The sequence below is a fragment of the Ceratotherium simum genome, chromosome 8 (assembly GCF_057802395.1).
Source record: "Ceratotherium simum simum isolate JZ-2026a chromosome 8, ASM5780239v1, whole genome shotgun sequence".
Taxonomy (NCBI): Eukaryota; Metazoa; Chordata; class Mammalia; order Perissodactyla; family Rhinocerotidae; genus Ceratotherium; species Ceratotherium simum.
This window is the reverse complement of record NC_141907.1, coordinates 61,329,104-61,473,282: the sequence shown is the minus strand read 5'-3', so window position 1 is coordinate 61,473,282 and position 144,179 is coordinate 61,329,104. Positions and strand designations below refer to the sequence as shown.

At 37.9% G+C, this 144,179-nt stretch overlaps 1 protein-coding gene across 3 annotated transcripts; it reads right to left on the bottom strand.

The window, feature by feature from the left end:
- Positions 1-45,746: 45,746 nt before the first annotated feature.
- Positions 45,747-139,264, bottom strand: USO1 (USO1 vesicle transport factor). 3 transcript variants are annotated; one of them, XM_087434435.1, is made up of 26 exons: positions 139,064-139,262; positions 127,032-127,154; positions 120,380-120,466; positions 120,238-120,302; positions 112,822-112,898; positions 94,986-95,086; positions 94,472-94,574; positions 94,262-94,317; positions 89,697-89,817; positions 80,044-80,222; positions 74,878-75,018; positions 72,549-72,637; positions 71,991-72,145; positions 71,371-71,582; positions 69,931-69,951; positions 63,081-63,191; positions 62,633-62,751; positions 62,315-62,496; positions 61,684-61,805; positions 58,664-58,802; positions 56,827-56,990; positions 56,170-56,259; positions 53,611-53,709; positions 51,221-51,328; positions 47,329-47,544; positions 45,747-46,787 (listed from the first exon to the last, which is right to left on the bottom strand). In XM_087434435.1, the coding sequence occupies exons 2-26, from the start codon at positions 127,041-127,043 to the stop codon at positions 46,692-46,694; spliced, it is 2,865 nt and encodes a 954-aa protein (XP_087290561.1). In that variant the 5' UTR covers positions 127,044-127,154; positions 139,064-139,262; the 3' UTR covers positions 45,747-46,691. The 3 variants fall into 3 exon arrangements, with proteins under 3 accessions (XP_087290561.1, XP_014643286.1, XP_004430899.1); XM_014787800.2 differs by lacking the exon at positions 127,032-127,154 and having other exon boundaries at positions 139,064-139,264; XM_004430842.2 differs by lacking the exons at positions 69,931-69,951; positions 127,032-127,154.
- Between the last annotated feature and the right edge of the window lie 4,915 nt (positions 139,265-144,179).

The window sequence follows — 144,179 nt, the reverse complement described above, 5'->3', positions numbered from 1 at the left end:
TCTTTTTCTTGCCTAGTTCCTCTGGCTAGGACTTCCAATACTATGTTGAATAAAAGTGGCGAGAGCAGGCATCCTTGTCTTGTTCCTGATCTTAGAGGAAAGGCTTTCAGCTTTTCATCTTTGAATATGATGTTAGCTGTGGGTTTGCCATATATGGCATTTATTGTGTTGAGGTACATTCTCTCTATTTTCTACTCTCTTAGTTGGGAGTTTTTATCATAAATGGATGTTGAATTTTATCAAATGTTTTTCTGCATCTATTGAGATGATCATATGATTTTTATCCTTCCTTTTGTTAATATGGTGTATCACATTGACTGACTTGTGGATATTGAACCATCCTTGCATCCTTGGAACAAATCTCACTTGATCATGGAGTATGATCCTTTTAATATATTGTTGGATTTGATTTGCTAGTATTTTGTTGAGGAGTTGCATCTATGCTTGTCAGGGATATTGGCCTGTTATTTTCTTTTCTTATGGCATTCTTGTCTGGCTTTGGTATCAAGGTAATGCTGGCCTCATAAAACAAGTTTGGAAGAGTTCCCTTCTCTTCTGTTTTTTTGGAAGAGTTTGAGAAGGATTGATATTAATTATTCTTTGAATATTTGGTATAATTCACCAGAGAAGCTGTCTGGTCCTGGACTTTTGTTTGTTGGAAGATTTTTGATCACTGATTCAATCCTTTTACTAGTAATTGATCTGCTTAGAATTTCTCTTTCATCGTGATTCAGTTTTGGTATGTTGTATGTTTCTAGGAATTTATCCATTTCTGCTAGATTGTCCAATTTGTTGGCATATAATTGTTCATAACAGTCTCTTGTGATCCTTTGTATTTCTGTGTTGTAAAATCATCTCTTTCATTTCTGATTTTAGTTATTTGAGTCCTCTTTTTTTTTGGATGAGTCTAGCTAAAGGCTTGCCAATTTAGTTTATCTTTTCAAAGAACCAGGTTTTAGTTTTATTGATCTTCTCTTTGGTATTTTTAGTCTCTATTTTACTTATTTCTGCTCTAATTTTTGTTATCTCCTTCCTTCTACTAACTTTGGGCTTCATTTGTTTTTCTTTTTCTAATTCCTTGAGGTGTAAAGTTAGGTTGTTTATTTGAGACTTTTTTCATTTCTTTAGTTAGACATTTATCACTATGAACTTCCCTCTTAGAACTGCTTTTGCTGCATCCTATAAGTTTTGGTATATTGTTTTTCCATTTTCATTTGACTCAAAGTATTTTTTGATTTTGATTTTGATTTCTTCATTTACCCATTGGTTGTTTAGTAGCATGTTGTTTAATCTCCACATATTTGTGAATTTTCCAGTTTTCTTCATGTAATTAATTTCCAGTTTTATACCATTGTGGTCAGAAAAGATTCTTGGTATGATTTAAATTTTCTTAAATTTATTAAGACTTGTTTTCCGGCCTAACATAGGATCTAGCCTGGAGAATATTCCATGTGCACTTTAGAATAATGTGCATTCTGTTGTTTTTGGATGGAATGTTCTGTAAATATCTGTTAAATCTACCTGGTCCAACATGTCTTTTAAGCCCAATATTTCCTTATCAATTTTCTGTCTGGATGATTTATATATTGATGTACGTGGGGTATTAAAATCCCCTACTATTATTGTATTGCTGTCTATTTTTCCCTTTAAATCTTTTAATAGTTGCTTTATATATTTAGGTGCTCCTATGTTAGGTGCATAAATATTTACAAATGTTATATCCTCTTGTTGGATTGACCCCTTTATTGTTAGGTAATGCCTATTTTGTCTGATATAAGTATAGCTACTCCAGGTTTCTTTTGGTTTCCATTTGCATGGAATATCTTTTTCCATCCCTTCGCTTTCAGTCTGTGTGTGTCTTTACATCTAAAGTGAGTCTCTTCTAGGCAGCATATAGAAGGGTCTTGTTTTTTTTTAATCCATTCAGTCACTCTATGTCTTTTGATTGGAGAATTTAGTCCACTTACATTTAAGTAATTATTGATAGCTATATACCTATTGCCATTTTTTAAATTATTTTATGACTGTTTTTGTAGCTCCTCTCTCTTCCTTTCTTCTTCTCTTACTCTCTTCTTTTGTGGTTTGATGACTTTCTTTAGTGCTACACTTAGATTCCTTTCTCTTCATCTTTTGTATTTACTACAGGTTTTTGCTTTATGGTTACCATGAGGCTTACATACAGCATCATATCTATAACAGTCTATTTTACATTGATAACAACTTAAGTTTGATCCCATTCTAAAGCTCAACATTTTTACTATCCCCCCACATTTTATGTTCTTGATGCCCCATTTTACATCTTTTTGTCTTGCACATCCCTTAACTAATTATTGTAATCATAATTATTTTTACTACTTTTGTCTTTTAACCTTCATATTAGCTTTGTGATTAATCCACTAACTTTACTATATATTTACCTTTTCAGTGAGATTTATTTTTTCATATGTTTTCTGTTGCTAATTAGTGTCTTGTCTTTTCAGCTTAAAGAAGTCCCTCTAACATTTCTTGTAAGGCCAGTTTAGCTTTTGCTTGGCTGGAAACCTCTTTATCTCTCCTTCAACTCTGAATGATAACTTTGCCAGATAGAGTACTCTTGGTTGGAACTTTTTTCTTTCAGCACTTTGAATATATCATGCCATTCTTTTTTATTGCTAAATAATATTCCATTGTACAGATATATCACATTTTGTTTGCCTATTCATCAGCTGATGAACATTTGAGTTGTTTCCACTTTTTGGTTATTATGAATAATGCTGCTATGAACATTCATTTACCAGTTTTTATGTAGATATATGTTTTCAACTCTCTTAGATATACACAGGAATGAAACTGCTGAATTGTAGCTCTTTTCTATATGGTGCAATTTTCTGAGGGGCTTGTGTTGGTTTTATAAGATGAAATGAATTTTATTCAAAAATTAAATTCACCTTTATCTTTTTATTTTGAAGAGAATGTAGATTAGCAATGTATATCAGCTTCTTGACTTAGTCATATCTACTAAGCTCAAGGAAACCGACCTTTATGCCCGTCTCAGCAAGTAAGTATCCAGTGGTTTATAACACTGGTCTAAATCCACTCAGAAAATACAGAAAGAAAACACTTCAGTGACCCGACTGTTCTGGGCTTCTCTTAATGGATTTTCCAAGTATTGGCAGAACAAAAATTCAATCATCCAAGATCTTTCTAAGTTACACTGATTATATCATGCCTGCCTTTCTGAGAGGATAGAGAGAAAGTCTCCTCATGTCCTAACAAATTGATCAGGACCCCCACTCCCATTCTCTGGTTCAGTCTGCTTCCACACTGCTAAGGGCTGACACAAGACATTTTCTCTTGTGCTCAAACCTGTCTTCCCACTTTACCCACATCTTGGTGCCCTTTAATGGGCTAACCAGACACCAATTGCTCAAATGCTCCCTTACTATATTTTTTTTTCTACTTAAACATGCTTCTTTGAACACTGGCTTAGAAGCAATAAAGCTCCATAAACAAAATCAAAAGACACATGCAAAGATCATTGCAATGTATAGCAGATAAAACCTTCTGTAAATGGACAAGAAAAAGATACATAACTCAATTTTAAAAATGGGCATCAAATACAGAAATAGAAATATAGATATGATACCGGCTCAAGACAAGGTTGACATAAGGGAAGGCATACTGTAGAAAAGAAAAACTCTAACGTAACTTTGAGTGACCTCTGACAAACTAACCCAGCTGGATCTGCACCCTCCAGGAGATCTAACTGCTCTGTGGATTTTACGACCCCTGCTTGTGCATGTACCTCCCAGCTGCAATAAGATGATAACTTTGTCTTTTTGAGTTCCTTAGGAATGTGATGACCCCTGAACAGAGAATCTTTGCTGATAGCCATCATCAGTGAAAACTGAAAGATCTGGTATGGCAATCCCAGTCTGTAACACCAGAAGGTCAACATTCCTAGACCCCTCTCCAATAACCCAATGGCCTATATAACTGCTGGAAGATTTTGTGTCCCCTTAAGATGGTTCTTTGGGACCTGAGTCGGCCATCTTTCCTCTTGCTAGCAAACTGTAATAAAAAAGTCCTTTTTCTCCTACCACCTTGCCTCTTGACTATTGGCATGTCTTGCGGTGAGCAGAAGGCCCCACGTTGGGTGGTAACATACATGAATAGATATTTGATACAGCAAGTATAGTTCTTTGTTAATAGTAGAATCTGGTGAGTATGTGAATGTTCACTGTAACATTTTTCAACTCTGCTCTGCGTTTCAACTTTTTCACAATAAAATATTAAGGGGTGGGGGAATTGGATGAAGGGGGTCAAAAGGTACAAACTTCTAGTTATAAGATAAATAAGTACGGAGGATGTAATGTACAACATGATGACTATGGTTAACACTGCCCTGTGGTATATTTGAAAGTTGTTAAGAGAGTAGATCCTTACAGTTCTCGTCATAAGGGAAAAAACAATTTTTTCCTTTTTTTTGTATCTATATGAAATGATGGATGTTAATTAAATTTATTGTGGTAACCATTTCACAATATATGAAAGTCAAGTCATTATGAGGTATAGTTATAAACTATATAAACTTACTGTATATCAATTATATTTCAATAAAACTGGAAAAAATACTATATATGCTTTTCCCCATCTTTTTTTTTTCACTTATGATTATATTTTGATCATCACTTCATAGTAGTGTTTAGAGGTAATCCTCGTTCTTTTTTACAGCTGTGTGAGCTGTGATAGGAAGTTTAACTTATAATTTGTTTAAAACAAACAAACAAAAACACTGGGGAGGAGGGAGATTGGCTCAGAGGACATCATGAGACCAGAACTAGACTAGGAAGTACATAATGCTTTAACTTCCTCTAAAGGGAACGCTGTGAAAGAAATTTGGCCTGGCAAAACAATGCCTTGGCTGAGCTGCTGATGTCCCACAGGTGATGTTATTTAAGATTAAATAACTCAGACTTTGGTAAAAATGCTGCAGACACTGGATTGATCTGTCTGGACTACACAAATAAAACCTATAGATGCGGAAAGTATAGAATTTCTCTAAAAGGAAATGGATACTTATCGTGTCAAACATATTGGAGCAAAAGATGAGTGGATTTTTGTTGGAGGAAAGAATTTCCTTCTTCCTCTGGAACTGAGTTAGATGGGACTTGAACTCTGAGATAAAACGAGCCCTGGAGATTTTCTTTGTGGGGAACTGAGCTGACCTTCACCAAGCAGAGGCAACATAGGCAGTGGCTGAACTCAGACTGGACACAGGGGGTTGACTCTCAGGCTAGTGCTCCCCTCATTATCCAGGTCAAAAGCCTCTATCTCCCCACCAAGCAAGATGGGGGAACAAGACTTCCTCTGTAAATGCTGATTCATGCAAATTTCAATGGATTTACTCTAAGTTTTTTGAGTTGAAATTCTCAAGGTGTATCTCCTAGCCAAACTACTAATTCATTACGGTACTTTTCTAGTTGTTGCAATTCTTTGTCCTCATTGTTCACTAGCAAAACCCTAGAGCATCCTGGAAGAATTATTCATGTCTCATGAATAACCACAAAAATGTATTATGATCTGAGACAAGAGTCTTAGCCCCACAAAGAATGAGGTGTTGGCCTGCAAGGGAAACCCCTGTCTCCTCCTTATGTAAATGACGGTCATCAGAACTCATTTTTTTAATCTGCTGATACTACACGTCATTAGAATCTACATATATAAATATCTTTCAATTGTCCAGATCATCTGGAAACAAGGCTTCAAGGAAATCTTGATGATATTGGACATTTCATTTTTCGTGGTGTACAAGGTAATATCCTTTCAACTGTAAATTATATTATCTTATACAAGATATGGACAACCGGAAAAGTTGAGAGTTAAAGAACTTAATTTATTGACAATAACATTTTAATTCACTTTTATAGTCACGGCATATGTTTTTGTTTGATTCTTTAAATATCGTCTTATAGACTCATGCATATTTATTTTAAATATGTTACTCTGATGTTTGTTCGGAGTTGTATTATGATTTTAAAATAGTTAATGACCAAAAACAAATTATAGAAAAAGAACAGTGACAAAAATTCTACATAAATGGAATTTTTAAAGTTATTCTGCAAATGTACGTTCTTTCTTCCCTCTTCTATACTTTTAGCAATGTATGTAGGAAAAATAAGGGGAATATCAATAATCATAAGAGGAGAACATGAAGGATGTAAGGCTTTCTAGTAGGCAATAATATTTACATAAACTTGATCTTCATATTTTCCTCTTGAAGTCTCTCTTCCCATTTCAAATATTGTTTAACGTTGAAGATGGATTTTTAAAACAGCTGTTGGCAGTTTGGTTCAGGATATGTTCTCTTAGGGCATTTTGCAGATCTAAGATGATTATTGGATATGTGTGGTTATTTTCTGTCTTGATTTGTTTTATTTATTTATTTATTTTTTAGACCTTTATTTATTTATTTTTTCCACAAAGCCCCAGTAGATAGTTGTATGTCATAGTTGCACATCCTTCTAGTTGCTGTATGTGGGACGCGGCCTCAGCATGGCCGGAGAAGTGGTGCCTCCGTGCACGCCTGGGATCTGAACCCAGGCCGCCAGCAGCGGAGTGCGTGCACTTAACTGCTAAGCCATGGGGCCGGCCCTTGATTTGTTTTAAAATTATATTTATAGCCCTCTTTGTAAAAAATATTTCAAATGGAAGAATTAATTTTTATAATAAACATTTACCTTGAACAACACCTCTTACAAAAATGAATTAATATACTCGAAAATTATAATATTCTGCTTACAGAGAAATATAGCAATTATATTTATCCTCAGAATGCCTCATCTTTCTTTTCTTCCCTCAAAACAACAAAAAAGGCATGTTGTATACCATTTAAAAAGTGTATTATTAACACTTTGGAATTTTCTTGTTTTAATGAAAAATGAAAATGATCAAAATAAAAGTAATGATACAGTAGAAAACAGAAAACCTTTGTACCTATGAGAATTTACTAATACATCAAATAAATAATCTACATCCTAATATAGAGGTGTACACAGGACAAATACCCACTTCTAAGTATATATTATACTGATATCTACCTATCAAAATCGTTGTAAGAATCAAATGAAATAATAAATACTTTAAAAGCTGTGTTTTTATGAGCAGTTGATAGAATAGACCAATATTCTGTTAAACTTACTGGGAAAATATTCCTAATAAACATTAAATGTTTTATACTGTACTTGAACACATGTGTGTATGTGTGAGTGTGTGTGTGTGTGTGTGTGTATGTGTGATGTAGACCCTGAGTTAGGGGCACATGCCATTCTTTATTTTTGTGTGTGTGTGAGGAAGATCAGCCCTGAGCTAACATCCATGCCAACTCTCCTCTTTTTGCTGAGGAAGACTGGCTCTGAGCTAACATCTATTGCCAATCCTCCTCCTTTTTATCCCCCAAAGCCCCATTAGATAGTTGTACGTCACAGTTGCACATCCTTCTAGTTTCTGTATGTGGGATGCCGCCTCAGCATGGCTGGAGAAGCAGTGGGTTGGTGTGTGCCCGGGGTCAGAACCCCGGGCCACCAGTAGCGGAGCATGTGCACTTAAACGCTAAGCCATGGGACCGGCCCCCACATGCCATTCTTAAGGCATTTGAATCATAATTTATATTCAGATTGTTTAACATCCCACAGAATCTCTAATCTATACATCCTTCTCAATAGCATGATCTTCAGCCAAGCTCTTTAATAACACGCCTAAGCCAGTATCATGCTACATAAGCAAGGAAGGGCTCCGTATTTTCTAAGTTAACAAATAATACTCTTGTTTTACTTGTAGACAGAGTCAAAAGATGAAAGTGGTGTTTCTGATCACTTTCCTTTTGGTCACAGCTCACTGCACACCAGTAAGTAACCTCTTAATATTTATTTCTGCAAATTAGTCTTCGTTCATTCATTCTGAACTTTTAGTTAAACTACTCAATCCTCAAAAAAAAAAACAAATCTATCATTGGAATCAAAGCTATGATCTCCATTTTAAGTTTCTTTGGAGCTAAAAGCAGCTCTTTCAACCTATTTTAAAAGACCCTGTTAGAAAAGCAAGAGATTTGAATCAGGCGCAATGGGGAAGCTTCCCTGGCCTCAGAGCAGAGCAGTGGTTCTCATTTTTGGCTGCACTTTGGAATTGCTTGGGAAACTTTAAAAAGTCCTGATATCTGGGTCCCACACCCAAAAATTTGACTTAATTGGCCTGGGCTGTGACCCAGGCATCAAGATTTTCATAAGCTCTCCAGGAGATTATTCCACTGGGTAGCCTAGGTTGACAACCACTGCCTGTGGGGGTGGGACTCAGAGGGAGCTGTGATTGCTCTGGGGAAGCCCTTGAGAAACTCGAAGGCGATTAGTAACCCAGTGGTATTAGGTTAAGCAAGACTGCAGCTCGAGTTGTTATTATGAACAAAGAAGAGAGTGAGTAGACTGAGAGAATCACTGAGATAATATTTCTGGTATTAAAAAGGATTAGTGACTGATGTTAACATATGCAAGACAATTTCTATAAACAAATTTTTCTTGAATATCTACAAGAAATGGGCAACCATGCTAGGTGCTAAGATTACATAGATGACAAAACACAGTCCTTCAAGGAACTTCTGAGTGTCTTCTGAGTGCCTTCAAGGAACTCAGAGTCTAAATTTCCTATTCCTTACTATTATTATCATTACTATTAATTTACTCAGTCTCCTTACTCTTCGCCTCTCAATTTTCACAGGTGCAAGAATTACATCCTGGAATTCTCTATCATCATTTCTTGCACTGGAAGGTAATTCTCTCTCTCTCTCTTTTTTCTTAACCTAAGTTAGGGATGTTTGCTGTCTCCTATAAAGATATGATTTAGGGAGAAAATATTTGACATTTTCAAGAAGTAATATTTTCAGGAACATAAAGTACCATTATAAGACATTCCCCAATGTAAAAACTAAAAATTGAAGGTGGAATGCATAGAAAATAGCCTGATTGGTGTAGCTAGGAATTCTGTAGGCTTATCCCTGCCAGTTGGAATAATATCTCCAGAGAATCAGACCCTCTCCAGGCCTGTGAAAATTATCACCAGAGGCCCTGAGTTACCCCCTGTGTGGGTGAACAACACCCTTCTCAATATACAGCTTGTTTAAATACTTCTCTTCTATAAATAAGGGGATAACATAAACCATGAAATTTCTTTTGCAAGTTTAGCATAATCTGATTTAAATAGAAGTCAATTAACTAGAACCCAGAAATCACTAGAATATTTTGTTTTTGCAATTTTCTTTACTTTTCAGAGGATCCATCAAAGAATGCCACCATGTAGACTATTACTGCATCACATGTAAACTTGTTAAATACATCCACTATAATATTCAAAATTGCTCATAAAAAGTTACATGTATGTGGACAGAGAAAACTGTATGGTAGTTACTAGGGGCAAGGGGGTTGGGGGGTGGGCACAAGGGGTAAAGGGAGACATGTATATGGTGATTGACAAACAATAATGTACAACCAAAATTTCACAATGTTATAAACTATTAAGACATCAATTAAAAAAAAAGTTACATGTATGAATTCCTTTTAGAGGGCTTTATTTTAACCAACAAATTTCCACTTTTTTCTGCCAAGCAAGCTCACAGATAAATTTATACTTATTTTCTTTTTTTTTCTTTTTTTTCTTTTTTTTTTATTTTTTATTTTTTTAATAAATTTTTTGTTTATTGCAGTAACATTGGTTTACAACACCGTAAAAATTTCAGGTGTACATCATTGTACTTCAATTTCTGCATGGACTACATCATGTTCACCATCAAAATACTAATTACAACCCATCACCACACATGTACCGAATTATCCCTTTCACCCTCCTCCCTCCCCCCTTCCCCTCTGGTAACCACCAATCCAATCTCTGTCCCTATGTGTTTGTTTATTGTTGTTGTTATCTACTACTTAATGAAGGAAATCATATGGTATTTGACCTTCTCCCTCTGACTTATTTCACTTTGCATTATACCCTCAATGTCCATCCATGTTTTCACAAATGCCTGGATTTCATCGTTTCTTATGGCTGAGTAGTATTCCATTGTGTATATATACCACATCTTCCTTATCCATTCGTCCCTTGATGGGCACTTAGGTTGCTTCCAAGTCTTGGCTATTGTGAATAACGCTGCAATGAACACAGGGGTGCATGTACCTTTGCAAATTGGTGTTTTCAAGTTCTTTGGATAAATACCCAACAGTGGAATAGCTGGATCATATGGTATACTTATTTTCAATAATTATCGTTAGCATAGATTTTGATCTACAGATTGTGGCGTCTTAGTATATTGCATATTGCTTTGCATCTTCTTGAAGATGCTTTGAGTATCTTTGAAAGCTCAGGTTTCTGCTCAGAGAGAACTGCCGAAGCACACAGCTCTCTGCTCCCCACCTTGGCTCTCGACTTCTCTTTTCTCCTTCCTTTCCTAGTCTGAATAGAAAGGCAGAGATAAATTATGTTTCTAGGGCTTCTGGTTGTTTTTTCACTAGAGTCAATAGACTCATCTCAGCTAACTCCTAACTCCCAACTCCCTTCTCTTCTATATCATTGCCCAGTTTACATTACAACAAGCTTCTTTACTAATCACAGACCTTAAAGCAATTTTTCCTTAAAAGTGTCTTATTTTCTTCAGAACATTTAAAAATATATTTGAACTGAAACAAAGTTTCCTAATAATTAAATGTAATATAACTGTGTTTTTCTTTCCTTGCAGCAACTTCAGAGGTTATATAAACTCTTGAATAGATGTGTAAGTTTTCATTCTTGATTTTTCTATCGTTATCAAGTCTCAAAAGAGGTGTGATGGTTCAGGAAAGTAAAGGGAGAGACGTAGGAGACGTGAAATCGTGTTTGAGGGTTTTCTTGTCATAGTATCGGCTACTTTTCCCATTTAGATCTTATTTTTAATAAAACTTTAAATCATTATTTCTGAATTAAGAACATTCCACATACTAATAAAATTGCTAATTAATGGAAGAACTAAAACTTGTGAATCTGTCCGAAAAGTGTTACAACTTCTTGAAGACAATTATTAACCACTAGTCCTCTTAAGCTTCCATTACATGTTTCCTACTAAAAATAGCTGAGAAGGAAATTATTTAAGAAAGAAAACATTCATTTAAAGTTCACATAACTTTAATTTTAAAAATATCTCTAAAACTATTTTTTAAAATTTCTGGTTTTCGGAAATCTTATTGTAATGTGTACAGATCTTCTTCCACTCACAATGGGGTTACGTCTTGGTAAACCCATCATACGTTGAAAATATCATAAGTCAGGCCGGCCCTGTGGCTTAGCGGTTAAGTGCGCGAGCTCCGCTGCTGGTGGCCCGGGTTCGGATCCCAGGCGCGCACCAACGCACCGCTTCTCCGGCCATGCTGAGGCTGCGTCCCACATACAGCAACTAGAAGGATGTGCAGCTATGACACACAACTATCTACTGGGGCTTTGGGGGAAAAATAAATAAATAAAATCTGTAGGTTTCTTTTAAAAAAAAGAAAATATCATAAGTCAAAAATGCATTTAACACACCTAACCTACCAAACATCGTAGCTTAGCCTAGCCTGCCTTAGACATGCTCAGAACACTTACATTAGTCTATAGGTGGGCAAAATCATCTAACACAAAGCCTATTTTATAATAAAGTGTTGAATATCTCATGTAATTTACTGAATACTGTACTGAAAGTGAACAACAGAGTGGTTGTGTGGGTACAGAATGGTTGTATCGCGTGGCTGACTGGCAACTGTGGCTCGCTGTCGCTGCTCAGTTTCACTAGAGTGTCATACAGCATATCACTAGCCCAGCAAAGGATCAAAATTCAAAGTACAGTTTCCACTAAATACGTATAGCTTTCACAACATCAATAAGTTGATAAATTGTAAGTTGAACTATTTTAAGTCAGGGACCATCTGTAGTTGTTTGTATTTATCTTGCTTGGGATTCATACTGCTTCTTGAATCTTTCATCATTTTTGGAAAATTATTAGCCATTTTCTGATAAAAGGTTACTTCTGCGCTATTCTCTTATTAAACTCCAAATACACATTCAACCTTTACATTGATTCTCATATGCCTCCTATGCTCTTTTCTATATTTTCCATCCTTTTCTTTTGCTCTGCTTCAGTCTGAATATTTTCTTCTGATCTATCTTCTGTTCACTAATTCTGTCTTCAGTTGTATTTAATCTGATGTTAAACAAATCTATTGAACTCTCAATTTTAGTTATTATATTTTTCAGTTCTAAAACGTCCATCTGACGCCAAAGTCACCATCTTATCTTTTAATTTCTTGTGCATTTTAAGCATAGTTATTTTAAAGTCAGTGTCGGTTAATAACTCCACTCTTTGAATCTCCTGAGGTTCTGCTTCTATTATTTACTTTTTTCTTTTCATTTTCAGGTGAGTCTTGTTCCCCCACTCCCCCACTCCTGTTGGATCCTTTTTTCTAGCCTGGTTATTTTTGTTTGAGTGATGAACATTGTTTTTGAAAATTGTAGAGGCAACTTGAGGTTCTGGATGAAGTTGTCTTCCTCCAGAGAGGATTTCCTTTTGTTTGTCTTGGGCGTGTAGGCTATGGGCACGACACTCACAGAGCACCTTAATCCAATAGGAGACTGAGATGACTGGGACAAATCCCTGGTTCACTCTTAGCCCCAGGGTGAGGTCCTTGGAGTTCCAACAAAAGCCTGGTTACTTACTTGCCAGATCCCCTTCTCTCTGGCAGTTCCTCAACTTGAACTTTTATCCCCCAGCCCTGTGAGTTTCTCAAAAGCTCTGCTCAGCTTCTCAGGCTTTCCCACTACTTTTGGAATTGCCAATTGCCTTGAGAAGAGTAGAGTCAAATGCCTCCCTGGGCTTCTTGCCTCACCACAATCTCGAGTCCATAAGACCTCACTTCCTTAGAACTCTGCTACCTTCAGAACTATGCTTAAAAAATTTGTTTTTGGTCCAACTCTTCTAGTTGTTCTCCCCAGGAAGATTGGCTGGAACAACAAGGCTGGAAAGAGAATACTTGATTTCTTTTTAAAAATCAAACAAAAACATTTGAAATTTCATTGATTAACTGTCATACACGTACACAGAAGTAGAGGAAGTTGTTAATAAGTTAATGAAACTAAAAAAAAGTAAGGTATTGGTTGAAAATTCTTCCCTCCTTACCTACATAAACATAAAAATCTCTTTATTATGCAAGTAATAGTTACATAATATTGAGTATTTATAAATACATTTTTGTCTTGATTTTTGTTTTATCAGAGGCAATCACCAATGAACAGAACTCCCATGGTCCCCACGCCACCGTTTCCAATAACAGAAATTGTTCCTCCTCTGAGTCCTAACCCACCAGTCCCTCTGACCCCCAACAGACGGGGAGATGCATAAAGTTCTGCAGGAACTTCATAGCCCAACGCAGTTTCTTCCTCCACGCATTGTTTAGTACCACAGCTAAAGATGGAAGACATTATCTCGCTGCTCCTTGTATCACAGTGTGCCCTTTTCAATATCCTGGATAAAATGAGAAAGCTTCATTAAAAATGTTTATATCACTATATTATGCCCAAGTGGAATGCATTTTCCATCATTACCAGCATTTTAAAAGAAGGATCAGGAAAATGAGCAAAGGACTCTAGGCAATAGGATCTTTTTTCTCTGGGAAGTCATATGTCGAGATAAGAACCAGAGGTTCTATAACAAAGGAAGAAAGGAAAAGCAATATTGGGGGAAAGCATGCAGCCTGCAGTCTCTGCCAAACTTGGGGAGGTGGTAGGTGACAGAAGGATTCTGTCCCCAGCCTACATCTAAGCCCTTGAAGAGACTCCTGGGATGTTTCCAGAAGGAGGAGAGAGTGCTCTGACCTTTTTAATTGGGACAGAAATTGATGAAGCCATGGGGAAATGCACTCAAAGTTTTCTTTTGCCTTATTTGGGAGGCAAGGTACAAATTTCTCCCTAATCTGTCCAAAGAGATGTACAAAGCAAAAAGAACAAGAAAGATTTTACAGATGTTACTCGTTCTCCATCTCTACAAAGATATAATCCATCTTTCAGGAAAGAGAACAGTAACCTTTACACCTCAATTAAGAACAATGATCACAGTCTGTTAGTTCCTTCTGTTCCTCGGTGGTAGAAAAGTCACTACTTGGCATTCACAGGGGACTTGCGCCTTACTTGGGAAGTTTCCCAAAGGTCTCTCCTTACACCTGGTTGCAACAAGGCCATACATAGAAATCAAAAGGAATACAGTTTGTGTAGGAGAGAACATGCATCTATTTCATAGAAATCAAAGTCTCAGGCTTGGAAAGGACCTTAAAGGCCACGGAATCAACATCCCCTGGGAGCTTGTTAGAAATGCAGCGGTGGTCAGGCTCCACTCCAGATGAACTGAAGCGGTATCTGCGTTCAAACAAGACCCCCAGTGCTCCTCCACAGCATCGCTGACATAAAGACATCTGCCAGGATATCTAGCAACAGAGGCTCACTATAGGCAAGCTGGCCCATTCCGTAACCCTTCTTTGGGTGGCTTTGATGGTGGAAAAGTTATTTTCCATATGGAGTTAAAATTTGGTCCTAGTTCAACTCTTTGGGGTCGCATTAAATAAATCTAGTCTGTCTTCTCAATGACAGCCCTTCAGATAAATAAAGATAACTCTCACAGTCCCAAGTTTCTCCAAGCCGAAATTCCCGGGTCCTCCAACCATTCTCTTTATGACATGGTTAGATTTCTCCCAATGTTTAAGGATCTTTTCCAAATACAGTCTAGTTTTTACGTTGTCCTCGCCCCCAGTGGTGGTTTTCAGAACTGCACATAATAACCCAGATGTGATCTGGAAAATGACAGAAATGGGGTGATTGCCTCCTTCACTCCAGATCCTATTAATATGTCTGTTAATATATCTATTAATATGATCTAGGGCTTTAACTGTCTTTTTGGATAACCCCTAAGTCCTTTTCATGAGTTGCTGAAAACATGTTTCATGTCTTCTGCACCTGTACCTTGGACCAACCTTACATTCACCTCTGTTATCATCTATGTGATTAGACTCAGTTCAGCATTCTCACACACACAGATATTCTGATCTAGATTCTATTATTCAATAGATTTGAGTTCAGTAGTCCAACATATGGTCTCAATGTTCTCTGTTCTTTCACCTACTCATGCAACAAATAATTTTTAAGTATCTCCTTGGTTCTAGGCACTGGGGAAACAGAAGAGAAAAAAGACAGCCTGGGCCTCTGCCCTCGTGGGATTCTCACTGCTTTGAAGCAGTATTTGCTATACCTGGGAGGGTACTGTAGAAATAATAAAATAGATTTGAATGCATAGTAGGTACCTTAAAGGGCTACAAATTACAGTTTCATGACCAAAGCACTGAGAACAAGTAGAGTACTTGGTAAAACAAATACTTACATGGCTAATGAAGGATACGGTTACATTCATCCTAACAGCTGGGGTCTGGAGGGAATTGCCTACCCAGAACTTCCCGGCCCTGGATCTACTTTAGAATCATCTGGGGACCTTTTTAAAATACACCAAAGCCACATCCCAGACCAACTGAATTGAAATTTCTGGTTGTGGAAGGAACCAGAGCATCAGCATTTTAAAAATGTCCGGGGCAGTTCTAACGTGCGGTCAGGATTGAGAACGGCAGCTCTACGCGGATTCTCAGAAGTACAGCTCTGTGCCTGCTCAGCCAGCAGACCCTGATGAGCACAGCTGGGTGAAGTGGTTCTCCAGCTGTGTGGGGGGTGGGGGGTGGGGCAACAGTCATTGTGGGACTTCCTGACTGTAACAGCCTGCTGCAGCTTGCCTGTGTGTTAGAATGTGCTGGAAAATCTGCTAAAGCAAGGCTAGGGAAAGGTTTCCCCAGCTTCCTCTGCCAGCAATCAAAGTACCTCTCAGACACATTTGTGCAGGATACAAGTTTGCTCTCTAGAAAGCTCTGTTGGGTGAACTTCCCTTGCAGGGTGTATGTGTACACTTTCTGATACATTTCTGTGTGCCCACCAAGCGTAATATTGAAGCTTTGTGTCCTCCTGCCATTTGTTGGAACCAACATAGGAAATGAGAAGCAAATGTTTACCTCCTGAAGCTGAAGAATTTTTACAATTAACACCATCCAGATTTTAAATCTCAGACAAAATAATGTCTGAGACAAAAGATTACTTCACATAGCCTAGGTTCATTTAATTAGAATTTGATGTCTGCCTCATATTTTTCTTGACAACAGTTGTAAGTTTTTAATCAGTTGATTGAAAAAAATGAAACCAACACATACAACATTTCAAACGCTGCTTGTCTATAGGATTTGGTTCTGTTTGTTTGAGGGGTTCTCTGGTGGTTAGGAGTTCATGATGTGTGTACCGGAGGCTCTGGGCTCACCCAGCTCCTGAGGTGCACGTCCTTCCTCCGGCCTCTGTATAATTATGTGCAACGAGGGGCCGTGTGGTAGGCCGCAAAGCCAGGGGTAAGCAGTTCTCTCAAAAACACATTCTGAAAACAGACTATCGCTCCCTATTTGACATCATGACATCATGTTTTGTAAAGCCTCCTGTCTAGAAAACACACAAAGCCACAGAATTCTTTACCAGAGGCATTTCGTAGGGTTAAGAGAATGCCTTGTTAGTGTTGCTTTTCGATGGACTCTCCTGCCTGTCTCAGAACACTCCAGTGGCAGCGGGTAAGTCTTGAGGCGTCTGGAGGGAAATGCCTACCCTCCGATTGACTGACTTATTCCGGGCTTAGTAGACCTTCAGGCATAGATGGAGCTGGAGCTATTTCTGGTGGATGAGGCAACACAAAACAGTCAGTGGAGTAGAGTGGTGTGTTTGTATCCCGGGGGTGGGCAACAAGGCTCGCCGGGGTAGAAAAAGATTTTAGAATTTTTACATTTTTAAATCCCATACTTTCAAACTTATTTTTTAGTGAGTTCTATAATGTACATAATATATATGCAGTAGAACATGCTTAATGTTCTGATAAATAACTGAGAAAGAATTAAATGATAAAGAATTATTTATCAATATTTATTGTATAAATAATAATTACAAATAGTGTATATATAGAAGGGGTGCATGCTCAAAATTTTTTATTGATGATACGCATGTTGAAAAAATAAACACGGAGACCATAGTTGTAGAAGTCTGTGAGGTAAGCGATCCTGATCCTGTGGTGAGCCCTGCAGGGTTTCCAGTTCTTTCTCCCTTGAGGTTTCCCTCAGCAGCTTCTCTGAAGGGAAAAGACAGAGACAGAATCAGCAGTCTGTGGGTGAGAAAGATGTTTCCTTATATTTCTTTGTGGTTTCAAGCATGAAATGATAAGTCTGCAGTCATAAGAGATGCTTGTTTCTTTGCTGGACCTCCAGAGGAGTGGGTAGTTTAATAGAAGAGCTGAAGTGAAAACAAAAACAACCCCATACCTACAAGATGCTTGAAAAATTAGGATCTATTGGATAAAAGGAACATTTTACTCAGATTGTTTACTATAGCTTTCCTAAAGACATTCCAGCCAAACTTTTTAAAAGAGTTAACAGAGCAGGTAATTTAAACATTTACTGGTTACTTACTTAAACATTTACTGGTTATTAAAACTTATTTGGTAGCATTGTTGTGAAGATCAAATGAGATAGCGCACTGCCCTCCCTGTAATGAGAGTTCAGTGAGCATAGGTTTCATCGTGATAGTTTTACAATTATTAAAAAAATTTTTATTATCCTGACATAGTACCCCACTTGGCCTTTCTTGAGGCGGTTCTCCAGATTTCTGGAAGTTATTTGAGACCCTGGGAAATTTATTCTCTCTGATCCTCTCTCTCCAGGCAGACCTGGTTTCACTACCCGTTTCCCCTGGCCAAACAGAGGCACTTAATCCTCCTCTGATATGGAGCATCCTTAGTGAGCCCCTGGAATGTGGCCATACCGACCAGGTTGTTTTTCCCTCAGAAGGGGCCAGAGTAACTGGCAGCCTTGACAAGACCTCATTATAAAAGGTAATACTTTTCATCTTTGTGTCCCCACCACCTTGCACGGTGTTCAATAATTGTTTATTGAATTGAATGGAATGTTAGGAGACGCAGCAAGTTAAGTCAAAGGAATGACTTTCTAAAGGTGGAATATCAGACATTATAATAGGGAAAGGTGGAGAGGTGACCTTTGGGGGTTAATAATCCTCAGACAGTACTACATGGGTATCAGCCTAATCAATCTGTTGACAAGTCAGTCCAGCTGTCCTCCTTCATCAAAACAGGAGGCTAATGGTGGGTGGGGAATGGCCCGATATAGGGGGTCCTGGTCAGGGGTACGCTGGAGGAAAACCCTAGACCTCATGGGAAAATGAGAGTAGACAGTATCACTGTACATGACAAGAAGTCTGCTCCCAGGTGCAGAGTGCTCCAGCACCTGGAACCATACCGAGTACAGAACCAAGGGGCCCGAAGAGCTACTCCTGGGAGAGTACCGTGGGCCTGTGTCTTAGTGAACTCCAGCTCCTATAACAAAACACCACAGACCAGGTGCTTAAGGAACACACATTTATTTCTCACAGTTCTGGAGGCTGGGAAGTCCCAGATCAGGGTGCCAGCGTGATCAGGTTCTGGCGAGGGCCTGTTCCTGGCTTGCAGGCAACCACCTTCTTGCTGTGTCTTCACAGAACAGAAAGAGAGAGAAAGAGAGAGAGGGAGCAATCTCTCTGTCTCTTCTTACAAGGGCACTAACCCTATCACAAGGATCCCACCCTCACGAGCACATTTAAACCCAATTATCTCCCAAAGGCCCACCTGCAAATATTATCACACTGGGGGGTAGGGCTTCAACATATGAATTTTGAGGGGACAGAATTCTGTTGATAGCAGCCTAAATATTTGGGTTGGAATCACTTCATAGCCAGGATCTTGGGCAAATTATTCAACCTTGCTGTGCATCAGTTTCCTCACCTGTAAAATAGAAATAGAAATATTTTTTACCTCAGACTGCTGTTGTGAAGAGTGAACAAATCCAGTTAAAGAACTTGGAACAGTGTCTGCAGCATGGTGAGTGTGGGATACAATGTAAGTTCTTTTTATTATTGGCTATTATTACCCGGGAAGGCAGGGGCAAACAGAGACACTTAATAAAGTGGAAGCCAAGCTCTGTACTTGACCTAAGCAGAGTGCCTGCCTTAGCCAGGTTAACATTTGCCAGTGGCCTCAGGAGTCAGCAGCAAATGACCAGGAACCAGCCCAGGTGCCAGCGCTATCCACCTTGGTCACATCCAGTCTCCCATGCAGAGCATCAGGCTCCCTCTGCCTCCCCTGGGCCTAGCTGGCGTTTCCTGCCTCTCACAACTGCCGCCTTTTCTTAGCATCTCTCTCTCGTTTTCTAACTTCTCAGGGGAAAATCTTCAAGGGTTCTTGGCTGCCATTCTTTGGTGGCCAAAGAGCCCTATTCCCTCCTCAGGGTGCCTGCCCAGGTCTAGCTGCTGCCAAGGGGCTGACACTCAGCCTGCTTCTTCCTCTGCTTCTATCCCCAAAGCAGGGATCAGCAGGGAGGCCACCGGAACAGGAAATGCTTGGAGGAAAGACCCACCCCCAAAGCAGGAAGTCCAGACAGTACTGCAGTCTTTTTAAGCTCCCAGATTCTGTTTACCTTGGCTCTCCCTCCTTCTAACAGGCCCATCAGACCCAACACCCACTTTTAAGAACAGATATTTTGTAATACTCAGATGAGTCTCCAGTAATGAAATGCATAGATAAAGCCATCTACGTATACACTTAACTTCAAAAAACTAATAGAGTGCTCCAACTGTACTATCAAGTGGAACTAAAGAGAGAGTGATTTATTATGAAACAATAGATATTTCAATATGCGGATACTCAGGCTTGACTCTGATAGAAGACACAGTGTCTGTCAGCTCCTTGTGCTTACAGGCAGATCACCAAGAATACAATAAGCACAAATGCAAAGGGCGGGAAGTGTGGCCATCGGTGATGTGATTTTCCAAAATGGCGGACAACTCTCGGGAAAGTTCCAAATAAATCAAAATTCAATTTTGCCTGGATCTACCTGAGAACCACTGCTCTAGGCTGTTTCAAGAAAAGCACTGTGTAAGTGGTAAAATATTCATGCACGCCCATGAACCTGTCCAACTCCAAAGGGCCAAGTAAGAAACAAGCCCAGGGATCTAGATCATTCAGAGAGAATCAACTGGCGTCAGACAGAAACTCAAACCCCGGCTCTACCACCTACTTTGGTGTGACCTTGGGAAATTATTACCCTTTCTAACCCTTGACTTCCTCATCTATAAAATAGTTGTAAAATATGCACCTGGTGCATCTACTGCTAGGATTGAATGAAATAATGTGTGTAAAACACTCTACACAAGGCCTGGACTATAGAAAGCTCTCATTAAAGGATTTGGGGTGATGAGTAGGCAGAAAATAGTGTAGGGAAGGAAAAAAATCTTTTTCCTCTACCCATCTTAGGTTCTCCAGCTGGAGCCCTGTAAATTAGGCAGAAGACAGATTAATAGAAGAATAAACGGAAGTTTATTAACCTGTGCATCGCGCATGTACATGTGGGAGCTCCCAGAGAGGAGTAACCTGAAGGGGTGGCTCAAACTTGGGCTCATATACCATCTTAGGCTAAAACAAAAGAAAAGGGGTTTGGGGCTTCTAGGCTGGGGGAGGCAAGTTATGGGAAAGTGACCAGGAAAGTATGTAACAAGGGTGGCCTCGGCAGGCTTATTATGCAGACTCAAGTCAACCACCAACTAATTTCCCTGAGGAACTCAAGGGTGGTTTCTGAAGCATTTAACTGTTTTTCCAAATTGTTTTTTCCCTTTTTGTTATGTTAAGAGATGCAATCACCAACCACCCTGAACCAGACCAAGCCTCACCACAAGAGCTAAGTCTATGACCTTTGCCTTATTTATTTTTTGTTTTTTTTTGTAAGGAGATCAGCTCTGTGCTAACATCTGCCAATCCTCCTTTTTTCTTTTGCCAAGGAAGACTGGCCCTGGGCTAACATCGTGCCCATCTTCCTCAACTTTATATGGGACACCGCCACAGCATGGCCTGATAAGCGGTACGTTGGTGCGCAGCCGGGATCCAAACTGGCGAACTCAGGGCTGCCGCAGCAGAGCGCACACACTTAACCGCTTGTGCCACTGGGCCAGCCCCAACCTTTGCCTTATTTTTAATGTTAAGATCTCTCCAGAAGGAGCTTAGGCCTCATTACCGGGACCTGCAGTGTATGTGGAAGGATGTTTTCCTACTGAGCCTGCACAAGCGAAGACCCACCTCTCCCTTTTGAATACTCGTTCCCCATCCAAAATAAAGAGTCCCTGCTTCCCTTTGATGGGGAGAGCCATGAATTTGGAAACGATTCTGCAAGATCTCCTGTTTGCTGCAAATATACTTTACTTTGTGAGACAACTACTTCTGGTGGAGAGTCTGATTTAACTCGCCAGGAGGCTAACCCACTTTAGTTTCGTAACATGTGCCTTCTATATTAGTAGGAGTTGTTAAGAACCCTCCTCTTCCTGGTACTGGAGAGGGAGACACCTTTCACAAATAGAAATTTCCTTTAAAAAAGGAAAACTTATGCCCTGTTTTTAGAACTTTTCCTATAGCTCCTGGTTCTCAATGGCCTTTGCTCAAAATAGTTCAGACCCCGCAGAGGCATATTTTGGGGTGTATATTCTGGTACCCTCAATAGTCAGGAAATATTCACATCAGTGCTCTTTGGATGGTTCCTGCTTCCATTGGAGTGACCTGCAGTGTCTCCCCCACAGCAGGAAATAAGCCTAGGAGAAGGACAAGTCCAGCTGGGGAGCCGTCCTCCCTTATCTCTGCCCTCTGGGAACCAGGCTTGCTGACTCACAGGGCTCGGTGGGTCTCTGGTGGCTCCTGGAGGAGGCGACAGAATCACCTACCGCCCTACTGAGTCAAGATCCCTCGAGAATACCTCAAGGGCCTCTGTGGATGGGGAATTAAAGGTATTTATCACCTGTGATGGGGTTGGGGTGATGCAGGTCAAGAAGAAGCCAGGGTCTTGGTGGTGTCAAGTTGACAAGAGCCTGACTTTCTAGAACTCACTAGTTCTTAATGCTTTAGGTATTTTTTGCTCTTGCAAGTTCCATCTTCTGACCTAGGTGGCTATGCAGGTCATTGTCCAAGTCTATCTCACCCCGAGTTGCATCCAGTTTATGGATTCTCTCAGCAAATATTGAATGAGTAACCACTGTGAGTAAGGAATAAAGCAGTCAGCACTGGAGGCAGAAATCTCTCCTTTTATTTACGCTCTTAAATAGACTATGAATTCCTTGAAAGCCAGGCCTTAGTTTTATTTATCTCTGTATCTATTTGGTGCCTGGCTCAGAGCATGTTAGTAATCATAAAGTGAAAAACGTGGAGGGCTCCTGCGTTCTGTGCTGTTTTGGGTGCTTCGTATGCACTACCTCATTCGAATTTCATAACCATCCTTGAAATAGCTTTTAATATCATCCCCGTTTTATAGATGAGGAAAATGAGGCCCAAAGAGGTTAGATAATTTGCCCCGGGTCACACAGCTAGCAAGTGTCAAAGGCAAGAATTCAAACCCAGCCTGCTCTTGTAACCTCGTGCTCTACTGCTTCTATGGTACACAATCGGTGTTAACTAAAGAAAGGAAAGCCTCAATGATCAAGATGTCATCTCTGGATATACACACACGTGTTTATTTACATGAATTAAAAAGTTTCACTTGTGCTTGCAGCACCTCAGCATGGCCCGGTGTGTGAGTCTTCTGGTCATTCTCCACGGAGTTCTTACAGTTCAGATGGTGAGTAGCCACCTCTGCGTTCCCATTTCTCCCCTTCCAGGGCTCCTAGATTTGCCTACAGGAACACAAAGTCATGCACTGCCAGGTCTACATGGCATCCAGATTTCCTGTACTCTGGAGACATGGTTGACTATATCAAATCTTTTTTTCCCGTTTTTACACCTTTTTATACCCACTCCCTGTTTCAAGAAAGGATCTAAATTCATTTATGCTAAAATAAGGGTGACTAAGAATAACCTAGGAGTCAGTAAATTTTCAGAAATGATGCTTAAGTTACCTATTCTGCCTCCTGTTAATGTGAGGAGAGAGGGAGTCTAAACCGGGTAAGGGGAAGACTCTTCAGCTCAAGAATATCTCCACAACACATTCTACCCAGGAAAATATTTAGGTTTAAGTCTTTGTTTTGAGATGCAGAGAGAATAGCTCACAGGTACAGAGGGAGATAGAAAAGGAGAAGGATAGAGATCTGAGTATCTGACGCAGAGAGTCTTCAACATGCTGTTCCTTTGCCTCAAGTGTTTTTTCCTTCCACCCCTCCCCCATAGCAGCCCACCCGCTCCTCCCAACACCCCGTTAATTGCTAGTCACCCCTGAGAGCGCATCTTACCTAGCACTTCCCTGACCCTCCTTCCCCTCTACCTAAAGTGAGATCTTCCCAGATGTGCTCATGCCACCTCCTGCAGTTCTTTGTAGCACTTCTAACAGTCCTAACTGAACAATTCATAGTGTATTTAGCTGTTTGATGTATGTCTTCCCTACTAGAACTTAAGTTCCCAAGGACAAAGGCTCTATCTTCCTTGTTCAATACTATGACCCCCGTGCCTGGCACGAGGCAGGTGCTTAAGAAATGAGTGAGGCATGAATGTTGAATGAACTTTCCATTTTGATGATTGTGTCTAGTGTGTCCACATTTGTGAGCAAGTGTGAATCCTTTTCCTGTGCCTCTGTCTGCCTTCAATAGAACCTCTCTCAGATACTGCCCTTTTAAGACTTGTTAGTATAGCAGAAAGTGGACATCTGAAATCAGAAGAACTGGGTGCGTGTCCCCACTGCATCACTCACTAGGTACACGTCACCTCGGGCTAGCCTCCAGGTCTCATAAATGATGAGCTTGTTGTGAGATGGCTTGTTGTGAGAATCAGACGTGTTAATATCCATGAAAATGCTTTGTGCACAAGTACCTTATAAACGTTGCTCTTTGTGGGGGTTCTGAATGGCATAAATCAAGGCCGACTCAAAGACTAAAGCATCCAGGGTGGAATTTCAGGTAACTTACAAGCAGGTAAGGAAGAATTGGGTGATAACAAGGGGTCTTCTCAGGGCCCCAAAATCACGTTGAATTGATGGCAATTAACATATAACGCTTGTCTGAAAAAAAGACATCCTAAGACTAAGGCACCATAAAAACAATTGTTAAAGACTTTGAAATTTAGTGGCGTTCTGGCTGGTGCCTTCATCTCGGTTATCTCCACCTTTGTCTTGGACTATTCTAGAACTCCGGAGAGATAGAAGTTAACTTGTACAAAACTGATAGTAATGTAATTAAATCCTGTGCATAGAAATGCAAACTGTGTCTGGTGGGATGCAAGTGCTCATCACCCTGTGAATATTGACCAGTTGTGCCAGCTCTGCACTGTTTGTAAATTCATTTCAGCATCTTTCTTCTGAGTATAAATGTGTGGTACTTTGAGCTCTCTTTTTAAACTGCTGTAACATCTTGCCAGTTCCCTCATTAATTAATGAATTAGATATAATCCTTGATACTCATTCCTTTTATGTTTGTATAAGAATCATGATTATATTCTCCCTTCAGAAATATCCTTTAATGGCACAGAGTAAAATAAAATAAAATACCTCTCCTCTTTCTGATAGATGAAGAAATAAAGGTTAAGTGGTGGAAAAGTTGGAATTGGATAGTTTAGCATTTCCTAGTTCATGGATTCGCTCACTAAACCCTCACTAACGTCAAGTCTGGGGTTGGCACTTCACTCTAGTCGAGAACACAGGGAGATTCAACAGGAAGTGCTTTGGGGACACCACATGGGGCCTAGGACGTGGTGAGTCACCAGGGTTATCTGAAACTCTCCATGCCACTGTCGTTACCTCTTTTGGAGTCACTGTACTCCTTTGAGAATCTATGAAAACCTGGATCTTACACCCTCACATGTACGTTTTGCATAAAATTTCAAACACACCCTCTAGAAATCCATGGACTTCTAGGATTCAGGACTGCTGCCCTATGGAAAGGTCAACTACTGTCCACTTCTCTACGTGTGAAACAAATTTTGCTCAAGTCAACCCCTCTCTCACTGTCTCAGCTGACCAATCGGGCACTCTCTTCCCAGCCTCCAGCCAGCATTCTGAGTGGCCTCACCAGTCAGCTTCCTCACTCTCTTGAAATGTCAAAAGTAAGGTATTTAGAGCAACCTGGCAGATGGAATTTCTGCATGATACTTCCCTCATTCAGACCTGTGAGGAAGGGGAAGGGAGAAAGGAAGGCAGGCCGGGAGAAAAAAGAGAGGCAACCTTGGGGAATGGAGCATCCATCGATGTTGGCTTTCTTATGATGCTAGGACATCAGAGCAATGCCAATATACTAAATATTGTTACCGATCCCCCACCCCCCCACCAAATCCCAATAACCCAGAAAATATCAAACTTCAATGTAACTCTCAGTTGAAATATCTTTCTAATTTCTTGTTCTTCACACAAACCACCTTTAATATCTATATCCTCTTGCCATTTATATATACTGGGCAGTTTGTATTTATGACGTAAATTATTGATATATATTGTATATATATCCTTGTATCTTTCTCAATTATAGCTATTTACAATGGCATCCTATTCTGTTTTAATCTATGGCACTGAATATGAACCATTTATAGTATAGAGTGATATGATTTCCTCTAGGAAAAAGAGCTATGGGAATTGTGTGTTTGCTCCTTGTTGTGGTCTTGCTTCATTTTTTCTCCCCCTTGCTCCCAGACACTTTCTTTTCTGCTTTTAAATTGCTTCTAGCCATCGCTACATTCTTAGGAAAACAGCTTTTGTGGCCTTGATTGCCTGTGGTTGCAACTGGGACCCTGAGTGAAAATGCAATCGTAGCCTCATAGAATATTAGAGTTGGAAAAGAACTTGGAAATAATACTTTCAATCTTTCTGCTACCAAGAACTATTTTTTTTGCCTCTTAGCTACAACCAACTCTCCCTCCCCCATAGGTTTAATGTTTGCACTTTGAATCTAATATTTCAACTGCATTTTGAATCTAATATTTCATTCATTTTCTTCATTCTTCTTAATCAGATAATCTCCGAGTGGACATGTTCAGTTTGGTTACTGGGACTGGCCTTAAAGGGTTCATCCATTATGTTCCATAAATTTCTGTGTCAATCCATAGCTGGAGCTTCTGATTGTCAGGCGACCAAATAAACACACACAAAACACAGAACGCAACACAACCACAACAGCACTCCCCCTACTTCTCCCCACCATCACAAACCAAAAGTTGTTTGACTGTGAACCTCGGCTTAGGATCATTTAGGGCAGGGGCAAAAGGACTTAAGCCTGAACACCCTCCTGAGGCTATCACAGTATCGCAGTAGACAGATGGTATATATAGAGGCCCTAAATTATCAATAAAATTAGTATTACAGTAAATGTTATATTGTGGCACAGACTACAAAATTCAAGTGAATTTTTAAGATGAAATTTGAGACTCTAGCATATTTTTGAGCTAGGCAAAGGCTTTCTTGTTAGGCCTTTGGAAGAACGGCATTCACTTTTTGCTGAGGGTGCCTCAGAGTGAAAGGTGGAATTTATCATCACAGTTCCCATTATTCACCTTTAATCATGAGCAGCCTAGATGTTTATAACATATAATTTGTCATTTTGTCAAGGTGGGAATTTTAATCATGTGTTGCTATAGGCTGCTTTATGGAACAAATTACTGACCTAGCCAGTCGATCTGGCTGATCACCCAGCCTCGGCGTCTGGCCTCAGCAGTATTGTTCTCTGCTTCTCACTCATTCTGCGGGAGATGTGATAAAATACAGGGTCGTGTGTGAATTTTAGAATTTTTACAAGTGATTTATTATACATATATTTATTGATCAATGGTATGAGGCTATAAGAATAATCCAAAAAAAAAGAACCAATTCTTGGTCTTTCCAAACAGGTAGGTAGATAGAGAGACAGATCTACATATATGTCTGCTGTATATCTGGACCTAATGGCAAATAGGAGTACACGTGCCATCACTGCCATTTGCCTGATCAAGACAGACGTTGCTAATTGACCTTGGTGCTCTTTCCTGCTGAGCACGTGTTTTAGTCTGCTCAGCTGCTATAACAAAATACCATGGGTGGCTTAAACAGTAGGAATTTATTTCTCATAGTTCTGAAGGCTGGGAATTTCAAGATCAAGGTGCTGGCCAATCTCTTCCTGGTGAGGGCTCTCTGCTTGATTTGCAGATGACCATCTTCTTCTTGTATCCTCACACGGCAGAGAGAGAGAGAGGAGGCAAGCTCTTTGGTGCCCCTTCTTATACGGGCACTAATCCCATTCATAAAGGCCCCAGCCTCATGACCTTATTACCTTCCAAAGGCCTTACCTCCAAATACCATCACATTGGGGATTAGGGTTTCAATATACGAATTTTAGGGGGATACAAACGCTCAGTTCATAGTAGCCCAGCTATCACTTCAGGAACAAAGGACATCTGTGCCTCCTGTATACCTTCTTCATAGGGTTGGTATCAGAAACAGGAACATATTTTAACCACTGATTTTGATAATACTACATCCAGAGTGATGCTTTCTATTTATAAATAAGTTTTTTTTTTCATGAGGTGCTTTTGGCATCATTAGTCACTTAAATTCTTCCAAGGGACTGAAAACCTTTTAGAACTTTACAGGATGTCACAAAGGACCCCAATATGAAGATTTAAGTGGAAATCACACGAAATTTGAAAAAGGAAATTTTAGCTAATATACACACTTAAGTGAAAAGATGTGTGTGTTGTGGGGGGGAAGATAAAAATCAGAGTCAAAACCTCGCTTGCCCCTCGGGGCCTGGCTGGGGGTGTAGGAGGGTGTCAGTGGTTATTTTGCACATGGGCTTGTAGACCACCTTGGACTGTCTCTGAGGTCCCAGAAGAGAAGGGAGCTGGGATGAGAAAGCTGAGGTTGGCACTGGCTGCAGAGCTGGAACAGATGCAAGACAAGAGATATGTGGGGCTGTGATGGAAAGGAGGGTGGTGACGGAGACCGGCCTCTGGCCCTTGACTTGCCCCAAGTCTGTTTGCAGGTTTCCCATTTTATCCAAGACATAAACCTTACCAGAGCCACTAACTTAGTGTCATTATTTTGAGTAGCTTTTCTCCAAGTTTTGAAGTAACACGCATCCATTCGGAAAGGAAGCAACAGACCAAAAGAGAAAAGGAGTTCTAAGGCAACCTCATTCTTCTGTTTGTAGAAAGGGGTGCTCGGTTTGTTGGACGAGAGCAGTGACAGCAGTCCTGGGTACAGAAAAAGCTACTATATATTTCAGATGCTGGTAAGTCAATAGCATATTGCTTTCCTAAAAAAATTAGTTACTTTGGATCAGGATTTCTCAATGGCAGCACTATTGACTTTGGGGGCTGGATGATTCTTTGTTGTTGGGTTGCCCTGCGTATTATAGGATGCATAGCAGCATCCCTAGGCTGTTCCCTCTAGATGCCAATAGTACCCCTGCTCCCCACATATGACAACCAACAATGTCTCCAGACATTGCCAAATGTCTCCTGGGGCAAAATTGCTCCTGGTTTAGAGTCCTTGCTTTAGATAATTTAAGAGAAGTCTGTGTTTCAACTGTAGAAACTTAGTACAGTGGTAATATTTGAGAGAGTGGTAAAATTTGAGTGTGTCCGAATTCTTCAAATCTCTGTGGACTGAACCCAGATGGAAATGTTTTGAATTCAATGTGAAAGGATTTTTTTTTTTGCATATAATATTCTTCTGTCACTCTAGAAAAAGTCAGTATTGGGCTGAGTTTAGAAGACATAAAGTTGAAACTAACCATTTGAATTCCAATATTATCCTGAAGAAAATCCTAAACTAAAATACCACCTGCCACCAACAAAAAATTACTCATCTAGGGCATAATGACTAGGAAGCATGTAGGCTCTAACTCTTGCCTGAAAAGCTCGGTGGCTTTCTTAGCAAGGCCAACAGACCTCGGGCTCAAGAAAAACTTTGACCTACTCACGTTTGCTTGTGACACTTACTATTCTAATAGGCAACTGGTGATGACAAATATGTCAGCAGAGATAAGGAGGATATGAAAATACTAGAACAAATGAAAGAATGTTGATCAGTCGTGGGGTATATGTAATATAGCAGGGTTGTGCCAAAAGGGTTCTTTGTTGAAAATGTCCTACCATTGTGTCACATCAATAAGAAAGGGGAAAAAAACCACAAAAGGACAGAAAATATCTAGCTCATCTTAACTGTTTAGTCAAAGCACCAGCATGGAAATGACTCAGGGGGTGGGTGGTAGTGGCCAGGATATAGCAGGGGTCTAAGCATGCTTTAGGATCTTTCTACTTGGGTACCTCGATATGCACTATCCCCATGACTCCTTTCTCCAGGCTCTACGTTTGTATCTGAGAGGACGATGGCATTCAAAATGTATGCAAATCAGGCAAAAACCAAACCAGTTTCCCAGTTTAGCCCAACTTCAACCACAGCTACTTTTTGCACGTCACTCCAGCCTCAGGCTCCCCCTTTATTTTATCTTCTGCAGGAGTCACATGTGCACTGCCCCCTCCACCCCCCAAGCTCTTTTAGGCCAAAACTCTGTCAATTAGCATGGAGCCGCCTGTGTATTCCAGCCAGGAAGTGCTTTCTGTAACTTTTTCTGTCCTTCTACTTACAGCCAATTCACAGATTGAAAGGGAAACCAGAGAACGCTTTTCACAGGAAGACAGCCGACTTGCTAGCTCTCTGGCCTTCCAGTGTTTTTGGAGCGCCAGATATAATGAGACCTGCCGTCAACACGGTGGCACGCATCCCGCTTCAGCCAGTGCCTGTCATGCCTAGACAAAGCTCGTCCACTCTGGCTCCTCCCTTGCTGGGGAGCACAGCTCTGAGAGGCCCTGTCCTCGCACTCTCCACCCAGTCCAAGATACCGGAGAGAAACGGAGAGGCCTCTGTATCTGGGAAGCTGGGGACATACGCTGGTATGTCAGCCAGATTTTCCCCGACACCTCGCGTTCTGACTACTCCAGGTCACCCCACAGAGGGAGCACTTCATGACACCAGCTTCCCCACCTCCTCTGCAACTAAGGAGCCCCGAGGAGATGTGTAAGCTGAAGAGCTCAGCGTCCCCTTCTCCCCGGAGGAGACCCAGACCCACAGCTGCCTGTGCTGCTGTCTGGGTGTGGAGAGCGTCTTTCAAGGGAAGCATTCAAATCTCGAGTGGTCCCAGGCATCTCTAGCTTCAGGTTACAGTCAACCACCCCCAGTGATGTATCCTGCGAACCTGACTATTTCTATTATGGGATTCACCTCAATCACCAACTCCTCTAGAAGTGAGGTTCCTCTATAAAAAGCTTCACAGACCCAGGAAAGAGATGTTGGCACGTGCTGTACAACTCTGAGGCAATTACTCATTGTTACCCAAAAATAAAACAACACAACTTCTAAATCGGTCTCTGAACTGTTTAAGATTTTTTTAAAAAGCCAATTTTAGGGAAAATTGGGAAGCCATAGGAATTTACCATCTGTTGCCCTGTCCTGTCTTTGTTTTTTTTTTTTTCCATTTTCTTCCTGCCCTGGGGATTGGAATCTCCTATTCTTAAATCATCTCTACCAAATCTGGAAAGATTCTGATGTTAGTCATTCACACATTAGTTGCTACAGCACTCTTCAGACTATCGAGACAATCCTGATGTCGCTGGTTTCCAACGCTCGAGCTGTGGCCTCCAGAATGAAAGAGGCAGCCCAGACTGTAACAAACAGGATAATTTTAAATCAGAAAATTCTTAAAGGAAAGGGCTTGGAGAGGGACTGTTACAGCAGAAAAATTTAAAAAATACACCAGTTTTCTTCACAGTTAAATAGATTGTCCTTCAAGTGGAAATAGCTTCATCAAGAAAGTGTCTTCAGAGAGTGAATTGGTAGAGATGATAATGGAAGAGTGAGCACAAATTAGACACTAAAATTGTAGCCAACTAGGCAGATGACTGTTACTGAAAAGCTTCGGCAACTACCCAATTTGATCAGCACAACTGACAGAGATCCACTCAAAGATTTTAGTGGTGTTTTGTGTGCAGCAAAAGAAATGAAGAACTTAGAGCTAACTCAAAAGGAGGAAGCTAACTGACTTAATGAAACAGAAGTTGATCCACCCTTAAAGTTAAAATTATCCTGTTTAGACAAAGTTGAAAGGACAACGCATATGACACAATAAGAAACTTGCTGTGAACTGGTTGCATAAATCTTGAAATTGTAAGAGAGAAGAATGATGTTAAGCTCAGCAAAAGTGATAATTTGGTTGGTAAAGCTTAACGTATGATCAAGCAGCATTTTGTGGGCGAAGAGCAGTGATGTGCTGGCAAATGTTTAACAACTGGCTGTCCGGGGATAAAGTCCTGATCTGTAGTTTTTGCCGTGACATCACTAAACATGGGATTGGGACGAGTTGTGGCAGAAGCACACCATTATATAGTGTTTCCCCCATACAGATAGATATAATAGGCATAAATAGCCTCAAGAGCATAGGTAATAGTAAAATACGGTAAGATAATTAGGCAGTGATGAGTTTTGAGTACATATTACCTGTGCTTTTAATATAATTTACTTAATTGTAAGTTTAGATAATTCAGTTTTTAATAATGGCCATGTTTAAAAACCAGCTCACAAAATCCCTGAAAAATTGACAACCAGCTCTAGCACACCGCTAGGCATAAAGATTAAATCAGAAGATAAAAAGAAGCAGACACGGGAAATCTTGGAGTACCAGAATGAATATATGACTGTATTTCTAGACATAGCACAGAAACATTAAGAAAAGTTATAAAGTGAAGGGAGAAATTGAAACCCTGGTGATTACAACTGTAAGGGACCACAGGGACTTTTCCACCCTGTGCTTCCTGCGGGAGAGCATGTGTACTGATAAAGAATCCAGGAGAGGGGCCGGCCTGGTGGTGCAAGCGGTTAAGTGTGCGCGCTCCACTGCGGCCGCCCGCGGTTCGCCAGTTTGGAGACCGGGCGCGCACGGATGCACTGCTTGGCAAGCCATGCTGTGGCGGCGTCCCGTGTAAAGTGGAGGAACATGGGCACGGATGTTGGCCCAGGGCCGGTCTTCCTCAGCAAAAAAAGAGGAGGATTGGCAGATGTTAGCAGAGGGCTGATCGCCTCACCAAAAAAAAAAAATCCAGGAGAGAAAGGAAAAGGAAATAGACAGATGGGGCTGCATCACCAAAACATATGCTAGAACGGGATGAAGAAACAGGAGGAAAGGAAGAAAAACATGTGGCTGGGCAAACAGAACAACCTGGGATATTTAATCTGGCCCTTCTCTGGTTTGGAATAATTCTTTGTACTTCAGGGTCTTAGACATCACAAAAGCTCTTATAGTAAGAAATGAAATTTAGGAATATAAGTTAACTCGCTTTATAGACTTGCTGACTTTTAAGGGAAATTTGAGAGGAGAAAACATTTCCAAAACTGTAGGGAAAGGAACTAGGGAAACAAATTACTTTCACTTTTTTCTTACATTGCAATCTTGTACTCCATAAAATGGGTTAGCATTTGAAGGGGATCAGAATATGCTACCCCCAAATATGCCACTTTGGCGTAAGGATTATTTTGAGCTGAAGGCAATTGTGAATCAACAACTACAGGAAGAGTTCTCTGCCTTCCCCTTATCTGCCTAAAAGCAGGGCCTGTATTTCCCTTTGGGAAGGTGTCCCCCCTGCACCAGGAAGAGAAGAGCACTCTTATCCTCAGAGACTGAGAGTCGACACTGAGATGAGTTTACATAAACAGACTTTACTAAAATAACCCTTATCTTCCATTAGTTCTCCCATAAATTTCCTAGTCACTTCTCCACAAGTTATTGTCCTTTGAACACCAAAACCCCTTTTCTTTCTTAAAATGGTATATAAGCCCCCAAGTCTAGCCACTTCTTTTTTTTTTTTTTTTTTGTGAGGCAGATCAGCCCTGAGCTAACATCCGTGCCAATCCTCCTCTTTTTGCCAAGGAAGACTGGCCCTGAGCTAACATCTGTGCCCATCTTCCTCTATTATATGTGGGACACCACCACAGCATGGCCTGACAAGTGGTGCTTCGGTGCGTGCCCAGGATCCGAACCCAGGCCACCAGCAGCAGAGTGCGCGCACTTAACTGCTACGCCACGGGGCCCGCCCATAGCCATTTCTTTAAGTCTCACTTTTCTGTGAACTCCTGTGCACATAAAAAAATTAATAAATTTGTATTCCTTATTTCCTGTTAATCTGTCTTTCATCAGTTAAATTTGCAGGCCCCCATTCAATGAACCTAAGAGGGTAGAAAAACTTTTCCTCCTTGACACATTAAAGGTTAACTCAGTAGCTTTCAAAGGTTGCCTAAAGGCTTTACTGTGCTTACTTGATGGCTGAGGCACAGCCTATTACTAATATCCATTCTCTCCATGGCAGACATCACTAATCAATTCCCCACTAGAATAATGTGGTCTCACTATCTCAACCCAGTATACCAAGTTGTCATACAAGGTGAAACCTACTAGCCAATTCTGGCTAAGGCAAGTCATCAAAAAGACCTTGAATAAATGAAGATTGCTAAAAAAATAAAAATGGAACAAAAATTACATGTGGTTATAAGAAATACACAGAAATCATCTAATCTACCACTGCAGAAAGTAATCAGCTGCTTAAGATTACACTTATGGCTGCAGGGACTTCAAAACTGAAAGCTGCTGTTGCACTAATTGGAAAAAATTTCATCTAACATCCAAGGGCTTGGAAAAGAGCCTAATGGTTATTTTATCTCCATTAAAGGCAATTGGATGATAGGCCATTAACAGTCGGCTCAGCTTCTGTGCTTGTGCCCAACAGGAAACATTTATATTTCAAGCCTTTAAAAAAAGCACCATCATTTAGACACAGTCAATAGATAACTGGTGAGGCTGACACAGTAAGAAATGCTGAATAGATAAACTTTCCTCATCTGTAATTCCTTAATCACAGAGATAGAGTTCAGTGTGCAGATATCCAAAACACAGCAATCTTCTGAGGTCTTTCTCTTTCTAATATCCTTTTGACGGTAAGTACAACTTTTTATTCATGTAGACTTACTTGTGTCTCACAATTTGATTATATTCAAATTTACTCAGTTTGGGCAATTTTAATTATGCAAAGTAGGAAGGATAGAAAATAAAGACCGAAGCCCAAAACTTTCAAGGTTTTTTAAATTGCAAATAATGAGAAAGAATCAGATTCATAGCATGAGGACTCAAACGTTATGAAATAGATAGTGGTAAAACTTTCAAAGACAGTGACTGACAATGGGTCCATTTTCATCCAAGCTTCCACAAATCACCTCAAAGAATACTTTCAAATCAATTTGAACAAAAGCAACCTCTTTTCTTAAAGAAAACAAGAAAAAGAAAAAAACATATAAAATTAGCATAGGAACATAGGCATTATCATACTAATATAAAGAAAATGAAAGTCAGAAAGAATGAAGAAAAAGTATGGAGAGCACAGCTCAACAGCGTATTCATAAAAGAGGATCTAAAGTAAATGTTTCTTTACCCAAATAATCATAACTACAGTGGAACACTCAAACCAAGCATCCCTGGTTTTGTAGTGAAGACAGAAACAAGCTGTGGCCGCCTCACTCACTGTGCCTTAAGGGTTTGTTATTATAAATAAATCCTCTAGAAAGCTAAATATAGGTCAGAAGGGCTTATGAAATATTGTCAAAGATCCTGCCACATCTTTTGAAAATGACTTCTCTAAAAGAAAAAAGTCCCTTCCCAAATGGTTTATCTGTAACACACACACAAACTGGAGAGAAAACTTAAAAACTCAAGAGTAAGGAAACTCTGGGAGCAAATGGACATAATAAATACTTTTCTTTAAGAAATTCAAGGAATATTTAAGATTATTAAATGGCATTTTAGCCCATAGAAAAATTTTGGGCTCAGGAAGGTAAATAAAGTGAGTGGATAGCAAACAAAAATGGACCATACATGATACCGAACAAGGGCTTGATTTGCTGGCCGAGAGACAAAAGCCAATCCATCAAGAGGCAAAGCAATAGAGAGAAAATTTTATTAAGCGATGATCTAGCTGATCGGAAGATGGTGGACTATTGTCCTAAAAAACAAATCTTAAAGGGGAACTGATTTGGAAACAACTTATAAAAGGCAAACGGAGTTGGGGAGGGGCTCAGGAGTGTCAGGTGGTGGAGGACCGCAGACCGTTGGGCGTCTCTCCATAGACAAAAGTTTCAGATCTGCTGCATGTGACATTCCTGAGGAATCTAAGAAAACATTAGTTATTTTCTTATCAGGGAGAGAAGGAACAGTTTGGGCAGAGGACTTAAATTTTCTGCTAACAAGTTTTTCTCTCTACTGGTTACTGATCAGCTCGCCTATGTGCAGTTCTAAGCGTTTCCCCAAAGCACACTGTGAGAATAAGACGGGGGAGGGGAAGGGGGGTTTAGACATGGAGTCTCTCGTGCTAACTTGGTCTCATACAGATCCACACGACTCCTTAACTAAGATGGGAAATTATCTCCGTATTAACAAAGATTAAGTACCTAACCAGAGAAAAATATGTATTATGATCAAAACACATTTACCATGAACAAGCACTTAGCGGATAAGAAAAATTTTAGTCCATTTCTATAAATTGCACAAAACGCCCAGGTTAATTAGCTACTTATAAAGGACATTCCTTTGAACATTTTGGAAGGAAAAGGCAATTTGAAGGAAACTTCCTTTGGATAATTAATGTTCCATACAAGTCACACATAAAACCAAGCAATTATAGGCTCTTGGTCTCCTAGTGAAGACAGGAACAAGACCTGGCTACCTCTCTCCTTCTCTTAAGGGCTCATCATTATAATCTGAGGATGGCTGGGAGGAATCAGCCCAGGTCACTCTACGTGGTGATCGGTGAGACTCTGCCTTCTTGAAGGAGTGTTATAATGCAACCCATTCCATAGAATGCAGGCTCTTATCATTTTTAAAGTCTCAGGCATCAAAATTAACCACATACAATTATTATTTTGTCAATGTCCCTAATTCTGTTAAATTTGTAATAACTCAAAGAAGATAACAAGATCTTTGAAACAACAAAAGTTCTCAGATTTCTCATCTGATTATGAACAAGTAAATAGCATTCATTTATCTGGTCAGTATTTATGGAGTACCCACTCTAGGCCCAAGTGTTGATCTAGGCCCTGGGATTCAACGAAGAGCAAGACAATTTTCCTGCCCTCAGAGCGCTTACATTCATTCTTGTAGGTGTGGAGACACAAACAAACACTTGTAGACAGTGATTAGTGTTCTGAAGTGAATGAAACAGTGTGATAGGATGGGGGCTGTGGGGGTATGGGGTGGAAGGGTTGTCCCCCAGTCTCTATCTCGTTCTCTCCCCAACTCGTTGCTGCTTCATTCTGCTCTGCAGGTGAACTTGCCCAACTCTCTGTCCCATATCTGGTGAAGTGGCTACTCCAAAGCCCTCAGGGTCACATCTTCTCGGTTTAAGAAGCTGAAAAAGAATATTCCTGGAGAGGAGAATTTGGTCCATCTTGGGTCAAGGGTGCGACCCCAGTGCCGTTAACTATAGCCAAGACAGAAACATTTAGAAAAGGAAAGATAAAGTTTACTTACAGAGTGAAAGGGAACAGCCTTCCCAGATTAAAACAAAAACAAAAAAACCACACACGCATTCAAAGGAAAAGAACATCAAATTACCAAGGTTATGACTGTTACATTAGTCTGCTCATGGTGGGAAAACTGCAACTCTCCCACATGATTATAATTTTCACAAAAGTCATGACGTGTCTTTAGATATCAGCATAGCAAAAATCAGGGATAAAATTATGTTGGTTAGGGAGTTCAGGAAATATTCAAGGCTTTATTATTTTGGAGATCAGAGCCAGGCAGGGTGACTCCAGTCTTCTCGGTTGATCTCAGGGTGCAAAGCTTTGTTTGCCCTGATTTGATGTGGAAAGTGCTCAATCCCACTGGAAGCAGGGCCAAGTGTCAGCTTTTGCTTCTACAATTTACAAGCTACAAACCGCAGCCCATTCCACCCAAAGGAGGCAGTTAAGGGGTTGCTCTGAACTGGACAGACTTCCAGAATAAAATGCTTACTGCTGCCTGGACGTGCTAAGCCTGGTTAAGCCTAATTACATAGCCATAGAAGTCTACACTGCAGATTCCTAAGCCTTCACATTTGACCGGTACTTCATATAGAGCACTTTCATGCCTATTCGTACAGTCAACCCTCAAAACTCTATGGAAAAAGAATACTAGTTAAAACTTACTAAGCACTCCTGTATGTGCCATCCAGTCATTGAGCATTTACTAAGTGCCGGGCACTGCTCTAAGACCTTCACATATATCAACTATTAATTCATTTAATTCCTATAACATTCCTATGAATGTAAGGTACGATTATTCTCCCTATTTTACAGGTCATGCAATGGAGGCACACAGGGGTTAAGTAATTTCCCCGTAGTCACCACAGCTTGAAGTGGTGTGGTTGGAATCTGATCCCAAGTAGTCCAGCTCTGGAGTCCATGCTCTTAAAACCATTGTCCTATGTGGCCTCTCCAGAAATGAGTGCTATTCCAATCTTATAGATGAAGAAATAATCAGTATGCAGAAATTAAGTGATGTGCTCAAGGTTACTAATGGAATGATAAAGCTGAGATTTTAAATCAAGTCTTTTGACTTCAAGCCGGATTTCTTTCCATAATAACAATAACAGCAGCAGCAACAACAGTTAACAGTTATATAGGGCTTAGTACGTGCCGTACACTGTTCTAAACACTTTACATACACTAACTAATTTAATCCACAGCTCTATGGCATGGATACTATTGTTATTCCCATTTTACAGAGGAGAAAATTGAGGCACAGACAGGTTAAATAACTTGCCCAAGGCCACACAGCTGGCAAACGGCAGAGTCAGTATTCAAACTCAGGCAGTCTGTCTCCAGAACCTAAACTCCTAACCGTGACTTTACATTGCCTGTCTGTGCTATATAACCATCTTCCTCAGCAGGATCAGTAAGGGAAAAGAGGGAAGGACGCTAACATTTACCGGCTGTGCTTTTATAGCCTGTGACAAATTGTGATTGTTAAAATCACAGCACTTCCCTGTCAGGTTCGTCCCTGTGGAAAGATTATACTTTGCATTGACATAAATTTGGCCTTGACTGGCTTAGGCCATTGAAATGTGAATGAAAGTGATGGCACGTCTAAGCAGCAGTTCTCAGAGCCACTGTGAGATTCTGCCTTCTCTCTTTCCCTTCTGCCATGAGACATGCCTGTCCCAGATAGAAGCTGCTGCTTCAGCATTGGTCTTGGAATGAAGATTTGGAGCAAAGCCACAGCTGACATACCAAGGATGTGAACTTGAACCAAAGTACTTTTGGGTGTCATAAGACACTGCAATTTGGGAGTCATTTGTTTCCATAGCATAACTCAGCCTAGGTAGACTTAGATGTGTATTTTAGTATTTATTTAAAATAATTTTCACAATAACGCTATTAGGTAGGTATAATTAGCTCTAGGAAGAAACTAAGATACGTAGAGTTTCAGTCACTTGCTCAGTGGTATGGCCTGAATGTTCGTATCCCCGCCAAATTCATATGTTGAACCCCCAGGTATTTGGAGATGGGGCCTTTGGGAGGTAATAGGGTTAGATGCAGCTGTGAGGGTGGGGCCCCTATGATGGGATTGGTGCCCTTATAAGAAGAGACACCAGAGAGCTTCTCTGTCTCCATGTGCACACAAAGAAGAGGTCATTATGAGCACACGGTGAGATGGCGGGCCTACAAGCCAAGAGAAGAGACCCCAGAAGAAAACTTTCCTTTCCGTCACCTTGATCTTGGACTTCCCAGCTTCCAGAACTGAGAAATGATATTCTGTTGTTTAAGCCACCCAGTCTATAGTATCTTATCATGGTAGCCTGAGCCGAGTAAAACACTCAGGAATTTAAAAGTGTAGGAGCAAGGCTTTGGACTGAGGTCTGCCTACTCTTTCCACTACTTCAAGTATCACATCTATTTGTGCATCTACATTAAACGTATAGGGTAAACAGGAAAACAAACTGACATCAGTGCTCACCAGCTTTGGAACACAATGTTTCTAACGAGCTCAGTCTGCAGGTGAATCACTGCTTGCTAAGAGCCAATGAGTAAAAAGTAGACTGTTCAGGAAGACACTGATGTAATGTAATGAATTTTTCACTACTCTGAAGACACTGGTAATTTTACAGTGCTTTAAACATGGTAGGCAATCACAAAAAATATGTTAAATGGAAATTATTTGATAGGACTTAGCATTCAAAATATTTTTAAAACCATAAAATGTGAATTTCATATAAATCTGAAAATTATATTACAAATTGGGAAGATTGGTCACTTTGGTGCTTGGGTTACGTATCTAGTCTGTGATACAATTGATGTCTCATGTGGAAGAGTCAACTTTTAAGTAGGACTTTTTGACACCAATCACTCTGTCTCAGCAAACAGCTATAGAGACCTAAGAGAAGGTTCTATTTTATCCTGTGCATATGCATTATGTAGACACAGCAGACGAACTGATTGCCTACCCAATATTCTTTCATTGCCAGCCCCTTACCCCTATCTCTCCTTCTTAACATAAACTTAATTTTGTTCAAGTATTGCCCAACCCCACAAAGCTGTGTGCTCTAAGAGCTGCTGCCCAGTCACTCAACACAGCCCAGGGGTCAATTGCAATTAGTCAAGGCAATCACTGAGGTCTTATTTCCTTTGATGGTAATTGGTTTGCCAGTAAATGGGTCTGTGAGCCATTGTGGCCTTGAGACAGGAAGATACAAATTGAGTTAAAGATTTGAATACCAATCCTGCTCCAAATGCCATTCTGCCCTACATCAGCAGTAGTCACAGATTTTGATTGTCAATCAATCTCATAAGCTACAATATACTTTATTCTAATACTTCATTTTTTAACTTCACAGAGGGATACAAGACAGGAATACTGAGTGTACAGTATCTTCAGGCCATGAGGAGGCTCATGGGTTACCCACATATACAATTTCTTGGCCCCCATAACCCACTTGCGTCATGTATAGCTGCTAAGGAAGTTCAAGGTGCATGGGTTCACTTGATTGGTTTCTCACCAGTTGTCTACTTGGGTGCCAACTTACAGCTCTCCCTATGCAGGTGCAGTTCCACAGACTGGGGATTTCACAGCAAATAAGGCAGATAGTCAGCTTCCAGTACAAAGCATTCCTCTCTAGCTTAACATGCTAGTTGCCAAGGAAACAGTGCTATGAAAAGGCAGATCTAAGGTCACTTTCTCAGGTAGGCCTAAACCTGTTTGGCAACCCAGGCCTGACGTTAACCCTTACTCACAGGAAATTGGCTGGGAGCTTCAAGGAAAGGTTTCCAGGCTCTTAAGAAGGGACACAGAAGAAGATCAAGTCTTGTTCCTCCGGACATCTTTGTGTCTGAAGTTGATTCTTGGAACTATATTTTTCTGGTCCATTTAGTTTCCCAATCTCCACTCTAAGACATCTATTTTCACAATTTTTCCACTTCCCTCAAACCTCTTCCCCAGTTCTTACTTTCAATTAATATCTTGCTTCCTATTTAACTGAGAAAATAGAAGCAGTAAGAGAACTTCTACATCCCCAGCACCACATACCAATTTCTTTCTTTACCCATACCCTCCACCTCCACCTCCCCTCTTGTTACCATGGATACATTGTCCACACTCCACTCTAAGGCCACTCCCTCCACCTGTGCTTTGGTTCCTTCCCCATTCATCCATTCAAGGACATATTTTAGCAACTGTAAACTCTCCTCTTCTTGCTTTGACTATTCCCATCAGCTTAGTCTTTAGTATTTCCTACTTTAAAAATATCTCTTACTTGACCCCACATCCTAGCCCAGCTATAGCCCATTTCTCTACTCATTATAGCAAAACTTCTCAAAGGAGTTTTCTATGTCTGTTGTCTTCAATCCTTCTAGTCTTACCTTTCTGAATTGAATGTAACTTGTAACCCAAGTGACCTTAAATATTGTTACTTCATAAACTCAATAAATTTTTTCCATTGAATACTGATAGTTACTATGACTCAAGATTATTAAATTGGGAGAAAGGGTGCTTCAATACGAGAAATCCATCCCTAAAATAGCAGTATATTGGCTTACCTTTCAAATATGACAAGATTAAAGAAATGCTCACGTCCAAACTTGAACAGGAAGTTACTTCTTTGAATCTAATATTTATGTAGTTTTCTCATAACTGATTTATTTACTTGCCCTAATATGGGAGGATTTATGATTCAAGACACATTAAAATATTATCTTCGCAACCCAAGTATATGCTTTGTCATTTTTTTGAACACTAGATGCTTAAGTATTTTTCAACAGAAAATACTAATTATACAAGATTAGAAAATTTAAGTTTATTTAGATATAAGTGATGTATTAAATGAGAATTTAAAATGAGGTTCAAAATCTTTATTACTTTTATTACATATTTATTGTATATCTTCATTAGATATCTAATAGCTGCTTTAATCCATAAGCAATCTCAACTGTAGTGTGCTTGTTATAATTTCTCTTCAAAATACAAACTTGAAATTTTGTTTTCCCAGGCATGAGCACGGTGGATCGTGGCAACAACATGGTGAGGTCAGTAGGGTAAAACAATTCTTCTTCGTTTTTTTTTTTTAGAGATGGGAAAAATAAAGTGCTTATGATAAAAATTAGGATATGAAAAAAAAAGATCCTGAAAGGCTGCAGCAATCCAAGGCAACTGCTCAAGTCTAAATTTAAACAGATGTAGCAGTCCAAAAGAACACCCGCACAGATGCAGAACGGCTTCACAATAGCACTTGTGGAAAACAAGCAAGCCGATGCGTCTGCAATGTTATATTGTCTCCTAAAAAGCTAATAAAATCTTGGACTGAATTGAAAATATGATTTTTTTGTGCTTAGGCAGCATTTACTGAGCATTGCACCAGCCTCACTTTACATGGAGTAAGCAACTGTCACTCAGACGAGGACAGTACTCAGAACATGGAGGTGGCTGTTTTTTCCATCAATTTGGGCACCACGTACATAGACAGAGTTTATCCAAGGAACCACTAAGGAACACTTGAAGGAGCAGGGAAGATTGCCTGGAGAGCAGACTCAGGGCACACATGTTTGCTGTTTAAGACTGCATGACCCTAAAGACTCAACTACGATCAATGAACAGGGCCACAGGAAAACAGATTTCATCCCAATATATAAGGCAGAAATTTGTAATGGTAAAAACTACCAAAATTAGAAAGGAGACCTGAGAAAGGAAAGGGAACAAGCACTACATACCATACCACGTGGATGAGTTATTTATTGCTGCATAATATTATCCCAAAACTTAGTGGCTTAAAACAACACACACTTAATCTCTCAGTGTCTGGGTCAGGGATCCCGACACAGCTTTGCTGGGCCCTCTGCTTTAGGGTCTCTCACAAGGCTGCAAGCAAGGTGTCAGCTAAGGCTGCAGTCATCTCAAGGCTCAACTGGAGCAGGAACAGCTCCCAAGCTCACTTAGTGGTTGTTGGGCAGGATTAAGTTCTTCCTGTGCTGTTGGACCGAGGGCCTCAGCTCCTAGCTAGCTGTTGGTAGAAGGCTGCCCTCAGTTCCTCACCAGGTGGCCCTCTCCATCAGAGGAAGCACTTGAGAAGAGCCAGGGAAAGAATACCAGCAAATTGGGAGAAAATGGACATATATGAGACCTTCTCAGGGGTTAAACTGTAGCAAGGTCAATGTGTAAAGCTTTTTCAAACTAAACTAGTCACAATTGCTTAGAGTGGATATGGAAAAAACCTATGTCTAGACAAAACGTGTTAATTTGCAAGAAGGGAAATCACATTTTAAGATAGATGTGTGTATACCTTAATGTTTATTAAGGTTTTGACTTTGTTTTTTGATTTTATTTTGAAAGGTTACAGAAAATCCTGGTTCCTGACTTGCAGACATAGAAAAATTGCAAGAATAACTTCTCTGTAGAGTTTCTGGCAGGGAAGCAAGTCACTAATCCACAAAAGGAGCAATATGATAAAATAATTTGCATTAAAAAAAAAAACCCTTTCCAATGATATAATGTAATTGTTAACAAATACTTTCTTCAGATACTTATTTTCTATTTGGTTAGCAAGGCAGAGTTCTCAAAACACAGGTTTAATTAGGTTCACTAGTAAAGAACTAGTCTGCATCAATAATGTGTTTCATTAAAGCAGTTTCAAAAAGAATTAAGTTTTCATTTTCCAAAACTGCAGTAAGAAATCAGTTTAAAGGTGACAGCTTTCTCAGTTTTCCTCTTAATTCCAAGGTGCAAATTTGCTCCAGGATAAGATTATTTCACTGTTCATTTAATATTACTTAAGATTCTTTCCCTACCACTAAAGACTGAATTGCCCCAAAGCTCAGTTCTTGGCTGTCTTCTCTCCACACTCACTCCCTGTAAGAACCTATCCTGCTGGATGGACTTACATACCATCTATACACTATTTTTTCTAGCCCTAATGAGCTCCAAATTTCTATATCCATCTGCCTACTGAACATACCTACTTGTATAAATGCATCTACTTGGGTCTCAGATTTAGCAAGCCTAAAAACACAACTCTAGATCACCACCCTAAACCTGCTCCTCTCATCTTTGACTCTGCAAACGGCACCAGCTTTCCCTAGGAGTTACTCTTCTCTCACTCCCCAACTCCCCAGACACAAGCAATTCATCAAGTCCTCTCAGCTCTACCTGTAAAATATATCCCCAATCCTACCACTTGAAGCACCTCCACCTCTGCAATGCAGTCGGCACCACATCTGCTTTTGCTTGGATGATGAATAGCCTCCTACCTACTCCCCTGGCTTTCTCTCTTAGCCTCCTCCCCAGACAATTCTCAACAGAGCAGACAGAGTAATCTATGAAATAGAAATCAGATCTAATCACTCCTGTGGTTTCTCATCAAACTCAGAATAAAATGCAAACTCCTTTCCAGAAGCTACATAGCACTTGACATTATCTTATGTACTTGTTCACTGTCATTTACTCCTCCAGTATATAAGTTATATGGCGACAGGACTTATCTTATTCTTGTCTTATTCACCACTATATCCCCAGCGCCTATAAGCAGTACCTAGCACATTACACACTCAATAAATACTCATTGAATTAATCACTGAATTCTGCTGTTACAGGAAAGATTTTTGGTTATAATGAGCATTATGAGGCCCTTACCCAGCTGCAACAAAACTTTGAAACTTAAGGGTTTGATTTTCAATCAGCACAGTTTCAGACTAGTAACTTAAACCTTTAAATGTGAGCTGTTACTTTACCTTTTATAGTCACTTTGGGTGATTATTCCTGTCTTTCAGGGGTGCTAGAGGTGTAAACTACACTTGAATAAAATTTCAAATCATAAGGACAAATATGTTTTTGCTTTATGATTGCTCCATTGTTACAGCTCTCAATATGTGGAAACAGCGGTTAACCAGAGGGCTGACAAATAGGCAGAGGAAAGAGCACGTGCAAAAGCCAAGTGAATGAAAAGCCAGGATATATGCCACACTAGCCAGTATCTCGGTATGGTTCTAAAATATACTTGAAGGGAGATAAAGCTAGAAAGCAGCAGAACACAAACGGTCTTATCCACCCGGCTAAGGACTCCAAACGGTAGGCACCTGCAATCTCATCTCCTCATATTTGCACTTTAGAAAGCTTACTGTGGTGAACATGGAGGATGGCAGGAGGCTTGGGTGGAGAGGCAACAACCAGACTGGAGGCAGAGAGACCAGTTGAGGAGGCTTCAGAAGCAATCCAGACAGAAAACTATGGCTATGGTTAGGAAGATGTCCCTTTGGGCTCTAGGCTGGACTGTGTAGCTATAAGCCCTCCTTGTGTCTTCTCTACTCCAGGCCAGCCTGAGTGACTGAGCTTTGGCAAACTATCACTGACTTTGCAGATGTTTCTTTCTGAAGATCTCTGGTATTCCATTATCTATGGAAGTCTTAGTCTCACTTCTGACCCATTTTTCTTTACCCTTATAACACTAGCCTGAAATGAAGTCATTAACCAGTTGTTCATTACGTGGTGAACTTTAGGAAGACTTCACAGTCTGAGCTGGTCCAGTAACAGTTATGTGGTTCTCTGACAGCAAGGTCCATCTCAGGATGGTGGTGCAACAGCGGGAAGGCACAGGGGCGAGGTGGGGCATTCACAGGTGTTCTGTAACACATAGACACTTCACCTATATTATAAGTTTGTGCCCCTTAGTGGACTGTTCAAAGTATTCTGAAGCCAGGAGGCAGATGATATGCATTATCCTCAACTCTTGGTGCCTTGCCTTTAAGTAAACCTACTTCTTTAAATGGAAATCATTGCTAAGAACTTCAATGCTCAATTTAGAAACATCCAAATCTTTCTCCAACCTCTTTTGCTTCTGCTCCAATTAGCCCCCTCCAATCTTACAGAATCTTAATCATTAGTTTTGAATGATAAGATTGCTTTTAACATTCAGTTACTGTAATGTACTTTCAGTAAGAGAACTCCTCTCACCACTTTCACTTGCCTCATCTTTTATTAAGAATAAAATACTTTACTCAAATCTAAAAAAAGGGAAACATGACCAGGGATTAAGTGAACATAATATCTATTTTTATTATGAAAACATTAAATTTTGACACACTGCTTCATTTGCTTTTTAAAAATCTATTATCTGACCTAAACTTATTCAGCAAAAATGCCAATAAATTATATAAATCATAGTTTGGGTCTTTTTAAAACTAGGAACATAATATGTTCTATGATACTCAAACAATACTACATCTGAGTTATGTGAGCTGTTAACTTATAATTTGTTTTAATGTTTACCTTAAAATAAAAACCAAAACCAACCACATGCTAATCCACTGTTCCAAAAGTTTCTCAGGAACGCCCTCTTCCTCACTGTATGTCGTATCCTCCTGTTCCCTCACTGAGGTACCAAATGCAGCCATATCAGGTGTCAAGGCACTCATTCTAAACTGCCCTATCCTGCCCATCTTAGGAGTCACACTGGATGGAGGGCTGATGACATATGTTATCCCCAGCCCATGCTATCTTGCCTTTAAATAAATCCATTTCTTTAAAAGGAAATCATTAGCTAAGAATTCTAATACTGAATTTAGAAACAATGATTCCAATACACATTAAATCAAATGTGTTAGTACTTAAAGTCACAAACCCTGACAAGTGAAAATAATAGACACATACAGAACTTATGTAAACAACCAAGGAACTAAGGCAAATAGCACTGCCACCACACGCCTTAAAATGGTAGGTATATTTTTGGTGTCTGAAGCTATTTGCAAATTATACTTGGGGACAGTTCAGAAGAATTTCAATAAAAGATGTGTGTTCTGCATAAAGTTAGAGTCTTCAACATGGGTGGCATCATTTAAAAAATACATCAATAGTCTTATTAGTGAATGTTTTCCACTTGATTTAGAAATCTTTATTTTCTGTGGAGGCAAACCAAAGCACTATCTTAAGACTCCATCTTCAAAGTTACAACATTATCTCTATCATGCCTAGAGATTTTAAAGCTGGATATGACCCTGGTCCTTGCTGTCATCTTCATTTTCCTCATCCTCATCATCCTGGTCTCCAGATTCAAGTTCATCCTCTTCTTCAACCTAAAGGGAAAACACACATTTAACATTATGAAGATTTGTTCACTGCACATTCAACACATAATGATATATATATTCTGTTGATAAATTCTTTATTCCAGTAATTATAAGCCATCTGATTTCCTTGATTTAATGCTCAAGGCTCCCTGTCATTTTTAATATGAGATGAGATGTATCGGTTAACTTGCTCACAGATAGCTATACCTCTCTGCACACAAACCTGAACTAAACATGGCAAAAGAGAATGGCGCATGTGATGGTGAGAGTCTTGTTACCACAGGAGCAATCAAATTAATTCACTTTCTAGGCTCAAAGCCCAAAAGAGAACAGTTAACAATGTTGGCAACTGTGCCTAATCTGTGTCTTAAGTCAATTCACTGAACACCGTGAAAGCACTGTAGACAATACCACATTCATGTACCTACATACTTATGTCTGTAATACAGATATATAGGCATAACATTTCCGTGCTACAGTATAACTTTCAAGGATACATTACAAAAAAACATAATATAAATCATGTTTGGAAACATTTCAATCTTACTGGATGACCAAGTTCCTTGAGTTTATTCTTTAATGAAAATATTTTCTGATCTTGATCAGCCAACAGCACCAAGAGATCATCTTGTTCTTTCTTAGAATCTGTAATGTCCACCTCGAGCTTATTTCTCTCATTTTGTAAAATGGCAATGGTACTATTAGATGAATCCAGCTGCTCTTTAATAGCAGTTCTTTCCTCAGACAGAGCTTTAATTTCATTCTAGGAAAAAAAACAGTCAAAATCACTACTTTAAAATTAGTATTCACTTTCCTAGGGTTTTTAACAAATATGTTCTTTCTATGACAAATCACTGTACTTGTTCAATATGAGGAGTTTGGGAATAGGAGATGGGGATGGGGGTTGGGGGCATGGGAGGTTTAAAATACATACACATACATACACACACACACACTCTTATCCAGTAACATGAGAATTTATGTTAGGCTACATAACAAAGATGGTTATATAGACGTGCAAAAAATAGTTTTAATTAGCTATTCCTCAAAATATCCTAAGAGATAACACCATTTCGGGTAATACGAGGAATAAATAAAGACACGAAACATTTTACAGCAGAAGCCTGGTTAGCACCAAATTAGAACTCAAGTTTAAAAAATTTTTTTATCCCAACTTCATACATACAACTACATGGGAAAGAAAAATAGCTTCAAATAAAATCTATGGCTTAAATTAAATAATTTGAATTCTCAACAAAATATTAGCAAACTGAATACAACAATACATTAAAAGGATCATACACTACAATCAAGTGGGATTTATTCCAGGGATGCAAGGATGGTTCAACACTCACAAATCAATCAATGTGATGCACCACACTAACAAATTAAAGGATAAAAATCATACAATTATCTTAACAGATGCAGAAAAAGCATGTGATAAGATTCAACATCCATTTATGATAAAAATTCTCAATAAAACGGGTATAAAAGGAAAGTAACTCAACATAATAAAGGCCATAAAGGACAAACCCACAGCTAACATACTGAACAGTCAAAAACTAAAAGCTTTTCCTCTAAGATCAAGAACAAGACAAGGATGCCCACTTTTGCTACTTTTATTCAATATAGTACTGGAAGTCCTAGCCAGAGTAATCAGGCAAGAAAAAGCAATAAAAGGCATCCCAATTGGAAAGGAAGAAGTAAAGCTGTCACTATTTGTAGATGACATGATTTTATACACAGTCATGTGTTGTTTAACAATGAGGATACATTCTGAGAAATGCATCATTAGGTGATTTTATCGTTGTGCAAACATCAGAGAGTGTACTTATACAAATCTAGATGGCACGGCCTACTACACATCTAGGCTATACGATACTAATCTTATGGGACCACCACGGGACCACCACTGTATATGTCCGTCATTGACTGAAATGATGTTATGTGATGCATAACTGCATAGAAAACCCTAAAGACTTCACCAAAAAACTATTAGAAATAATAAACGAATACAGTAAAGTTGCAGGGTACAAAATATATACAAAAATCTGTTGCATTTCTATACACTAATAACAAACTAGCAGAAAGAGAAATTAAGAAAACAATCTCATTTATAATCGCAACAAAAAGAACAAAATACCTAGAAATAAATTTAACCAGGGAGGTGAAAAACCTGTACACTGAAAACTATGAGACATTACTGAAAGAAACTGGAGAAGATATAAAGAAATGGAAAGATATTCTGTGCTCATGGATTGGAAGAATTAACATTAAAATGTTTATATTACCTAAAACAGTGTACAAATTCAATGCAATCCCTATCAAAATTCCAACAGCATTTTTCACAGAAAAACAAAAAGTCCTAAAATTTGTATGGAACCACACAGGATCCCAAATATCCAAAGAAATCCTTAGAAAAAAGAACGAAGCGAGAGGTATCACACTCCCTGATTTGAAACTATATTACAAAGCTATAGTAACCAAAATAGTACGGTATTGACAGAAAACAGACATCTAGATCAATGGAACAGAATTGAGAGCCCAGAAATAAACCCACACATATATGGACAGCAAACTTATGACAATAGAGTCAAGAACATACAACGGAGAAAGGAAAGTCTGTTCAATAAATGGTGTTGGGAAAACTGGACAGCCATATGCAAAAGAATGCAAACAGACCATTGTCTCATACCATATACAAAAATTAACTCAAAATGGATGAAAGACTTGAATGTAAGACGTGAAATCGTAAAACTCCTAGAAGAAAACGGAGTATGCTCTTTGACATCAATCTTAGCAATATCTTTTTGGATATGACTCCTCAGGCAAGGGCAACAAAAGCAAAAATAAACAAAAGAGACTACATCAAACTAAAAAGCTTTTGGACAGTAAAAGAAACCATCAACAAAACAAAAAGACAACCTACCAATTGGGAGAAGATATTTGCAAATCATATATCCAATAAGGGGTTAATATCTAAAATGTATAACTCATACAACTCAACAACAAAAAACAAACAACCTGATTGAAAAATGGGCAGAGGATCTGAACGGACATTTTTCCAAAGACGACATACAGATGCGCATCAGGGACATGAAAAGATGTTCAACATCACTAATTTTAGGGAAATGCAAATCAAAACCACAATGAGATATCATCTCACGCCCACTGGAATGGCTATTATCAAAAAAACAAGAAATAACAAGTGTTGGCAAGGATGTGGAGAAAAGGGAACCCTCATACACCATTGGTGGGAATGTAAACTGGTGCAGCCCCTATGGAAAACAGTATGGAGATTCTTCAAAAAATTAAGAATAGAACTACCATATGATCCAGTTATTCCATTTCTGGGTATTTATCTGAAGAATACGAAAACACTAATTTGAAAAGGTATATGCACCCCTATGTTTACTGCAGTATTATTTACAATTGCCAAGATATGGAAACAACCTAAGTGCCCATCGACGGGCGAATGGATAAAGGAGATGTGGTGTGTATGTGTGTGTATATATATATATATATATATATACACACACATACACACAGTGGAATACTACTCAGCTATAAAAAAAGATGAAATCTTGCCATTTGCAACAACATGCACGGACCTTGAGGGTACTATGCTGAACTAAGTCAGATGGAGAAAGACAAATACCATATGATTTCACTTATGTGTGGAATACAAAAACGCAAAATAAAAACAAACTCATAAAGGCAGACCACAGATTGATGGTTACCAGAGGGGAAGAGGATGGGGGGGCGGGTGAAATGGGTAAAGCAGGTCAATTTTATGGTGATAGATGGCAACTAGACTTTTAGAAGTGAGCATGCTCTAGTATAAACAGATGTTGAACTATAATGTTGTACACCTGAAACTTACATAATGTTTATAAACCAATGTTACGTCAATAAAAAAATTTTACCACAATCTGAAAGGCACAATCACACATTTTTTTCCATTTTTTTCATGCCTTTTATGTTTATTACTGTTACCTCTTCCTTTCTTCATGTTATTTATTCTGATTTCTCTGTCACACAACAAGCTGGCAGGATGTAATGTGCCTGTGTTCCTCATCCTTGTGGAAAGCATACATGTGGCTCGTGTATTAGCCAAATATGCACTCCTTAATTCTCATTGTGATTAGAGATTGATTAGAAAACTTAACTATTTTCAATGATTTTTACTTTCAAAGTACATTCATATACATTCTTATTTTACATATTTGATACCATTATTTGAAATCGTATTTTAAAATCTTCATTTGTGCCACCTTTAGTCAACAAAATAGGAATGGACATGTTTTGAGATAAAATTACAGCCCATTAGCTTTCTTCATAAATCTAAGGATTTGAGAAATTAAAATGAAAAAAAATCAAATTTCCTGGAGTTCACTTCATATAATATGCGACAAATAAAAGTTTGACCAAAAGCCAACCTTTAATTCTTTAGTCTCCTGTAATAATGCTGACAGTCTTCCTTCTACATCAGTAGTTTTTGCAGCTATTCCAGCTTCACTCTCTCCTGGTACAGGAACTGATTTTACCTGAAAGTAGAAATTAGAAAAAAAAAAATGTTTCTTTCAAGTTACCATCAATATGAAATCCCAAAAGTGATTTATTTTCTTGCTATTTTGAAATTTTATTTCCACTAACAGAAAATATAATTCCTTATATATTTACACGCAATAAAGTGCTCTCCCTGGAAAGAGGAGCTGTCCCTACAGTGGAGTAGGAGGCTGAGGCAGGAGTCGTGTGGCATCAGATCTCATCAGAGCATGAGGAAGGCTGGGGTAAGCTGTCTCAAGGTCAGACCAAACAAGTAATCAACGAGACCATCTAACGTAGCTATAACATAGCATTTAAGAAGCAGAGAATATTTTTCAAAGCCTTTTTTTGTTTAATTTTTTTAAATATTTTTCCCCCCGAAGCCTCAGTTGTAGATAGTTGTATGTCATAGATGCACATCCTTCTAGTTGCTGTACATGGGACGCGACCTCAGCATGGCCAGAGAAGCGGTACGTCGGTGCGCACCCGGGGTCCGAACTCGGGCGGCCAGCAGCGGAGCGCACGCACTTAACCACCAAGCCACGGGGCCAGCCCATCAAAGCCTTTTCCTCATAAAATTCCTGTACGTTAAGTCCACACTATCATCTCAGAGAGACAGGTGGGGAAACTGAGCTGAATGCCATTAATTGGTGAAATGCAAGTATTTTCTTAAATGCTACAGGAATTATTCTTTTTTTTTTTTTGTGAGCAAGATCAGTCCTGAGCTAACATCTGCCAATTCTCCTCTTTTTTTGCTGAAGAAGACTGGCCCTGGGCTAACACCCATGCCCATCTTCCTCTACTTTATATGGGACGCCGCCACAGCATGGCTTGACAAGCGGTGCGTCGGTGTGCGCCTGGGATCCGAACCGGCGAACCCTGAGCCACCGCAGCAGAGTGCGTGCACTTAACTGCTTGTGCCACCGGGCCGGCCCCAGGAATCATTCTTAAATCACAGTTTTTCAGTCTTTTCCTGCCTTTTTTCTACAAAATACCGGGAAGTGGGGTGTTGATGTAACAAATACCTAAAAATGTGGATGGGGCTTTGGAATTGGTAGGGGCTAGAAAAGTTTTGAGGTGCATATTAGACAAACCCTAAATTGCCTTGAAGAGACTGTTGGTAGAAATATGGTTGTTAAAGGCCATTCTGGTAAGGGCTCATAAAGAAAAGAGGAGAGCTGTAGAGAGAGCTTCCGTGGTCTTAGAGAAAACATAACATGAACAGAATGTTGTTAGAAATATGGATGTTGGGGCCAGCCCGGTGGCGTAGCGGTTAAGCGTGCGTGCTCCGCTTTGGCGCCCTGGGGTTCGCAGGTTCGGAGCCCAGGTGCGCACCCACCCACTGCTTGTCAAGCCATGCTGTGGCGGCGGCCCATATAAAGTATAGGAAGATGGGCAGGGATGTTAGCCCAGGGCCAATCTTCCTCACAAAGAAAAAAAAAAGAAATATGGATGTTAAAGGTGGTTTTGGTGAGGTCTCAGATGAAAATGAGGAATATGTTACTGGAAAGGGAAGGAAAGGTGATCCTTGTTATAAAGTGGCAAAGAACTCGGCTAAATTGTGTTCTAGTGTTTTGTGAAAAGTAGAACTTATGAGTGATGAACTTGGATATTAAGCTGAGGAGATTTCTAAGCGAAGTGTTAAAGGTGTGGCCTGGTTTCTCCTTGCTGCTTATGGTAAAATGTGAGAGGAGAGAGATGAAAAATTGAAGAAGTAATTGTTAAGCAAAAGGGAAATCAGAACTTGAAGACATAAAAATTCTCAGCCCACCCTAGTGCAATAAATTACAAAGCATATTCTGGTGAAACATCAAGGGTGTGGCTGGAGAACCATTTGCAAAAAGGTTACTTCTGTGACTCATGGACTCAATCAACCATCTCAGCAGAAGCTGAAATAGAGATGTGGTAATCCAGGAAGGATCCAGGAGGGCATTCTTGTCTGACAGTTTAGACCCCTGTGAATTGCACAGGTTACAAAAAGGTTTTTGGCAATTTTATACTCGCAGAAAACCTGCCAGCTTGGACTGGAGGGGACAGAGATGGGATGAAATACAAAATACCAGTAAAATGAACCACTGAGTAACTGATTAAACAGATCTGGTGACTCGGACTATAACATGGCTGCCACCATGGCCACGAAGCTTATGTAATAGAACTCTGGCTAGTGAGTAACCTAAAGGGAAGGTGCTATCTGACAGATTTGCTTCCTTTCCATAGTGGCTGAGAAATAACATCACAACCTAATGTTTACTACCTTTCAGAAGAACAAAAATTAACTTACAAATGCTTCTGTCTTCTGTAATAGCTCCTGCTTCTCTGTCTGTAGTTTGGTAATCTCCAAAGACTGTGAGTTTAACTCAGATTTTAATGTTGCCAGTTCCTAAGAGATAAAAACAGCTGAGTCGTAGCATTAAATAGCATTAATTTCATCAAGGAAATGTCTATTCACAGGAAGAAATAAAAAAATTATTTCCTTTCTTGGCCCTTCTCTCTGAAATCACAACTTCCAAGTTTTAGAATCTAACTCTAAAAAATTATTCTTGAACTTTAAGTTCAAAATAGAGAATCAGACATGTTCATTAAGTACATTTACCTCTGCTTCCTTCTGAGATCCCATGTGAAAAATCACAAAGGCAGGGAGGGAGGGAAAAAGGGAGGGAGGGAGAGAGGGAGGAAGGAAGGAAAGAAGGGAGAAACTCATAAGGACAAAGAGAATAAGAGAAAAGAGCAATAAAATTGGGGAATTTCAGAAAGCAAATGACAGTGGTAACTGACTCAGCACACTGAGAAAGCTGAAACCTAAGCTGACCTTTGAGAAAGCCAAGCTGCTACCTGACTTGTAACACAAAACTATCACAAGGCTTGGGAACTGGGACCACCAAATACCTCTGGAAGTGTGGGTAAAAACGGGGTCAAAACCAGCCAGGGCTGGCTGAAAGTCTGCTTAGGAACAGACCACCAGATCCCTGTCCCAATCTCAGGCATCAGGCAACTGTTCATCTTCTCTAGGCCGAAGCCTAGAGGTTTATTATCTGGAAAGGGCAAAATAGGACATTTTTAGACTAGAGGTGACCAAACATAGGTGAAAGTAGTAGTACTGTAGTGAAAATGGGGGAATTAATTGAAAGTTTATATATTATTAATATTGAAATTTCCAACCTTCTTGCCCTCTCTCCTCCAAAAAAGTACAGTTAAAGAAACACAATTATAACCGCGATTCTCATCCAGGGGCGATCTCCCCTACAATACTTAGCAATGTTGGTGGGACGCTATCATGTAAAAAACTCTTTTGTCCTCTTAAAACTTTCTATCAGGTACATATGTGGCTTTTCTTTGTTTTGTTTTTTCAGTTATCAAAATGAGTTATGTAGACACTGAAATTATGGATCATTTTGGTTTTCTTTTTATACAGTATTTTACTACACATTATAAAAAAAGGAAACTGTCATTTGAAATATATCTTTTTAACAATCTAAAATTGACTAAAATAATTGCAGAAAGTAAAACACCAAAGTAATTCTCTTCTATAAAAATATCTAACTAAAGTTTCATTGGGAAACACAAAAAGTAAACATTTTTACTTGGGATTTACAAATTAAGGTTATATATTAATAACTTAATTCCCTTTAATTTTAATATAGCCTAGTGTAGGAAGACAGTAAAACCCAAACAGCATATTAATCTTCCTTCACAAGAACAAAACACTGTGGACATATATTGGAGACTTGGTAAATCCTTAAGACAACAAATGATTAAAAAAACGTTTGATTGTAGAATCTACTCAGGGTACATAGACACTATCAAAATAAGACATAGTTTCTCTGTGAACAGTCATTCCTCTCTCACATGAGCCATGTCAGTGGGCTAGGACCAGTCAATTAGTGGAGGGAGAAGGAAGTCAGTCTTAGGTTGGTTAGGCTGTTCACTTCTTTCTTTAGTATTACTTTTTTCTTTTTTTGAAGTAACATATATTCCTTTTATAAGAAAGAAAGAAAGGAGGGAAGGATGGAAAGAAGAAAAAGAAAGAAGGAAAAAAAGAAAGAAAATTTAAAAAGGAAAAAAACCAACCTGTTTAGGGTTAATATACTAATGAGCAATCTGATACTTTTCTAGGTTTTTCTTCTAATTACTAGATTATTTAAATTCTACACGTAAATAGTTCTTTTCTCTCTTTTCTAGCTCTTTTCTTGAACAAATACATTTAATTTTATTCACTGGATAGATAAAGATAAATGTGTACTATCTAGTAGTTTAATAGGAATTTATAAATATTACAAATTAACCAAGTGGAAAATGTTTAATTTGCTTTTCTAGAAAGTTATTATATATTACTACAGCAGAAAAAGTTTATTTTGCTCTTTTATCTAGAGTCATCTAATTGAGATATACAGAAGTCTACCTCCTATTTTTCCCTTTTCTAATTCTAAAAACCAACATTTTTCTGGACAGCAAGGTTTAAACACCCAATTCATTTAACCAAACAATTATCATGGTCAATAGTATATGAAAATTAGGCATAAGATTTTATATCTTCATAGTTGCAGCTTATAAATATATTTAAATTTTCCTTGTTATTTCACTGATAATCTACAAATAATGTGGGTGAGATGCTGAGATGTGTTCAAAAGAACACCATTGAATAACAAAAACACAATAAAAAGCAAAATACCATTAACGTATAATTAAAACAGCTTCTGGATTTTCAAATGGCTGTCTTTACTATCAAATTTTGCTTACACCTGACGAAGTAGCTCTAGATTAATGGAACTGGAGGGCTATTACTCTACTTTATATAATTAAAATAAGACAAAATAGAACTTGGATCAAGTCAGAAAATTACCTGTTTTAATTCTGCAATTTGTTCAGAATCTCTATCTGAAGCTGTCACTGAAGACTGTTCATTTGCGCCAGGTGATGTTTGGATAGATTTCTATAAATAACATAGAAATAAACTATGAAATAATTTCAGTCTAAAGAGATAGGAAAAAACCAAAACAGAACTGTACACATACAACTTATGACTTGTGAATTATGTCTTGTAGTTTACCAAAAAATTTCACATTATTTTAATTTTTATACCCAAGATAAAAATGTAGCATGTTTTCCACGGTCAATAAATTTATGCTTATACTAAGTAATTTAGTAAATCTAAGCACTTAGCTGAGGTCATATGAAGAAAGAGTATAAAGCAGGTATTTATTGAGCAATTTCCATGTATTAAAAGAGCTTTATACAGAGTATCTCATTTAATTCTCACAACAATGAAATAGATATGACCACTACCATTTCATAGATCAGGAAAAAGTTTAAAGAGGTTAACTAAGTTTCTTAAATTCAATTAGCTAGGAAGCATTGAAACTCTAGTCAGTCTGACACCAAAGCTCATATTCTAAACTTTAATATGATACTTTGACTTAGGAGATCCAGAAAAATTAACAAGCAGGATAATGAGAATTACTCCTGAGCTCTTATTTAAAATTTCTAAACATTTACTTACCAAATTTTCAATTAAAGAGTCCTTTTCAGCCAGCTGGCTTTGTAAAAGTTCCTGATTACTTTTTAGTTCTTCTATCTCTTCTCGCAACCTACCAATTTCTTCTGGCTGAATGCCATTCATCTGAGCCCCATCATTGTAAGAAGCTTGATGCTGATTGTCTTTTCCTATTAGGCATAAAATGTGAAAAGCCAGTATGAAACTTAAGTTTTTCATTTTTTGAATTAAAGATTCAAATATAAAAATAAATATATAATTTCCCTAATTCAATTACTTTGGTAGCATGTTTGTAAACATATTTCATCTTTGCAAAATAGTGTATTGATAAAAATAGTGAACTGATGATATTTTCAGGGTTTCTGGGAGGAAAAACAGCATAGTCTTATTAAGACTAAATTACATGGTTTGGTGATCTATAACTAAGAATTATAGTAGTTTCAATTCTAATTCTGTCAATTAATATAAGAGAAAATAAAATCCCTTTAAAAATCTTCACAAAGAAATAGCTTCCTATATGGACTAAAATAACTGACAAATTATTATCATAAATAAAGGAAGTAAAAGAGAGAATTTTTTCCTGAAAATTTTAGTCACTTTCATAGACATAAACTATATTTCTAAGTAGCTAGCATTCCAGTCATAAGCACCATAGGATGATGCTATTTAAAAGCATTTGAGCTCTTACCATGTGCCAGACACTGAACTAGAATTTTATATAATATACTATTTCATTTAATTCTCAGATGACATAGATGCTATTATCATCTCCATGTTGCAGATGAGGAAACGGAAAGGTTAGAACAGTCATTCTCAACTGGCTATGCATTAGAATTACCCGGGGAGCTAGTAATAATTACTGATGCCTGGACTCAACCCCAATTATTATTATTTTTTAAAGATTTTATTTATTTATTTTTCCCCCAAAGTCCCAGTAGATAGTTGTATGTCATAGCTGCACATCCTTCTAGTTGCTCTATGTGGGATACGGCCTCAGCATGGCCGGAGGAGTGGTGCGTCGGTGCGCACCAGGGATCCGAACCCGGGCCGCCGGCAGCGGAGCACGCGCACTTAACCACTAAGCCACAGGCCCAGCCCCCAACCCCAATTAATTAAATCATAAACTCCAGTGGGGTCTCAGTTTTGGTGGTATTTTTTTTAGCTCCCCAAAGCCCCAGTACATGGTTGTATATGCTAGTTGTAAGATGTTCTAGTTTTTCTACGTGAGCCACTGCCACAGCATGGCAACTGACAGAGAGGTGGTGTGGTTCTGCGACCAGGAAGCAAACCTGGGCTGCTGAAGTGGGGAGTGCTGAACTTTAACCACTAGGCAATCAGGGCTGGCTCTTTGTGGTATTTTTGTGTGTGCATGTGAGGAAGACTGGCTCTGAGCTAACATCTATTGCCAATCCTCCTCTTTTTGCTGAGGAAGATTAGCTCTGAGCTAACACCTGTGCCCATCTTCCTCTATTTTGTATATGGCATGCTGCCACAGCAAGGCTTGATGAGCGGTGCATCGGTCTGCACCTGGGATCTGAACCTGCGAAACCCAAGCTGCTGAAGCGGAGTGTGCAAAATTAACCACTATGCCACTGGGCCGGCCCCAGTCTTTGTGGTGTTTTTTAAGAAAACAGCTCAGGAGATTCTAATGTGCAGCCAAGGTTGAGAATCAGTGGATCAGACAATCAAAAAGGTAGCAAGGAGCTTGGACTTCAAACTCTGATTTACACATTTGACACAGTGATTAATTTAAGGTTAGAAAAAGACTAGTCCATAAGAATAATATGTTTGACTTTGTCCAGCTCTTGGGAACACTACGATAGTGATGGCTAGCTACACTTACCGAGCTGTACTTTAAGAAGATTATACTGATCCTTGTGTTGCTGAATCTGAGAAACTTGCTGTGTGACTGCTGTCTGCAGCTGTTCATTTTGACATTTTAACGTAGAAATCTGCTGCTTTAATTCGTCAAGTTGCAGATCCTATGAAACAAAAATAATTCAAGTGTTTTAAATTCCTACTAATTAGCATTAAGAAGATGAACAAATTAAAAATTAGAGATTATTTTGGGTCAGGATGTTAAAGTACTCAACATTTCCAAAATCATTCAAGAATTAAGCAGTAATACATTAATATATGCACCAAGGCCAATTTTCAATATGCAGCAGAACTGTAAGATTTCAAGTAAGGCTCCATTAATAAGCACTACGGCATGGTCTGCAATCTCACTGCAATTATGAGGGTAGGGGTAGGCGTGGGGGTGGAGGGGTGGGGACAACAACACAGACCACGACTGTCTTTTACGGTTCATCAAACTATTTAAGAAACTTAGTAAATGTATGTATACACATCCACCTACATTACTTTTAACAATAAAAGACAATCATAGAACATTTAGAAGACTGAAAAAGAGCTTCCGACTCTCACCACTCTAATATAACTAGTTGGAATTTGATCTATTTCTTTATTTTCTTTAAATTTTTTTCCAGGCCAAGTTTTTTAAACTTGTCATAATCAGTCCATATATAATTTTGTAACCTTAACTATTTGATCATAATTTCCCCATACTGCTACATGCTTTTCACAATCATAAATTTTTAATGCTCACTTAAAATTTAATCAGTAGATGCAATATAATTTATATTCAAAAGCAACACTGAGGTTGCTTTCCATTTTTCTAAAGGATAAATGTCATTACAATAAATATCTTATGAGGCCGGCCCCGTGGTGTAGTGGTTAAGGGTGCACGCTCCGCTGCTGGAGGCCTAGGTTCAGATACCGGGTGCGCACTGACGCACCGCTTGTCAGGCCATGCTATCTCGGCGTCCCATATAAGGTGGAGGAAGATGGGCATGGATGTTAGCTCAGGGCCAGTCTTCCTCAGCAAAAAGAGGAGGATGGGCATGGATTTTAGCTCAGGGCTGATCTTCCTCAAAATAAATAAATAAATATCTTAGGTCATATAATTGTTCTGAATTTTGGAGAATTTCCTAAGGATGGATTCTCAAATGTCATTCAAAGTATATAAACATTTTATAGCTCTGGAAGCTTGTTGCCTAATTGTCAAATAGCATTTTAAATGGTAAGACTATTTAAAATTAACATTTCTAAAGAAGAGTCATTATAGTAATTGTGTCAAATCACTCCTTTCTTCTTCCAAATCAACCATATTTATCAGCCCCAAGTGTAGGCTGTAACATCACATTCCAAGTATTTATTTTCCATTACTCCAAAAATATTACATTTTACCATCAAGAAATGACTCCATATCTGTGATAAGATATAGATGAAAAATCTTAATAACGATGGGTAGTTTAATGATTCAAATTTGGATCATTCAAAGATGATTCTAATTTACTGATTTGCTTGTAAATTTAAAAGCTCAGACTGAATGCTGAATACAGTACTATATTTTTATTCTTTCTTAGAATTTCAATTTCCACAGTACAGATTGTGGGGCAGAAAAGAACACACAGGCAGTTCTCATGTGGAGGGCTCTACGCAAGCTCCTACTTGCCACACCTGCCTCAAGCTGTGCACAATCAGCAGGGGGCAGAGGGCAGAGCAGGGAAGGGGGTGCAAGCTGCCCCGCGTGGACTGCCGCCCGCGCACTTTTTCTATGACACTGGAATTTTAACAACCTCAATAATCTCATTTTCCAGATAATACTGCAGCACTTTCTAGATTCAATCAAACTATAGAACACAGTGAGGAATTTTATGAGAGAAAAAAACAAGAAGCACATTTCGAAGGAACATAATGGAAAGTTTAAGGCGCTTAACACAACGCAAATGTGGAGGTTCACTGGTATCCTGCAAAGAAAATGTCAATTGATGATTTTGAAATGGTTTCAACTTAACTCATTATCCATTCTAATAAACCACTCTCTCTCTTGTTCTATCTAACTCACTATCATCTATTCAATGTGCAGACCTAAGGATCACATTTGACCTTTCTGCTCCCTCATACCTGCATCAATCATTACCAAGCCCTGCCAGTTTTATCTTCTTTATCTCCCACATTTCTCAGGCCTGGCCCCTCTACACCACAGAGTATGAGCTTTAGAGTTCCAGTAACACACATGTATTTGAATTCTGTTCCACCAGTCACTGAGTGACCCTAGACAAGTTTAAATTCTCTAAGTCTCAGGTTCCTCATTTATTCTAAATGGAAAATATTAACTACTTTGTAGGGATATTGTGAAAATTAAATGAGATAGTGTTTAAAATGTGCTTAGTGAGCACCTAGAACACAGTAAACAAAAAAAGGCAGCCATTATCACCATCATCGCTATCAGTGCGACAATTTCCTCCCTAGCCCACCACTACCACTTCCTTCTTGGGCTCCCTCCCTCTAGCCTTGCCTTTCAACTTTCTTCTTTATACAGCCACCAAGCGTTCTATGTACATGCCAGTAACACCTCTTGCCTCTCCTCCCTTTCTCACCTTTTAGGAGCTTACTTCTAGTTATCCTTTTAGGCCTCAGCTTTTCTGTTTTCTCCAAGCCCCTGTTCCTATCTAGCTAAATTAGGTGCTTCTCAATGCTGCCATATACCTTCAATTATCTCTATCGTTACACTCAATATGTTACAATATGAGTGTCACAATAATCTATTTAGAGGTTCTCTCCACATGGGACTGTGATATGCGAACATGTCTGATTCTTTATCCACATCATCGTGCACAATGCTTAAGCTTGTTAAGCTCTCAGTTTGTTGAATACTCAGACGCTTCTGAACTATTCAGCAAAATAGTGAGTTTTTCTTTCTGTATCCTCTTGCATTTGATGTGCCAGGAAAAATTCTTCCCTAAAGTATAAAAGTACCAGTATATCAGAGAGTATATACAATTTATTAGCACTTACTTGCTCTCGAATCATATTTTTGTAGTGAGTTACAATACTGTCATGCTGTTCTAATGTTTTCTTCACCTCTTCTTCTTTTTTATCTTCTTCACTGGACTTATAAATAGCTTTAGTTATCACACCTGCGAAAGAAAGCTTATTTAAAATTTATTTTAAACACTTAAAATATTCCTTTATTATTGTCTTTTTTTTTTTTTTTAAAGATTTTATTTATTTATTTTCCCCCCAAAGCCCCAGTAGATAGTTGTATGTCATAGCTGCACATCCTTCTAGTTGCTGTATGTGGGACTCGGCCCCAGCATGGCTGGAGAAGCGGTGCGACGGCGCACACCTGGGATCCGAACCCGGGCCGCCAGCAGCGGAGCGCACGCACTTAACCGCCAAGCCACAGGGCCGGCCCAATTATTAAGTCTTAATCAGTAAAACATATGGCCTAACTACAAGACAGATAGCAAATAATCTGTCCAATCTTACTGAATGCCAAAAGTTCTTCAATGGCTATACAACAAGAGCTAGGAAAAAACTCTACTTTTAGGCTTATCATATAATCTGCATTATGTCCAGAATATACAAATGCAATATAATCATAGGTAATTTATAATGAATATCAAAACAAACTTTTGAGTCCTACCTTCAAGTTCTTTCACCAGCTTCGTAAACTCATGATCAAATATCATGTATTCCGGACTGGGAAAGTTTGGCTGGGGTTTCTGAGACGCTCTGGAATACAACTCATGTTTGCTAATAAATCCTAGTTTCTCTATGAAATTCTCTTTGCCAATCCTCTTCTCTATTAGTTGTTTTAGTTTCTCTCTACAGAGATAAGCATATTGAGATGCTTTAAAAAAGTCATAACAAAACATAAAAGCTCGATCTACGTTATACTTTGGCAGAAAAAGTTTATCATTATCTCTTGATGACACGAGCAAGTCATTTTCCCCTTACTTACTTCATGTAGCTCTCAAGGGAGTTATCATTGAAGTAAATTGAAATGCCCAATAGAAGGGCACATAAGCCTTGGACCAACTGCTCTTCCTCTCCAAGATTTTCTGCAATTTGTCCTGTAAGCTGAAATCTCTGTTAAGGAGACTAACAGTTCATAATATCTAGAGTACTTTTTTTTTGAAATTTGAATTTGACATGTATTTCATGTTAGAGTTCCTATGAGAAATTCTCTATATAGTCCAAGCAGACATAAAACAAACGATGGTGAAGACACAGACGCACACACACACAGTTTAGGCAAGTATCACTACCACCTTAACAGTTTAAAAAGTTGCAACACAGATAAAGAGAATTCAAATATTTGGGGCATAGAGTAACCTCTAATTGAGAAGAAAAATAAAAAAGATAAAAGATAAATACTCAAATGTATGTTACTAAAACACAAAGGATACAAATGGAACATTGGCTGAATTGTGAAGAAAATGCGTTACTGCGATGGGACAGTTGCTTAGCCAGGTACAAAGCAACATTAGTAATCCAACTCTTGTCTGTATTTTGCTTCCCTGCAATAGATAGGTTGGCAGAAATCTCATTTTACTTTTTTTAAACTTAAAGTTGCCCTAAGATCCCTCCCCATTTGCATAAAAAGAAATTTAACATCCTATAAAAGATGTGCCAGGATTCCAGATTTAAAAAATTGAAGAAGAGAATGCATTCTTGTGTCCTCTGTGTGCTCCATTTCCCAAAATGAACAGAGAGCAGAAATCAGAATTGATTCATGCTCATAAGCAAATACTGGGTTATCTAAAATACTTTAGTAGAAAAACCTGGTCTTATAAGGAAGAAATGCAGGATATGGATACTTGAAAAAATGTATCAATCCTAAAACACCTTATAACGATGTTTCAATCAGAAGTTTAAAAACAAGATTCTGATAAAAGGACAAATTCTACCTCCTTCAAAAAACATCAAGAAAAATACAAAGAAATAATCTCCTGAATTATTTAGTCAAATTCCATTAGAGAATATATTTTCGGGGCTGGCCTGGTGGCATAGAGGTTAAGTTCTCGTGCTCCACTTCGGCGGCCTAGGGTTTGCAGGTTCAGATCCCAGGCACGGACCTATGCACCCCTCATCAATCCATGCTGTGGCGGCGTCCCACATACAAAATAGAGGAAGATGGGCACAGATGTCAGCTCAGGGCTAATCTTCCTCATCAAAAAAAAAAGAGAATATATTTTCTAACAAGAATAAACCATGTTACAAACTCACTGACAATATGCTAGATAATGAGAAATCACAAACATAATGAAGAAGAAAAAGATTTATTTAAATTAGCTTAAATGCTCCAAACTACTAACTATACTGCTGCCAAGTACAGTTAAACAATATTGAAAACTAGCATGTCCATCAAAATTACAGTTTCCTAAATTTTAATACAACAGATTTACGTCTCCTATGTGGGGTATTCTCTTTAACTCATAATATTGCCACTGCCCATACTGTATTACATAACTAGTATTTTTGTTTAAGAAAAACAAAACTTGTCTGAAACAAAATAATGGAAATTACCACAGCAATGCATCACTTGGGGGGTAATTTCAGAAATCACCCAAAATACAATTATTCAAAGATCTAGACAAGGAATGGATTTAAAGTAACTATCACTGTGTTTTGAAAAATTTCTATCACCCAGACTGTTCTAATTTCATGAACCTTGATGTAAATATCTTGGCCTTTCTATCATCTATTTTCAACTATATTTAATTAAACAAATTGAAATTAGACCTCTTCAAATGATTTGCCAAGTAAGCATTAATAAGCATGAATTTAGTTTTTACATGATGCATTATTTTTACTTTTTCCTTGCCTCTATGTCATTACTGTGCCCACAATATATCTTCATGTTATCCAAGTAAACTGAAAATTTTAAAAATATACAGTTATTATCAATTGACTATGTGCTGCAGAAAATTTAAAACTAATTACTCAAGTTATAAATGCAAATGTTTCATTGATTTCTTCTGGTTATATATATAAGAAGTTTATTATTACTTGGAGTACCATTTACAAGTACCAAATATACCTATATTGTATACACAAAGGCAGCCTATCAAATCACTGGCTGATGTTTGAGTAAACAAAAATGGAATTAGATTCAAATTTCAATCTTCTAGAAGCATGCCTTTTGGGGTCTAACCGGAGGATAAGAGCAAAGTCAAACATAGCTAGATAGAACCTGTTAGAAGATAGGAGGGAATACCCCATTTACTATGTAGCCAACAAAAAAAGATAAAGTACTCAGGAATGAGCCTAATCAAAACTGCACAAAACCTAAATGAGGAAAATTTAAACATACTCCTAAAGAGCACTAAAGTAGACATAAATCAATAGAAAGACACCACCATGTTCTTAGATAGAAAAACTCAAGGTCATGAAGATATTAATTCTAAATTTATAAAATTAATGTGATTCAAATAAAAATATGCCTACAGGTTTTTTTCTTCCTGGACCTAAACTCGGTTCTCAAGTTCAGATGGAAAAATAAACAAGCAAGAATAACTAGGGAAACTAAAAAAATGAAAAAGAGTAATGAGGTGATACTAGCTCATGAATAGACAGGAATCAAGGGATAGAACAAAAAGTTCAGAAATGGATCCATCTACAAATGGGAATTTAGTATATGAAAAGCATAGCATATAACCATCAGTGGGTTACAGATGGACTTAAAAAATGTTGAGACAACTAGATAGCTATCTAAAAAAGATCAGAGGATCCATATCTCACAGTTCATTGAGAAAAACAGAACAAAGATTTAAATGTAAAAAATGAAACTGGAAAGTATGAGATGAAAATATAGGCAAATTCTTTAGAATCTTGAAGTAGGGAAAGTCTTTCTTAGTATAACTTAAAATGTAGAAGCCATAAAAGAAAAGTCTGATACAAAAAAAAAAACACCAAAAACAAAATACCAAGGTCAAAAGACAAATGACATTATCTGAAAAAATATATTTGTAACATCACGGACAAGGGTTAAATTCCTTAATATAAAATGAGTTCCATGGGCCGGCTCCGTGGCTTAGCGGTTAAGTGCGTGCGCTCTGATGCTGGCAGCCCGGGTTCGGATCCCGGGCGCGCCCCAAGGCACCACTTCTCCGTCCAACGCGAGGTCGAGTCCCACGTACAGCAACTAGAAGGATGTGAACCTACGACATACAACTATCTACTGCGGCTTTGGGGGGAAAAACATGAATAAATAAAATCTTCAAAAAAAAAATAAATAAATAAAATAAAATGAGTTCCTATAAAATAAGAAATGATTAGCAACCCAATAGAAAAATGGGCAGATGATATGAAATATAAGAAAGGAGAGTTCACAGAAAAACTTCAAATGGTGTATAAACATATAGAAAGCTATTCAACCTTTAGTAAGAGAAATGCAAATTAAAACTCACCGAGATAACATTTTTCACCTCTCAACAGATTGGGCAAAAATACAAGTCTGACAACATGCTGTTGGTGAGGGTCTGGGGAAACAGACAATCTAGTACACTGCAATCTTATTTCACTTTGCTAGTGGAAGTGCAAAATGGTACAAGAGACAAAAAACCAAGGTGCAGAACAGTGGATATACATAAAAAGCACTTGAAGACTATAGAAGAAATGAATAATAAGGGGCAGGGGGGAACTAGGACTTAGGAGGGGCCAAGACTTCTTATTGTATATCTTTTTATATCATTTTGATTTCTTTTCTTTTTTTTTTTTGTGAGGAAGATCAGCCCTGAGCTAACATCCATGCCAATCCTCCTCTTTTTGCTGAGGAAGACTGGCCCTGAGCTAACATCTATTGCCAATCCTCCTCCTTTTTTTTTTCCTTAAAGCCCCAGTAGATAGTTGTATGTTATAGTTGCACATCCTTCTAGTTGCTGTATGTGGGGTGCCACCTTAGCATGGCCGGAGAAGCAGTGCATCGGTGCGCACCCAGGATCTGAACCTGGGCAGCCAATAGCGGAGCGCGTGCACTTAACCGCTAAGCCACGGGGCCGGCCCCCTATCATTTTGATTTCTAAACTATGTATTATCCATTTCAAGTATATATATATATTTTTTCTTTTTGAGGAAGATTCACCCTGAGCTAACATCCACTGCCAACCTTCCTCTTTTTGCTTGAGGAAGATTTGCCCTGAGTTAACAGCTGTGCCAAGCTTCCTGTATTTTGTATGTGGGTTGCCGCCACAGCATGGCTGACGAGTGGTACAGGCCCATGCCTGGGATCCGAACCTGCAAACCCAGGCAGCTGCAGCAGCGTGCATGGAACTTAACCACTATGCCAGAGGGCTGGCCCCTATAAATATTTTTTAAAGGACTGAAGTTTTAATTCTAAGAATGGCAGTATGGTGTCAGTGAAAAGGACATTTGGTTGGGAATGAGAAGAACCAAATCTTCTACTGTCTTACCTTGTACAAGTTTAATATGCTATGTGGGCCCCAATTTCCTCATTTAGTAAACAGAGGCGGTTGGATTAAATGATTTCAAACACAGAGGTTAAGAGGGCAGGCTCTGAAGCCAGGATATCAGGATTTATGTCCTGGTTCTAAAACTCAACAGCCATGAAACCTTAGGCAACTTACTGAACTTCTCTTCCTCATCCTTAAATAGAGGTAAGAGTTAATACCTATCTCATAGAGTTGTGGAGTGGATTAAATGGGTTAATACATGTAGACAACTTAGAACAGTGAGTGCATGGTGCACAGTAAGTACTCTACAAATGTTATAAACTATTATCATCCTTTCTAGCTCTGCAATTCTCTGACTCTTTACATACTAGCATATTAAAAGCAGAACTAACGCCCCAAATTTAAAATAGATGGCAGAGGGGCCGGCCCTGTGGCTTAGTGGTTAAGTGCGTGCACTCCGCTGCTGGTGGCCCGGGTTCGGATCCTGGGCTCGCACCGACACACCGCTTCTCTGGCCTTGCTGAGGCCACGTCCCACATACAGCAACTAGAAGGATGTGCAGCTATGACATACAACTATCTACTGGGGCTTTGGCGGAAATAAATAAATAAATAAATAAAATTATAAAATAGATGGCAGAATAAAGTTTGAACTGGGAATAGTAAAAAAACAATATAACTGCTGGGATAACTTTTTTTATTTTAACTTAGTGAAATATAGGTGGGTCCCTACTTTGCTGTGTTAACAGAAATCCATGCATATTGAAAACATGCAAAGTGAGGACTGTGTAATAATGCTCTTTTGTGCAGACTATATTATTCTGATGTTCACCAGACCATGATTTATAATAAAGAAAAAAGGAAGATAATTAAATGTACAAAAATAAGAAGATGGTTTACTAACCTATGGTATATACATATTTGGTGAAATTTTCATTATGCAATCATATAAAGTGATGTTGATTTAGTGTTTAATAACATGGAAAATATTCATAAGAAAAAATGCAGAATACAAAATGGAATCTAATGTATGATAACTGCTATGTAAATAAATAGTATAGAAAAAAAAATCTGAAATTTTACCCCAGTTATCTTTGGATAGTAGAATGAGGGACATTATTCTCTTTCTACTATCTATTTTTCTAAATTTTCCAAAATTAAAAAAAAAACTATTAACGAGTACAAAAATACTATAATATTTGTCCAGTGTACCGTGATAAAAAGGTTAAGAGTAAGATCAATCCAACAAAATCCTGATCAAGCTGCTCTCTCCCTCCAAAAAATAAAACTAGAAACTGGGCATTAAAGGCTATCAAAACACTTGATGCCATTGCTTCTGATCTTCTGATGGATTCTTTACAAGATAAACACCTAGAACAGCTAAAAGAAAGCCACATTCCACTTTCTGACTAAAACTATTTATTTTGTTTATACATTTATGTATTTGTTTGTATGTCTGTTTATAGGTTTAAGTCAAGAACAAGTACATATCTCTTCCCAGCCCCCCCAGAGTGTGTGAACTATTGAGGAGATTTGGAAAAACAAATGAACATTGAAATTATAATTTCAGAGCATTCTGAGGGTTTAGTTACCAGAAATCACAGATTTTACAGGATGGAAGAGATCCACAAACAAAATAATTGAAGCTGAATCATCCTATCTTTCAACATAAGCTATTACGTTTCCCTCATTACATTTGCTAAATAAAAATCCCTCTTATTCCTACTTCATGGATTTCAAGTTCAGTATTTTTGCATTGTTTATTAAAAAAATATGAAAAACTAACATTTTAAACTTCTAGTGTTTGAGCATTAACATGAGGTTCTAGAGTATTATGATTAGATTCACTTTCTAGTGGTGGCCTCTGGGGATAGAGAATTAATAGGAAAGGGGCATGATGGAACTTTCTGGTATTCTGAATGTTCTCCATCTTGTTATGGAGGTATGTTCAACCATCAAAAATCATCAGATTGAATACTTAAGGTCTGTGCATTTTACTGTGTGTAAATTATTATACCTCCAAAAAATTCCCTTTTAAACGGTTGACATGTATAGTTACAAAATACCTAATACCAAAAATTCTGCAGGCTAAAGCTGCCAAGTATGTCTGTGTGTGAGTTACTAACATGTTAAATCATGCTTATACATGAAGATACAATTTCTAACAGGACCTCAGTTATTACTACCCATATTGCACACTTGAACACATGCCCAAATATGGATATTAAGGTACACTCCTTTTTGTCAAACACTCCACAAAACAAAACAAATCAAATCCAAACACAAATCACTCTCCCCTCTACACATCAAAAGCTAATCCCCAGTGGTAGCTGCAGCATATGGATTACATCCAGAATAACTCATAATATTTAATTTAAAACTTTTCAAATTATAAAACTATACTTACTATCGTACTTTTTCAATAATCTAAGTAAAATAAAAGTCATCACTTTCTTTCATATACTGATTAACTAAAGATAAAATTCTTAACCCTAAATTTCACTACCTTTGAAATGGTTTCAGGGGAAATAAAGAAGCAAGCTTGGGTGAAAAACCACACAAAAAAACCAAAACCAAGGAATTCTAGAAAGTGCAAGCAACCCCGGAGGAAGCACAAGTATAGCTTCAGATTCTCATTCCCATAGTTCTTAGTAACACCACTACAATACCCCATGGAGAAAAACTGGAGAGCCACTTATGATAGAGATACACTTGCTGACACATAAAAGTGTGAGTAGAATATAACTTCAAACAAGCGGTTAAAAAAAACCAATCAGCAAAACCCAAGACAAAGAAAAAGCCTTGCTGTAGGAGGAAATGCCTAAGCTTAAACAAGTGATACATACCCGTCTGTTGATCTTATCACCCTGCAAATTATACATTAAAAATTATTCATAAATATTACTGCTTCAGAAAAATTTAAATCTAGAAAAATCCCTCAAATACAGTCTCTCTACAAACCCAAGCCAATAATTTGGGACAGGACAGTTCTAATCTTTTATTATATAACAATGCACATACATTTTAGAGGAGAAAGGATAATTTTATAGCACTGTGATTAGTTACAGTGGGAATATATCACTATCTTAAGGATTTTTCATTATGCATTAATCATAATTACAAGGTTACAGCAAAGTCTGTCGTGATAGTGGTCAGACAGTTAATTACTATTTGGCTTATGAAAAGTTGTTTTCAATAGACAGCAACATGAGAAAGCTAAATACTAAATAAGTAAAGATATGAATATTTTGGGGTAGTTTTTTTAAATCACGAAGAAAGAAACGGTAAATCAAGACAAAATACACTTCCAATTGAAGTAAACCAATTTTAAACAACAAAGGGGGTTTTAACTCCCTTTTCACTACAGTTAATTTTTACACTTTCATTTATAACTTCCTATGGATGACACTGATGTTTCTTTAAAAGCTCACAATAAAACAATTGAATGATTGCAGAAAAATTAAGAAGAACGTGGCACATTATCATGGGGAAGAGGTAGGATAATTCTAGTGGATAGAGCAATTTTAGACTTATCCACATTTTTTACTCTCCCTGAGTGACTCAACGTCGATGGCTTTATAGTTTTGCTAAAGCACGAAAATGAATTGTTCAACAGTAAGGCTTGTACATGTGGGCAAATCATCTAATAGTAACTGACATTCCTAAATGCCTTAGCGCCCACTCTTCAATGAAGTTTTGTTGTTCTCATTAGGAGTCTAAAGGAATGCAAACATTTTTAGTTATGTTTTTCTACATCATACTAGGTAAATTATATGCCTTGGGGTTTTGAGTATTTGAGAGCTCACAATCATCAAGGGGTATATTGTTTAACTATATAAGCAATGGCCTGGTATTCCATCTTTGTTTTCTGAAAGGCAGACCAATTGCTCTGGGAAGAGAAAGTCAGAGGTACACAGCTATGAACCACTTTATCCTATTCCCTCTCATAAACTGACTGAATTAAGCTATTGAGCAGAGAGAGAAAATGACATGCAAGAACACTGTGGATGATTTAAAATGAAAACAAAAAAACACCTTTCTGCCCAGAACATATGCTTCCATCATGATGTAGACCTTAGGTATTAACCATTCTTGTAAGAGTATTTATTGCTTTCTCTCCACAAAACTGTTGCTGGTTACAATGAGCTAAATGAGCAGATAAGTCCTTGCCTCTTTCCTTTTTCATCTGCATCTATGAAGGACATCCTTACATCTTTGTATCACTGACATCAAAACCTATAGCGGAAACTTTTACCCCCTTAGAGAAGTTTCACTTGCTACTTTACCTGTGAAAGGATGTTGGTGCACTGTTGCAATAAAGAGACTGGAGGGTTGCCAATACTTGTAGCAAGTTGAACCCTGAGCAACTGTTCTTTCTGGGTAGCATTTTCTTGCAAAGCATGGGCAAGCGCCACAGCAGCACACCAGTTTGAAAGGGAGTCAGTAGAAAATAAACCTCCGCATAATAACTGACCAGCTGAGACAGAATTACCTGTTGCTACAAAGATGGCAGAGAGATGATAACAATATAAAAATTCATTACATTGTTTTCCACACACAAAAAAATAGTATGAAATACTATTTAAAAGTTTGTTAATAGTATTAAGCAACATTTTCAAAAGTCTGCTTTTCAAAACAAAAGATGACAAAAAAGTACCTTGGATGAAAAGTAGCAAAACAGAAATATTCGAACACTTTAGGCATCAAACTGATGATGGTAATATTTTAGAAAATTATTACCTTAATTAAAAACTACATCTGTAAAGCAAATTCAAGAAAATGCCATATTTTAAATATTCTACTACATCCAGGGTCTTTTATTATTTATGATATACTTGACCATTAAAAGTTTGAAAGACAATTATTTACTTTTTAAAACAGAAATTAGAACTACTACATTATTTACCATCAATGGTGGAAGGTAGAAGCGTTGACACAATTTCTCCTTGTCCTTTTTGGTTTTTATATAAGAAACACTGGAAACAATAGAGAACAGCACAGCGCAATACAAATGGCTGCCTTTCATTAACCATGGACATGAGAAGTACTACAATTGCCGGTCTGTTGCATTTAAAAAGAAAAGAACAAAAAGAAACATTGCAACAACCCAAGTACACAGATCAATAACTAGTCATTTTTGTTGACTGAAGAACCATAGCCTGAACACCAGCAAGTTAAGTATTTCCATCTCCATTTCACAGAAAAGATAACTGCAGCTGAGAAGTGCAGTGCTTCGTTTGCTTAAGGCACAGCAAGGAAGTGGAAGAGGTGATATCTGAGTCCAAATACTTAAGCTCCAAAGACCACAAACTCGTTTACAATACTAACGTATTTATCTTGTCAGATAATTTCTAGTTTCAAATCACACAACTGAAATTCTTAAAAGAATAAGATGTGTATACAAGATATACTAAAGTTAAGTTTTTATTTCCTCAGAGAAATCTCTAAATTCCCCTTTTCCTACCTTGGTGGGTTTGAAGGTGCATTTACAGAAGCAAAGTAGTCTTGGTTTACTTGGCATCCTCGAATAACTTCTGATACAGTATTAATGGTCTGTTAAGGAATAAAAAAAAAAAGAAAACTTAGAGAAAGTAACTCAAGGAAGGAAATCTTTTTAAAAAGAAGAAACTTACATCTTTCTGCTTTTTACTTTTAAATGCCAAAAATTCAGACACCAAAAAAGTCTGTGACAGCATTATAATCTTATAACACTTTCTCAACATAACATTTTAAAACATTAAGCATAGGCCTCCAACTAAAAATAACACTTGGGCCGGCATGGTGGCGCAAGCAGTTAAGTGCGAGTGCTCCGCTTTGGTGGCCCGAGGTTCACAGGTTCGGATCCCGGGCACGCACCAATGCACCACTTGTTAAGCCATGCTGTGGTGGCGTCCCATATAAAGTAGAGGAAGATGGGCATGGATGTTAGCTCAGGGCCAATCTTCCTCAAGAAAAAAGGGGAGGATTGGTATCAGATGTTAGCTCAGGGCTAGTTCTCCTCACACACAAAAAATAAATAAATAAAATAAAATAAAATAAAAATAACACTTGAGGGGCCGGCCCCGTGGCGTAGCAGTTAAGTGTGCGCGCTCCGATGCTGGTGGCCTGGGTTCGGATCCCGGGCGTGCACCGAAGCACCACTTGTCAGGCCATGCTGTGGTGGGGTCCCACATAAAGTGGAGGAAGATCAGCACAGATGTTAGCTCAGGGCCAGTCTTCTTCAGCAAAAAGAGGAGGATTGGCATGGATGTTAGCTCAGGGCTGATCTTCCCCCCCCCCCCCCAAAAAAAAGCTAAAAAAAAAAAAAAAGACCACATGCATTTAAAATCTCAAAAAACTAAAATTAATAATATCTTCTAAGAGAGAGAATTTATTTCTATAAAACAAGAAAACGATGTTTTAAAATAAAATCAGAGAATAAATTTAAAATGTAATAAATTAAAAATTCAATTTAAGGATAAAATTGAAAAAACCTCCAAGAAAATAAAGACAAACTAGATTCAGAAAGTCCAACAATCTATTAATAGAGTTGCAGAAACAGAACAGAAACAAGGAAATTATCAAGGAATACAAAAAACATCCTGAGAACTGAAGGACATATGTCTCTGTCTTGAAAGGGCCCAGGGAGTGCCAAAAATAATTGGGGAAAAAAAATGTCTCCAGTATAGCACATCATCAGAAAATTTCAGGAAGCCAAAAATAAAGAAAAGATCCCAAAAGTTTTTAGAGAGAAAAAACAGGTTACATAAAAAGGGTTAAGATTCATTCCAAATGGCCTTAAGACTTAACACCGCAATCAAGTTCTGAAAGGCGAGTGTCAGTGATTTCCGAATTCTATACCTAGCCAAACATCGAATTAACGCAGACGGTAGAGGCATGACATGAAAGAGCTAAAAACGTATTCTCTTGTCATTCACCCCTTTTCAGGAAGTTAAGTAAAATAAGATAATGAATCAAGGGGGAGGGAAAAAGACATGGAATCCAGATAACTAAGGAATCCAAGTCACGAGTGACGTAAAAGGAAATCCTAGGAGGATGGCGGACAAAAGTCCTAGGACAAGAGACATGCAGCAGAAGCAGAGAATAACCAGCCCACGCTGGCACAGGATGATGGAAGGCTTCCAGAGAAAGGTCTGCGATAGGGGATGATGTGGTAAGCATATGACAGTATTTTATTTTATTTTATTTTTTTGTGAGGAAGATCAGCCCTGAGCTAACATCCATGCTAATCCTCCTCTTTTTGCTGAGGAAGACCGGCTCTAAGCTAACATCTATTGCCAATCCTCCTCCATTTTTTTTTTCCCCCCAAAGCCCCAGCAGATAGTTGTATGCCATAATTGCACATCCTTTTAGTTGCAGTATGTGGGACGCAGCCTCAGCATGGCCGGAGAAGCGGTGCGTCAGTGCACGCCCGGGATCCGAACCCGGGCCGCCAGTAGCGGAGCACGCGCACTTAACCGCCAAGCCATGGGACCAGCCCATGTGACAGTATTAATATGCATAAATACATAGAAAATCAGTAAAATGAAAAAAGAACACTATTATAACTCAGGAAAGAGAAAGGGATATTTAAAAAAAAGATATAGGGCTCTACTTGGGTTAGCAGATAGCCATAATAGCAGATAGCAAATTAGCATAATCATTATGCTAATTATATTTTAGTAGGATCAATAAGGAATTTAACATATAAAAATGGTTTCCCATCACGGCTTTTCCTTCGGCTGGTATCTAATTATTCCTAGGATTCCTGATTTCAACTTCCCCAGAGCAGCCTCTGCCTTCATTTGGTTTACCTCAGTCAGGATATCAGCAGGAACTCCAGTAGCCATTAGGATAGTGCACAGCTGCTGCAATAAGCCACACTGGAACATAGCTTTCTGGCAGCTACTGGTAGCACCAGGAGGGTTGGTGGGAGATACCAGTACACGAACAAGCTGCGAAAGAAAGAGAAAACAAAACTTGTCTTTAAAGATTTGAAAAATTCTGAGGCAAATTTGATCTATTTGAACAAGAAAATCTATGTGAAGGATTCCCTGACCTGTTCAGCCAGATCTAGGTGCTCTTTCCTTCAAGCTCTCATGCCAATAGTTCTGTTACAGTACATACTACGTTACGCTAGCTGCTTGTTTGTCTCCTTCAGCTAACTGTGAACTCCCAGAGAGTAGTAACTGCCTCGGTCATTTTTGTATCCCAAACAACAAGCACAGTATTTGTAACATAGTCCATATTCAATAAATGAAGGAATGAATAAGTAACAGTAAATGGTAGATTTCCTATCAAAGTAAGGATGAACTATCTAATTACAGAGCAGGTCTGAAAATAGAATGGCTTGACGTATGACAAATTCCCCCTAAATTGGATATATTTAAAGAAAAGGCTAAAACTAAGAACTGATGATACAGTAGAAGATTTGTGCATTAGGCAAGGGGTTGGCCTCACTGATTGTCAATGCTAATTAAACCCCTAAGATTCCATGATCAGTCTGAACTTGAACATGAAATTTCAGAAACATGAAAAATGTTATCCCAAACAAGTGTTCGGCCCCATTACATCTTCAAAATAATTTTATATATATCTTGCATTTTAAAACAAGTTAGATGTCTATGTGTCTAGAAAATCTTGTATATCAAGATCAAATGGGATATTTTTGATAATATTTTATTAAAAGGGTGATTAACAAATTGATGTCACTAGAGAAAGGCTTTAGGATTATATACTGGTTCCCGTCCTCAGCCTCTTCTAGTCAGACTTCCCTGATGCTTTTTAAAAAAAATTTATTCTCCTTCTACCCCTACTTTGAAAAAATATATATTTAAAGCAAATACTAAGCTATATGTCATTTCACCCATAAATATTTCTATATGCATCTCTAACTGGTAAGGATTTTAAAAAACATAATCATCATGCCATTATTATACCTAACAAAATCAACAATAATTCCTTAATATCATCTAACAGCAGTTGAATCTTTATCGATAATGTAAATAAAGAAAAAGTAATTATCAAATTTCTAGATGACAGAGAAGTACAAAGGTTGGTTGAAGAAAGAGGGAATGCTTACTCTAAGGATAAGAAAATAAGGGAAGACCTAGTAACAACATTAAAGTATGGAAAATATCACAAAGAATAGACTTGTATTTTCCCAGAGAACAAAACAAGGGGAAGTTTGTAGAAGCTATATCAAGGCAAATTTTGACTCATTATATAGAGTAAGTTTTTACTAATAAGAACTACCTAACAATGGAAAGGATTCTCGCATAAGGTAATGAGCTTTCTGAGAGTCACTGGCAGTACCTGTCCAAAAAATGGCAGAGACGGGATTCCTATAAGGATAGGACATAGAACCAGTCATAAAACTATCATTTCAGGAAAAAATTAAAATATTTTGAAACTAAAAAACTTTTCAAAAAGATGCTTCCCCCAAATTTAATCTGCAAAACTAGAATGAAATATCCTCAAGCAGATCAATTTCAATTTTTAGTGGCTTATAATTTAATCATGATTATAACTGCAATGATGCCTAGTTCCAGTTAGGATGTATCTATCCAAATATGATTGTTTATCATCATTTTTTTTGTGTGTGTGAGGAAGATGAGCCCTGAGCTAATATCTGTTGCCAATCCTCCTCTTTTTGCTGAGGAAGATTGGCCCTGAGCTAACATCTGTGCCCATCTTCCTTAATTTTATGTGGGACGCCTGCCACAGCATGGCTTGATAAGTGGGGCGTGGGTCCACGCCCAGTATCCAAACATGCGAACCCTGGGCTGCTGAAGCAGAGCACGCAAACTTAATCACTTCACCACAGGGCTGGCCCCATCATCATTTCTGATGCATTTTTATTTTCATAATAGAGAACTTGAAATGCAAGCAACCCTGAAAAAAAACTATAAAGAAAGCACTCTGATAGGTCGAAAAGCAGAAGAACGCGTGGCCCATGAATTCATGAATGTACCAACTACTCAATCTTTGAGGTGGAGAAAATATTAGAGTGAATAAAACTTAGTTGTTGTTGTTTTTTTTTTTTGCGAGGAGATCAGCCCTGTGCTAACATCTGCCAACCCTCCTCTTTTTGCTGAGGAAGACTGGCCCTGGGCTAACATCTGTGCCCATCTTCCTCCACTTTATATGGGACGCCGCCACAGCATAGCTTGCCAAGCAGTGTGTCAGTGCACACCCGGGATCCAAACCGGTCAACCCTGGGCCGCCGCAGCGGAGCTCGCACACTGAACCACTTGCGCCGGCACAGGCCGGCCCCTAAAAGTCAGTTTTTTTATTATCAAGTTTGTGTTCTTCAAGATTAGTATCTACTTAGTTTACTGACTTTTTAAAAGTAAAGAATAGTTAAAGAACCAACTTATTACATAATTAGAATACTGTATTTTTCTGTTTACATAACAGCATTCTAAACTATTTTTAGTAAAATAGTTTTTTACTTTTTAAACAGTGACACTTTCTTCAAAAATGATTCTTTACATAGGACCCTAAACTATAAAACATGAGTAGCCTCCTTAAGCACTTTTAAATATTTACTGTTTGGCAGGCAATATATAAGTTTTTGCACATCATCAGATCCCTTCACTCTCCCTAATCACAATTTGAAAAGCAATTTTCTAAAGGAATTTCCTTTACTAAGAAAGCACTGTTGGGCAAAGATATCAAGCTCACCACTTGGGACTTTATTTCTAAAACATAAAAAACTAATAAAGTCTTGAAATGTGTAACACTGACATGTGAAAACAGAAATGATGAAGTTGGGAGTATAAATAGAAAGATTCTGCCCATTTTCTTCTGTAAAATATTTTCTTCACAGTTTTTAGCCATATTTATTATCCAAACTGGGACACTTTTGAAGTGAAAGAGGGCACTATTAGTAATTACAAAATGAATACTGTCCTAGCAGACTGGGGCATATGGTCACCCTAATTATCAGCCAACCAACCCTATGTAGGCAACCCTTAGGGCATGCACTAATATTCAGACCCGAATTACTAGAGGGATTAACCCTCTAGTTTTATTTATTTATTTATTTGTTTGTTTGTTTGTTTATTTATTTATTTTGTGAGGAAGATCAGCCCTGAGCTAACATCCATGCTAATCCTCCTCTTTTTGCTGAGGAAGACTGGCTCTGAGCTAACATCTATTGCCAATCCTCCTCCTTCTTTTGTTTCCCCTTTTTTCTCCCCAAAGCCCCAGTAGATAGTTGTATGTCATAGCTGCACATCCTTCTAGTTGCTGTATGTGGGACACCACCTCAGCTTGGCCCGAGAAGCGGTGCGTTGGTGCACGCCCTGGATCCGAACCTGGGCCGCCAGTAGCGGAGCGTGAGCACTTAACCGCTAAGCCACAGTGCCAGCCCCAGACCCTCTAGTTTTGAGGAACACAACTTCAGAGACACAGGCACAATTCAGAGACATTCAAAGACCCAAAAGAATCACTAGAGAGTCAATAAGTTAGGAGGCTGGTATATAAACTTTAGGATTTGGAGAAGGAACTCAACAAAGGAATAAATCATCAAAATACTTCAAAGAATTTCATAATTCTCTTTGATGCAGAAATCATTTGGGATCCTACTGTCTTCACTTTTACTATCGCCACTAAGCTTTTACGATAAAGCTTAAATAAAATTACTGGTGATATGTCAATTTAACTTGTATTGGATTTAAAACTCATACTACTGGGGCCAGCCCGGTGGCATAGTGGTTAAGTTCGTGCACTCTGCTTCGGCAGCCCGGGGTTCACGGGTTCAGATCCTGGGCGCAGACCTATGCCCTACTTATAAAGCCATGCTGTGGCAGGTGTCCCACATATAAAATAGAAGAAGATGGGCACAGATGTTAGCTCAGGGCCAATCTTCCTCAGGAAAAAGAGGAGGATTGGCAACGGAGGTTAGGCTTAGGGCTACTCTTCCTCACACACAGAAAAAAACCAAAAACCAAAAACCAAAAACAAAATTCATACTATTAATCTTTGGGGGCAGGGACATTAATTTCCTAACATTCAGTGCTGGGCTCTCAGTAAATGTTTACCGAATTAATTTATTTGTTGAACTTAACATTCTGAATATTTTTTTTTTTGTGAGGAAGATCAGCCCTGAGCTAACATCCATGCCAATCCTCCTCTTTTTGCTGAGGAAGACTGGCCCTGAGCTAACATCCGTGCCCATCTTCCTCCACTTTATTTTTTTTTTTTGTGAGGAGATCAGCCCTGTGCTAACATCCGCCAATCCTCCTCTTTTTTTTTTTGCCGAGGAAGACGGCCCTGGGCTAACATCCGTGCCCATCCTCCTCCACTTTATATGGGACGCCGCCACAGCATGGCCTGCCAAAGCAGTGCGTCGGTGTGCGCCCAGGATCCGAACCAGTGAACCCCGGGCCGCCGCAGCGGAGCGCGCGCACCCAACCGCTTGCGCCACCGGGCCGGCCCTTCCTCCACTTTATATGGGACGCCGCCACAGCACGGCGTGACAAGCGGTGTGTCGGTGCGTGCCCAGGAACCGAACCCGGGCCGCCAGCAGCGGAGCGCACACTTAACCGCTATCCCACGGGGCCGGCCCCAGCATTATGAATATTAAACTTTATATCAAAGGCTTAATTGAAGAAAACAGATTTTAAAAATTCAACAATCTACCCTATTATTCTCTGGTGTAAAACCCATCAGGAAACTATGATTGGATTTGCTTTAAAATAATCGAGTAGGGCAAGAGAGGGGAATAAACATAAAACAAAATTGCCAGATGTTAATAATTATTGAAGCTGAGTGATAGGTGTGTATGTGTGTGTGTGTGTGTAGGATCTCTTTCTCTGAGTATAACAGCAAATCTTCGTATTAAAAGGTTTCTTTTTTAAGTCCATTTAAAACCAACTGAACATCCTGAATTTACCTAACACAAGCAATTTTCTTTTCTTTTTGAAAGGATCACTGTCAAAACTCTTACACCTTTCTGTCTGAGTACAGTATACCTGGAGCATTAGGTGCAGATTAGTCACTTTCTGTGCAGACCAGCCAGAATTTTCATCTCCAACTTCAAACCAAGGTTTCATACGTTGAATATATGAGCCTTCTTTAAAAAAATTTTGATTGGAATTGTTGTTTTTTAACAAGTTTTGGAGCAAAATCAGACAATCTTCTACTACTATACCTGGGGAAAGAACGTAAAATGGAAGTGTTAAGGCTGATAAAACCTGAAGGAAAATTCAATCTCCAAACATCTTAAAAAAGATACATCTCCATGCTCAGCATCTCTTCAGTATGACAAGGCAGAGACCTTGCTCTGACTCCTGATGGCCACAGGCCACAATCTGCATGCTCTATCTCAGATCCCCCAGTGATTTCTTGACCTCTATGTTCAACTATCCATTCACCTCAATGTAACTCATATTTTTTCTTCAAATCTCAGATTAAACATCATTTCTTCAGGAAGGATTACCAAGATCCTATGACTATGTTAGCACCACCAGCCACATACTTTCACAGTAGCCTGCTCCTTTTGTTATTATGTAGTTATCTGTCTTATCCACTAGATTATAATTCACAAAGACAGGAATTTGTGAATGCCCTACGAGGATATAGTGACCTACTCTGTATCCTCAGCAGAGACAGAGACAAGACATCAGGTGAACACATAGTGGGTGACTATTACATATTTGTTGAATGAGTCAATCCGTCTTATTTAATCTCTAAGAAGTACTTGACATTGTTGTCTCTATGTCTCTTCCTTGAAACCCTTTCTTCCCTTTCTCTCCTGATTTTCCTTACTGAACTCTGACCACTCCTCAGGCTTCCTATCGTTCATGGTTCCTGTTCTCCCTTTTTTCCTCCTCTCTGCTTACAACATACCACTCTCCAGGGTAGTTTCATCCACACTACAGCTTACACTATTATGACAGCTAACGCTTGATCTCCACTTTACCAAGTCCTAGTTTAACTAATGATCTCTGTTTCCTTTGTAAAGCATACGACTGATGCTGGATGCTCACAACTAGTAGGTTCTTCTGAGTAGTACCCCACTTTTACTCCTACTAGATGAGCTGTACGTTTACAAGAATCAACTGCTTTTTTTTTTTTTTTTTGATTAACAGACTTTATTTTTTAGAGCAGCTTTAGGTTTACAGAAAAACGGAGCAACAAATAAAGAGAATTCCTATATACTCCCTCCCTCTCAGTCTCCCCTATTATTACCATCTAGCATTAGTGTGGTCCATTTGTTATGACTGATGAATGAATACTGATACATTATTAAAGTCCAGAGTTTACATTAGGGTTCACTCTTTTTGTTGTTTGGGTTTTCACATATATATATATCTCATGTATCTACCATTACAGTAATATACAGAATAGTTCCACTGCTCTAAAATCCTCTGTCTTATACCTATTCATTCTTCTTTCCTCCCACGTCTGAAGCGCTGGCAACTACAGATCTTTTTACTCTCTATATATAGTTTTGCCTTTTCCAAATGTCATATAGTTTGAATCAAAGAGTATATAGTCTTTTCAGACTGGCTTATTTTTTACTTTGCAATAGGGCATTTAAGGTGTCTTTTTGTGGCTTTGTAACTTTCTAACATTGATTAATATTCCACTGTCTGGACATATCACAGTTTGTTTATCCATTTCACCTACTGAAGGACATCTTGGTTGTTTCCAAGTTTTGGCAATTATGAATAAAGCTGCTATAAACATTCCCATGTAGGATTTTGTGTGAATAAAAAGTTTTCCACTCATCTGGATAAATACCAAGGAGCATGATTTTTGGATCATACGGTAAGAGGATGTTTAGTTTGGTAACAAACTGCCCAACTGTCTTCCAAAGTGGTTGTACCATTTGTGTTCCTACCAGCAATGAATAAGTTTCTGTAGTTCTGTGCCCCTGCCTGCATTTGGTGTTGTCAGTGTTCTGGATTTTCACCATTCTAATGTGTGTGGTGATGGATCGTTATTTTAATTTGCATTTCCCTAATGATACACGATGTTGAGCATCTTTTCATATGCTATTTGCCATCTATATATTTTCTTTGGTGATGTGTCTGTTCAGATCATCTGCTCATGTTTTAATTGGCTGGTTTGTTTACTTATTTTTATATTTTAAGAGTTCTTGTATATTTTGGATACAAATCCTTTTTCAGATATGTGTTTTGCAAATATTTTCTTCCAGTCTGTGGCCTATCTTTTCATTCTCTTAATGGTGTCTTCTGCAGAGAAATTTCCAATGTTAATGAAGTCTCAATTTTCTTTCATGGATCATGTTTTGGTATTGTATCTAAGAGTAAATTACTTTTTTCTTTTTCTTTTTTTGTGAGGAAGATCAGCCCTGAGCTAACATCCGATGCCAATCCTTCTCTCTCTTTTTTTTTTTTTTGCTGAGGAAGATTCGCCCTGAGCTAACATCCGTACCCATCTTCCTCCACTTTATATGGGACGCCACCACAGCATGGCTTGCCAAGTGGTGCGTCAGTGTGCGCTGGGATCTGAACTGCGAACCCCGGGCCGCTGAAGCGGAGCGTACGCACTTAACCATTTGTGCCACCGGGCCAGCCCCCTAAGAGTAAATTACTTTTGCTCACAAATCTACCATGCTGTTTGCACTGGTTATTAATTAACTACTATGTAAACTGCTAAAATATAAGTATGACAACAGAGCTATTTTTATGAAAACTAAATTTAAATTTTTGGCAAAACTCAATGAAAGCAAGTCATTAAGAACAACTGTTGTTATATATGGATAATACAAGTCTAAAAAATAAGGAAAGTAATTGTAAAAACCCAGAAAGATCCTGCACTCCATTTTAAAGAAACCAAAATGCAAATCGTACATGATGTATTATAGGTGTGATGTCTGCAAGAAAGATGATAAAAAACTCCAGTCAGCAGACCCACATTCAAAGAAAAAGTTCTGGCCCTAACTCAAAGGATTAGTATACAAATGTACATTAAAAAAAATTTATTATATTTAACTTAAAATAAAATGTTTAGGGTGCACATTTTAAATACTTTTTAAGAGTCTCTGATTTAACCAGTCCTAACCTCTCCAGACTAGAGGCTTCCTTACCTCATATTGCTGAACCATGTGGATCCTCACCTCATGAGGAAGAACCACTATATCTGTCTCTTATGCAGGACCATAAATCTCCATTAAATAAGATCTGCCATTAGGACCATCTGAAGGCTCTGGAGGAAACAGAATGTCAGAGCCCTCACTATAACCGGAAGGCCCACCTTCCAGTGTGCAAAATGAATTCTAGAGCCTTGAGGGCCACTATCAGTTACAAGGAGCTATTGGCACTTGTCTTAGCAACCCTGAAGACAAGCTAATTCCACCTTGCTTTAAAATCCCATTTTCCTTGGTCACCTCTGAAAATATGCACCTCTCTGGTCACCTGTGTTCTTCCATTTTCTCATCTTAGAATGCTTTGTACTTCCTCTCCCCTACTTAATCTCCTTTCAAATTCTTTCATGATGCCACCTCAAACTCCCAAATGTTGGTTATTAAAACCTACTATACCCTCAATTTGGTGGTCTAGTGGTTAAGACTGGGTGCTCTCACCACTGTGGCCCAGATTTGTTTCCTGATCAGGGAACCACAACACCCGCCTCGCCTGCTGGTTGTCATACTGTAGTGGCTGCATGTTGTGTGATGCTGAAAGCTATGCCACCAGTATTTCAAATTCCAGCAGGGTCACCCATGGTGGACAGGTTTCAGCGGAGCTTCCACACTAGACAGACTAGGAAGAAAGACCTGGCTGCCCGCTTCCAAAAAAATTGGCAATGAAGACTCTATGAATAGCAGCAGAGTGTTGTCTGATGTAGCGCTGGAAGGTGAGAGGATGGCACAAAAAGACCAGGCAGGGTTCTGCTGTGCTGTACACAGGGTTGCTAGGAGTCAGAATCGACTTGATGGCACTAACAACAATACCCTCAATTACTTCATGAAATGCTCCTTTTCTTTAAACGTTCTCAAGTGAAGGCAGTTCATTTCATGCTCTCAATCCCACGTACCTTAGAATCAGGATACGAAATCTATGATCCTCCCAGCCCAGTGTACTTTCCAGAGATCACAGTTCCTTTACCCTCTCCTAAAAATCTCCTGTTCCCTTGAGGCTCAGGTCATATGGCTTACCATTTCTTACCACTTGTCACTGCAGTCAGGTAACAAATTTGTGGTCATTATTCTTTGTTCATTGAAAACATCACTAGCATCTTGCTCAAAGTCTTCTTTCTCTCTCCATTCTGCTGTCACTCTTGATTTCAATTTCAACAACTCATCTAATACCTGGACCTCTCAGTTCCTTGGCCTCATCTTCAGAGATAATTTGCACTCTCTTACTAAAACCTCCTATCTTTCTAGCTCAAGTAATCTCAACATATCTGTTCTATGCCTTCCCTGAGACCTTCAACTCATCAAGTCTTTTCTCCCCCTTTTTAGAAACCCCTCCCCCGTCTTTACTTCGTTCCCTATCTAGCTTAGACTAAACAGATCTTCATTTCTTCCACTTTATAGATAACATGCTAAGCTCTCTTGTCTCACTGTCTTTTCATAGCACCTTCCTGGAAAAGACATAAGCCTGTGAAACTGCTTGTCTAGCTTTTTTTCAACATCTGCACCTAGGCAGCTGACCATCAAGCAGTCTGCACTGCTGTAAAATCATGAGGAACACCCTCAATGGGGCCTTTATCCCTGCCTGGTAGTCTTCCTAATTACTAGCTCTCCTATTCTGTAAAAGACTATTTTCAACCTTCTCCATAATTCTTAACTGTGTCCTCCTTTTTCACTCTTAGCATATGACTCTGCCTTCAATTCAACGCCTTATCACCAAATCCGAAAAAGGACCTTTACCTGTGTCTTTACCTGTGTCTTCCCATGTTATGATGGAAGACGTGCTTCTTCTCCAATCTTAAAAGCCAATTCCTACCTCTATTGTAGATTCTATTCCTTCCTCCTTTGTCAGGTATTACGTCCCACTGGTTCACCACCCCCCGCCTCAGTCACTCCCCACTTCCTCTACTTGCTTAAATGGGTTGCTGTCTCTCCCACTTTAAGAAAAAGCCCTCACAGATTAAAGGAAAATAATAATCTAATAATCTCCATAGATACAGAAAAAAACACTTACTAACATTCAGGATTATTCATGATAAAAACTCTTAGCAAAAATCAAACTTAATGGTGAAACATCAGCACTCATTAAAGTCAGCAACTATGCAACACTGTACTAAAGATTCTAATTAGTGCAATAAGACAAAAAAGAAAAGAATAGTGGTATAAGATTTAAAAAGGGAAAAAAAAGATTATTCTTATTTGTAGAAAATATGATTATCTACACAGAAAGCCCAAGTAGAACTAATGGTTTAATAAGGTGGTTGGATACAAGATCAATATACAGAAATCAAGTAGTAACCAATTTGAGAAGGTAATAGAAAAAGATCCCCTTCATATGGTAACAAAAACTATAAGATGCCTAGGAATGAATCTAATAAAAAAAGGTATAAGACTTTTTTGCTCAAAATTATAAAACATGACTGAAAGACATAAAAGAAGACCTGAATAAATTAGAAGACATACCTGGGTTCATAGATGGAAAAAGTCAATATGGTAAAGATGACAATTTTCCTTAAATTAATCTGTAAACTCAATATACTTCCAATCAAAATCCCAATGGGGACTTTCACAGAACTTGACTAGCAAACAAGTTTTACTCAAATGAAAGAACAAAAGGAGGGCCGGCCCAGTGGCATAGTGGTTAAGTTTGTGTGCTTCGCTTTAGTGGCCCAGGGTTCACGGGTTCGGATGCCGGGCATGGACCTACGCACTGCTATCAAGCCATGCTGCAGCAGGTGTCCCACACATAAAGTAGAGGAAGATGGGCACAGATGTTAGTCCAGAGCCAATCTTCCTCAGCAAAAAAGAGGGAGACGGGCAACAGATGTTAGCTCAGGGCTAATCTTCCTCACCAAAAAAAAAAAAAGAACAAAAGGAAAAGACCTGTTAAGGCCATTCTAAAGAGGGTCAGGATATGAGATTTTTCCTATATTCTAATAGATAGGAGATTATTATGAAGCTTTAGTAATTAAGAGAGTGTGGTTTTAGTGTAGAGCTAGACAAACAGACTAATGGAGTAGAACAGAGAACTTAGATCTTCAGACATATGGAAATTTGATTACAAATGTCATATCATCATTCAAATGCAAAATCCACATTAATTAAATGTAAAAGACACAATTTTAAAGCATTTAGTATAAGAAACTGATGGAAAGTCTCTATGACCTTGAGTAGAGATAGATTTCTTAAACAAGACACATAAGCATAAACTATTAAAAGAAACCAATATGTGATTACATTAAAATTTTAAACTTGAATAGAAACAGTATAACCAGACTAGGAGAAGATAACTGAAACATGTATAATCAACAAAGGATTAGTATCCAGAATACATAAAGAACTCCCAGTAATCAACTGGAAAAGGAAAAATGATTTTATACTAAAATGGGCAAATAGGTAATTCAGAGGGGGAAAAAGACAAACAGACAAACAAAAACAGACGGTGAAAACACCCATGAAAATATGCTTAATTTCATTAGTTTAAGAAATGAAATAAAATCTCAATGAGATACCATCTTATCCCTATCAAACTGGCAAGCAAGAAGTGACAAGGATGTGAAGAAACAGGAACTTGAAAACACTGCTGAGGGATGTATAGATTGATAAAATCACTTAAGAAAGCAATTTGGCAATATCCTATAAAGATGAAAAAAAGTACAATTCTATTTGTAGGTATATAATGTAGAGAAACTTCATATACAAGTAGATACATAAAGACTGCTCACTACAACAGTTTATATTAGCAAAAATAGATACAACCAAATTGTCAACTCAATAAGAAAATAACAGATCACAGAGGATTTGTCCTACAGAATAATACATAGCACTTAAAATGAATAAACTAGAGTAATGTGTATCAACATGGACAAATCTCAAAAACATAATGCTGAATAAAAACAGCAAATTGTAAAGTTATATTCAGAAGGATACTTTTTATCTAGTTTGAGAACATGCAAAGTAATGCTATATGTTGTTTATGAATACATATGTACGAGGTATGTATACAGAGTCACACAAATACATGTTAAAAGTATAAAAACAGGGGCTGGTCCAATGGCATAGTGGTTAAGTTCACATGCTCTGCTTCAGCGGCTGGGGGTTCGCAGGTCTGGATCCCAGGCATGGACCTACGCACTGTTCATCAAGCCACGCTGTGGTGGCATCCCACATACAAAATAGAGGTAGATGGGCACAGATGTTAGCTCAGGGCTAATCTTCCTCAGCAAAAAGAGGAAGACTGGCAACGGATGTTAGCTAAGGGCCAAGAACCTTCCTCATAAAAAAAAAAGTATAAAAACATACATGAGAAGGGAAAACAACAAAATCAGAACATTGTCATCTTAGAGAAGGAAAGTAGAGGAACATATTAGAATGGTTATACAAAGGACTTAACTACCTGTTGTGTTTTATTTCTTAAAAGAAATCTAAAATATATATGGCAAAATATAAGCATTTAATAGAATTGGATGGTAGGTGCATAAGTGTTTGTTACGCTATTTTCTATACATTTCAAATACTTCATATTAGTAAAAAATTTAAGAAGAGAAAAACCATTCCTTGTCAACTTCCACTTCCTGTTCACCTCTCTTCCCTGCCTTTTCCAAATTCCTGGTATGCGTTTTCTCTACCTTTCTATTTCCTGCTTCTAACTCATTCCTCTGACACTGCAACCTGGATTCTGAGGCAACCACTTTACGCAACTGCTCTTCCCAAGGTCACCAATAATGTCAATGTCCTAAATCCCATAGATACATTTCTACCCTTACCTTGTTTGATATCTTAGCAACTTCTAGCTTGCTACCCACTCCCCTGATCTTCTAAAAGTGCAGTTTTCCTCGTCTCCCAGCCTGTTTCTTCTCAGTCTCTTTCACCAATACCTGCTCCTCCATATCTCATCCCCTATATACTGGTATACCTCAGGTTCCGTCCTAGCACTTCCCTTCTCATTCTTCACCCACCTTAAGGGACTCATCTAACCTTTCTTGTGTATCTAATTTTGTTTCATCTATCATCTATATTCTAAAGATTCTCAAATCTTTATCTCCAGCCTGGCCCTCCCCTTAAAATTAATATAGCCAACCGTCAACTGTACTACTCTACTTGCTAATCCCAGGTCAGTGAATGCAAATACACTCATTTTCTCCTCTGACCCTAGTGCTAGGCTTTTTGATCAATCTCTTACTAAAAACAACTAAAAACGTTGAATTAAAATAAAAACAAAACCAAAAAACCTTAGGAATAATGAAGAGTTGATAGTTTAGCAGACTAAAACTGAAGAGAAAATGGATATTTACAGAGGTAAACAAGTATAAAAGCATATTTTGGCTGGGAGTACATTCCTCAATCTTGAAAAGTCTAAAACTTTCATTTTGACAGTCTCATGGGGCAGAGGGAAAATAAATCAAAGCCAAGGGCATACACAAGGTAGGAAAGGAATCCAGTAGAAAACTCCCCACCTAATAAGCTGGGACTTCAAAGGGCTATATTCTCAGGGTGAGAATAACCAAAAGTTAACTTGTCCTCAGATTTTGTACCCTGGGTTTACATTGCCTGAGTGGTTTAGGAAATCTCAAGACTTGAATCTGGATTAAGTTGATCCCAGATAAATTGCACCCCCAGGGCTTGGCAGAAACAAATATATGTTTTCTCTGAAAGAAATTACTGTCATCCTAGGCTTCAAATTCCTATAAATAATTCTATTAAGTACAACACAACATACAGTCAAAGATAACCATGCACACAGAAAACACTGTACCATGTACAGGAACCAGCAGAGTAAAAGTACCAGACCCACAAAGACTTAAAATATTGGAATTATCAGACAGAGACTATGAAATAATTGTTTATGTTCAAAGAAATAAAAGACAAGTTGAAAACATCTGCAGAGAAAAGGAAATTATAGAAAATTACCAAAAAGAACTTCTAGAAAAGAAAAAACCCTCAATGGATGGATGTTAACTGATTGTGGGAAGCATTTCACAATACATGTAAGTCAAATCATTATGCTGGACACCTTAAATTTATACAGTGCTACATGTCAACTATATCTCAATAAAACTGGGGGAAAAAACCCTCAATGGACATGTTTAATAGCAGATTAAATATAAGTGAAAAGAGAATTGTTGAAATAGAAAACAAGTCATAAGAAATAATTCAGAATAAAGCCTGGAAAGACAAAAAGATGGAAAACACAAGAGAAAGTAAGATGATAGAGTGCGAGTCAAATCAGATGACAGAGAATTAAATCTGTGGTTAGAAAGATAAGAGAAAACGTGGCAGAGCAGCATTTGAAGAAATATAGTGGAGATTTTCCAGAAATGACAAAATATACCAACCCAAATTCCAGAACCCTAACAAATATCACACAGGATAAATAAAAGGGAATCCATACAGAACATACCATAGTGAAAGAAAGAATATAAAGTAAAAGTTCTCATTTCTCCCTCCAATTGCATTCCCTAGAAGTTGACAATTTAGTGAGTACAAAAGGAATCTCTTCAAATCAGTCTCTTCATACTATACCTCCATCACTGTTCCCCTCCTCTGTAATAATGTCCAGTAGTCTCTCAAAAGCATTTTCAAAAGCAACAATTTTCTGGATTGCTCCATTGCTTCTTGTTAGTGCCTGTAGTAGTAAGACACCCTTATGGAGAAGAAAGATAATGTTTAGTGGAGTACGTCTTTTACAAGACATTTTAAAATCACTTAAACACCATACCATTTTAGCAGTGGCAGGAATTTCACAAGTCCCAGTCCTTCACTTTATACATGGGGAAAACAAGGACAGAGGAAGTGAGCAATTTGCCTCCCTAAGGTTACAGATGTCAAAGGGATAGCGCATAGACTAGAATCCATGTCCATCAATTCCTAATTCAGTTCTCTTCTCACCATAGAGTATAAATATACAACAACTCTTGCCTATTCATCAATCATGACAAAGCTTTCATCACGGCCTAAGAGAGCTGAGCGTAATTATATCTGTCTCAGGAATACCTCTGTACACGCTTCACAACAGTAATAATATAAAATTGTGAATTCAATAATATAAATCAACAAACATCATCACATTCTAGCAGAGAAAGTTCAGATATTTTTGTAATTATGTGGCTCCCAAATTCCCAAAACTTGATTCTAAGTTGACAGAAAAAAGATGAGAATTCACATGCCTCATAAACGGCATGTCCAGCATGAGACAATTCACAGCAGACTTTGCTTCTGATTTTTAGTTTTTCCCAGCTCCTATTAAGCTGGCTTCAGTTTATATATTCCGCAACCTCTTTATCATTCAAGAAAAACTCACTGTTACCCATTTCTACTTATTTCGCTATCAAACAAGTATTTTACGAGCCCCTAAGAGCCCAACAATACCATGATGGTCAAACAGACAACAAATACTAATGAGAAAAGCAGATATTACTTAGGAAGAAGAGGAACAGCAAACAGGTAGTTCAAAAGTCTCAAAGAGGAAAATGAGCTGTCAATACTGGGCAGATAAGTATTCATATAAGAGAAAATATGCCCATGGCCTTATTGGGCTTGTTGTACTCATTTTCCTAACTGTCAAGTCTCTACATTAAGATGAGAGAGAAAGGCAAAAGTGGTTATTTTTAGATGTCAAATTCTCCCACTTAATGCTGCCAACTTGAGTTTGCTAACAAAGGAATACGGTGGAAAGAACACTGAGGCTCTGAGTTAGATAAAGTGAGTTTTAAAAAGGGTTGTTCTACTTACTAGTTGTGCAACTTTAAGCAAATTACATAAATTCTGAGTCTTAGTACACCCAAATGTAAAACAAGGATAACTTTGTCACAGGGTTTTTATGAGGACAAAAGGAGATCAAATAACTTCCATAGAACCTACTATGTATATATGTACGTAATACTTTTGTTTTAAGTTGTCAATACATGTTAGTTTCTTTTCGCTATTAAAAAGATATATTGGTCTAATCAAACACATCTACTGAAATGCTATTAAAAATGAAAGTATACTCACTGGTCATTGAAAGTAAGTGGACATCAATTCCTGACTTTAAAAACTGGTAATTAAAGGGATTTATTTGTTCACCCTGCCTTTCATGTATGAACTGTATTTCAGGGCAATAAAGTAGACTAGTTGATGAAGTAAAGTTCTTCTGTGTGAAAGATTACAGCTTAATAAATGACAGAATTATAGAAATCATCATTTTGCAACTCAAAAAAAACAAATGATTCAGGCAATGATCATTAAGGGATGATCAAATATAATGGATGAATCTGATGGAAGGTTGATAGAGAACCCTACAATAGAGGGGTCCAGCTGTCACCACCTGAATCAAACCCACTGATCACTAAAAGTGAAACAGACAGATATTTCATGTTTCCTGATGTGTTGCAAAATTAAGTGCACTGCATCACCTAGGAAGTATCCTAGCAACAAGGTGAATCAGAACCTAATCAAGCCCTTTAGAATAAGTTAACAGGGGCCGGCCCGGTGGCGCAAGCAGTTGGGTGCGCGCGCTCCGCTGCGGCGGCCCGGGGTTCGCTGGTTCAGATCCCGGGCGCGCACCGACGCACTGCTTGGCAAGCCGTGCTGTGGGGGCGTCCCATGTAAAGTGGAGGAAAATGGGCACAGATGATAGCCCAGGGCCGTCTTCCTCAGCAAAAAAAAAAGAGGAGGATTGGCGGATGTTAGCACAGGGCTGATCTCCTCACAAAAAAAAAAAAAAAAAAAAAAAGAATATGTTAACAGACATTAACAACCAAATGTAATGAGAGAACTTTGTCTGGATCCTGATTTGAAGAAACCACCTGTAAAAGACATTTTTCTGACAACCAGGAAACCTGAATATGGAATAGTTATTTAAACTGAGGGCTAAGACATCATTATTAATTTGTTAAATATGATAATGGCATTGCAGCCATATAAGGAAATGTCATATAAACATGACATGTATACTGAAGTATGTAATGGTGAAATTATATTGATTGATTGATTCTTTTAAATACTCCAGTCAAAAATAAAGGAAAGTGGTGAGGGGAGGGGTAAATGAAGCAAATATAACAAAATCTTGAAAACTGATGGGTTTAGGGGCAAGTTTTGTCTATTTCTCTCTACTTATGTGTTTACATTTCTCATAATAAAAAATTAAAAATTAAAGAATGGAATTAAAGCCTATCACCTAGAAGTAAGCTGGTAGTCACTTCCTAGAGTTTTCTCAACCTTTTTTACCAATTTTTAAGCATTAAGTAACGTAAATAAATATGATAGTGTTTGTGCACCTATGATAAATGACCAACTAATTCTCTAAATCCAGGTCAAAATCAATGATTCAAATCTAAAACAAACTAGGGCTAAAAATCTTTACTAATATGCCCCCATGGAGGCTAGTCAATGTTGACAGCTGTCACTGAGTGCAATTAGAAAGTTGATTAAAAAGTAAGAGAAGAAAAGAGAATTTTTAAAGAAGGATGAAGAAAGAAAAAGACACAAAAGAGGGGGGAAAAAAAGTAGTATATCATTCCAGGCAATCAGAGAGAGCCACTAATAACTGACAGAGGTGCCAGTTAGTTGCCTCTGATTGCTGGTGTCAACTGTGGTATACTATGGTGTTATATTACATAAAGTTACGACAGTAAGAATCCAAGAAAAAAAATTCAGATGACTAGCTTTACTGAAGCCAAAGAAAAGATGGCTGTAAAACACACAAAACCAAGACTCTAGATGTACAACAAAAATATAACTTAAATCCTAATCCTAAAATTAATGAAAAACAACATAGAGACTAATTTTATCTATCTCAAATAAAAGTTGAGAAAAAAAGGTTAGGAGCAGGAAAAAACAGAGTAGAGAGTTAAAGGAAATGATATATTAAACAACCAAGATAATGCAGTGATGCACACATAAAAAATTATATCTGAACTGAAAATAAATGGTAACAATATTAATAGCAATCCAGGAAGAGAGAACTTCTTTATTACATGGTTTGTATGGTACCATCTTGGTTAAACTAAGGGCCAAGAGAAGAGCAGAACAACTTTAGGTTTAAGATATACAACAATATTTTAGTCAAAGAAAGATACTCAAAACTCCTAATAGATAGGTCCCATTTAAATTAGACAATTCTTAAAAGAATATTAAAGAATAAAAAATGTCCTTCTCACAAATTACATTACAATATTATTTCACCACTTATAATACTGTGCTGATACATATACTACAAAATTTTAAATACAAAGCTAAAAAAACTACCTATGTGGACTATAAGTCAAGAGCACTTCAGTTTTGTCCCTGCTTTGCCACTAACCAGTTGTGAGGCTAAAAGCAATCTAAATGGTATTTACTAGCACTGAGGATGGATGAGAAAGTCAGAGGGCCAAGTACCACAAATACAAAGATGAATAAGACATCGCTAACAAAGAGCAAGTCACTTGGTTTCCATGAGTCTTGGACTTTTCAGTATAAATATGGAGTTGAATTAGCTTGATATGATCTCCTAACTCTAAAATTTAAAAAAGATTTTTCCAATTGCTGTCTAAAGTATTACAGTTTTGATCAAGTTGTAGATAACAACAGAGAAAAATGTTTAAGTAACAAAATAATATCATATCAATACAAAATATTCAAACTTTTAGACAAATACTAAAACAGAATGGAAAATAACTGCAGAGCAAATCGTGCTCTATAGTTAAATAGAGATTACAAGGAAAATCCTTTGAAATACACATTCAATCAAATGAGGGTGAGTATTCCAAATATGATGCTTTGTTAAGTTTACACAGTTTAATGTCTAGGGATGTTTCCTCTACTCTTTCTGGAGGTAGAGTTTGGTGTCAATACAACCTTTCAGAAGAGGATGGAAGAGATCCTAAACTTGTGGAAGGCATAAAGTTGAATAGCAAAATCATTTGTCTAAGCCAAAATACTGGATAGGCAGGAAACAAATAATGTGGCCTTGTATATAACTTAAAAAGGTCTAAAAGATTGGCCATTATCCCAACTTTCCAAATCTAATCTCTTATGACTATGAATAAGGGTCAACAAAGATTTCATTTGCAAAGAGCGAAAAAAAGCAGCATTATTCTTAGACTTCTTTTTCAAATTTAACTTACATCATTACGTATAACTTCCCTGGAATCCGCTAATAAGTCCATCAATCTTGACACACCTAGAACATACGACCATGTGAAAAATACTGGCAGACAAAAAGTCAAATAGTGAGTCAAACTGAAACAATTTATTAACACATTATTTCAATCCCCCTATATAGCAATGATCCTCACTTTTAAATCAAAATGATATAAGAAAGACGAGTCACTTACCCATGGGACTGACTAAAATAATTTGCTGCACCTGAGGCCCTAGTTGCTTTAAAAGAGAAGTAAGAAGCTTCACACCAGGCCAGCGGACATGGAAATCGAACTCCTACAATATAAGCATTTAAAATATTTAACATCTGTAATTCACATTTTTAAGGAAAACATTTTTTTTCAACTAATAGTGGTACCAAAAACTACAAACAAAATAATAGTTTAGCAAACTTTAAAAAAGTAACTTAAAAATAAAAAGCAAAAAAAAGAAAAGAGTTAATGTAAATTGATTAAGATGATTAAACTGTTACTGACTAGATAAAAAAGTATCTTGCAAAAATGGAAATAAGAAGCAGACAGTATTTAACAGACTATATAGTTCTTGAAACATGCACGTGAATCTCTTGGAATGACACAACAAATTTCACTACCTTAAAAAGGTGTGTATATGTTCCTTCCTCAATAACACCCAAAAAGGCAACAAAAGAAGCTTAAGATGACATAAATCGCAAGGTTCTTTATTTACCTCCAATAAAGATAACAGGAGAGTGACATTTTCTTGTTGCTTAATGAAAATTTCTGTAAACTGGCTTCCCAAATCCTCACTCTGTCTTGTGGAATTTTCTTCTGTAATATTCAAAGATAAAGTACTTCAATATGATGCTGTTATTTTATAGTATCCTTTTTGTTGAGGGAGCTAAGCAGAAATGATAATTTTCTTAGAACAGTGTGGCTGGTAGTGATATCACAATTATGCTGGAAAGATATATCCTTAAAATAACTTTCAATGTCATTTAAATAAATTTTTATTCTTTAAGTGTTTAAATATGATATTCAAAGAAGAGATATTTATATTTTTACATTGTCTCAAGAATATTTTTAGGTTAAACTTCTGATTAGAGTACAAGGGAACTTACTGGGGTGATGGTAATATTCTATCTCAACTGTGATAGTGGTTACACTACTGTATACATTTGCTCAAACACATAGGACTATACAACCCCAAAGAATAAATTTGACTGTATGTAAATCACACCTCACTCCCCCAACATTATTGAACATACAGTCCTTGCTGACTGTTAGTGCTGCTGTATTAAATAATTATAAAATTAAGCCAATCAACTGTAGATTCTTCAGTATGTTTTTAAAAAAAATTAACATATATATCCTATAATGTTATTTGGCAATAAAATCAGAATTTGACATTTAATTTTTCATTTTTTAAAAAAAAATTTATATTTGTCCTTAAGACTTATTAGTCTTTAAACCATTTTTTGTTTCAATATACTTTGCCAAAAAAAAATATAAAGGATCACTAAAACCTGAAGCAACAATTGCCAAAGCAAATTATTATTTAAAATCTGCCTATATTACTATAAATGGCAAATACACTACTCCCCATTCCCTCACCCATATCAGACACAGCTAATCCTTTTCCACATATTGCTCCAGGCAGTGACTATAAAACAGAGCTGGCAGTCAAGATCAAACTTACTTATTATCCCTCAAATAGTTCTTTTTCAAATGTGAGATTTTAATACCAACATACTGTAGAAATGGTAAAAACCCAGCAGATGACAGGAAAAGCAAAGCAATCCTGAGAGAAATTAAAGACCTAAATAAATATATATACTGTGTTCTTGCATTAGAAGACGCAACATTGTTAAGATGTCAGCTTTCCCCCAAATCAACCTACAGATTCAACAGAATCCCAATCAAAATCTCAGTCAGCCGTTTTTGTAGAAATTGACAAACTGATTTTAAAATTGATATGGGAAGGCAAAGAATCCAAAAAAGCCAAAACAATTTCGGAAAAGAACAAAGTTGGAGAACTTACACTACATAATTGCAAGATTAATTATAAAGCTACAATAATCAGCACAGTATCATGTAGACAAAAGGCTAGATATATACACTAATAGAATAGAAAGTCCAGAAATAGACCCATTAGCTCACAGACCTAATTCTAAGAGTAAAAACTATAAAACTTTTAATAGAAAACACAGGAGAAAACCTTAGTGATTTTAGGTTTGGCAAAGAGTTCATAAATAATAAACAAAAAGTCTAAATTATAAAAGAAAAAAACTGATAAACTGGACTTAATCTAAATTTAAAACTTTGTTCTTCAAAATACAATGTTAGGAAAATGATAAAGCAAGTCAGTCTAGGAGAAAATATTTATAAAATATATATCACAAAAGTCTTGTATCTAGAATATATAAAGAATTCTCACAACTCAAGTATAAGACAAACAAACCAGTAAAAAATAGACAAAAGATTTAAATAAATGCTTTACCAAAGAAGAAAGGTACATGGATGGCAAATAATCACACGAAAAGTTGTTTAATATCATTATTCATTACTAAAATACAAATTAAAACCACCATAAGATACCATTTCACATCTATTAGAACAGCTAAAATTTAAAAAGACTGACCATATCAAGTACGGGAGAGGATGTGGAGGAACTGGAACACTCATACGCTACCAGTGGGAATGTAAAATGATACAACTACTTTGAAAAATAGTTTGGCAGTTTCTTATAGTTACACATACACCTACTATATCACTTAGCCATTGTATTCCTAGGAATTTACTCAAGAGAAATGAAAATATATGTCCACAAAAGTCTTGTACATGAATGTTTACAGAAGCTTTACTTGTAACAGCTAAAAACTAGAAACAACCCAAATGCCCACCAACAGGTAAATGGATTAACAAATTGTATATTCATACAATAGAATACTACTCAGCAATAAGAAAAATACTATTGATATACAACATGGATAAAACTCAAAATAATTACACTAAGTGAATGAAGTCAGACCAAAAAAAGAGAGTACATTCTGTATGATTTCATTTATATAAAATTCTAGAAAAATGCAAAGTAATCTACTGTGACAAAAGCAGATCTGTGATTGAATGGGAGCTAGAAGGAGGAAGGATGGATTACAAACAAGCACAAGGAAACTTTGGGATATGTCCACTATTTTGGTGGTGGTGGTGATAGTTTCCTGGATTTAAACATATGTCAAAACTCATCAAATTGTACATTCATATATGTGCAGTTATTATATTTAAATAAAGCTGTGCATGTGGAGGGGGAAGAAATCCAAGTGGAGATATCACATAAGTATTTGAATATACAATTATGAACTTCAGTGGAGAGGTCTGGGTTGGACATATACATTTAAGAATGGCAAGCATATGGGCCAGCCCCACGGCTTAGCGGTTAAGTGCGCGCGCTCCGCTGCTGGCGGCCCGGGTTCGGATCCCGGGCGTGAACCGACGCACCGTTTCTCCGGCCATGCTGAGGCCGCGTCCCACATACAGCAACTAGAAAGATGTGCAGCTATGACATACAACTTTCTACTGGGGCTTTGGGGGAAAAATAAACAAACAAATAAAATTTAAGAATGGCAAGCATATAAACGACATTTGAAGTATCATGTCTGAATAAGATCACCAAAGGAAAGAATAGAGAAGCAAAGAACCTGTGCCCTGGGACATTTCAAGATTAAGAGGTTGGGGAGATGAGAAAGAAAACAGCAAAGGAGACAAGGAAAGAGTAGCCCAGTGAGACAGGAAGAAAATCAGGGGACTGTGGAGACTGCGAAACAAGTGAAGGAAGTGTTTCAAGGAGAAAGGAGTGATTAAGTGTCAAATAGTACTGATAGGTCAAGTACCACTTCTGAACTTAACAGGATCAAGAAAGGAAGCAGCATCGCTAACACAGACAGAGGTAATTTCTCTTTATGTACATAATGGTTAGGGTGTGAGGTAGTCAAATACTTTCCTGAGAGGCAACACAGTTTAATGGAAGAAGCTCACAAGGGTTTTTGAGTCAAACCAATTAAGCCCATATTCACCCACTTAGTAGCCACATTACTTTTGGCAGATAGCCTAATTATATCGAGCCTCAGTTTCCTTATTTGTAAAATAACGACAATCCTTCACATAGAGTTTTCTTCAAGGAGAAGAAAGCACAGTGCTTGGTAAATAATAAGTGCTCAACAGAGAGTAATATCCTGCTCCTCATCACCATTCTCAAGACAGGATTTTGCAACCTTGCCACTACTGATATTGATATTGTTGTGGGAGGCTCCCTCTGCATTGTAGGATGCTTAGCAGCATCCCTGGCCTTCACCCACAAGACACCAGTTGTAATCCCTTACTTCTCCTCAGTTGTGACAACCAAAAATGTCTACAGATGTTGTCACACGTCCTCTAGGTGGCGAGAGGGGCCAAACTGCCCTTCAGTTGAGAACGTTAAGTCCTAAGATTTACGACATAAACTTTATATATGTATATGTATTATCAAGGTTTTTAAATTATACAGAACATAATCTTCTTTTAATGATTCTGAAAAAATTTCAGATTCTTGTAAGGTTACCATTAACCAGTATTATCACTAAGATGCAAAACCTGTAAAAAAAAAAAGTATATCCTATGATACTGCCAGATAGATGCTTGTCTGTAAACACGCTGTTATTGGTATTTTACCATATATTTATCTCTTTCTCATAAAAATTACAGGCAATCTACCAAAAAAAGCAGTTGAGTTTATGACTGTGTGAATGCTAACTAAAATTAAATTTGCTTTTTTTTGTGTGTGTGAGGAAGATCAGCCCTGAGCTAACATCCATGCCAATCCTCCTCTTTTTGCTGAGGAAGACCAGCCCTGAGCTAACATCTATTGCCAATCCTCCTCCCTTTTTTCCCCCTTTCTCCCCAAAGCCCCAGTAGACAGTTGTATGTCATAGTTGCACATCCTTCTAGTTGCTGTATGTGGGACGCGGCCTCAGCATGGCTGGACAAGCGGTGCGTTGGTGCGCACCCAGGATCCAAACCCGGGCCGCCAGTAGCAGAGCGCGTGCGTTTAACCACCAAGCCACAGGGCCAGCCCCTGCTGTGTATTTTTTTCAACATTAGTAAACTATTAATTTTTTTCCCTGTAAGTTTGATTTCTTAGATTAATGGTGGCTTCAGAAGAATTGTTTAGGAAAGCAGTCACTGTTACCACTTCAGGAAAAACAGGTAAGAGGAGGGGATGAAGGGATGAAAAAACTACATTTGAAAGCTATCATGTTACTGCACAATCATTGACATGTCAAGGGTATTAAAGTAGCAGAGGATTTCCTGTTGTTCCTTTGGGAGCTGATAAAATTCAGTGCCCTAATTATTCACACACCTCTGAAAGGAAGATTTTGCATGGTAAGTTGTGATTTTCAAAGCTCAAAGGTAAATTTATCTATCGGTGGAGTTGAAAAAAAACTCGGACCAGGTAAGCAGCAAGAACTGCACACCTTCCCCATTTTATTTGCAAGGTGACATAATAATGGAAAGGGAGATTACAAAGAAATTGGAAAAGATATGAGAACTTGAGAACTGATGAAATCTTTTGAACATCTCCACCTTTAGAATCAGTTATGAATAGGAGCCCTGATTCCCACAGTATGGTAAATGCCATGTATCCAATAAAAACATCGCAAGATTCAGTGGGCTAATGAGCCTTTCTTGTTTTAAGCCACCCCAGGACCCTAACAAATCATGACTGTGTAGGGGATGGTACCAGGAACAAATATCTAGCCAAATTCTAAAGAAATTCTATAGATAAAAAAGCAGATAAAGAAAACTGCACAAAAACTAGCCTATAGGGAACACGTGTCAAGTGAATAGCTCGCCAAATACATGAGAAATCTATGTTGAAAAGGCAAGTAACCTACTCTCTCCCCTTAGAATTGTCTCCCTCTAGATATTATGATCACAGCAATGCGATGACCTAATTATGAATTTAGGACTATTTTCTATTTGCATATATTCATATTTGTTGCAGAAGACAACACTAAAGTATATAATTAATAAAATAATGCTTCTGAAATATAATTTATTATATAATGTTTTTTATTTGAGTGGTATGAATATAGTAGAGAATATAACTATGTTCAACTATAGGGGTAAGACGGGGGTAATGTACGTCAATGAAGCAGGCTGGGTGTAAAACAATAGAGAGGATGGAGAGTATGTGCCCTCTCTAAGGAAAGGAGCAGTTACTCAGCTCCAGCTGACTGCTGCCATGTGGGAATGCAGACCGAGATGTCATCAGTCTTCAGATTTTTTTAAAAAATTGAGCTGACATTGGTTTATAACATCATATAAGTTTCATGAGTACAACATTATAATTTGACTTCTGTATACACTATAGCATGCTCACCACCAAAACTGAATTTCACCATAAAACTGACCCCTTTACCCATTTTGCCCTCTTCCCATCCTCATTCTCCTTTGGTACCACCAATCTGTTCTGTGTATCTATGTGTTTGTTTTTGTTTTGTCATGTTTGTTCTTTTATATTTTTTATATTTCATATACGAGTGAAATCATATGGTATTTGTCTTTCTCCCTCTGAACTATTTCACTTAGCATAATACCCTCAAGGTCCATCCATGTTGTTGTGAATAGCAAGATGTCATCTTTTTTATGGTAAAGTAGTATTCTATTGTACGTATACCATATCTTCTTTATCCATTCATCCATCAATGGGCTCCTAGGGGCCGGCCCCGTGGCTTAGCGGTTAAGTGGGCGCGCTCCGCTGCTGGTGGCCCGGGTTCGGATCCCGGGCGCGCACCGACACACCACTTCCCCGGCCATGCTGAGGCCGCGTCCCACATACAGCAACTAGAAGGATGTGCAGCTACGACATACAGCTATCTACTGGGGCTTTGGGGGAAAAATAAATAAATAAATAAAATTATAAAAAAAAAAAAGGGCTCCTAGGTTATTTCTATATCTTGGCTATTGTGAATAATGCCGCAATAAAGATAGGGGTGCATATATCTTTTTGAATTAGTGTTTTCGTGTTCTTTGGATAAATATCCAGAAGTGAAATGGCTAGATCATAGGGTAGTTGTATTTTTAATTTTTTGAGGAATCTCCATACTGTTTTCCATGGTGGCTACACCAGTTTGTATTCCCACCAGAAGTGTAAGAGTGTTCCCTTTTCTCGACATCCTCTCCAACACTTGTTATTTCTTGTCTTTTAATAATAGCCTTTCTGACGGACGTGAGATAATATCTCATTATGGTTTTGATTTGCATTTCCCTAATAATTAGTGATGTTGAACATCTTTTCATGTCCCTGTTGCCCATCTGTATATCTTCTTTGGAAAAATGTCTGTTCAGATCCTCTACCCATTTTTTAATCGAGTTGTTTTTTTGTTGAGTTGTATGAGTTCTTTACATATTTTAGATATTAACTCCTTATTGGATATATGACTTGCAAATATCTTCTCCCAATTAGTAGGTTGTCTTCTCATTTTGTTGATGGTTTCCTTTGCATGCAGCTTTCTAGTTTGGTGTAGTCCCATTTGTTTATTTTTTCTTTTGTTTCCATTGCCTGAGGAGACATATTCAAAAAGATACTGCTAAGACTGATGTCAAAGAGTATACTGCCTATGTTTTCTTCTAGGAGTATATGGTTTCAGGTCTTACATTCAAGCATTTAATCCGTTTTGAGTTAATTTTTGTGTATGGTGTAGGATAGCAGTCTACTTTCATTCCTTTGCATGCGGCTGTCTAGTTTTCCCAACACCATTTACTGAAGAGACCTTCCTTTCTCCATTGTTTGTTCTTGGCTCCTTTGTCATAAATTAGCTGTCCATAAATGTGTGGGTTTACTTCTGGGCTCTCAAATCCGTTCCATTGATTTGTGTGTCTGTTTTTCTGCCAGTACTATGCTGTTTTGATTACTATAGCTTTGTAGTATATTTTGAAATCTGGAAATTTGATACCTCCAGCTTTGTCCTTTTTTTGCAGGATTGCTTTGGCTGTTTGAACTCTTTTGTTGTTCCATGTAAGTTTTAGGATGCTTTGTTCTATTTCATGAAAAATATTGTTGGGATTTTGATAGGGATTGCACTGAATCTGTAGATTGCTTTAGGTAATATGGACATTTTAACTGTGTCAGTTCTTCCAATCCATGAGCACAGAATATCTTTCTATTTCTTTGTGTCTTCAATTTCTCTGAACAGTGTCTTATGGTTTTCAGTATACAGGTCCTTCACTCTTTGTTAGGTTTATTCCTAGGTATTTTACTCTTTTTGTTGTGATTGTAAATAAGACTGTATTCTTGATTTCTCTTTCTGCTAGTTCATTATTAGTGTATAAAAACGCAACTGATTTTTGTAGGTTGTACCCTACAACTTTACTGTATTCGTTTATTATTTCTAACAGGTTTTTGGTGGATTCTTTAGAGTTTTCTATATATAAAGTCATGTCATACACAAATAGTGACAGTTTTACTTCTTCTTTTCCAATTTGCATACACTTTATTTCTTTTTCTTGCCTAACTCCTCTGGCTAAGACTTACAATAATATGTTGAATAAGAGTGGCAAGAGTGGGGCATCCTTGTTTTGTTCCTGATCTTAGAGAGAGAGTTTTCAGTTTTCACCATTGAGTATGATGTTAGCTGTGGGTTTGTCATAGATGGCCTTTATTATGTTGAGGTATTTTCCTTCAATACCCATTTTATTGAGAGTTTTTATAATAAGTGTATGCTGAATCTTGTCAAATGCTTTCTCTGCCTCTACTGGAATGATCATGTGATTTTTATTCTTTATTTTGTTAATGTAATGTGTTAACACTGATTGATTTAAGGATGCTGAACCATCCTTGCATCCACGGCATAAATCCCATTTGATCATGTTGTATGATCCTTTTAATGTATTATTGTATTTGATTTGCTAATATTTTGTTGAGAAGTTTTACATCTATGTTCGTTAGCAACATTGGCTTGTAATTTTCTTTTTTTGTGTTGTCCTTGTCTGGTCTCATCCTCTTCAGTTTTTTTGGAAGAGTCTGAGAAAGACAGGTATTAAATCCTCCCTGAATGTTTGCTAGAATTCACCACAGAGGACATCTGGTCCTGGACTTTTGCTTTTGGGGAGGTTTTTGATTACTCTTTCAATCTCCTTACAAGCAATTGGTCTATTCAGATTCTCTATTTCTTCTTGATTCAGTTTTGGAAGGCTGTATGATTCTAGGAATTTAACCATTTCTTCTAGGTTTTCCTATTTGTTGGCATATAGCTTTTCACAGTATTCTCTTACAATCCTTTGATTTTTCTGTGATATCTGTTGTAATTTCTCCTCCTTCATTTCTGATTTTTTTTTTGAGTCTTCTCTCCTTTTTTCTTACAGAGTCTAGCTAATGGTTTGTCAATTTTGTTTATCTTTTCAAAGAACCAGCTCTTAGTTTCATCGATCCTTTCTATTGTCTTTTTAGTCTCTACTTCATTTATTTCCAATGATTTTTATTATTTCCTTCATCCTACTGATTTGGGGCTTTGTTTGTTCTTCTTTTTCTAGTTCCTTTAGGTGTATGTTAGACTGTTTGAGATTTTTCTTGTTTCTTCACGTAGGCCTGTATTACTAAAAACTTCCCTCTCAGTACCACTGTTTGCTGCATCCCATAGATTTTGGTATGTTGTGTTTTCATTTTCATTTGCCTCAAGGTATTTTTGATTTCTCCTTTGATTTCTTCATTGATCCAATAGTTGTTCAGTTGCTTAGTTTCCATATATTTGTGACTTTTCCAGCTTTCTTCTTGTAGTTGATTTCTAGTTTCCTACCACTGTGGTTAGAAAAGATGCTTGATTAAGATTTGTCTTCTTAAATTTACTGAGACTTTGTTTTGTTTCCCAACATGTGGCCTTTGAGAATGTTCCATGTACACTTGAGAAGAATGTGTATTCTGCTGCTTTTGGATGGAATGTTCTATATATATATCTATTAAGTCCATCTGGTCTAATGTTTCATTTAAGGCCAATGTTTCCTTGTGACTTTCAGACTGGATGATCTATCTATTGATATACGTGGGGTGTTCACGTCCTCCACTACTACTGCGTTGCTGTCAATTTCTCACTTTAGGTCTGTTAATAACTGCTTTATATATTTTGATGCTCCTATGCTAGGTGCATACATATTAATAAATGTTATGTCTTTTTGATGGATTGTCCCCTTTATCGTTATACAATGTCCATCTTTATCTCTTGGTATCTTTTTGTCTTAAAGTCTATTTTGTCTCATATAAGAACAGCTACACCCATTTTCTGTTGGTTGCCATTTGCTTGAAGTATCACATTCTATCCCTTCACTTTGAGCCTATGTTTGTCCTTAGAGCTGAGATGGGTCTCCTGAACCCATATTGTTGGGTCTCATTTTTTAATTCATCCAGCTGCTCTGTGTCTTTTGATGGTGAATTTAATTCATTTACATTTAAGGTTATAATTGATATATGAGGACTTAATACTGCCACTTTATCTTTTGTTTTCTGGTTGCTCTATTACTTCCAGTGCTTCTTTTGCCTTGTGTTTCTGCCTGCCATTTCAGTTTGGTGGTTTTGTGTGATGTGTTTCTCAGTTTCCTCTTTTTTACACTTTGTGACTGTGTTCTGAATTTTCGTTTTGTGGTTACCATGTGGTTTGTATAAAAGGTCTCATAAATAAGATAGTCCTTTTTCTGCTGATAACCTCGTCTTCATTTGCCTATGCAGGTTCCGTCCTTTTCCTCTTCCCCTTTTATGTTTCTCTTGTTCCAAATTACCCCTTTTTATGTTAGTGAGTTTGTTACCAAATTGAAATAACTATAGTTATTTTTGAAGCTTTTTTTCCCCTTTAACCTTTATGCTATAATTGTTTAACAACCTATTCTGATATAGAGTTGCAATTTTCTGATACTATTTATCATCTCACTCAATGTTTTGTGTACTTTTGCTTTTTTGTTTCAGGTATAAGGGCTCCTTTCAACACTTCTTGTAAGGCACATCTAGTGGTGATGAACTCCCTCAGCTTCTGTTTGTCTGGGAAAGCCTTTATTTCTCCTTCATATCTGAAGAATAACTTTGCTGGATAGGGTATTTTTGGCTGACAGTTTTTATCTTCAATATTTTGAGCACGTCATTCCACTCTCTCTCGGCCTGTAGAGTTTCTACTGAGAAATCTGCTGACAGTCTAATGGGGGTTCCTTTGTAGGTTACTATCTTTTTTCCCCTGGCTGTCTTTAAAATTCTTTATCATTGACTTTGGACAGTTTTAATATAATGTGTCTTGAAGAAGGTGTTTTTGTGTTGGGATAATGAGGTGCTCTATTAGTTTCGTGGAATTGTACATCCAGTTCCTTCCTCAGGTTTGGGAAGTTCTCAGCTATTATTTCTTTAAATAACCTCTTGCTCCCTTCTCCCTCTCTTCTCCTTCTGGTATACTCATTATCCTTATGTTACCCTTTCTAATGTAGTTGAAGAGTTCTTGTAAAGTTTTTCCATTTTTAAAAAATCTTAGTTCTCTCTCCTCTTCTACCCGAATCATTTCTAGATTTCTCTCTTTGAGCTTGCTAATTCCCTCTTCCCTGTGGTCTGCTCTATTTCTAATGCTTTCTACTGATTTCTTAATCCCATTTATTGAGTTCTTCAGCTCCATAATTTCTGTTTGGCTCTTTTTTAGAGTTTCAATCTCTTTCGTAAAGTATTTGTTCTGTAAAGTATTCGTTCTGTTCATTAATTTTTATTCCTGAGCTCACTTAACTGTCTTTCTGAGTTGTGTTGTAGCTCACTGAGTTTCTTCATGACAGCTGTTTTGAATTCTCTATCAGTTAGATCATAATCTTCCATCACTTTAAATTTGGTTTCTGGAGAACTGTCATTTTCTTTTTGTGACACCATGTTACTGTAGTTTTTCATAGTGCTTGCTGAGTTGTTCCTCTGCTGGTGCATTTGACTTAGCAAACACATTTCTTATTTAGGTAAAGCTTTGTTTACTTTGATTCTAACAGTTCAACAGATAGATAATTAGAGGCTTTTCTTTTGTTTCTCAGTAGGTGGCGCTATAGCACAAGTTCTGGTTTCTTTTCTTTGAGCTGCCTCTGGCTCTATTTGAGAATTGGCACTTCCCACCTCCAAGGCCTCTGCCAGAAATGTCACTGGTGCCCTGCTCATAGCTGCTTGTGACTCTCAGGTTTTTGGTGCCCCTGCTGCTGTTGCTGGTGCTGCAGTTGCTGCAGTCGCTGCTGGGGGCACCAGGATGGTGGGTGCTTCCACCATGTCTGAGGTTGTTAGGCATGCAAGTGGAGAAGGGGCTGGAGTTGCGGGTGCTGCCATGGCTGGAGTGACTGGGGTTGTGGGTCCCTCGCCACCACTCAGTTCCCTGTGGCTGGGGGTGCTGCTGTGGCTAGGAGACCAGAGTCATGTGTGCCATCTCTGCTGCTGCTACCAGGTTCCCTGAGGCTGCAGGCTCAGCCACCATAGCTGGGGGACTGGGATCAGGGGCATCACCTCCACTGTTGCCCAGTATTACCTCCTCTGTGTATTTCAATCCACTCACTTTCAGATGTACAGATGTGTCGCTCTCTCCAGTGTCCTGGTGTGTTGGGCAGAGGAACCTTTGTTGAGTTCTGGATACTTAAGTAGTTGTAGATTGAAGGGGAGAGACAACAAGAGAGTCTCATGTTGACATGATGCTGACATCACTGTCTTCAGATTTTTTTAAAAAGAGAAGTCTAAATCCAAAAACTGATGTGAAAGCTCCCAATTTGTAATATTGGCAACTTATTTAATTTATTTAAAATACCAAGTGAGTCAAACAACCTTGCTTATAAGGCAGACAAGGCCCTTGGGCCAAAAGATTGTGACTGTGAGAGAAAAGCTCAAAATAAAAGTTAACGACATTTGGGAGAATATTAAAACTTGTAAGCTAATCTAAAAAGGAGAAAAAATAGTGGCCAGCCCTGTGGTGTAGCGGTTAAGTGCGCGTGCTCCGTTGCTGGTGGCCCAGGTTCAGGTCCTGGGCACGCACCAAGGCACCACTTGTCAGGCCATGCTGTGGCGGCATCCCATATAAAGTGGAGGAAGATAGGCACAGATGTTAGCCCAGGGCCAGTCTTCCTCAGCAAAAAGAGGAGGATTGGCATGGATGTTAGCTCAGGGTTGCTCTTCCTCCCCCCCCAAAAAAAAAATTAAAAAAAAATGAAAAGGAGAAAAAATAAATATACAGTCTTGATGGATTCTTTTTGTGAAATGTTTTTTAAAACGTTGAAGTAATTTTACATGGATCAATGCAAACAACTAAGCTGTGGGTTGAAGCCTTGGTTATTATTTCTCAAAATGCAGGATAGTGTGTCATGTTAATAGGTATCTGATGAATGCAAGTGCCTGTGCACAAATGTATCTCGATTAAACAAAGCTGAGGTTCTTTACTACAGGATTCTCAGCACTTACTATATTAGTGTAAACTTTGTGCTCTTCAGAGGGAGATATAGTATGTTAATGTTTATTTAACTATGGACCCCTTTTAATACAAAGGACTCTGGGACTTTTGTGCTAGACTTTAAGGAATATGGGTTTAACCCAAGAAAAAGTTTAATTCATTGTTTACATTAAGCACAAGCTAATAACTTAGCAAGCAGTAGAGTTAATACATTTGATTTATTCTGTTGCTATACTGTATAAAATACTGTAGTTTAACAGTATATAATTAAGATCTATGTTTTGAATTGAACTAGTAACATATGATCCTGTTCCAAGGATTTTTGGTTCCTTCTTGTTTAATATTGTCAATTTAAAAAAAGTGTTAGTGACTTATACGGTGACCGATAAACAATAATGTACAACAAAAATTTCATACACACACAAAAAAGTGTTAGCGAGATAATTCCACGTCCTTTAAGTTATAGTCATAAGATAGCACTTCTGAACTTTGATGTAGAGTCCTGCAAAAATTAGCTAAGCAATTAAAGTAACAGACAAAGTTATTTTGGTGTAGCAGTAAATTAAGCTAAAACTATTATAAACTACTACATCAATCACATCTAAAAGTTCTAAACCAAAACTAGACCCATGAAAAATCATATCTATTTTACATGTAACAAAGGTATAAGACAAGTAAACTATCCTGTCTCATCTAATATACTTATTTTAAAACTCCTAGAACTAAGTCTGTTTTTTACATCCTATAGCTTATATACTATATGATATACTTATTACAACCTGTAAAAGTAAATGACCCTTTCTGTAAGATAAATGAAAAAATAAAATAAGAACTAAATGGTCCTTTGTTACTACAGTGAAGATAAACCTAAGACATATATATAAAATTAAAGATTGCTTTTTAAAAAGTCCTTATATACCTCTGGAAACATTTCAGGCCTATTTATATGACCGGCTTTTAACTAAATATATATACATATACATTTATTCATTTTTTTTTTTTGCAAGGAATATCAGCCCTGAGCTAACATCTGATGCCAATCCTCCTCGTTTTTGCTGAGGAAGATTGGCCCTGGGCTAACATCTGTGCCCATCTTCCTCCACTTCATACGGGACCCGCCCGGGATCCAAACCTGCGAACCCCAGGCCACCGAAGCAGAGTGCGCGCACTTAACCACTGCGCCACTGGGCCGGTCCTGTATACATTTATTCTTCAAATGTATCTACAGTTGTATTTTTTTCAGAGGTATAAACAATATTCAAAAACATTTCTGGACCTTCTCTTTGGATCTCCACTCCATATCAAGTTCATAATCCATACTATGCAGGACAAAACTGCTTTATAAGAAGAGATATTCTAATAAAAGTAGTCCTAACTCAGAGTAAGGGAGTATCAAGTAATCTTCTTTTACACCATGGTCAATTAGTTAAACAAGAACACCTATATCTTTTAACATTTGTCTGTATCCTCTATAAAGCAGTTATGTAAATTCCAAGATTTAATAAAGAATCTAGTCAGAAAAATGGCCACAATTTATTAAATCAGAAATCTATGGAATACTTAAAAAAAAAAAAGAATGTATCAAAAAAAATACCCTTATCCAATTTACTAGATGATACTATATAAGTTACATGATCTCTGGACTTCCATTTTCTCATCTTTAGAAAAGACAAAAATACCACCTAACTCATAGGCTGCTATGAGGATCAAATAAGATAATGGACAGAAAAACACTGTAAATTTTAAAGCTCTATACAAAATGATGAAACAACAGTAGAAACAACAACTACTGATCTGTACTACCCAAAAAGGAAACAGTTTACTGTCACAAGAGTCAAGGCACAATGCTCAAGTATTTTCTGCTTTCAAACAAGGGATTTAAATGTCACAAAAGGTAATGCTATACATCTTAATAAGTTAGTTTCTTTTGTTAGTCTTTTGTTACGTATAGGCAACTTTATGTACCATTTTAAACCTACTTTAGATAAGGATATTCCCTTCCTCATTTTAAATAGTTAAGGATCTCAGGAAAAACAAAAAAATAAAATAAAACTTGGTTACTTTAATTATGAGGAAAAGAAATATCAATGTCAAAAGTAAATGGAGGGCCGGCCCTGTGGCTTGGTGGTTAAGTGCGCGCGCTGTGATGCTGGCGGCCCGGGTTCGGATCCCGGGTGCGCATCGAGGCACCACTTCTCCGTTCATCCTGAGGCCGAGTCCCACATACAGCAACTAGAAGGATGTGCAGCTACAACACACAACTATCCACTGGGGCTTTGGGGGGAAAAAATAAAATAAATAAAATCTTTAAAAAAAAAAAAAAAGTAAATGGAACTTGAAACAGACTACAAGAAAAAAAGAAAGATAATATTGGTGAGTTCTATGAATTAATATAAAAATGTCAATAACTACACATTATTGTACATGCATTATTTTAAAGGGGCAATATCAACATAAGTGTATTCTCTGAACTAGAATACCTTCCAGTTCTTATTGAATATTGATAAAATTTCTATGTATAAATATGTATGTGTACATATTCAAATATTATTTTTATTTTTAAATAAACTGCCTCAAAAATTTTTTCCCAAGAAGTACACAAAAAGTAATTCGAGCAGATTGTCCTAGCAGAGAAAAATTTTTAATTTTGTTAAAAGATGCACTAGAATATTTTTTGTGTTCTGGACAATAGATTTAGTAGTCATAGAAATAATAAATAGCAATATAAGATTATCAAATATTCCTCTTTAAATAAGGAATTCTTATATAGTGAAACAAATCTCAAGACTTTTTTACCAGCCAGAAGAAACATCACTTGACAGTGTCCTTTTATATTATCAGAAATTATGCCTAAAAGCATCATGCATATGTAAATGCAATCTTTTACCTTCAACATCATCTGAAAAGGTAGACAAAATAAATACATAAAAAGTGGGTGATAACAAAACCAGCTTCTTCTGTAGTAGTATTCACAATAAAATAAATAAGAGCTTAAAAATGTCAAATAAGCAATATAATCTCTTGGAAGAAGAGATTCATACTCATTTTACTCAAATACCTGAGATAGCCTAAAAGAGATATGGCATATGCTATATATTCAGGATTGAGACAATCTATCAATAAATTAAAGGTTTATAAAATATCTCCAAGGTAAGGAACTCTAAAATGAAGTTCATTAAGTCAGCAAAGAATTACCTTTTGATGAAGCAGTAGAGGGAAAGTATCAATAATAGAACTGAAGAACATATTTCTCAATATTTAATTTTTTTTTAATCGACTCTTTCAGGTTAAATAAATTTTCAGAAGAAGGTTTAAGTTTCTATTTTAATCTTCCCTAGAAAAAGTGATTCTACTACTGTTTCTCCAAAGAATCATTTTTCCTGTTTTATCCAAAGGATCATTTTTGGATGCTGAATTAAAAATAAAGAGCCCAGGGCCGGCCCTGTGGCTTGGTGGTTAAGTGCGTGCGCTGCGATGCTGGCGGCCCGGGTTCGGATCCCGGGTGCACATTGAGGCACCGCTTCTCTGCCCATCCTGGGGCCGAGTCCCACATACAGCAACTAGAGGGGTGTGCAGCTATGACATACAACTATCTACTGGGGCTTTGGGGGCAAAAAAAAAATAAATAAAATAAATAAAGAGCCCAAATACATAAAGAGAAACAAAAACTGGACTCGAAACATGATTATATTATAAATTTTTAACAAAGGAAAACCTCCTAACTAAAAATTATTGCTGCTACATAATTTCTTGAAACAGAAAGACTATTCACTACAAACTAACTAAAAAGAGCTAAATTTCTAATCTGAAAATCTAGTCTTTTTCTTTAACGTGTTCTAACAAGTGTATTGCACCTAATTTTCTCTTCTGAGAACTAACTAGGAAAAATAAGTATCTTTTTCTTCAAAGCATGTTCTTGTGTCTATTGTATTTAAATATTGTTACGTGACTGACAGCCTCTTTTTCCATGGGTACCAAATTATGTTTGTTAAAGATTTTTCATCCCTGAAAAATTAATAGTCAAATTTTAAGCTAGGTATCACAGAGAAATAAAATTTTAAGACAAAGATATTTAAGTCTAAGAAATTGTGACTATTCAATACAACCCAGTTTCAAATGTTCCTATTATTGGTATTCTGTGAAGTTAATGTCTACATATATTTCTGCTCTACTTTTTTTTAAATAAAATATGCGCAAAGTCAATATCATCGATATTTCTTTATGATTTGTCTACTCAGAATTTTGAAAGATCCTATAATTTCAATCTAAATTAGACTTATAAAATACACAAACATGTCCATTCTTCTGATTGTCTAGAATAATGAAATGATTGTCTCACTATGTCCCACTGCAACAGGCAACCTGATATGAGGAATGCACTCTTCCACAGCATTATGAAATGTTACTCAATGCATGATTTTACAATACGTAGAACAAAATGTATACAGACTTCCAGTAAAATATTTCACGTACCGACAATAAAACAAATTAAATAAAGGACAGACTACCTTATTTTAAGTATGCAAGTAATTTGAAACAAAAAAGGAAAAGAAGGATATACCAAAGCAATGTGTGGATTTCAAACTGATTCATATCATTTCACACTAAACAATGTAAAGAAAACTTCGTAAATTTAATAAATTGTTGTCCTTTATAAATTAACATAAATCCTATGTTAAAAGTTTAAGTATTTATTAGGAAAAACCCCTCTAAGTTCATATTGCTCACCAGATAATAATATATATATAAAATACTTTGATTTTTCAATCAATAGCCAAAAATGATTAGTTAATGCAGAGATTATTAATATTCACATTGCTTAATTCAAACCAAATACAAAGAGAGGGAAAAATATTTTTTAAAAAGGAAGAATCTCATTCCGTCTCTAAATCACATACAAAGCAATCATCGTAAAGATACTTTCCGAAACTAAGCTTGTCCTTCCAACTAAGTTTGTCTTTGCTTTTTTGATTAAAAAAAAAAGAAAGAAAGAAAAAAGGGAAAAAAACCCTCATAAATTTGTAAAATAAAGTCAACTTTAAAATGAGCAAAATTGGCACAATCCAGTTAATTTTATGTACAGAAAACACAGTGAAAGAAACTTACCTACTTCTTCTTCTTCATCATTAGATATTATATTATATAATGTGTCCAAAGCATAACCTATTATTTCAGAATCCGCACTGGAAAAAAAAAAAATTATTACACTTGTACACTGCTAGTTAGAATGTAAACTGTTATGACCATTTTTAGATGGTTGTTTAGCAAGACTGAATAAAACATTAATTCCATTTCTAAAAACCTTCTCTAAGAAAATATTAGTGAAAACTGTAAGAATGTGTACAGGTTTATTTATAATAACGAAAAATTAGAAGCAACCCAAATGTCTAATAATAAAAAAATAGTATGGTAAATCCATACATATAACAGCAATAAAAAATGTATTTTCAAAGAATGTCTAATGACATGGTAATTAAAATACCTCTCATTTAATGCCAGTAGGAAAAAACTGAATATAAAAATTAATCTACAGAATGATCCCATCTAGCAAAAAATACATATACATTCATGTATCTATACATATTAAAAAACAAATCTATAAATAAATTCATAAAATAAACCCAACTTTATTTTTTTTATTTTTATTTTTTATTTTTTTATTATTTTTTTTTGTGAGGAGATCAGCCCTGTGCTAACATCTGCCAATCCTCCTCATTTTTTGCTGAGGAACACTGGCCCTGGGCTAACATCCATGCCCGTCTGCCTCCACTTTATATGGGACGCCGCCACAGCATGGCTTGCCAAGCAGTGCATCGGGTGCGCGCCTGGGATCCGAACCGGCGAACCCCAGACCGCCGCAGAGGAGCTCGCGCACCCAACCGCTTGCGCCACCGGGCCGGCCCCTAAACCCAACTTTAAAACCAGCAAAATTAGTACAACCCAGGTAATTTTATGGGTGTGTGTGTGTGCTTATATATATGTTTTGTGATACATATATATATGCTTATATAATATATATGTTTGTATAAACATAATAGTTTTATCTCTAGTTGGACTACTAGAATCTGTTTCCCTGCTCTATACTTAGTTTTCTAAAAAAAAAAAAAAAAAAAGTCTTATGGTAAACATACTATTTATAATATCAGAAAGTATAAGATTTTGTAGTTGTTGATGAGCAGACAAATTTTGAAAGCGTGATGAATGATGATGGCATTTAGAGTGGAAAGCATGAGTGAGATACAGGTCACAAAGATTCAGTGAATATAAAAAAGTGATTATGGGACTAGCCCAGTGGCATAGCGGTTAAGTTCACGTGTTCCGCTGTGGCAGCCCAGGGTTCGCCAATTCAGATCCTGGGTGCGGATCTGCTCACTGCTCATCAAGCCATGCTGAGGTGGCATCCAACATAGAAGAACTAGAAGGATCTACAACTAGGATATACAACTATGTACTGGGGCTCTGGGGAGAAAAAAGAAAAAGGGGAAGATTGGCAACAGATGTTAGCTCAGGGCCAATCTTCCTCAAAAAAAAAAAAGTGATTAGGAGTGATAGATGAAGGCAAAGATGAGGGACAAAGTGGGTCACAACCAGAGGATGTAAATCTCAAATGAAGTGGATTTTTAAAATTATTAGGGCCGGCCCCATGGTTTAGCGGTTAAGTGCATGCACTCCGCTGCTGGCGGCCCGGGGTTCGGATCCCAGGTACGCACCAACGCACCACTTCTCCGGCCATGCTGAGGCCGCATCCCACATACAGCAACTAGAAGGATGTGCAGCTATGACATACAACTATCTACTGGGGCTTTGGGGGAAAAAATAAATAAATAAAATTAAAAAAATAAAATTATTATTATCATTTTGTTTTTGAGAAATTTTGAGGGGTATCTTTTAAGAGACAATTGAAAAATGAGGCATGGAAGGGAACTTCCTCAAAATGATAAAGGGAATCTATGAAAATCCAATAACTAACTTCCTACATAACAGTGAAAGACTGAATGCTTTACCCCTAAGATCAGGAACAAGATAGTGATGTCCCCTCTAGCCACGTCTATCCAACACTGAAGTTGAGGTTCTAGCTAGAGCAATTAGGCAAGAAAAGGAAATAAAAGGAATGCAGATCGGAAAGGAAGAAGTAAAGCTACATTATTCACAGATGACATGATCTTGTATATAGAAAGTACTAAGGAATTTACTAAACAACTTTTAGAACTAGTAAACAAATTCAGCAAAGTTGAATACATGCTTAATAGAAAATAATCAATTTTATTTCTATATACTAGTAATGAACAATCAGAAAATAATATTAAGAAAATTTCATTTAAATAACATAAAAAAGATTAAAATACTTTGGAGTAAATTTTACTAAAGACTTGTAGACTGAGAACTACAAAACACTATTGAAAGAAATTACCCAAAACTCAAATAAATGAAAAGATATTATATGTTCATGAAGAGGAACATGTAATATTGTTAAGATGGTAATATTCCCTGACCTGATTTATAGATTCACACAATCCCTATAAAAATCTTAGCTGCCTGTTTTGCAGAAATTGACAAGCTGATAATAAAACTTGTATGGAAATGTAAGGGATCCAGAATAGCCAAAACAACCTTGAAAAAGAACAAAGCTGAAGGACTCACATTTCCCTATTTCAAAACTTACTACAAAATTACAGTAATCAAGACTGCGTGGCACTGGCATAAGGACAGACACATAGATCAACAGAATAGAGAGTCTAAAATTAAAGCCTAACATTTATTTCAGTGGACTTTTGGCAAGGATGCAAAGACCATTCAACGGGGAAAGAACAGTCACTTTAACAAATGGTGCTGGGACAACTAGATATCCATATGTGAAAGAATGAAGTTGGACTCCTACTTTACACCACATACAAAAATTAACTCAAAATGGATATAAGACCTAAATGTAACGAGCTAAAGCTATAAAACTCTTAGAAGAAAACCACAGGCACAAATCTTCAAAACCTTGGATTAGGTAATGGTTTCTTAGATATGACAACAAATAAGCAAGAAAAGATAAAACAGATAAATTGGACTTTGTCAAAATTAAAAACTTTTGTGTTTCAAAGGACGCTATCAAGAAAGTGAAAGACAACCCAAAGAATGGGAGAAAATATTCGCAAATCATATATCTGATAAGGGACTTGTATCCAGAATACATAGACAATTCAACAATAAAAAGACAAGTAACCCAATTAAAAATGGGCAAAGGATTTGAATAGACATTTCTCCAAAAAAAGGTTTACAAATGGTCAATAAGCACATGAAAAGATGCTCAACATCATTAGTCATTAGGAAAATGCAAATCAAAAGCACAATGAGACACCAAGTTACATCCACTAGGATAGCCATTTTATAAAAAAGGACAATAAGAAGTGTTGGTGAGGAGAAACTGGACCTTCATACACTGCTGGTGGGAATGTAAAATGGTGCAGCCTCTGTGGAAAAAGAGTTTGGCAATTCCTCAAATTGCATTCCTATGTATAAAGCATATGTTTACACAAAAACTAGTACACGAATGTTCATAGCAGTGTTATTCATGACACCAGTATTATCCATGAAATATCTCAAATGTTCATCAACTGACAAATGGATAAACTAAATGTGGTATATCCACACAACGGAATATTATTCAGCCATAAAAAGGGATGAAGTACTAATACACGTTACAAGATGGATGAACCCTGGAATATTATGCTAAGTGAAAGAAGCCTGACACAAAAGCGACATATTGTATGATTCCATTTATAGAACATGTCCAAAATAGTCAAATCCATAGAGACTGAAAGGAGATTAGTGGTTGCCAGGCACTGTGGGGAGAGGGGAATAGGGAATGATAGTTAACGGATACCAGATTTCTTTTAAAGTAATGAAAATGTTCCGGAATTAGATAGTGGTGATGGTTCCACAACTTTGGGAATATACTAAACCCACTGATGAACTTTATGGTATATAGATTATATCTCAATTAAAAAAAACACTAATGAGGTGTCATGGTTTGGAAACATCAGTGAGAAATAGATAACTTTCAGGCCCTGAGTGTGGGACATAGGAAAATGAGCAGTCTCTTATCAGATGGCTATATGGGAAGCAGACACATGGAGAGATGGAGAGTTTCAAGCCATGCCAAGAACGGTACACAGCTCTCTGTGATGCAGCCAAGGATGAAGGGGATTCAGTGGAAGGATTCTGAGCATGTTAATTGGATAGGCCAGGAGAATAAGCATAAAATAGTAATGAAGATGAGAAGTGGAAGGAGATGGCTACAGAATATAGACCTTTACATTCAATGAAGTTACAAACACCCACAGAATACTTTGAAAACAGAAGACATCTTTAATTACGTGTGGAGGCAAATGGAAAGGGAATTTAGCACAAGACAGGGAATGAAACATGAAAGCTCATAGAAGTTTGGCTTTATTTGTTGTCTAGGAGGCACAATAAAACACCTAGCATATGAGTGAAATTATACTGTTTCTCTGTCTAACTTACTCCACTTAGCATAATACCCTCAAGGTCCATCCACGTTGTAAAAACAACAACAACAAACCCGCACATAGATACAGAGAACAGATTAGTGGTTACCAGAGGGGAAGGGGGTAAGGGGAGGGCAAAAGAGGTAAAGGGGTACATTTGTACAGTAATGGATAGCAGCTAGACTTTTGGTGGTGAACACGATGTAGTCTACACAGATGTCGAAATACAATCGTGTACACCTGAAATTTATACAGTGTTATAAACCAATGTTACCTGGAGAAAAAAATAAATTAAACAAAAAGAAAAAAACCCCACCCAGCAGCCTCTACCATGATACAATGATTAGTTCACACATTTACAAGGCTATATGGTACACCCTACTTCTAAGGTGCCTAGCAACATAGTAAATGTGCAATAAACGTTTTTAAAAATCTATTACTTAACCTTTATATCAAGATATGAGTATCTACATATTTATTTTCTGCTGTGCACTAAAAATGACAATAAACACCACTCTTGTAGCATCCTATTTTTCATATTGAGATGGTAGTCATTTCATTATTAACTTTATAAGACTCAGTGAGAAAATGCACATGTGGACTAAAGATACACGGAATAAAAAAGAAAGATTACACGTTTGTGTAATCGCCACACTAAAGTTTTTTGGGTCAGGGCTCTATTTTCTCTAATTTGGAATGTTGTTTAAAGCAGATAACTAACTTAGGTTACTGTATTAGTTTCTATTAATGCTGTAACAAATTACTACAAACTTAGAGGCTTAAACAACACAAATATATTATCTTACAGTTCTGAAAGTCAGAAGTCTGAATGGGTCTCACTGAACTAAAACCAAGGTCTCAGCAGGGCTGCCTTCCTTTCTGTAGGCTCTAGGGGAATATCTGTTCCCTTGCCTTTTCCAGTTCTAGATGCCCCCTTCCTTCATCTTCAAAGTCAGCAACAACAGGTCTGGATCTTCTCATAGCACCTCATTCTGACCTCCTCTTTTGCACTCCTGTTCCACTTTTAAGGAGCCTTGGGATTACACTGGGCCCACCTGGATAATCCAGCATAACCTCTCCTCTCCAAGTCCTTAACTTAATCACATCTGCAAAGTCCATTTGGCCATCTAAGGTAACATTCATAGGTTGTGGTGATTAGGATGTGAACATCTTTGGAGTGGCCATTATTCTGCCTACCAAAGTTACCTACTATGGTGTTAATAACACAGACAGGCCCAACATATCCAATGCATTTATTCAAACACACTAGAATTAGTTGGCTTTGGAAAGGTAGCCAACGTAGGTTATGCTGTTTGAGAAGAAGAACAAAGATTCTGTTTTGAAGAAGCAGCTGAGCACTGCTGAAATACAACTGAAAAAGAGGCCATGAGGTTAGACAGACAGCCAGTACTGAGATCTTTAAAAAGCTTTTATGCTTTGCTTTGTTTGAGGAGCTTGAACTTCACACTGCACTGAGCTGGTGAAATGCATTAAACAGGTGAGTGATAGAAGATTTACTTTTCAGACAAATAATTGTTACAAAGTATAGACTGAATGGAAGGACAAAGAGATCAGAAGCAAAGAATAGAATTTGGAGGTAGTGGTGACTTTAAACTATGCCCCTAAACTCTGTGATACAGCCCCCTTCAAAAGGTGGAACCTAATTCTTCTCCTCTTAAGTACAGGCTGTATTTGTTTCTACCAAATAGAATGTGGTGGGATTGATGGTATGCAACTTCTGAGACTAAGTCCTAAAGGCATTATGGCTTTCGCTTTGTTCTCTCTCTAGGATGGCCTGCTTTGGGAGAAGCCAGTTGCCATATCATGAGGATGTCCAATCAGCCCTAGAGAGAGAGCAACGTGGTGAGGTACTGAGGCCTCTTGCCAACAGCAACGTGAGAGAGCCATCTTGGAATCACACACTGCAGCCCCGTCAAGCCTTCAGATGACTGCAGTCCTGGCTTACATCTTGACTCAACCTCATGAGAGCCCCTGAGCCAGAACTACCTAGCTAAGCCACTTCTGAATTCTTGATTGACAGACACTGTGAGATAATAAACATTTATTATTTTGAGCCACTAAGTTTTGAGGTAATTTGTAGCAAAAGATAGCTAAACAGAGGCTATGAAAATGATTTAAGAGATTGATTTTGAGAGCCAGAAGTAAGACTAACAAAGGAAATGGAGAGAAATTCATGGATTCCAGCTGTTTTTTGGTCTGGATGGGCATAATGGGTGAAGAAGAGGGATGAGTTCAGCACGAATCCTCCAGTTTGTTGCTTGAATGGAAAGGTGCTATCAACTGGGGTGAACTTGGTCAAAAGACAGTTGTAGGGAATGCCATGGGGGGGCAATTAGGAGCAGGACATCCAGAGATAAATTAACTTTTGAACATTTTGAATTTGAGATACCTGTGAGAGATTTCGATACAGTAGAAATGTCCACTGAGCAGCTAAAGCTTGTTAGATATATTTAACTAGAGGTAAGATCTGAAAGCTATCCATGCACAGTTGTTAATTAAAACCAAAGATGCAGACATAATCTCTCAAAGAGAAATTGGAGGAGCTAAAAATAGGCTGAGTGATCTTTCTCTTAAAATATGCTCAGATTTAATGCTTTCACTCTATTAGTATAGTTTATTTTTCCAAAAAAAGCAAGTCTGGATACCTAATACATAATATGCATATTATGTTATAGAATAGTACATCATATATATATCTAAGTGAATATCAAAACATCCATTTGCCCAGTTCAAACTCAAAATCTTAAGTCTTTAATTAGCAGTTACTTCATTCCATTTTTATATAATGGAAAGTTCTCAACCCCTGAGGGTTGAGATTATGTCTTTCCTAATGCTTATTAGCACAGTGGTTTGCACCTAGTGTCCAATACTTATTGAAATTACAACTGAAAGTAAAAACTTGATAACCTTAATATGTAAATCATTTCTGGAATAGTGACTCTAAAACAGATTAATTAAAATTTCAAGAAAAATTAGGGTGAAAAATGATTAAATAGAGACTTACCGATCTGTTTGTAAAACATGGATAAGATGTTCCATAGCTTGAATACCCACTTCCAAGCGATATTTCTGCAAAAAAGAAAAATGTTATTAAAGTACCTAATATCCAACTTAATGAACTTAATAACTGATAAAGTGTTACAGACCTTAGATAATGATTTGAGAGCACGCACGGCATTCCTTCGATCATCCAGTAAAGTAGATGAAGCTACTCTGTCACAAAGCTTTTGAATCTGTCACGGAAAAATGAAATAGCATTAACAGAATAAAAAGAACAAAAAAGAAACATGAAGTTTTCCCAAAAATTTATACCACTGAATTTTGGAAAAAAAAAAAATCAATAAATAGGATGTCATGGAAATGGTCTTTCACAAATCTAAGTGATTACTTAGGTGGTATTATAATCTCATTACAAAGATAAACACATTTTTCACAGAGACTTGAAAATGGCAGTGCTGGAAGAGAAGTCAAATAAAATAAGTCACATACATTGCGGAATTAAGGGAAATCATTAGTAGAGCTAGAGTTTTATAAATATGCCTATTATGACTGTTTGAACCAAGAGGGGAGCATAATCCATAAGGGTTATTAGTAGAAAATGAGAAGTTATTTAAAAAAAATTTTTTAATAACTGTTTACATCATAACCTCTCCCTAACATTTCCACTATATATTTGAAAAAGAAAAGTCAGAACTGTATATCAAAAATTTTAAGTTTTAAGTGTACCTCAAAATCTACAAGGATGAAATGTCTCTATTATAAAAGCTTTTAATAAATTTGCAGGAATTAAAATTCAAATTGAATTTTAAAATAAACCTTGGAGCATTATTTATAATACGAAAAAATTAGAAACAACTGTTCATCAAAAGAAGCAAAACTAAATTGTGGTACATTCTTTGGTGGAATACAATGCAGCTACTCAAAAGAATTAACTGTACTGACATGAAAATACTATGATTTAATAAATAGTGAAAAAAAAGGCAAGTTGTTGGGCCAGGCCGGTGGCGCAAGCAGTTAAGTGCGTGCGCTCTGCTGCGGTGGCCCGGGGTTCACCGGTTCGGATCCCGGGCGCGCACCCACGCACCACTTGTCAAGCCATGCTGTGGCAGCGTCCCATATAAAGTGGAGGAAAATGGGCATGGATGTTAGCCCAGGGCCAGTCTTCCTCAACAAAAAAAAAAAAAAAAAAAGGAGGCTTGGCAGATGTTAGCTCAGGGCTGATCTTCCTAAAGAAAAAAGAAAAAAAAAAGGCAAGTTGTAAAACTATATGTAAATTATGAGCCCACTGAAGCAAAAGTACCAAACTGTGTATGTATGTAAAACTGCATTAAAAAAGAATTTGGAAACATAAAACTTCTAGAAGAAAGCATAGGAGAAAACCCTTGTGACCTTTAATTATGCAAAGATTTCTCAGATCATACTAAAAGTGCAATCCACAAAAGAAAAACATGATAAATTGGACTTCATCACTTCTGCTCTTCAAAAGGTACTATTAAGAGAAGGAAAAGCTAAGCAACAGACTGGATGAAAATATTTGGAAAACATCTGATAAATAACAGTTTTAAAACCACTATACTAAGGTCCTCTATAGCTCTAACAGTCAGTTACTATTTAAAGTTATTATTCATTCTTTAATGACAGTTCTAAGATTCTACAAATAAAATTTTGGCATATCACTCAAACTTTTGCACCCTATGTATCTGAATTAATGGTGTTTAAATACATATAATATTTTCCAAATTATATTCTGCAGACTTCTAGTGTCTGAGAAGATATTAATAAATTTCCTATCATCACAGAACCAGTGGGAAATACAAGATTATACAAAATTAAACAAGTTTCTGCACTACAGGACTTCTAAAAGTGTTTACTATGCTCATTTACATTTCTTCATACTACAGATACAGTATGATAACCAAGCCTAGCTTTACTTTTTGATTTTATTCATTCTAACTGCTCACATTGAGAAATTATTCCTACCTTAAATTATATCTACTTTCATAATAATTATACTGACTTTCCAAAATGGAAATAATACAACTTTCTCTTTATTAAATAACTGGTTGATACTTTTTCTACTATAATATCTTTTTCTTTTCTTTTTTTTTTTTTTACCATTAGAAAAACTACATAATCATCTCTTGAAAACATGAACCTCATTACTCTCAGCTTAAAGAATTTCTTAGGCCAAAAACAGTTTTCCTAAGCATAACTGTAATTTCTTCTACTTGGGTCTTATACACCTTTTGTTAATTTTTTTCTCTAGCTGATATCATGAATAGGGATTCTTTTGCAGGCATTTTCTGCTTTTTCCTAGCCCTACACCTCAAGCACTGGTTCTAGATCTGGGATCCCACCTCCCTTGGATCCCAGTACCATGCAGGGTTTGAACTCCAGCCTCAGCTCCATCTTTGGTTAGTGTATAGAGAGACTTGCGTCAAAATATGAACTTCCAAGTCTGGAAGCCCTTCAATCATAATTTGTTGAATGTGGAAACGTGAATGCTATTTGATGCTGGTGGAGAAACTTAGCTTTAGGAATATTGGAGGGAGATGATCATAATTCTAGAGTTTAGGGGTTTGCTTTGTTTTTTTTTTTTTTTTTGTGAGGAAGATTGGCCCGAGCTATCATCTGCCAATCCTCCTCTTTTTGCTGAGGAAGACTGGCCCTGGGCTAACATCAGTGCCCATCTTCCTCCACTTTATATGGGACACCGCCACAGCACGGCATGCCAAGCAGTGCATAGGCGCGCGCCCTGGGATCCGAATGGGCAAACCCTGGGCCGCCCCAGCGGAGTGCGCACACTTAAGCACTTGCGCCACTGGCACCGGGCAGGCCCGGGGTTTGCCTTGTTTTTATTTTCAGTCTTTTATTTTTCATTCTAACATGCTAACGTTTGAGCCTTGTTAATTTTTTTAAAAAGCTTTGAGATATACACCAATAATCTCAGTCATTATGAAGATAAAGACAAGTTAAAAGAGCAAAGAGGTTATTTTTATCTATCAGACTCACAAAAATAAAAATGAAAATAATAGTACCACATACTATGATTCCATTTTCATAAAATAAAAAACCAGGCAAAACTTCTCTATGTTATTAGAAGTCAGGATAGTGGTTACTCACAGGGGCAGGCAATGACTAAATGGAGCACAAAGGGGACTTCTGGGGTACCGGTAATGTTCTATTCCTTGATCTGGGTGCTGGTTACACGGGTGTGTTCAGGTTGTGAGGTTTACATACATGACATGTACTTTTCTATGTACTTCAACAAAATTATTTTTAAAATAAAACTATCAGGATACACAAAGATATAGATTAATGAACTTGCTTATATTCTATCACAGGGAAGGTAACCTAAAAAGTGGCAATTTGGCAAAAACGATTACAACTTAAAATGACCCTTTCAGCCAGGCATTCTTACTTCTAGGAATTTATCCTCTAAAAACATGCCCAACAACTACACAATGTTATATACTAGAATGTTCTTTGTAGCAATATTTTTAAAAGCTAAAAAAGGAAATCTGGCTTCTGCCATGTAAGAATATAATAAGAAGTGTGTGACCCAGAAGAGGGCCCTCACTCGACCATGCTAGCACCCTGATCTCAGGCTTCCAGCCTCCAGAACTGTGAGCAATAAACTTCTACTGTTTATTAAAAAAAAAAAAAAGGAAATCTAAATGTTCATCCAACAATCAAAGAACAGTTAACATATGGTACAAATACACTACGCAGTTGATGAAATGAATGAAGCAGATCCATATGTAGTGACATGAACAGATGTCCAAGATATATTAAGTGGAAAAAAAGAAAGCCGTAAAGAGTATGTTTAGCACAAGCTCATTTTGGTTTAAAACCATATCATTAATAAACCATGTGAACATGTATAGAAAAATTAAGACTGTGTACTATACTGTCTTTTAGTGGGTTTCTGGAAATGTTCATTTTCTATTTCTGATGCTTGAATTTTTATAATTAACAGGTTTTACCTTGATAAGCAGAAAAGAGCAATAATGGAATAAAGTGAAATGATTTATGTTTTATTGGAATTTCTAGGATATTTTCACGACTGATTGAACTCATCTTTTAATGATGCTATCTTCCCTCTGCTCATCAAAATAAGATGAAATCAGCTCTTAATTGATAAAATATAAACTACCATAATAAAAATATCCTCAGTTGGCTCCTTGCTGCCTATTGGATAAAAGTGCAAATTTTTTTAGACTAGAATGCACAGACATTATACTCAGTGAGTATATACACATTGTGCTAACCAAAATAAGATATGGTCTCTGGCCACAAGGAGCTTGCAGAGGAAGACAGTTGTGTAAATAAAGTATAATAAGTTAAAGGTATATAAGTATGTGCTGAGTAAAGCAGGGGCACAAAAGTAGTCAATTCTATCTGAAAGTGAAACTGCTATAGACTGAATGTTTATGTCCCCCCAAAATGCATATGCTGAAATCCTAACCCCCAAGGTGATGGTATTAGGAGGTGTGGCCTTTACGAGGTGATTACGTCATGAAGGTGGAACTGTCATGAATCGTATTAGTGTCCTTATAAAAGAGACCCCCGAGAGCTCCTTTACCCCATCCGCCATGTGAGGACACAGTGAGAAGATGGCTGTGCATGAAACAGGAAGCGGGCCCTCAGCGAACACAGAATATGCCTGTGCCTTGGTCTTGGACTTCCTGGCCTCCAGAACTGTGAGAAATAAATGTTTGTTGTTCAAGCCACCTAGTCCATGGTATTTTTGTTATAGCAGCCCAAACAGACTAAGACAGATACTGTTTAAGAATGGTATATTAAGAATGACCCTCTTTTTTTTTTTATTTATTTTTTTATTTAATTTTTTTTTTATTTATTTGTTCCCCCAAAGCCCCAGCAGATAGCTGTATGTCATAGCTGCACATCCTTCTAGTTGCTGTATGTGGGACGCAGCCTCAGCATGGCCGGAGAAGCTGTGCATCGGTGCGCGTCCGGGATCCAAACCCGGGCCGCCAGCAGCAGAGCGCGCGCACTCAACCGCTAAGCCACGGGGCTGGCCCAAGGATGCCCCTCTTGAGTCAAGAATTAAAGGATGAGTAGTTCATCAGACAATATGAGGAAGGAATTCTAGGCACAGCAAATGATTTCTTACTTTATAATTGTTTACATATATTTTAATGTAGAAAATAGCATTTCATATTGAGATGAAGAAAACTGGTCTAATTTGAGTTTTTCAATTTTATACATCTATGAACCAAAACAATAATTTTTACGTTACACACATACATATATAACTTGTTCCATTAAAACAATACACCAAAGGAGACTTTCTAAAATATGAAAACTTTCCCTTTTACGATAATTTTAAATGCCTGTTATTTCTGGGAATGGTGATTGATCTAAAATAATGTAGGGGAAAAAACAATAATATATAAGGTTAAACTGTTAGGTAAAAATAGATTTCTTTTCTAATGGGTTCAAACTATCTGCTTCAATAGGCTCTGATTAATAAGCAAATCACTAGGTTTTTTAGGTAGTTGCAAAATGTACATTAAGAATATTAAAATTAATCACTTTTAAAGTGTACTATTTATACTTATAGAAATAAAATCCATTTATGCCCGAGTTCAGGTAAATATGTATCAAAACTATTTTTAAGAATATAAACATGCTTTTTATCTATTAAACTTGGGTTTTAATGGCAAGTAGACATTCTTCCCAATTGGGGATTTTAATCGGAACTTCCTCTCTAGCGACTTAAGACAATTAAACTCAAATCAGTCAACTATATTGCAAACCAATGAGAGCCAAAAGTGAATATAAGAACAACTTATTTATCCAGAACTATGACTGAGCTATTTCAGATATCTTCTGTCAGGCACCAAAGTGGTCTTTTCATTTTAGTGATTTCTGATAGTAACCTAAAACTAATTACAAGCTTCTCTGTTTTCTTAAAGAACATAATTATAAGCTTTCTAAGCATTTAAGCCTAAGTCCTCTCCAATATCGTATATGGGGATGTCTTAGGGGTTAAATGAAATAATGAATATAAAAGTCTTTGCATAGTACCTGGCACCTATAAATGCTCAATAAATGTTAACAAACTTTATTATTACCAAGCTTCTTATGACTTCTTTGTATTCTTCTTCTATCCAATCAGGATTTTGGCTGTCATTTCCATCATATATGTTTCTAACTGATCATTCAATTTGCACATTTTAATTTGCTACTGAGTGAGAAATTCGATAATTAAGCTAGATAGTAATATGTCTACAACCAAAAATTACTCAGGCTTGAAATCGAGATTGAGTACATGGACTTTGCAACTTCTACTTTGCTATGTGAAAGCCTTATTATCTCCTGATAATATTCCAGATGGCTGAAGTTTATGAATAAGTGATCTCTCCATAATACAGTGCTATGTTGCTAGTCTTTACAGACAACTGAAACCAAATGAAAGGAAAACGTTATATATGTTCCAACCCTTACAAAGACTTAGTCATGTTTTAGGCCAAACATACGTCTATATTTTTCAGTTGATATTTACCAAGCAAAAATTTTGTAGCACAAGTAAGCTTAATTTACATTCAGAGATTGTAGATCTCAAAGACCATTATTTCATTTATTCCTTACTTGAAAAAACAACTCAATACAATATAATTGCGCCTCATTATCCATTCTCTCTTTCTTTTAGTTATTAGAATCCTTTATGTTTTAGCTGGGCACATGGCTGTCCACCTAGACTTCTTTCCAAGCCTCTCTCGCATCTAGGCACAGACAGTGACTACATTCCTGTCAACGAGTTGTTATTACCTGCCAGGTCATGTCTTTAAAAGGAAGCTATTTGTTCTTTATTCCTCTTTCTCCTTCTTTCAGCCTGGAACTTGAACCTGGTGGTAATGAGGCACCTTCAACAATCTGAACCAGGGCAGCATCCTAGGGGATGGCAGAACAAGATAAAAAGCAGCACCTGAGCCCCTGGACCACCCTGAGGAGCAGAATTACTCTACCCTAGGGATTGCCTTCTAATTTGACTTTTATTGGAGAAAGCAACAAATTTTTACCTTGGTTAGACCTTTGTTTTCCGGCCTCTGTTATACCAGCTGATCCAATACCTAAACTAATAAACTCATTTTACAGAAGAGGAAACTAAGGCTCAGAAACAAAGCAATGTACCCAAAAATACACTGCCAGTTTGCTGACACTGTCCAAATTCTAACCAAGCTACAGATGTCTCACTCCAAAGCCCACACTCGTTCTACTATCCTACGTTGCCTCCTATACAGAGAAATGTGAGTCTGAGTACCTGCTGCAAACTACAGGGACTGTAAGATGTTTTTGGTAAATAGGGGGACATGGCAATGCAGTTCCGGTGAAGAGGTTCCACTTGCACCACAGTCCACTAAGGACCCTGATAAGCCTTGACTTAACTGCCCTACCAGGGCAGTCCCTTATTCTAAGGAAGTTGGAGCTTTATTTTGGGAAAGCTATAATGAGAAGCTACCAAGTATTTAAGAAAAAAATCAGCACATTATATAAGTACTTCAGAAAAACAACAGGAATTAATATATTCACTTTTTTAGAATTAACCTGGCTGAGATAATAAGGACAAAATGGAGTTGAAAGAGATTAGAGAGAGAAAAAATATGTCAGCTCACTATAACAGACAAGGAATAAGGTTAAAAAAAGGCATTAGGGTGGAGGCAATGGGCAAAGAGCTGAAGGGATAAATAAAGCAAAAGAATAATTGAAGAACTGAATTTAAGAAGCTTTGGGTTCTAAAGAATAAATGTCTGGCACAGCCACTGTTGGGAATTCAACTTCTAGAGATTTGTCCTAGAGCAATCTCTGCAAATGTACAGTCACAAGTACAAGGACAGTCACTGCAGCACAGTAACAGAAAAATAAACAAAACAGAACCACCTTAAATGTCTACTCTTGGGAGGCCTTTCATTTTTCATTTTATACACGTCTCCAGCTTTTCCTTAAACAAGCATGTATTCAAATATTACTTTTATCATTAAAAAAAATTAGAGAATCAAAAAGCAGCAATGAATAAGCTAGCTGAAGTTTGATATCACGCATCAGTAATCATTCTTCTATATCTCTGGAAAGTCAAAGGTCAAAGGAGTAATACAGTCTGAGGAATTCAGTGCCATAATCCTGAAGTGAGTGATGCAATCATTCATTCAACAAATATTAGAGTGCTGCTGCCCTCATGGTGGCCATGGTCAGTGTAACCAGAGAGTAGTGGTCTGTGACAAGGTAAATTCAGAAATTAGGACTAAGCATTTAGAAACTTCTATAGCAACTGGATAATGGCTGCTTAATAAAAAAAAAATAGAGCTCGTATTTTGTATGCCCATGAGTATGTGTATGTGTACTGTCATTTCAATTTCCTAGCAATTCACTTTTATTTTATTTTACAAAAGTATTGGTCTGTGATGAACTGGAAATGGGGAAAAAAAACCTTCACCACACACAGTTTGAGATATACTATTAAAGTGCTTAACATTTTGCAACACACTGCAAAATTCCATTCTGAGGAAAAAGCAGTGAACCACTGTAGAAGGTACCCACCCTAATGAAACTATAATGGCAAGAAGACAACAGAATAAATTAAAAACAAGATAAATACTACACAAATTGATAAGTACAACAAGGGAAATAATAGGGAAATGAGACAGTGACTGGGTAGAGAGTACTACTTCAGGACAATACAGAAGAAATTAATGCAGTTCACTTTATTAAAAAGTCAGAAATGTTTGTCCCTAGGCCTTTTACCAAAGTACTTATTATCTCAGCATACTACCAAGGCACAACACTGAGGATGACCATTCTGTACGCCTGAAACAACTAACCTACCCAGAATGTCACTGCCTGAGTAAACAGAGAGGTAAATACAGCCAAGATACATAAGGTTACGGAAGAGAAAATTGGTAACAACAAAAAAAGATACTTCAGCCTACTTGCTTGAAACAAAGAAATTTAGAAATATTTTTAAAAACTTTCTGGAAGAAAATCTACTATGTTCATTGATTAGAGAAAAGAAAAATTCCAATACCTACTGTTAAATTTTTAAAAAACCAAATACCTGTGAATATAATTATTCCATTCTTACAAAGAAACTCATTTGTGTAATAAACATATTGGTAAATGCAAAGAAAACACTCTGGAAGGATGTAGTACACCAAACTTCATTAGAGATTACCCCTGGTAATCGAAAATAAGATAGTGAAGGGAAGCAGAAAGGGGCAATTTTAGACTATATACTGATTTGATTTATAATAAGCATGTTTTCACTATTGCTTCAATAACTAAACAGAAAAATTTAAAGAAATTTCCCAAATATATAAGACCTTGCTTTTATTCTGTTACGTGATCTAACACACCACCTGATTGACTCACTGTTCATCTACTTTCTGAATAGAGTTGATTCTTGTTACTCATGGTAGTTATGTTCTATACAGTCACCACGAATACTGAATTAGCAGGTAATGAACCACTGCACCTAACCGAAACAGAGGGCTAGGCTCCTGTGAGCCTCTGGTCACATTTTCATCAATCATTCGGATACATAACCTTCTTTTATTTGTACTTCTGTTTCAAGACATCTTTTTCAATAGATACGATTGATTTGTTAACGCTGAACTCACAGTCACCAGTACTACTACTCACACCTAAAGGAAGCATATCTGACACACATATTTTCTCTGTAAGGCACATCATAGCCTTCTTGTGCTTAGGAACACGAGATAGCACTATTCTTGGGGTCATTTTTAACAGGAAAATCACCAACAACAAGCAAAAAAATGCAGAAAACATGACACTAAATGGACCATGAAAAGGGCACTGGTTTACAGTATGAGAGTTGAAACAAGAAGGCAGAGTATCTCTGTTTGACCTCAACTGGGGACGCGCACATCAGGCGACTCAAATCTTTTGCTACTCTGCCCATGTCCAGAAATAACTGTCAAAGTGCTGTGTGCACTGGTTTTGTGGTTACAAACAAATTTTAGTGTGTAGATGAATTTGCAAATATGGAATCAATGAATAACAAGGACTGACTGTACCTTAAATACAATCTTTCTACGTCAGTTTCATCATGTGCAAGATGGAATAAACTAGATAAACTCTAAGGCTACATAACAGTCAAAACTTAGAATATGTTAAAAATACTCAATTTTACCTAGTTTGTAATCACGTATTTATTTGCTATACTATCTGAAAAATCTATTTGGCCTACACAGTGTTTAAAATAATTTTTAAGTGAACATTTCAAAGTTGATTTCATATAAAAATCCAAATTTCCACCTTTTCTTAAAAAAAAAAACAGCCTGATAGCTAATGACAGCTAACACTGTATTTCATACAATTTAAGAAGCCATTAATTATAAAATCCACGATTTTTTAATGTATCACCAAGAAAAAAAGAAATACGGCAAATTATAATTACAAGATGCCACCTGACTGCAGAGATGTTTCAATGCTAATGTGCATCTCAGAATTGTTAAAACATGGCACTTACCAGGTGCCAGCTCTGTTCTAAAGTTGTGTATATTTTTTAATTCATTTAATCTTCACAAAAACCCTATATGATAGACACTATTACTATCCACATTTCAGACATGAGGAAACAAAGGCACAATGGGTAAGTGACTTGTCCAAGTCCACAAAGCTAGTAGGTGGTGGGAAGGATTCAGATCTAAAGCAGTCTGAGTGCTTAACCATTACGTTAAATCTGCTCTCTGGGCATACATTCCTGGAGGCAACAACTGGCTGGAGTTGAGCACTAGCTACAATCTCAAGTCAGGATAAGCAGTCTCCCGTTTCATCCCAGACCTCTGCTCTCTCCTCTAACCCAACCTGCTTCATTGAACAATGATGTTACCCAATGGACACTGTTGGGATTTGAGTTTCTGACTCTTGCATTAAACAACAGAATACTATGTATTAACAAAAAACAGTTCTAAAGAGAAAGAAATAAATTTGAGTAAAATTTAACCCAGAATTAGTTTAATTTAGAGGACCAGAAAGGGGTGACATTAAGGAAAAACTCAAGAAACAGTAGTTTTCAACTAATTCATATTATGCTAACTAGGTATTAGATGCTCTGAGAGATAAATACAATGATGAATTAGACGTGGATCCTGTTATCAAGATGCTTTTATAGTCTATTAAAAGAGAGTATAGCAGGGCCGGCCCCGTGGCTTGGTGGTTAAGTGAGCGCGCTCCACTGCTGGCGACCCGGGTTCGGATCCCGGGCTCGCACCGACGCGCTGCTTCTCCGGCCATGCTGAGGCCGCGTCCCACATACAGCAACTAGAAGCATGTGCAGCTATGACACACAACTATCTACTGGGGCTTTGGGGGGAAAAAATAAATAAATAAAATCTTTAAAAAAAAAAAAAAGAGAGTATAGCATAATTAACAAAAGTAACTGAATATCTGGTATTTTAAATAATGTCTAATAAAGTAGCTCTGTTTTAACATGCAAAGACCTCCAAGACATATCAATTAATGAAAGAGATAAGCTGTAGAACACTATAAACAGTGTATAACTTATGAGAAAGAGAGATGAATATGCTCTTACAAATATATAATTCCATACTGCATAGATGTAGGATTATTCATAAAGGTCTGGAAGGATTTATATCAAACTAATTACAGTGGTTATTTCTGGAAAGAGAACTGAAATTGGAGATGGTAGTCAAAGAGGACTTAAACTTTACTAGTATTGCTTGCCATTTTGTATAATAAAAAAATGAAAAGGCAAATTAATAAAGTAATACATATAACATCTTACAGCTCATGCAGGTGATTATGTAACAGAACATCTTTGTTTTCAGTAATTGCCATGTGAGATTCACAATTCCAGTTACCAAGAGAAATATGAAAAGGACAAATAATCCCACTAATTGGTAAATTGGGCCTAATCAGAATTACAACCTAATAACCTGAATTTAATGTTTGTTTGTTTTGCTAACCAATAGTGCCATTTATTTTTATTCAGTGACCCATAAAAGGAGACCAAAAAAGAAGCAATGGGAATAGGAGTGACTAGGAAAGAAAAAAGTGAGATGAGGAATGTGAAAATGAAAAACTACTGAAAAGTAAAAAGTGGGGGGAAAAAAGGTAGCATAAAATTAGGACGCTGAAGGTACATTTAAAATTTAAAGGACACTGACATAATGTAGTTTGCAGTATTTTCTCACAATTCCTAATAAAAATCCATGTTTTTTTAGTATTCAGTAACTATTTAACTGACATGCAAAAATGAAGGACAGGAATGCGAATTAAAAAAAATCTAATTCAATCATTTATTCAACAGATATTTATCAAGCACCTAATACCAATTTATGTGATGATGTAATGTTGCCTTTATGAAGCTTAAAATATAGTTATACCTTCCTTGGAGAGAACTTCCCCAATCATGACTGTCTACTGTAGGACTAAAATAATTCATGTTAACAAATAGTCAATTCACTTATATTGTTTTAATGGAATAAAAAATATTACTGTTTTAGAATACAAGAAATAGCCAGAAACTTAATTTGTTTTAAATTGAACTCTGTAACTGAGAAGATTTTACAAAAAAAGCAGAAGCCAGTCTTATCTTCAGTTGACCTAAATTATTACAATCTTAAAAAAAGTGGGAACATTAGAAAGTAAAACACCAGTGTCTTGGCAGATAAATCCAAGAAATTTAACACAATCTATTTCCATTACAATTACCAATAAGTCAGCCAAGGTAATATACTGCTTCATTTATTCTCCATGCTTTCTCTAAGAAATGAACGATACTTTCCAAAAGGACATCCTTTTTTAAGCAAGTCATCATAAGGAAACTTGTCTACCAAACAACCTATCACAAATGCTAGCATCTCAAAATCTAACACTACAAAAGTTTTCAAATTAAAGGTAACTTTTTATACAAAGAATGTTTATGGCATTTCCAGCTGAGATATAAAAATATAAGCATGCCTTGCTTGATATCCACAACAGACAAAAAACACAAAGCCATATAAACAACAGAATGTAAATACATAAAGAGAGAAATGCTACTTGCTACCAACAAATTCATATAAGAAATTCTTATATTCTCTCCTAAAAGATAATCAGATTAAAGAGTGATTACAATTACTTCTCAAACCATAAAAAATCAGGACTTATTTTATCTTTTAGGTATTCAAATGGGCAATACTTCATGAACTCCATAAAACTGATGGTAATAAAGGACTTTTAAAATGTAGCATCCCTTTAAAAAATACATCCTCTAGGACAATTTTCCCAAACTAAGTTCCTCAAAACAATAGACCCATAAGGTTTCCTGGAGGAAAAAAAAAGATCTGGTCTAATAGATTTGGCAAACACAACTTATTTTTTATATCTCCCTCTTGGAAATATTTGAAAACATAACACAGTGTGCCTGCTTAATAAACCTTGTATAAATATTAGGTTTTTGTTTTGTTTTTGATCATCACACAGCACACTTCTTTGGTAACAAAATTCTTTCCAGTACATCTACGCACATTCTTTGGAACATGCTTTGGTAATGCTAGGGTATGTAAAATTTAAATGATACTAGCTTTTTAAAACCACCCTATGGGCCGGCCCGGTGGCTTAGTGGTTAGGTGCTCGCGCTACGCTGCTGGTGGCCCAGGTTGGGATCCCGGATGCGCACCAACGCACCGCTTCCCCAGCCACGCTGAGGCCACGTCCCACATAGAGCAACTAGAAGGATGTGCAGCTATGACATACAACTACCTACTGCGGCTTTGGGGGAAAAAAATAAATAAATAAAATTATAAAAAAAAAAACACCCTAAATTATCTACATAATTAACCTTCAAAAGAGCCATGTAGTTTTCAACAGACACTACTTAAAAAGAATATAAGAGACATCTTTGGTTGGATGTAAAGGTGATCAAAACACAGTCATTATTATGGTTTTCTCTGACACTGTTACTGCAAGACAAGCTAAGAGAGAAAACAAATACCAGTTATGACACTGACCTGGTTATTAATGGAGAATATGAAACACGAATCCAAACAGGAGTTTCAGACTACACATTTATAGTAACGTGGCGTAAAATGTGCTTGACCAAACCAAAACTATGTCTAAATTTAAGCGCACACTCTTTAATAACAATTTTTATTAAAAGAAAGTACAGCTGTGTCCACATGGTTAGCCCTTTTGCTTTTTAAGCCAGCTGATCAAAGTTTGATCTAAAAAGAGATGCCTTAACAGTATAGGAATTCTGCACACTTTTTCTAAACTTTAGCAACTTTCACGCCTTGGGATACAACTTGAGAAGAGAAACCCCCCGTATGACGTACCATCAAATGTAGTCAATACTTCTCTTGGGATTTTCAAGAAACTAGCTTTTTAAAAAAGGTATTAGTTGGAAGGTAGATGGAAAATTAAGCATGTGTGAGCATTCAAAAGAATAAGTAGGATTTTTACTATAATTAGTGTTTATTTGCCCTAGCAAAGTATGCCAAGGCTAAGGTCATGATTTCAATCATCAGAAATCAGAGCCTTTCTCCAGCTAAAGTAAAAAAGAGAAATCAAATTAAAAAGCATTTGACTCTAAAATATGAAAAGTTTAGGGACGGGCCCCGTGGCTTAGCGGTTAAGTGCGCGTGCTCCGCTACAGGTGGCCCAGGTTCGGATCCCAGGCGCGCACCGACTCACCACTTGTCCGGCCATGCTGAGGCAGCGTCCCATATACAGCAACTAGAAGGATGTGCAGCTATGACATACAACTATCTACTGGGGCTTTGGGGAGAAAAGGGGGAAAAAGAAAAAAGGAGGAGATTGGCAATAGATGTTAGCTCAGGGCCGGTCTTCCTCAGCAAAAAGAGGAGGATTAGCATGGATGTTAGCTCAGGGCTGATCTTCCTCACACACAAAAAAATAAACAAATAAAAAGATATGGGGGGGAACGGCCCAGTGGCACAAGAGGTTAAGTGTGCGCACTCCACTGTGGCGGCCCGGGGTTCACCGGTTCGGATCCTGGGCGCGCAGCGACGCACCACTTGTCAGGCCATGCTGTGGCAGATGTCCCATATAAAGTGGAAGAAGATGGGCACGGATGTTAGCCCAGGGCCAGTCTTCCTCAGCAAAAAAAGAGCAGGATTGGCAGATGTTAGCACAGGGCTGATCTTCCTCATAAAAAAAAAAAAAAAAAGAAAGAAAAGTTTGATGTGGATAAAATTCTAGACTTAAAATATTCAGAATATTATAAAATTATTGACTATCATATGATACAAACACAAATATTTACTACTTTGTCTTTGAAGAACACCTTAATACTAGTCCCAAGTTACTCTTAACTGAGAGTATGAAAAGCTAGGTACTATACAATCAACAATAAAACTCTCACACATTGAGAAGATAATTAAGTTTAGTAAGAAAAAGCAGCAAAGCACACTAAATCTGAAAAATTCCTCAAGTAAAAAGTTTGACATAATGAACGTTAATCATTTCAGAACTTTGATTCCTACAGTCTTTAAAAAGTATTGTTTCAGCACCTAGTAATTTGTAGGCTGCTAGGATTACAGATCTGTGATTTCTTTCATATAACACTATAATTAATTCATTTAATATTTATGGAGTATCTACTACTATGGAAAAATAGAGATTAAAATACATATGAACACTGCCCTAAAGAAACTTAACAGACTAGAAGAGATGAGACATATATAAATAGCAGAAAGCCTAAGAAATGCAGAATCTAGTTAAAATGTGAAGACTGCTCAGAGAGGAAAGAGATTATCTGCAGTTTGGTGGGGGAAAGAAGTAAGAAGTGCAGATTAGGGAAGGCACTGATGGTGGATTGGAAGGATAGGTAGAGTTTAGACAAAGAAAAGAGGCTTTCTACAGGAAAAAGATGAAAAAAGCACAAAAGATGAAAAACCGTAATGAAAATAATTTAATTTTGCAGAAATGGAAAAAACTACAAAGTACTAAGTGATAATGTAGAAGTTAGAGATTCCAAGCTCGGGCAACTTGAATATCCAGGCCAGAGCCAATCACCAATTAAAACATCTAATATTGTACCACACACTCTACTGATGCTCTATAAATACTTCTAAATTAGTAACCCATGACCGCTTATATCTGTTGTTCTTCCTGATGGAATGAGATGGTGAAACAAATTTTATTCACACTGTAATGCAGAGTAAACTATCAATTATCTTCAGAAGACAAATTACTTTTCCAATTTTGAGTGTACATGCTCAAAGTTAGGCAAGAACAAGGACCCTCACTTTCCTTTCAGTTTATATATACAACATACCCAAGTGATACTCAAGCTTCACTTTGAAATCATGATATTAAAACGATGTTGTTCCATTCACTATGGCAAGATCAAAGTGTTCTAGTCTCAGCTGTGCAATACTGTGCAAGTTTCTTTAGTGGTCTGTACCCCAGTTTCCTAACTTGTAAAATGAGGGGGTTCAGGGGCCGGCCCGGTGGTGCAAGCGGTTAAGTACGCGTGCTCCCGACGCACCGCTTGTCAGGCCATGCTGTGGCGGCGTCCCATATAAAGTGGAAGGAAGATGGGCATGGATGTTAGCCCAGGGCCAGTCCTCCTCAGCAAAAAGAGGAGGATTGGCAGATGTTCGCTCAGGGCCGATCTTCTTCACAAAAAAAAAAAAAAAAAAAAAAGAGGTTCAACCTGGATGATCTGCAAAGGGCCTTCCAGCTTTAAAATCCTATCCAGTACTCAATTAATTGTACACCATCTTTTCTACAGAAGTCATTGTGACAAGGCAAACTATAACCAAAAAAAAAAAAAGCATATTCTTCCTCTAAAAATACGTAATAGGGGGCTGGCCCTGTGGTGTAACGGTTAAGTGCGCGCTCCGCTTTGCCGGCCCAGGGTTCACAGGTTCAGATCCCTGCGTGCACCGACGCACCACCTGTCAAGCCATGCTGTAGCAGCGGCCCATATAAAGTAGAGGAAGACGGGCACACATGTTAGCACAGGGCCAATATTCCTCAGCAAAAAGAGGAGGACTGGCAACGGATGTTAGTTTAAGGCTAATCTTCCTCACACACACACAAAAAAACACGCAACAAAAACTCCCCTTTATTGAGCACATATTCAGTGCCAGGCTCTTTCTAGTTCTTATTTCACTTAGTCCTCATTAGACCTATAAGCGCAAGAATTTTCCTTATTTTACTCACGGGATATTAGCCATCTCTTGCCTGTCTAACCCAATTAGGGGTGGAAGACAAGGATTCAAATCAAGGCCTAACTCCAAAGCAAGCTCTAATAAATCACACTTTGAAACTTGGTGCCTCAAACAAAAATATCAGACAGATAAAATAAATGAAGAAAAGCTGAAGAGGTGGACTGTGACTATAGTAATCTGGAATTAGCCATGGTCTTCTAACAGGGCAGTTGAGCTGCCTTGCAGCATGTGGGAATGGACAAGGGAAGCCAAATATCAGGGGAGTATGTGCATGTGTGAGAAATCTCCTGATTTTCAAATGAAGGAAAAGAGATTCACCAGCTTTCAACTTCTCCTTTAAACAGTTCTAACCCAGATCTGTGAGGTTAATTTTAATCATATTATATAAATTTCCAAAACTCCCAGACAAGTATTAAAATATGGGCATCAGCTATAAAGCCTAAGCTTTGAAGTAAGGCAAACCTGGATTGAATCCCGGTTCTGTTACCAGTAGTGTGTGACCCTGGTCAAGTTACTTCACCTCTAAGCCTCATTTCTTCATTTGTAAAGTAAGGATACTATCACCTGTCTTGCAGGGTGGTTAGGGATTAAAGGAGAATGTGGACTAGAAAGCGCTCAGCACAATACCTAGCACAAGGTAAGAGCCTGACAAATGACAGTTATTATTACCCTTCAGAATCCCAGTAACATAGAACATAGGATCTACGTTCACAGACATTCCAGTTATGTCTATGAATACTACCCCAAGTTTGCCTTTAAAATGTCATACTTTGTCACTTTTCTGTAGTTCTAAAATTATCCTCAAATAAAAAGCTTATTTTAAAAAATGTCCTAAACTTATTTCTAACAGACACTAATCAAACTTCAAAGTAAGTTTATCCTAAACCTAAAATCGAACCAACTATCAAATACCGTTTTCGGTGGCTAACAAAACAGTAACACTGTAAATCGTGTTACCAAGAGTTCAGACTTCTGAATGGGTGAGTGGAAGGGAAAGCGGGGGATGTGTCCCCAAAGCGGTTTGAGCGCCAGAGATCCCCACAACATCCAAGCGAGTATTTCCCAAAGGGCATCTATTTGGCTGAGCCCGAAAAACGGGGTCTGAACTAATAACACCTGGCAACACGACCTTCCTCCAGTCGAGGGGAAAAAAGCAGGTGGTTTTGCGCCCCAAACTTCGCTTTATTCTTAGCCACATGCTCTCATCAACAGCTGGGCTTTAAACCTTCTTGCAGTCTTCCCCAATTCCAGACTGCGAAGGAGGGCGCAGGACTTCAGGTTCCTCCCGTCCAGTGGAGACACAGGCGAAGGGGAAGGAGGGAAGGGCCCGAGGCCCCGAGGGACGTGGGACACAGGACAGGCCGCCTCTCCCTTCCCGGGCGGTCCCACCCGCGGACCACCGCCCCCGCCGGGCCTGCGGGACTTCGGAGCGCGCTGCCGTCAGCGGAGCAGAGCCGCGGCCGTGGGGGCTGCGCTGGGGGCCTGAGGGAATAACTCGGGGGTTTCAGGAGAGGAAGGGAGGAGGGGCATGTGAACCCCCAGCCCACGGTGGGCGCGGAAGGCGACCTCCCGGTCCCCGAGTCCTCGGTCCGCGTTCCTGCCCGGACCCTTCCCACGTCCCGGTCCCGCCGCTCCTCTCACCGTCTCTGCTTCTGTGTGCTGGGGTCCGGCACTCTGACCCCCCATAACCCCGCGGAGGAAATTCATCTTGCCGCTCAGCCACCGGCTCTACCGGCCCTTGCGGGGACAAAAAAAGATAACTTCCCCCGCCCTCCGCAGGGCCTGGCCTCCAAGCCCGCACCCTGCACTCCCCGGCCGCCGCCACCACCGCCTCCCACCCGGCGGCCGCTCCAGCCTCCTAAGCCCGGAAACAGCCGCCACCACCTGTCGAGATGCGCATGCGCGGGGACGTGGCATTACGTGGCGGCTCGAAGGGCGAAGGCAAAGGGGAAAAGCAGGCGAGAGGAGGCCTGGTGCCCGGGTCCGCCCAAGCCCCGCCCACTGCGCAGGCCCCGCCTCCCTGCGCAAGGACACGCCTCCTACTCCCGCCCTTCGCGGGTCGCTCCTGCTGGCCCCAACCACCCAAGCGGTTAAGCCCGGACCTGCTGACTGGAGAGGATCAGGATAGTGTACGTGTTTTGGCTTGCAGGGTGTTTAATTGTCGCCGAGCGGGACTTACTGCAAGCTATCAAATCCGGGGTCGTACTTTGTTGATTCGAAAGTGAAATTTTCCTTCGGCCGACTTGACAGGTAAGGGGTTCCGGCCCCTGGGCGGGTTCGTTTGGTTTTGCGGTTTAGCAGTACGAGCGTTATGGCCTTCTGATCCCGGTAAATTGCATTTCTTTACAGGGCTTTGTTTGATGGCAAAAAGGGTGCTAGAGCCCCCTCATTCCACTGCCACTGGAGGGCGCATTTCTAAGCTCTTGCTCTTCAAACCTGGTGAAAGGAATTCCTAGATCTAAACACCAGCTACACCTCTATTTCAAGTGGTGTGAGAAGGAAACCAGTCGAACCCTGCTTTTAGCTTACTAGAGGAAATACATTGATCTGCACTGTCAGTTTGGCAGCTAGTAGCATAATGTTTTTTTATTAAGTCTCAACCCCTGCATTTTCAGTATTTTTTTTAAACATGAAAAAATGTCGTTTTTTCAAATCGATGTGCCTGTCGAAGTGAGATTGCTAGGTACACATGCTTCTGCAGTAGTCTTGTAAATTTCTTGAGCCTGAACAGCGCAGGGTCTAACTCATACACCTCTCCACTTCGATGCCCCACAGGTCTCAGATTCAGCATTTAAGATTGAACTCATCATCTTCCCCAGGCTCCCTTAAACAAAAAAATCAATATGCTTCTTCTGTGTGCCCTGCCATGCTTAGTATTACCACTAGCCAAATAATTGCCTAAGCTAGAAGGAGGAAGCTGGGAGGAATCTTAAACTCTGGATTTCATGCTCACATGTCCAGTGGTCTAGTCCTATCATTTCTATTTATAAATATTTCTCAAATTGGTCCTCTGCTCTTCATCCTTTCTGCCTCTGAATTGTTTATGTTCTCCTTCCTCATTTTTTACCAAGATTACGGCAATAGCGTCTTAACTAGTTTGTCTGCATTCAAGCCCTGGCTTCCTTCCAGTACAGTCTCCAGTCCACCTTACAATGGCAAAACATCTGTCCTTGTCAGTTCTCTTCTTAAAATCCTCTAGTGGTTCCCCATTCTCTCCATAATAAAATCCAAACTCCTTAGGTTGGTATACAGGCCCGATATGTTCTGGCTCCTGCCTACTTTCCAGCTCCTGCCTCCCCCAGAAACTCTGGATATATGCCTGGTTATGCCCTTCCCTTCCCTCCTCTTCATCAAGGAAACTCCTACTAGTTTTTTAAGACTTAACTGGCATCATCTGAAAGCTTTCCCTGAAATCCAGATACATACATATGTATTTGATAGCACTTTGCAGTTTTTAATATGTGTAAGTGCTAAATAAATGTTTGTTAAGGCAAACTGTTAAGGGCAGGACTATGTTATTCGTTTTTGTACCTCTGTGTCTTAGCACTATCTCATAAAAGGTGATATTGATGGATAAATGAAGAAAACATTAAAGGATATATGAATATATGAATATTATGCTGAGGATGAGGGTCATTTTTTCATCTGTAAGGTGGAATTGTAGATAACACAAATCACAAGGCCTATGGTGAAAGTTCCTTTCCTAGTGCCAAGGTTTTAAGTCTAGGCCACTTGGAGATTGGTGGAGATCATACTGCCAAAAATACTGTGCACTAAGCATTGTCCTCTGATTTAAAACTAGACACTTGACATTTTGCTTCAGACATTTTCCATGGGGGCATTTTATTGCAGCCTAAAAAAAGTAACCAGTAAATGCTCAGCATTTTTATTACCAAGTAATGTGTGTAAAGAACCTCACCCAGTCCCTAAGCCTCATCTCCTCCCTGTGCCCCACTCTACCCCATCGTCAGGGATGAGGCTCTGAGATGGAGTGGGGCTCATGGACGTCTACTAAATTTGGTAATAAAGAAATAGTGCCTTGACATTTTAGCAAAATTGTTTTAAGACACCAGCCTTTTCGAAATGCCCTGCTTTGTTTTAAACCTTGGTGAGTATAGTAGGTCACTCACAGAGTACTATGAGTTTTCCCTTCATTTGACCTGTTTTCTTCCCTAACAGCATCCCCTGGGCAGGAAGGACAATAGGCAGGAGGGAGGGACAGTTGGGTGCAGAGCAGATGAGGGTGGCGCCTCCAGACTTCTCCCTGACCTCACAGTCTTGCCTCTGTCTTGATGTCTAGGAAGAGGTGAAGCTACTTGCTACTTCCACCTTCGAGAGGGGGCAAAGAGGGTACTTTCTGGGTCTGAAAGGAGAGCAGAGGCATCATCACTATGGAACAGCCATGAAATGGAGTAATTTAAGAGAAAGGGGGTTACGTGTAAATCCATTTTCACTGATTTTGTAGAGAAAAGTCAGGGACCATGTCTTCTTCCTTGTTCCTATTTAATCATCTAGTATAATTCCTTTAACATGATAGGTGCTCAAGAACCATTTCTTAAATAAGGGAAGAGAAAACGTGAAAAAATTTTGACTGTCTGACTTACACTGTTATACTTCTGACTGTCATAAATCTAAACATTCAGGATAAGAATACTGTGAATCATTAAAATACACAAAATCCAAAATTTTAACTTGGGTAAGAAAAGATTTTTCTTTTCCTAAACCAAACCTGACAACAGAGCAACTAACAAAATTCAGTGGTTTGAAATCCATTTTTATTTATTTATTTATTTTGTGAGGAAGATTAGCTCTGAGGTAACATCTGTTGCCAATGCTCCTCTTTTTGCTGAGGAAGATTGGCCCTGGGCTAACATCCATGTCCATCTTCCCCTACTTTATATGTGGGACTCCTGCCACAGCATGGCTTGATAAGCGGTGTGTGGGTCTGCACCCGCTATCTGAACCTGCAAACCCCAGGCTGCTGAAGCGGAGCATGTGAACTTAACCACTACGCCATGGGCTGGCCACTGAAACCCATTTTTAAAATTGCTTCCTTACAATCCCCTAGTTCAGTGGCCCACTTTTCCCATCATTTCTTACTTTCTAGTGGCAAACTCAACAATAACAATGAAATATCATTGCACAAGATTGTTTTTTGGTTGAGGGGGTGGTGGTGGGTAGAGTATTGTCTATCGTTGCTTAAGAGGACAAGTGGAGATGATAATTTGTGTTTGAAATACATCACATACAGATTTTTTTTTTTTTTTTTTTGGTGAGGAAGATCCGCCCTGAGCTAACATCTGTTGCCAGTCCTCTTCTTTTTGCCAAGGAAGATTGGCCCTGGGCTAACATCTGTGCCAATCTTCCTCTACTTTGTATGTGACCCCACCACAGCATGGCTTGACAAGTGGTGCATCGGTGCCCGCCCGGGATCTGAACCTGCGAACCCCGGGCTGCTGAAGCGGAGCGGGCACACTTAACCACTACGCCACCAGGCCGGCACCATCACATACAGATTTTTAAAAAATAGTTACTGGAAAATCAGTGTCCAAAAATATTATTGATACAATTACTATCCATTAACCAAACAACACATAGCAAAGTAGGGCCGGCCCCGTGGCTTAGCGGTTAAGTGCGCACACTCCGCTGCTGGCGGCCCGGGTTCGGATCCCGGGCGCGCACCGACGCACCACTTCTCCGGCCATGCTGAGGCCGTGTCCCACATACAGCAACTAGAAGGATGTGCAGCTGAGACATACAACTACCTACTGGGGCTTTGGGGGGAAAATAAATAAATATATAAAATCTTTAAAAAAAAAAAAAAACACATAGCAAAGTAAATTGATAATGATGAAGCAGCAATTGAAATTCGTAACCAATCAATAATAACAATCTCAAACACATATTTGTGCTCCTTATTTGCTGGGGTCTGTCTATTCAAAGTGCTTTATATAAAATAATTTACTTAATCCTCATAACAACCTTATAAGGTGGGTAGTGTTATTAGCCCCATTTTACAGATGTTCATGAAACAGGCACAGAGAGTAACTTGCCCAATGTCACACAGCTAGGAAGTGGCAGAGCTAGGACGTAAATTGGTAATCTGGTTCCAAAGCCTGTGCTCTTATGTACTCAACTGTCTGACTCTCTAAACTCGAGAGAGTGATTGTGCACATGTAGAAAGGTGGTCTACTAGTCCCCACATAATCTGGCCCCTCCGTTATCTCCCTAACCTCATCTCCTGCTACAGTCCCTCCACTCCAACTACACTGACTTCCTTGTGTTTCTGAAACTTGTTCTCCCCTTGTGGCCTTTGTGCTTGTTCTTTCCTGTCTTTTAGATGCTTGCTACTCTGCCCACATAGAGGAATGGCTCACTGCTTCACCTTACTCAAGTCTGCTCACATGTTGCTTAGGTCTCTCTGACTGTTCTAAGTTGTGACCTGCCTGTACTCCTTCTCCCTTTGCTCTGCTTATTTTTCTCTTTAGCACTTGTTGGTCTGACACATTATTCTCCCGGATATATTATGTTCCCATGTTTCATTGGATCTAAGACGCCATCAAGTGTACCTCAGAGAAAGAAAAAAAACAAAACCTGCCAATCGAAAGATGCCATCTACCAAAAGATGCATCCCAATTTCAGGTTTCAAAAAATGTTCATCATAGGATTAATGGAATATAGTATCTATTTTACATCTGTATCTTGTTTATTGTCTATTTCCCCACGACCACCAGAATGTAAACCCATAAGGGCAGGG

What these genes read in the sequence shown, in the direction of transcription:
- USO1 (XM_014787800.2), bottom strand. Translation starts at nt 139,129, where the DNA reads ATGAATTTCCTCCGCGGGGTTATGGGGGGTCAGAGTGCCGGACCCCAG. An exon ending in CATGTTTTACAAACAGATCG is followed by an intron (nt 112,899 to 120,237) that starts GTAAGTCTCTAT and finishes TTTTTTTTCCAG; the next exon opens with TGCGGATTCTGAAATAATAG. An exon ending in GGAGGGGAACAGTGATGGAG is followed by an intron (nt 80,223 to 89,696) that starts GTATAGTATGAA and finishes TTCTTTCCCCAG; the next exon opens with GTATAGTAGTAGAAGATTGT.